The sequence below is a fragment of the Motacilla alba genome, chromosome 7, assembly GCF_015832195.1.
Source record: "Motacilla alba alba isolate MOTALB_02 chromosome 7, Motacilla_alba_V1.0_pri, whole genome shotgun sequence".
Classification (NCBI taxonomy): domain Eukaryota; kingdom Metazoa; phylum Chordata; class Aves; order Passeriformes; family Motacillidae; genus Motacilla; species Motacilla alba.
In genome coordinates this window covers 37,888,283-38,026,394 of record NC_052022.1, presented here as the reverse complement: position 1 = coordinate 38,026,394, position 138,112 = coordinate 37,888,283, and the positions used below count along the sequence as shown (strand labels likewise).

At 52.1% G+C, this 138,112-nt stretch overlaps 5 protein-coding genes and 2 long non-coding RNA genes across 31 annotated transcripts; 4 read left to right on the top strand and 3 right to left on the bottom strand.

The window, feature by feature from the left end:
* Positions 1–1,020: 1,020 nt before the first annotated feature.
* LOC119703215 lies at positions 1,021–2,754 on the bottom strand. Its single transcript, XM_038142706.1, has 2 exons — positions 2,154–2,754; positions 1,021–1,970 (listed from the first exon to the last, which is right to left on the bottom strand). Exons 1-2 carry the CDS (start codon positions 2,643–2,645, stop codon positions 1,566–1,568), a joined length of 897 nt encoding a protein of 298 aa, XP_037998634.1. The 5' UTR covers positions 2,646–2,754; the 3' UTR covers positions 1,021–1,565.
* An 11,847-nt stretch (positions 2,755–14,601) lies between these two features.
* Positions 14,602–20,058, top strand: LOC119703210 (translation initiation factor IF-2-like). 11 transcript variants are annotated; one of them, XR_005257589.1, is made up of 6 exons: positions 14,602–15,266; positions 15,525–15,848; positions 16,031–16,179; positions 16,484–18,899; positions 19,076–19,509; positions 19,785–20,058. XR_005257589.1 is itself a non-coding variant. In XM_038142699.1 (5 exons), the coding sequence occupies exons 2-5, from the start codon at positions 18,414–18,416 to the stop codon at positions 19,789–19,791; spliced, it is 768 nt and encodes a 255-aa protein (XP_037998627.1). In that variant the 5' UTR covers positions 14,602–15,848; positions 16,031–18,413; the 3' UTR covers positions 19,792–20,058. The 11 variants fall into 11 exon arrangements, 3 of the variants coding, with proteins under 3 accessions (XP_037998627.1, XP_037998626.1, XP_037998625.1); XR_005257590.1 differs by having other exon boundaries at positions 14,602–15,848; positions 16,484–16,631; positions 16,878–18,899; XR_005257591.1 differs by having other exon boundaries at positions 14,602–15,848; positions 16,484–17,065; positions 17,155–18,899.
* A 6,355-nt stretch (positions 20,059–26,413) lies between these two features.
* Positions 26,414–53,641, bottom strand: LOC119703206 (aryl hydrocarbon receptor-like). 14 transcript variants are annotated; one of them, XR_005257574.1, is made up of 14 exons: positions 53,459–53,641; positions 53,196–53,383; positions 43,690–43,796; positions 40,086–40,175; positions 39,064–39,187; positions 38,688–38,818; positions 37,977–38,179; positions 37,781–37,890; positions 37,374–37,515; positions 35,475–37,041; positions 32,970–35,362; positions 32,390–32,564; positions 30,210–30,334; positions 26,414–27,030 (listed from the first exon to the last, which is right to left on the bottom strand). XR_005257574.1 is itself a non-coding variant. In XM_038142683.1 (11 exons), the coding sequence occupies exons 1-11, from the start codon at positions 53,497–53,499 to the stop codon at positions 35,207–35,209; spliced, it is 2,859 nt and encodes a 952-aa protein (XP_037998611.1). In that variant the 5' UTR covers positions 53,500–53,641; the 3' UTR covers positions 32,125–35,206. The 14 variants fall into 14 exon arrangements, 2 of the variants coding, with proteins under 2 accessions (XP_037998611.1, XP_037998612.1); XR_005257572.1 differs by having other exon boundaries at positions 32,390–33,560; positions 33,950–35,362; XR_005257581.1 differs by having other exon boundaries at positions 32,390–35,362; positions 35,475–35,588; positions 36,489–37,041.
* A 174-nt stretch (positions 53,642–53,815) lies between these two features.
* LOC119703205 (aryl hydrocarbon receptor-like) lies at positions 53,816–74,784 on the bottom strand. Of its 2 annotated transcripts, none has more exons than XM_038142680.1 (10): positions 73,520–74,784; positions 70,421–70,608; positions 62,808–62,908; positions 60,438–60,527; positions 60,104–60,203; positions 59,853–59,995; positions 59,523–59,713; positions 59,108–59,217; positions 58,672–58,813; positions 53,816–58,295 (listed from the first exon to the last, which is right to left on the bottom strand). In XM_038142680.1, the coding sequence occupies exons 1-10, from the start codon at positions 73,558–73,560 to the stop codon at positions 56,507–56,509; spliced, it is 2,895 nt and encodes a 964-aa protein (XP_037998608.1). In that variant the 5' UTR covers positions 73,561–74,784; the 3' UTR covers positions 53,816–56,506. The 2 variants fall into 2 exon arrangements, with proteins under 2 accessions (XP_037998608.1, XP_037998609.1); XM_038142681.1 differs by having other exon boundaries at positions 53,816–55,722.
* A 797-nt stretch (positions 74,785–75,581) lies between these two features.
* NDUFA10 (NADH:ubiquinone oxidoreductase subunit A10) lies at positions 75,582–102,188 on the top strand. The gene is made up of 10 exons (XM_038142700.1): positions 75,582–75,738; positions 76,565–76,733; positions 77,169–77,384; positions 77,467–77,553; positions 78,499–78,620; positions 80,091–80,170; positions 83,254–83,308; positions 86,927–87,012; positions 92,150–92,258; positions 101,738–102,188. The coding sequence occupies exons 1-10, from the start codon at positions 75,637–75,639 to the stop codon at positions 101,804–101,806; spliced, it is 1,095 nt and encodes a 364-aa protein (XP_037998628.1). The 5' UTR covers positions 75,582–75,636; the 3' UTR covers positions 101,807–102,188.
* Positions 102,189–115,282: 13,094 nt separating this feature from the next.
* On the top strand, positions 115,283–123,241 carry LOC119703227. The gene is made up of 4 exons (XR_005257595.1): positions 115,283–115,782; positions 120,801–120,965; positions 121,792–121,937; positions 123,064–123,241. It is a non-coding gene; the product is annotated as an uncharacterized LOC119703227 (long non-coding RNA).
* A 6,361-nt stretch (positions 123,242–129,602) lies between these two features.
* On the top strand, positions 129,603–134,829 carry LOC119703225. Its single transcript, XR_005257593.1, has 3 exons — positions 129,603–129,743; positions 133,405–133,493; positions 134,249–134,829. It is a non-coding gene; the product is annotated as an uncharacterized LOC119703225 (long non-coding RNA).
* The last annotated feature ends 3,283 nt before the right edge of the window (positions 134,830–138,112 follow it).

Here is a 138,112-nt window from a genome sequence, read left to right as displayed (position 1 = left end):
CCCACCATTGAGGGATCCTCAATGATCTCGAGAAGGGCCCTGAGCACCAGGCGACGCCTCTCCCTGCACTCGCTCCTCAGGTGCCTGGAGGACACCTCCACAACAATGTCACCACATTCACTAGAATCCAGGCACGTGAGGACCTGAAAGGCACAGGGCAGTGACGGGGAGCCGGCCGGCAGGAGCCCGGAACCGCACAGGGCTGGGCCCAGGCAGCAGCACAGGGCAGGGGCACCGTCCTGGCAGCTATGGCTACGAGAGGGCAGAGAGCTGGGAGGCAGCTCAGCCAGGCAGTGCTGGCCTTGAGGCTCACCTCCACAAGGAACGCCAGCGCGGGCAGATCCCAGCGTGGCTTCTGTGTGCGGAGCAGCCCGAGGAGGTAGAGGGCAATATCGGCACACAAGCCAAGAGAAGCATGGCGCATCTCCCTAGGAGGGTGAAAAAGGGACCAGGAACCTGAGTAAATCTCTGCAAGGACGGGCTCACAGAGGTCTGGTCTTTGACCACCATCCTGCAAGGAGACCAGGGCCATTTGGGAGGCGTCTCCTTCTGTGCTCTCTCCTCTCCCAGCCTTTTCCAGTCTTCTTGGCCGTCCCTCGGTGACAAGGCCCTCTGGCCCATGACCACGGGGACTGTGTGGGGCACCCCGGGCACAGAGCACAAATGCCTGGAGCAATGGGGAGAAGGGGGTCTCACCTGGCCAGCAGACCCACGGCATAGTGGCGCGTATCTACACACTGCAGCGTGTCCCAGCCACGCCTTCGTTCCATGGCCAGCACCACATCCTTGTACTGCTTTTGGCAGAGCAGGGACTTGAGGGTCTGCAGTGCAAACCTGTGTGCAGAGCAAAGCCCAGGTCACACTGTCAGCACTGGCTCCTGCCCTGGCCATGTGGCAGGGACAGGAGGACTGGGATGGAGCACCTGTTGGGGCTGGTGGCAAGGCCGTGCTCTTCCTGGCATCCCTTCCAGAAGGTATCGACCTCCTCTGGCATCTCTTCTGTGCTGAAGAACGCTTGGAAGAGCAGATGCACAAATAGGTGGGGGAAATACACCTTCAGTATACGTGGGACACGGGGCTCCTGGAGGATCTTCCACATCACCACAGTTGCCTGCAAAGGACAAAGCCCCCCGAGACAGCGCTCAGTGTGGCTGAGGTGTCCGTGTGGCAGGGCCCGAGCGTGGCAGGGAGAGGCCCGGAGAGAGGCAGGGGGAGCACGGGGCCTGGTGGCCCTGAAGCTGCCCCTAGGCCAGGTGTCAGGCCAGCGCCCGAGGCCGGGAGATGCAGCGGGGGAAGGAGGATGGAGAGCTGCTGGAGAGGCGGCCTTGCTGCCAGCAAAGGCCATTGCAGAAACTCACAGCCAGGGCAAAGACACCCGTGTTGTTCCCATCGGAGGTGCACGTGCTGTGCACTGGCCAGCTCCCCAGCACATCCAGGAGTCTCAGCTGTGCCAGCTCTGCAGTCCTGGCTGAGCACATGATGGTCTTCCACAGGGCCATGGCAGCTCTGCAGGGTTAGAGCTCTGTCTCAGGGGGGTCTCAGACACAGCACCGTGGCCTGGGCATCTACAGGGATCCGGGCTGATCACTGGCTCTGCCTCTGTGCCTCTCCAGCAGCACCCCGGCAGCCCAGCCCTGTGGGGACAGAGCCCTGAGGGGCGGCAAGGGAGCATGGCAGCAGGCTTGGGGGCTGGCATGCCAGGTCTGGGATAGGGAGCAGCCAGAGGGCCCTGGAACTCTCTGCTGCTCAGACACATGGCACAGGCTGTACAGGGTGATGGGCTGGGGAGCCCTGAGCCCTCTGGGCTGGTGGGCCCCATACCTGTCACAGGACGGGGCCACACGCAGGAGCGTCATGACTGCATCATGCGGGTGTGCTTCCGTGAGATGCAGCAGGGTCTTGTCCAGCCTGTGCTCGGCAGAGTCATTGGCCATGAGCCACTGGTGGATGAACCTCACCATGGCGGGCACCTGCAGAAGGCACAGGGACACTTGGAAAGCTGCCAGAGGGAGCAGTGTTCCCAGTGTCCCCAGAGAAGTGCTTCCCTTCCCACCTCACTGCGATGGCCTCAAAGGCTCCCAGGGACCAGCAGGCGTGGCTTGGGAAGCCACGTGACTCATGGGGGAATTGAAGCCTGGCCACAGGCTGCTTACTTGTTCTGGCCTGGAAACACCCTTCTCCACCAGCAAATCCAGCAGGGCGGCACTGGTCTGATGTTTGAGGAGCTCTGAGTGTGCTCTGAGCCCAGTGCCCATGGTGCTGCTCTCTTCCTGCCCAATGCTCTTGAGGAAGTTGCAAACGAGCTGTGGGAGAAGGGCAAGAAGCCAGGGGTGTTCCATGGAGTGCTCCACACACGGTGCTCGGCTGAGCAGGGGCAGCAGGCCCAGCCCAGGGGGGGATGGCTGCAGGTACCTGCGCTGTTCTTTGGAAGCGACCACGGCTGGATTGCTGCTCCTGTGTGCGCTCCAGGGCTGCATCTGGCAAAGAGCGAGCGCAGCCAGAGCTGAGGGGCTGCGGGAGAGGCCGGAGAACACAGCCCAGCCCTGCGCTCCCCAGGCAGGGAGAGCCCGGGATGCCCCAGGGGGATGGAGCACGGCCACTGCGGGGTGTCTGCCCGGCCCCTCTTCTGTCCTGTCCATGGACATGTCCCCCGGAGATGCCTTAGGATTCCATGGCTTGGGGCCAAGCTGGCTGCAGGCTCCAGCCCTGAGGCCCAGCTCTGCCACTCACCCTCCTGTGGTGGATGGAATGGCAGCACCTCATCAGTCTCCTGTACAGACGTAGCTCCAGGGCCTTCTTCCTCCTCCTCCTCCACCCAGGCCAGCTTGGGCACTCTCGGGGGTCTCTGCTCCATGTCAGTGACTGGAGCAACTTGCAGGAGAGATGCCTCGGGAATGCCCCGGGGCACCAAGTCCCACGCTCTGCCCTCAAGGGCACCTGCAGAATTGAAGCCTCGGGGAGACCACCAGTCACCAAGTCCTGTGGTCTGGCCTCGAGGTCAGCTGCAGGAACAACACCTCAGAAAATCTCCGGGTAGGACAAGAATGAGTGCACTGTGCAGGGGCTCCTCAGGGCACCGCTCTGTCGCGTTCAGTCTCGTCGCGTGCTCTGAGCACTGTGGCGTGCTCGACTCACTGCCAGCTCCTATGTCACCACGTGTCACAAAGGGCCCTTGGACACCGGGTTCCATTCCATGCCACGGTGACCGTGCTGCAGCGTGCCACCAGGGGCCCTTGCACACCCTGCCTTCTGCCCTGGGGCTGCCCCCAGCCCACTCCAAGTGGCCCAGGTGTGAAGGAATTGCTGGCCCCAAGTGTCTAAGACAGCCCGACAGGATCTTTAGCAAGGGCTCAGAGCAGCAGCAGACGCTGCCCTGCTCTGCAGGCTCGGGGCAGCAGAAGGAGCCCCCAGGGCTGCCGACGCAGCCGCGCTGGCAAGGGCACGGGGCCTTCCAGGGAAGCTGGCTCGGCCTCCTTGGGACACGTGCCGGCTGCTGGCCATCCTAAACCCGCGGGTGCCACACGCACAAGGAGCGGGTGGGCCAGGGCGCGAATGCTGCTCTGAGCCCTGGGGCCCAGGCAGCGCTGGCATCAGCAGGTGTGGCAGAGTCCCCGCCCAAGCAGAGCTGCCACCCCCCGAGCCCTGGCAGCGCTGGTGCCCCTCTCCTGCCCCAGAGACCTGTGCCCCCGGGGGGCTCCTGTGCCAAAGCCTGCGTGCACTGGGGGCTCTGCTCCTTCCTGCAGGCGCTGATGGCAGCAGCACCTGGAGCAACTGCTGGAACACTTGGTCTCTGTCAGACGATGTTGCTCCTTCCTGGTATGAATCTTTTTCATGGAAGGCAGTGACAATAGCACCAAAACACCATCCATTTCTGAGTTTCCCAGGGCAATCAGATTGCAAAGGAACACTGTGAACTTTCCTTGTACTTTTCTGAATGTCTTTTCTGCCTTGTGGAAAAAATAGAATCTGCCCAGCCTCTGATATTCTCAGTTTCAGTTGCTGCCTGTCTTGCTCTGGCAGCTCCTGTCCAACTACAACTGTGTCCCTGCTGAGCACAGCAATGGGCGGCCACAAAGTGGGAAGTTACCCAGTGAACATCAAGGCAGACACATGTGGAAGTGCAGAGCATAGGGATAACTCTGGGAGGAGAATCTGTTCTGTGTCTCTGGTTATGGTGCCCACACCCTGAAAGCAGCAGCCAAGAGAAGTGCTGTAAGCAGACGGGTGCAGTTTTGGGCACCACAATACAGAAAGATATGAAGGTGTTATCCAGAATGCAAAGGAGGATTGCAGGGATGGGGTGTGATCTGGAGGGGAAGCCCTAGATGCAGCTGAGGCCACTTGGTCTGTTCCTTCCGGAGGACAGTAAAGTCAATGTGGTGTTCAGCATCCTCCTGAGGGGAATCAGAGGGGATGGTGCAGGTCTCGTCACTGTTGGGACCAGTGACAGACCTGGAGAAAAGGGCAGGGAGCTGGGACAGGGCAAGTTTCATTTCCGTATCAGGGAAAGGTTTTTCACCCAGAGCATGGTCGGGCACTGGGACAGGTTCCCCATTGGCGCAGCCCAGCGCAGCCCGGGCCAGCTCTTGTGAAAACTCCGGCGCTGCGCCAGGAGTGGGGAACAGTCAAGGCGTGGGTTCTGCCTGCGGCTGCACCCGATGAGCTCAGTGGTTCAGTGGTTCAGGATCTGATAACTGCAGCACGGAGCGGGCAAAAGACAAGGAGGAGGCTGTTCGACTGTGAGGTTCCACAGGCAAAGGTTTATTCCAAGGAAAGGATTTGGAAGCAAAGAGCCGCAAGCACTTCTGTGCACGGGATTTTATAGAGGTACCACTCAGGGGGTGGATACAAATGATTGAGCAGTAAGGAATCTTCAGGGGAGCAGTGAGGGGATTACATCAGTTGCTTGGCACCACTTAGGACAGATGGGAGGAGAGGGTAGTGTGGGAAGCCAGGACATCCCTCTGGGTGCCCTGGATGGCCAGAGCTGCTGGCAGGGGGCTCGGAGACCCTGGCAGGCAGCCAAAGACACACGTGGGGTTTCGATCTTAGCCCATGGAGCAAATTACCAACTCTGTATGAAGAATTGCAAGCCACACACAAGTTTAGATTGCATAGTAGAGATAATCACAAAGTGAAAGGAAGGATTTTTGAGTGCTGTACGAGGGGCTTTTAAGCTTCGTATGCAGGGGTCCAAGTTTTGTACATGGGGGACAGGAGTTTTAAGATGGAGGGATTTGGGTGTGCCCTGTCCTCTTTCTTTCTCTTTCCTAGCCTCCATGTCTTTGGTGATGCTGGCACTCACAGATTGGTTTAGAGTAGAAAGTCACCATTCAATATAGATGATGGGCATTGGGGAAAAAGCATAAACATGTAACACATAATGTATGATATAAAAGATTGCACCAGCTCCCTGGGAGGGCAGTGTGCCTTTGTCTGAGCTGCTGAACGGGCCACAGCAGTTCAGGAGAAGAATCTTTTAGATAACCAACAATAAACAACCTTGAGGCCCGACAACAGAAGACTACTGAGTCTTTCTTTGAAGGCACGGGTTGGGGCTGAGACTTTTCTATCTTTCAGGGTCACCCCAATCCGGGGCACGAGACCCCACAGGGTGGGTCACATGGGCCAGTGGGGCTTTGAGGAATAGGGCAATTCCAGAGGGGTGGTGCAGTCAGGGATTGGCCCAAGACAAAACTGACAGGGAAGGTTCTGGAATCAAGGGCTGGGTTACCTTGACGGGCAGGGAAGGAGCTAAGAGTGGGGAATGGCATGAGGGACAGCTTTGAGGGAGGGCAAAACCTAGGGGCAAACCAACTTGGGGAAAACAGGGGTACATTAAAACAAACTATTACACAATAACTGATAAAATAAACACGGACCACAACACGCCAGGGAAATGGGCACAGCACCAAGCCCGTCTGAGTTTGGGAAGTGTTGGAACACCATTGAGCAGTCACACAAGCTTTTAGACACTCCATAAAAAGTCAAGGGTTGTGAACTCTACGTTTACATGAGCATATACTCCTGAGCATTACTTTAGGCATGTTTGAAGAAACTCCTTTTATGTCCTATTGTACCCCAGCTCCTTGTAGATTGTGTGGAATGTGTCATCCTTTTGTTTGCATTGCCTGTTAGGACTACAAAAAAGAATATTGGTGCTGGGTGAGTCAGAGACAGCCAGTGTGTGTTAAGTGTCGTATACAGGGGATAAAAATAAGGAAAAGAGAAAGAAGTACTACTACATCCTGGTAAGTTTGGAGATTTAGATAGCATTAAGGATGAATAACACAGGAAGTAAAGATGTTATTAAAAAGAGTCCACTAGAATGTATTTTAGCACATGAGAAAGACTTGGGAGGAATGGCAGAGGGTAATTTTTCAGTGAAAGGGAATCTGATTAAATACTGTAGCCAGTGGTAGCCTTGGTATCAATTAGAAAGTGGTGAATAGTGACGCCAGAATGGAACTTTAAATGATCATACATTGTTACAGTTGATGTTATTATTAAGAAAAGAAAAAAACCTGAAACCAAGTGATATATGCAGACGTGTCTTTTTTTTCCCTGAAGAATAAACCTGAGTGGCAGAAAGAATGTGGCTTTGATTTGGCCCCAGAGGAGCCTTTAGTGCTCACTTTGGCATGAGATAAGAGGCAGAAAATCAAGAGATGTTGTTGAGCATGTAGCACAGGGCAGAGATGTTTGAAATTGGCTAAAAAGCAGGAGGAAGATTGTGTTATAGATGTCCAAAACTTACAGCCCAGTTACCCCAGGCCAGCTGTACACTCCCCCATAACCAACCACTCCGGCCCTGAATTGAACCCGAACAGTAGTGGCAATGAGATGAATAATCCTGGTGAGGGGACAATTTCAGAGACCCCAGTGACAACACATACAAGGAATAAAACCAAGAGAGCTTTGCCTTTAGTCACCCCCTTAAGGCAAGCAGTGGGTCCCACAGGAGAAGCCATGTAGGTGAACATCTGCTTTTCTACTAGTGCCCTGAATCGTTGGCAGGAAAAAGTTAAAATGTAGAGAGAAAACCCGAGGAAAGTAGCCAAAAGAATGGAGTTCATAGTCAAGAGTCAAGACCCAGACTAAAGTGATACTGACTTCATGTTGACAGAGCTAGCAAAACCAGAAAAGGAGCTGGAGATAAAGATAGCCAGAGCACATGTGCAGGGACAAGTTGCTAGTGGAGCCTTACAAGGTACAGTGGAGCAGTTGTTTCCTACTGTAAACCCTTTGTGGGACCCGAATGATGCAGGCAGCTGTGCAATGTTAACGAGATAGCAGGAACTAGTGAAATTTGAATTTAAAAATGCCCTTCCAAAAGCAGTAAATTGGTCAGCAATATATAATGTTACGCAGGCACAGCACGAGTCACCCACTGACTTTGTGGACAGGCTCTGAGCAGCTGTTGTAAACACACAGCCCCAGATCCCTGGTCAGATATGGGAAAGCATGGACGAAGCAGAGGCAGGGGCGAAAATATCAGAGGCAGAGGAGGTTCAATCCAGCCACAGACCAAGCTGGGCCCAAATCAATGTGCATACTGTAAGAAAGAAGGACACTGGAAATGCCAGTGCCCAGAGGCAGCAGACAAAGTACACAAAACTACTGCAATCACTCTCGATGGTAAGAAATGACCGAGACTGGCAATTCTTACCCTAGCAGGCCCACTGGTTAAAATACAGCTAAAGAATGATAAAGAAGTTGAATTTTTAGGTAATACTGGAGACACATTTTCAGTCTTGAATCAAGCATTGATAGCCAAAAGTGAAAAAACTATCTTCAAGTAATAGGAGCCACTGGCCAGCCAGAAAACGCATTCTTCCTGAAACCCCTTAAATGTAAAGTCGAGAAGAAAATGGGAATACATCTGTTTCTTTATTTACCAAACTCACCCAAATCTGTCCTAGGCAGGGATTTGCTTGAAAATTTAGAAGCGACAGTTCCGTTTAGAAAAAGAAAAATGAAATTTAAGGTACCTGAAGACAATCTGGTTTCAGCATTAGGACTGACAATTGACACAAGAGGGACAAACAATAATAACTATTTAGAGCAAGTATTGAATCAGGTGCACCCAAGGGTGTGGGATACTGATACCCCAGGAAAATCAAAACAAGCAGACCCTGTTAAAATGGAGCTACAGACAAGAGTTAGGCCAGTAGTCAGAAAGCAATACCCTTTAAGATTAGAAGATGGGAAAGGAATAGAGCCAACAATCCATAAATTCCTGACGTGAGGATTATTGGAAGAATGGGAGTCAAAATTTAATACTCCTAGATTAGCAATAAAGAAACTTAATGGAACTTAGAGACTAGTGCCAGATTTACAGGCAATTAATGCCTTATGCCTTACTACCTTACTAGCTAAACTTTGAGATGATTTTATGTGGTTTTCAGTGATCTGATAGATGCTTTCTTCTGCCTGCCACTTGCAGAAGCAAGTCAAAATATATTTGCTTTCAGACAGGAGAAGCCGAGCACAGGCAGGAAAAAGCAACTTAGCTGGGCAGTATCACCTCAAGGGTTCAAAAACCATCCCAGTTTTTGGGAATGGATTGGCTAAACAATTAGAGTAATAGCAATCTCTGCCTGGGGAAGGAACACTCCTACAGCATGGCGATGATTTGTTAGTTGCTACTGAAACTACTAAAGGATGCTTTGAGTGGGCAGAGAACCTTTTGAATTTTCTTGGACTGAATGGTTATTGAGTACCTCAGCAGGAAGCCTGGCTGGAACAGCAACAAGTGACCTACCTTGGATATGGGGTCTCCGGAGGACAAGGGTCTTTGGGAAGTGCCCAGAAGGAAGCAATTTGCCAGACACCTTGACCACAAACCCTAAGATAACTCCGTGCTTCCCTTGGAATGGCAGGTTGGTGCCAACTGTGGATATACAGCTGCAGGTTGATCATGAAACCTTTATGCAAATTGGTGAAAATCTCTAAAAATACCACGATATGGACCCCCAAATTGAACAGGGCCTTTGAAGAATTGCAGCGTGGACTCATGAGGGCCCCTGCTGTGGGGCTGCCTGACGCGAGCAAGCCGTTTTGGTTATTCTCCCATGAGAGACGGAATAGATTTAGGGGTTCTGGCACAACGCTGGGGCCCGTACAAAAGGGCAGTGGCCGATTTTTCTAAACAACTCGAGACGGTGAGAAAGGGCTGGCCCGCCTGCCTTAGGGCAGTAGCAGCGGCGATCCTGAACATTGAAGAAGCAAGAAGCTTACACTAGAGCAAAAGATGACTGTCTCAGTGTCACACACGCTGTCGGCTGTTTTAGATCAGAAAGGGAACCATTGGCTGTCTTCCTCGAGGTTCCTAAACTACCAAGCAGTCCTGGCCAAATCTGATGGTACTGAAATTCAAGTGACCTGTAGAGTTAACCCTGCCTCTTTTCTGCAAGCAAACTCCAAAGCTGAACCTGTAGTACACTGTTGCGGTGTGTTTTTTGTTTTATTGGTATGATAACGGTTTGATTTGTAGTTTTGTAATTTCTATATGTTGTCCTTTTCTTGTTTTTAGAGTGGCACAGGCTGCCCATTTTGTCTTTTATGCTTTTAAACCTAGACTTATTCTTTTATTGTTCTTTAGTTTAGTTAAGTGGTTGGTTTTTTGTTTGTTACCTAGCTATTCCCTGCCAAGTTCTAAACCCCTCCTATGCATAGCCCTTCCCCAGAATTTTCTTTACTCCTCCTTCCATGAAATGCCAATCTCTCCCCAAACCTGCCTTTTGCCTAGAAACTTCCCTGTCAGTTTTGCATTCTTGTAAGCCCCATTAGTTTACTGAAGCTATTCTCCTGCCTTGAAATTCTTCATTGGTTTTATACATTGTATTCCCCGCCTTGTGTTTCTCCTGTTTAGTTAAAGATGGTATCCTGCCCGGAGCCCTCCCCTTGAGGCCCCTGAGCTGTTGTCTGCCCCGAGTTCGGGGTCCGGGGACCCTGGGGAGGGGAGTTTTACCATGGAACAGAGTTACCCCAGTTCCAGCCCAGGAGCGGTGCTGCTGCCCTTTTGTTCCGTGCTGCGCCCCGCTGGTAACTGGGATTTTGCGGAGCCCGAGAGAGGGGCACTGTCACCCCCGCCCCGTCACCATCCAGCCGGGACGCGCCACGGTACACGACTGCCTAGAGACCATGGAGGCTGTGCACTCCTGCGCCCAGACCTCAAGGAACAGCCGCTCCCAGATGCCGTGGAGGGGTTCAGCCAGGAGCTGCTGCTGTGATGGCAGCAGCTTTGGGAGACAGGGAGTGCGAGTGGCGGGCTACGCTGTGAGCACAGTCTCAGAGGTCATCGAGTCAAAGCCATTGCCTGCAGGAACCTCAGCACAAGAGGCTGAGCTGATAGCCCTCCCTCTAGCATGAGAAGGGGCAAAGGGAAGGGAAGTTCATGTTCGCACTGATTCCAAATACGCCTATGGAATTGTTCATGCCCACGGAGCCATATGGAGGGAAAGAGGACTCCTGACTGCACAAAAGAAGACGGTCAAATATGCAGCTGAAACCCTCAGGCTCCCCGAGGCGGTGGAAGTCCCGTTGCAAGTGGCAGTTGTGCACTGCTGAGGGCACTCTACAGGTAACACCCACCTGGAAGCAGGTGACAGATTTGCAGATTGTGAAGCTCGAATCGGTGCTGAAAGAAATGAACCACTTGTGGCAGCTCTAATACGTACTGCAGTATCAACTAAGCAGCCTGTAAATACCAACCTTCTGATGATAAATGGATTCATGAAAGTAAAGGAAACCTTTAGAAAATGGTTGGGGACAATTAGGAACAGGTCAACTAATAATACCAGAAGAGTAAATGAGACAGTATGTGGAATCTGAACATGATAAGACTTGCTGGGGAGCAGAACCCAATACCTAAAGGTACCAATTGCAGGCCCAGGCTTGCAGAACATTGCTAAAGAAGGAACATCACAATGTGTGACTTGTTTGAAGAAGGATCCAAATCCAAGAGTCAGGCTAGAACAAGGGGTTATTAGCAGAGAAGCTTTTCCTGGAGACTTATGGCAGACAGACTTTGCTGAACACCCAAGAAAGGGGGGTTTCCAATATTTGCTGGTACTTACTGATACTTTCTCTGGGTGGCCAGAAGCATTCCCTTGTAGGACAAAGAAAGCTAGAGCATTGATAATAAAAGTATTGTTGAATGAGATCATACCTAGGTTTGGTGCACCTAGAGAAATATCCTGGCAGAGGATCTCATTTCTGTGCACAAATGGTGCAAGCTGTCAGCAAAGCATTAGGAATCCAATGGCAGCTCCCCACGCCCTACAGACCACAAGCTAGTGGTCAAGTGGAAAAGCTGAATCATATGAACAATGAACAGAGAGCTAAACTTTGTCAAGAAGTGCATTTATATTGGTATCAAGCTCTACCTATTGCCTTTATCAAACTCAATAAAGCCTAGGTCTAAAGAAAAAGCCCAATTGAAAAGCTTTATGGCAGACCTGATGGATTAACTGTTACTCATGAGGAAAATTTGGCGCAAGATGGTAGTCAATATATCTATGACTATTGAATGGCTATAAACAAGCAATTGCACTAGAAGTTTAGTACTGTATTTAATAATCAATCTAAGCAGCCAGATCATAAATTGCATACAATTGATCCGGGTGGCTGGGTGTATGTTAAGAATTTTACAGGTGATCCTCTGCAGGAAAAGTGGGAAGGACTGTTCCAAGTGCTCCTGACTACCTTTTTCTGTTTGAGTAAAGGAAAGACCTACCTGGATTCACTACAGCCCTTCGATCTTCTTGATTCAAGAAATCACCAATTAAACCCTGGAGGACCAAACCTGTTGGGGATTGTGGACTAATATTTAAATTCACTCCTAAACCATTAAATCCATATTGTATTTCACTGTCTTTTTCATTGGTTATACTGTCACTGCCGTTGATGTTAACACCTGTGTAACACTAATAGGAAGCATAGCTAATTATACAGGACGCGGGGATTGCAGGCTTTGCGGAGAGGTGCAACAATGGAACCTTCCCTGAGCAGGGGTGCCATCAAGCAATTGGCCAGACTGGAACCCCTACAGCTTACACAATGCTAGCACCCAGTGTAGACAGGCAGGATCTTCTTGGGAAAGCCCCTTTTCCAATTACTGCCTATCAGCGAGTCAGTCGGTCACATATACACGGGGCTGAACAACTCTGGAACAAATCTCGGCAGCTTTTCCGGTAGCGCAGCCGGGTGGGTCAGTGTCCCTCAGCCCATGAGTGATCCATGGGGAAACTGTCTTTTTGATAGACATACGGGAAACAAGCCAGTGGGAATGAACAGCAACTGCCATGTTCCTGATGCATCTTGGTGCCCTTGAGGGAAGGGAACGGCATTCAAACAATCAGCAGGTAACTGGCCTGGCCAATGTACCATGGGATCCCTTATCCCTTGGTCACAGGCATAAATCAGACTCATGAAATGACAGGTATTATTCGAGGATGTGGAAGAACAGACTCACTAAGAGAACACCCAATAAACCAGTGGTGTGATACAGCAACAGTTTTCACAGTTTTGTGAGGGCATTGCTCCCAAATTTAGGAATTGCACAACTGGAAAAGGCAATTTCAAATATCGCAGCCGCAATAGAACTGATTGCCAATTCAACAGCAGATGCCTTAGTGTCTCAGGGTGACGTTGTGATGCTTGTATCCCCAATCATGTGTTCTGTTTATGCTGGATGTTATGTTCTGTGCCCTCAAGACTGGCTCTGAAAGCAGCGTTTTGTTTGGATTTCTTATCAGCCCGCTCCCCCGCAGCTGGCAGTACACAGAGACGGGGCAGTACAGTGTGTGGCTTTTGCTTTTTGCTTGGCTTTTTGCTTTGCTCTTGCTCTTGCTCCTGCCTTGCTCCTGCTTTGCCCTTGCTTTTGCTTCTGCTCGTTAGTGAGTTTAGCTAAGCAGTCTGATTTTTCCCTGGACAGGTTTTTTTTCCTTTCCCTTTTTTGGAACCACTCGAACCTGCTCTGGACTGGGACCTGGGAAACACCAAGAGTTTGCACCTTGTGGCCTGCAGCAGCCATCCCCAGCGCCAGAGGGACTGAGAACAGAGTGACCACTCCCAAGAGAGACTTTCTGAATTTGTCATCCTTTTCAGAGCGGTGAAAGAGTCTTGTCATCCGGGATTGTTCATTTGTGTGCTGGGGAGTGCTTTGCCTGTGAAATAAACAGCTTCTTTCCACTTCTCTCCAAGGAATCCTTCCCGAACCGGCTGGGAGGAGAGGCTGTGTGGGTTTGCTATCTGGAGGAGACCCTGGGGAGGTTTTCTCCCAAATTTGCCCTAAACCAGGACACTTAGGAAGACTACAAACAGAAACAGACTCACTCAAAGAAGTAGTCTTTCAAAACCGCAGAGTGTTGGATATGGTACCAGCCAAATGGGAGGAGTTTGTATTCCAGTTCATACCAGTTGTTGCACTTACATAGATCAATCGGGGCAAATAGTCATGGATATCCATGCCATTTGGCAACAGGCAAAAGTACTCCCTGAGGTAACCAAAGACATTTCATCTTGGAGCAAACATTTGAGGGACACTCCGACATCTTGGCTACATAATCTGAAATGGCCTACACAACCTTCTGTAGGAATTTCAGGAATTGGAATACCAATCTTAGGAACCTGCACGATGAGCCAGTGTTTCACGTGGTATTGTAAACAAACTGCCACCACATATCACGAGTTGAAGAAAAATAAAATGAGATACAGGATTGAAACAGGTAAATGTTTGGAGACCACAACAAGGCTATAGCTGCAAAAGAACGAAAAGGTTAAAAGAAAGGGAGGACTTGATGCCTAGGCAGTGAGATAATGCTTGAGCTACACAAAAAGCTGTAGCTGCGCAGAAAGAGGCGGCTACTTTGTAACAGGGTATGTGAATGAAGCACCTTTTAGAAATCAGCAAATTTAGCAGAACAAGCTAACTGCCAAAGCTAACCACTGGCCATCTGAGCAGACAATCCTACAGAGCATGCACAAGAAGCAGGCGTGGAGAGTTCAAGCCCGAGGAAGACTTATGAGCCTTCATCCAAAACAACCACCAGAGGCTGAGGATGACCACCTTGTGCAGAAACCGTGCATGTGCTACAAGGGCCTGTATCATCATGTGATTAGAAAATATGTTGCAATACGAAGGTGAGGAAACTAAAATGTGCACAGGAAGAAAAAAACGTATAAAAGCTAGTACTGTGCAAAAAATGGGCGTGAGTTTGTGGTGGAACAATGCCCCTCACTCCCGGCACTGAATAAACAAATACCTGCTCCATAGGCCTTATACTATGGAGCACTGTTTCCTTGCCTAGTTTTCGGGCATCAGCACCATAATCAGAGACACAGAACAGCTTCTCCCCCCAGAGTTATCCCTATCCTCTGGACACCCCCATGTGGGGAGATGGCTCTGCTTGGGCGGGGACTCTGCCACACCTGCTGATGCCAGCGCTGCCCGGGCCCCAGGGCTCAGAGCAGCATTCGTGCCCTGGCCCGCCCGCTCCTTGTGCGTGTCGCACCCATGGGTTTAGGATGGCCAGCAGCCGGCACGTGTCCCAAGGAGGCCGTGCCAGCTTCCCTGGAAGGCCCCGTGCCCTTGCCAGCGCGGCTGCGTCGGCAGCCCTGGGGGCTCCTTCTGCTGCCCCGAGCCTGCAGAGCAGGCCAGCGTTTGCTGCTGCTCTGAGCCCTTGCTAAAGATCCTGTCGGGCTGTCTTAGACACTTGGGGCCAGGGATTCCTTCACACCTGGGACACTTTGGGTGGGCTGGGGGCGGCCCCAGGGCAGGAGGCAGTGTGTGCAAGGGCCCTTGGTGGCACGTTGCAGCACGGTCACCGTGGCATGGAACGGAAGCCGGTGTCCAAGGCCCTTTCTGGCAGGTGCTGACATAGGAGCCCGTTACCGTGCACGGAACACAACGGAACAGAACGGAACTGAGCGGTGCCGTCAGGAGCCCCAGCACAGCGCACTCGTCCACCTCTGACCCGCAGCTTTTCCGCAGCCTTGTTCCTGCAGCTGACCTCGAGGCCAGAGCACAGGACTCGGTGAGCCGTGGCAGAGCGGGGGACTTGGTGCCCCAGAGCTTTTCCTTTCCTTTCCTTTCGTTTTTCAGGCCTCTCTCCTGCAAGTGGCTCCAGTCCCTGACATGGAGCAGAGACCCCCGAGAGTGCCCAAGCTGGCCTGGGTGGAGGAGGAGGAAGAAGAAGGCCCTGCAGCTGCCCCAGCACAGGAGACTGAAGAGGTGCTGCCGTTCCATCCACCTCAGGAGGGTGAGTGGCAGAGCTAGGCCGCAGGGCTGGGGCCTGCACCCAGCTTCGCCCCATGCCATGCCATACCATGCCATGCCATTCCCTGGGGAAATGCCCATGGACAGGACGGAAGAGGGGCCGGGCAGACAGCCCGCAGTGGCCGTGCTCCATCCCCCTGGGGCATCCCGGGCTCTCCCTGCCTGGGGAGCGCAGGGCTGGGCTGTGTTCTCCGGCCTCTCCCGCAGCCCCTCAGCTCTGGCTGCGCTCGCTCTTTGCCAGATGCAGCCCTGCAGCGCACACAGGAGCAGCAATCCAGCCGTGGCCGCTTCCGCAGAACGGCGCAGGTACCTGCAGCCATCCCCCCCTGGGCTGGGCCTGCTGCCCCTGCTCAGCCGAGCACCGTGTGTGGAGCACTGCATGGAACACCCCTGGCTTCTTGCCCTTCTCCTACAGCTCGTTTGCACATTCCTCAAGAGCATTGGGCAGGAAGAGAGCAGCACCATGGGCACTGGGCTCAGAGCACACTCAGAGCTCCTCAAACATCAGACCAGTGCCGCCCTGCTGGATTTGCTGGTGGAGAAGGGTGTTTCCAGGCCAGAACAAGTAAGCAGCCTGTGGCCAGGCTTCAATTCCCCCATGAGTCACGTGGCTTCCCAAGCCATGCCTGCTGGTCCCTGGGAGCCTTTGAGGCCATCACAGTGAGGTGGGAAGGGAAGCATTCTCTGGGGACGCTGGGGACATTGCTCCCTCTGGCAGCTTTCCAAGTCTCCCTGTGCCTTCTCCAGGTGCCCGCCATGGTGAGGTTCATCCACCAGTGGCTCGTGGCCAATGACTCCGCCGAGCACAGGCTGGACAAGACCCTGCTGCATCTCACCGAAGCACACCCGGATGACGCAGTCATGACGCTCCTGCGTGTGGCCCCGTCCTGTGACAGGTATGGGGCCCACCAGCCCAGAGGGCTCAGGGCTCCCCAGCCCATCACCCTGTACAGCCTGTGCCATGTGTCTGAGCAGCAGAGAGTTCCAGGGCCCTCTGTCTGCTCCCTTTCCCAGACCTGGCATGCCAGCCCCCAAGCCTGCTGCCATGCTCCCTTGCCACCCCTCAGGGCTCTGTCCCCACAGTGCTGGGCTGCCCGGGTGCTGCTGGCGAGGGGCAGTGGGCAGAAGCAGATCCCTGGAGATGCCCAGGCCACGGTGCTGTGTCTGAGACCCCCCTGAGACAGAGCTCTAACCCTGCAGAGCTGCCATGGCCATGTGGAAGACCATCATGTGCTCGCCCAGGACTGCGGAGCCAGCGCAGCTGAGACTCCTGGATGTGCTGGGGAGCTGGCCAGAGAGCAGCACATGCACCTCCGATGGGGACAGAACGGGTGTCTTTGCCCTGGCTGTGAGTTTCTGCAATGGCCTTTGCTGGCCCAAGGCCGCCTCTCCAGCAGCTCTCCATCCTCCTTCCCCCGCTGCATCTCCCGGCCTCGGGCGCTGGCCTGACACCTGGCCTAGGGGCAGCTTCAGGGCCACCAGGCCCCGTGCTCCCCCTGCCTCTCTCCGGGCCTCTCCCTGCCACGCTCGGGCCCTGCCACACGGACACCTCAGCCACACTGAGCGCTGTCTCGGGGGGCTTTGTCCTTTGCAGGCAACTGTGGTGATGTGGAAGATCCTCCAGGAGCCCCGTGTCCCACGCGTAGTGACGGCCTATTTCCCCCGCGTGTTTGTGCATCTGCTCTTCCAAGTGTTCTTCAGCACAGAAGAGATGCCAGAGGGGCTCGAGACCTTCTGGAAGGGATGCCAGGAAGAGCACGGCCTTGCCACCAGCCCCAACAGGTGCTCCATCCCAGTCCTCCTGTCCCTGCCACATGGCCAGGGCAGGAGCCAGTGCTGCCAGTGTGACCTGCGCTTTGCTCTGCACACAGGTTTGCAGTGCAGACCCTCAAGTCCCTGCTCTGCCTTCTCCAGTGTGAGCATGTGGTGGTGTCAATGGAAGGCAAGCGTGGCTGGGACAAGCTGCTCTGTGTTGATAGCCACCACTATGCCGTGGCTCTGCTGGCCGGGTGAGACCCCCCTTCTCCCCATTGCTCCCGGCATTTGTGCCCTGTTCCCGGGCTGTCCCACACAGTCCCCGTGGCTGTGGGCCAAGGGGACGAGGGACAGCCGAGCAGACTGGAAAAGGCTGCGAGAGGAGGGTGCCCAGGAGCAGCCAGATCTCAAAGGGCCCGGGTCCCCTCGCAGGTGCTGGGGGAAGACAAGAGCTGTGTGAGTCAGTGCTGGGAGAGACTTCCCCCCCGCCCCGGCTCAGGGTCTTAGTGCATTTTCCACCTTCCAGGGAGATGCGCCATGCATCCAGGCCCTTGTGTAAAAGCATCTTATGCTGCCTCCTTGAGATGCTCAGCAAAGAGATGCCCTACTGGGATTTCCCTGCCCTGGCATTCCTTGCGGAGGTGAGCCTGACGGCTGGCACTGCCTGGCTGAGCTGCCTGCCAGCTCTCTGCCCTCTCGTAGCCGCAGCCGCCTGGGACGGTGCCCGCGCCCTGTGCTGCTGCCTGGGCCCAGCCCTGTGCGTTTCTGGGCTCCTGCCGGCCGGCTCCCCGTCACTGCCCTGTGCCTTTCAGGTCCTCGAGTGCCTGGACTTGAGGGAATGCAGGGACAGCATCATGGATGTCTTATCAAGGCACCTGCGGAGGGAGCGTGCAGACATTGGCAGCCAGCTTCTCAGGGCCCTCCTGCCGCACAGGGACGATTCCCCGCTGGTGAGAAGGGGGCAGTGGCTGAAGCCGTGCAGGCAGCGTGGGCAACGCAGTCGCTCGGGCTTGCCTGGGCTTCGAGCGCTGGGGCAGCTGCTCCCGGCTCTCCTGCCTCCCACTACAGCTGCCCGAGTGCTTCGGGACAGGCCTTTGGCCTCTAGGCCCCGCGGCAGCAGGCTGGCCTTTCACAACCTTGCGCTCCGCACAGGCCGAAAGAATGCGGAGCCTGACCGAAGGGCTCGTGGAGCTCCTGCGCGTCAGGATGACCACCGTTCTCCTGGCCTATCTCTTCCTGGATAACGGTGCCCGCATACCCAGCCCCATCGCCCTGCAGCTGGCTAAGGTGTTCCTGCCACTCTTGGACAACGTAAGGCTCTGTGCCCCCAGCCACGGCCACTGGCTGCTGCCCGCACACCTGGTGCCCTGTGGAGATGCAGGCCTGCGCCAGTGGGGGCCAGAATCAGCTGATGCTGAGCTCTTGTTTGCTTCCTGTTATACAGGGTGATAGCCAGGTGCAGCAGCTCTCCGTCTCTGTTTTCCAAACTTTGATGTCATCGGTAGAAGAAGAAGGAAAAGAGGCCCTGATGACACCAGTGTGTCAGAGCCTGCTCCCACTCCTCTTCCACTGCCATGATGGGAATCAGCGTGTGGCAGAGGTGAGGACTCGTGGGCTGCTGCTGTCCCCCTGGGAGGGGGCTCAGCTGCCTCCTGCCCTGGCGCCTGGCAGCCCGCAGCCTCCTCCAGGCCACGGCACAGGGACGCGGCTCCTGTGCCCTGGGCTGTGGGGCCATCTCCGCGTCTCTGCCGCTCTCCAGGCTTCTCGGGAAACGCTGCTTCGTGCGGTCAAGTTCCTGAAAAGGAAAGATCTGGAACAAGCTGTCAAGAAAGAGAAGCTCTCTGAGTTCGCTGAGGTCCTGGTAAGGATGGCCTGCAAGCCCCAGGCTGAGCCTGGAGAAGCCCCTGAGCCCGGCGCCAGCGGCTGCTGGCCGCGCCTCAGGGCTGCGCGGGCAGGGGAGGCCGGGGCTGCGCGCAGCGAGCGCCCGGCCCGGGGGCTGAGCCCGCGCCAAGCCTCCCCTGCTGCCGCTCTCTGCAGCTGGCAGAGGACAGGAGCCGAGCGGCCGAGCACCTGCGCCGGGCCCTGCGCTACCTGGAGAGCCCACAGGAGCCCCTGCGAGAGGCGGCCATCCGCTTCATGGGTGAGCCCCGAGCCCGGGCTCCCTCCCCGCCCCGCCGCAGCGCGGCCCCGGCCCCGCCTGCAGCCCCGGCAGCGCCGGCCGGGCCCGGCGCCGTGGAGCCCCGCCCGGGCTCGGCGCTGCTGCCGCCCTCTGGCAGCCGTGCCCTGGGGCGGCAGCGTGCGGCAAGGGCCCGGGCTGAGCCCTGCCGGGCCAGCAGGGCGTGTGGCCACAGCGCCGGCAGCGCCGCCGGCAGGGAGCTGTGCCGCCGGCGCCGTGACAGGCTCTGTGTTCACAGGGATGGCCGGGCGGCACCTGAGGGGGCAGCAGCAGGAGCTCCAGCTGATCTGCAGTGGTGAGTGAGGGCAGCGGGCTGGCAGTGGGGTCTGGCGGGGGGGGAGAGCTGCGAGCCCTGCCCCGGCTGCGGAGGGCTCTGCTCCCGTGGGCAGAGCACGCAGAGATTTCAGGGCCATGTGGGGCATTCGTGGCCAGCAGCTTCGGGCTGATCCCCTTGGTCCCTGCTCCCTCCTGGCCATGGCAAGAGCCGGCCGCGATGGCCCTGACAAGGGGCTCTCCTGGGCTCCCCGCAGATGCGGGATCTGACCGTGGCTCTGTTCCTCTCTCTTGCAGCCCTTGAACGCCTGACGGAGGACATGAGCAGTGCCGTGTCAGAGCTGGCACTTCAAACGCTGCATGTCCTCCGGGCAATACAGCGCGGGCGATATCCCATCTTGCAGAGGCTGCAAGATCAGCTGCGCAGGGCCTGGAAGACTCGGCCTCGTCTGTCGGGTCTCGGCTGGCTGCACTGCAGGAGCTCTGCAGAGAGCTGAGCCGGGAGGCTCCCACTGCTGGGGCAACCTGAGCCAGCAGGGAATTTCCTTTTCTTTAAGATTTTGCTTTTCTTCTTTTTCATTTTTTTATCTCTGTTGTAAATATAGAATGTGTTCTGATACACAGACTCCCAGGAGCTTTTCTCTGCTGCCCAGGGTCTGCAAGGGCAAGAGGGAGCAAAGGGTGAACAGGGTGCCTGTGCTCAGCAGCAGAGCAGGCTGAGGGGTCCTGAGGCCCTGAAGGGTGAACAGGGTGCTTGTGCTCAGCGAGCTGGCCAGGCGTGCAGTGCTGCAGGGAAAATGGCCAGGAGCCCCTTGGCCTTTGGTGGCTCTGCTGAAGCCTTTGTGCTGCCGACAGAGCGGGTGGGCAGATCCCCGGAGCTGCGGGGATCCCTGCCAGAGCGGTGCCCGCGGATGGCCACAAGGCCTGGGCCAGGCAGGAAGCGCCATCCGTGTCCTCCTGCCCGTGTGCTGCTGGCTGGATTGCTGAGGGCTCCCAGGTGCCTCTCCATGGGGCTCCTCTGGAGCTCCTGCGGGGCTGCGGCGCTGCTGCCGGGCAGGTTGGCCGGGCTGGGGGAGAGCCTGAGGAGAGGGGGCCATGAAGGGATGAGGTGCTGCGCAGGCCCTGACGGGAGGAGGCAGTGGGAAGGAACACGGGCGATGTGTGAGGGAGTAGATGGCCGGAGGCTACAAGGGAACAGGAGCCCCCTGAGAGGGGCCTGCCCCCGGGGCGGTGGGAAGCCCTGAGGAACTGGGTGTCAGAGGCCACAAGCAGCCCCCAGGCAGCCGCCTTGTTCCCGGCACCCGGCTGCTCTGGCGCTTCCCCACAGCGTCTGCCAGGCCTGCGGCAGGAGCCCCCGAGCCCGGGACACCGCCCCAGCAGGAGGGTGGGGACACCCCCGAGGTGCCCGGGCTGGGCTGCCTGGGGACAGGGAGGGCCGGGGGCCGCTGCCAGGCCACGGCCACTGGCTGCTGCCAATCAGGGGCAGGGGGCAGAGGCAGGGCTGGCGGCCAGCCCGGGCCCTCGCGGCTGCCCAGGCCACGGTGCCGTGACCGAGGGTGCCCCGACACAGAGCTCTGGGCCCGCAGAGCTGCTGCCACCATGGCGAGGGCGGCCCTGCCTCCTCGAGCGGGGCTGCGGAGTCGCTGCTGCCCCGGCGGCTCCGGACCCCGCAGAAACAGCAGCAGAGCGTGCTCCGCAACAGCAGCACCCCCAACGCCGGCACCTGCTCGGCGAGGCACCCGCACCAGCCGGGATGCCAGACGGCGGGAGCCTGGGGGCACAATTGCCCCTGCTCTGGCAAAAGGCTGCAGCAGAGTTGGCCACAATGGCTTTCTCTTGACTTGCCAGCCTGAAATTATCAGGTAGAAGAGCTGAGTTTTCACTTTTTGAGCCATTACTGAAATTCATTTTCTGCAGTCTTAGACACTTTTGAGAACAGAACCTTCTGCCAGACATGACACAGTTGGTGAACTGCAAGCATATCTGAGCTGTAGCTGGAGGGGACGGGTTGGGTGAGATGGAAGCAGACACTTTACATATACTTTGTTTTGTGAGACAGTGCTTAGAATGCTCTCCTGTCACATCAAATCAGAGGGAGATGCCATGAATGGTTCACATCATTCTCTTCTATCCAACAGGGCCATGTTCTGTCTTCTCTTGTGTTCACTTTTTAAGGGTTCTCCTCTGCTACAGATGTAAGGAAGACATGGAAGCTTGGGAAAGGCCATGTCCACCTAGTCTTTACAGTCTGCTTTTAAGACAAGGGAGAAGGGTTTTGTGCAACTTGGAATTCTCCTTCACCTCTCTGTCCTGACGTAATCAGGCTCTTCATTTTTTCAGTAATTAATAGCAACAGTTATAAGGGTAATGCAAGAGTAACCGAGGAAAACCCACATGAGCACACAGGACCGTACACAAACAACAGATCCAGGGAGCATCTTTTACTGCCCAGTGTGACTTGACATGTGAGTGCAGCATTTTCCACTACAGTGCCAGCTTTCCAAAGCAGCTGGTGGCTCTGGGTGGCTTTGCTTTTGGCTGCCCAACTTGGAAAGCTTTTCAAGGGTGTATTTTTGGAAAAGCAGAAGCCACTTCTCCAGTGAAGTGACAGGCTGACCATCCAAACTTGCCAGTTCCTTCCTGTTCTCTGTGGAACAGATCAGTTCATACCTCACCTCACAATCGTCCCTCCTCACCCAAAGCTGCTAGTCAGGGAGCTGCTAATCCCAAAACCGCTGTCAAGGAGTCTCTCCTCATCCCTATCAGGGCCCTGAGGGCACTAATAAACCTTGGCGGCCCTGACCAGCCCCTCCACTGGGGTCTCAGCTCCAGCGTCACTATAGGACACGAAACAACACGACGCAGACACATCGCTGCTCTCACGGCGGAAAAAAAAGGGAAGTTTATTTTCTGACTCCAACATTTATAGATTTCCAAAAGTGACAGTAGATTGGAGGGTGAAAGTGCCACCTCTCAAATGACACCGGACAAACCAACAGTCCATCAAATTTCTCCTCCTCCATAAAAGTATGCAAAACAATAAGTTATTTACAGAAAGTGTGTGAGAAAGTTTGTTACAAGGATGTAAACATCAGAAGGCTTAGAAAATCTTAAAAAATCAGGGTGACACCCTGGATTCTCCAGTGACTGAGCCACGTGGTGGGAATGGCGAGGTCTAGCTCAGCCAAGGGAGTGTGGCTGGGGGTGGGTTATCTACCTACTAAGCTTTTCTTCACCCTCTGTTCTTCCTCTGGTGTTGCTCTGGGAAGCATCAGAAGAGCCTTTGTAGAGGCTCTTCCAGAGGCACATCAGGGAGAATTTGGCCATTCCCGAACAGCGGGGTAGTGCTATCAAATTAATCAACAATCCTCCCCACTGAAGAGGATGCCTTTAGTGAGATTTTCAGGCCAAGCCACACGTGTGGCATTTTACCCTGGAGATCTGACTGCACTCCTGGGGAAATGGCAGGTCTTGGGGCTGAGGGAACTTTGCCTCAGGGCAAAAGCTTATGGGAAAAACCAATCAGTATCAAACGCTTGTGCCACTCTCTTAGACCCTTGCACATATTTAATGCAGTATGAGAGATTACGTGGGTACAACACGGACACCCCATGCAGTTCTTACTGCTAAGGTGGAACAATACGTTCCTGGGGCTTTCAAACACATCTAGTACAAAATGAACTCTAGGAACCTGCACAAGGGAATCACAGGAAGAGCTCTGGGGCCTTGCCTGAGTTGGGAGAAGAAAACCACTTCTGCAGAAACAAAGGATTAAAAACTCATAAAGGACTTCAATTGCAGCTTGTGAAAATACTATGTTTAGAACACAGCACCTAGAAGATATCATAAATAAATACCTAATTCTTCACAGAAACCCAAACCAGCTTCCTTTGCAATACAAAGCACATTTTAAATGGCTATTTTGATGAAAATGCCAGCATTTTTCCTGTAAACAACAAACACTTAAATGAATGTTCATTGCATTTGAAACCCAGTTTCCTCTCTGCTTTTGTTTTTCAAAGGAAAATGTTGGCTAGCCCTGCCAGTCCTGTGTATAATATACACATCTTCCAAACACAGGGAGCTAAGTGTTGGCTGCAAATCAGAATTTTCCCTGCTAAAGGGACCTCAGAATCATGGAATGGTTACAGTTGGAACAGGCCTTAGAGATCATCCAAGCAGCTGTCCCAAGTGACAGAGGGCAGGTTTGGACCAGGTATTAGGAAGATATTCTTTGCTGCAAGGGTGACGAGGCATGGCGTCGCCGCTGTCAACGTCACCGTGTTTCAGGACAGACAGTGACAAAACCCAAACAATCAGAACAGCCAGCCTGCTGACAAGGTTATCCACAAACCCCAGAGTCTGGAATTGGCTCTGGCAATGGCTTGCCCAGGGTTTACTGCAGACAGGGAGACATGCCCGTGTCACAGTTCGTTAGCTGGGTGGCTCTCAGGGGGAAGGCTGCTTCAAGCTGCTGTGCTGCTCTCTGTGATTCCAGCTGAAGCCGTGGGTCTCTGCTTCCAACTACACAGGGGCCAGGATGGAGGGGAAGCTTGTGGAACAGTTACTGGGGCTGGGCATACTCAGCCACTGCAGAAGACAGCAGGAATTTTAGGGACTGAAATCTCAGTGTGGCCAAAGCAAACACAGAACACAGCATAATATGATGGTTATGTTCTCATCAATGGAAGGATCTACACCAGGACCTGCACTCCCAGGGAGTGGGAAGAACTGTCCTTTTACAAAAATCCCACTCTCTTGCCCAGAACTGTGAGCAGCTTCTTGCTAGGGGCTGGTGCCGCAGGGGGAAACTGAGAGCTCTTTGTGTTGAATGAAACCCTCAGTTCCCTCTGGACAGGTCCTTAAAGATAAGGAGCAGCAGAATGGCTATTCTTGTTACACAGCCTGCCCCAAGTGACACAGGATGGCAGTAGAATCACAGAATCAGGGAATCACTAAGGTTGGAAAAGCCTTCTAAGATCCTTGAGCACAACCATTCCCCCAGCACTGCCAAGCCCGCCACTAAACCGTGTCCACAAAGAGCCCCATGGCCATTCTAGGTTGCCCATCACCCACTGGACAGGGAAATTATTTTCTTTTCTCATATTCCAATTAACTTAGGAGCACTCAGCAGGATTCATGGTTTTGCAAAATTCAGAAGGATGCTTTTGGTCATTAAGGATATGGTTTGAGGTTATGAAATTTGAAGTTCAGAAGGACATATGTGGTCCTCACAGTTGCAATGTTAATTCATGCACATCTCATGGAGCACAAAAACATGCACTCCCAAGGAGTTTTAATACTTCCATCTTGCTCTTTTTTCCCAGCCACTTTCAGTTAGGCTCTGTAGTTCTGAGCACTTTACCTTCTACCTAAGCAAAGTCCCTTCCCTTCAAAAAGAAGATAAATTCAATTCCAAAGCAGCCAGCCCTCCCCTTCGACCCAAAAACTACAAATGGACTTGGCATCATTCCTTCTTCTGTCTCCAAAAATGCTCAGGGTTTGGTTTCCCAGTATTTCTGTGCAGCCAAGTGAGCTGTTAGCACCTGGAGAGCTGATCTTGGAGTGGCACAGCTGAGTCCCAGCAACTGTCCCAACACACAGGGAAATGTCCCCAGCCCTGATGATCAGGATAACCAGGAGGAAGAGCAGAGCCAAGGACATACCCAATGATTCTGTAAGAGTGCCCAGAACACGCCACACTGAGTCTCTTCCTCGGGGCAGGCAAATCTCCTCCTCCAGGGGTGCCACAGGCACTCGGGCTCCCCAACTCCATCCCAGCAGAGAGAACACCCAGAGGCCAGACAGGATGTAGCCACTTCCTCTGTGTTTTGCCCTTCTGTAAATTGACTTGCACTGTGCCCTCTGCTCTGCTTAATTGATCCTCTGCCCATCTCCAGCAAACAAATTGCTCCCCTGTCTCATTCATAATGTGCTCCAAATAAAGTGCATTTCTGCCTGAGCGAATGCCCTTCGGGGGTACTTTAAACTGTCACAGTGCATGAGGCTTTCCCCGAAATCTGCATTTTTACAGTGCTCACTCTCCACAATGGCCCCTGGAGCCACACTTAATCTATTTCAAGGCATGTGGAGACTTCCTAAAACAACCTGGCTAGGAAAGCAAAGCTGGCTTTAATCTAGGGCCTTTCCATCCTCCCTGCTCCCCCAAACCAGCTGAGTTTTCCTTTTCCATCCTGAAAATAAAGAAGCAAACCAAACTCCAAAGAGTGTCTGTTGATCCAGCTCTGAGAACCCACCAAAGCAAAGCACCGTCCAGCTGAAACTGGGCAAGGGCTCAAATCCTTGTGGGTATGAGGACCAGCAGTGACTCAACCCAGCCTTGCTGCTCAAAGCCATCCAGAGCAAGTAGCCAGTGTGTCCAGGAGATACAATCCTTGTAATTTACTACAGACCCAATGACGCTACAGAGATACTGCTGGAGGAGCAGCCGGCCCTGCTGATGAACAGGGAGGGGCTCAGATTAAAGTTTCTTTGTAGCCTCCTCATGTATTTCCAGGACAGAGACCCAAACCAAGCATCTTCCAGGAGAGAGAGCTTCCATGTTTTTATGGGATGGTTTTGTAGGAATGTGCCCCCTATGGACAGAGTGACAGAACCTTCCTCTGTCCCCCAAAAAGGAAAGAGCCCAGAAGTTTCTCCCAGTGATCAGGTAGAAAGTCACTGGTAGGACCTTGGGGCTTCACCTCAAGTTTGGGGACAGCTCATTGGCCATGAGCCAAAAGGTCCCGCCTGGGCCATTGAGTAGAAAAGGACAGAACAAAGAAGCCAAATCACTTTTGTGAGGTGTCTTTTACCAGGAGCACAAGTCTGTGGCACCTGGATCGCTTTGAGTTTGTTATTTCGCCTTTATTAAACTGTTTTGTTCCTGAAAAAAAAAAAAAAAAAGAGAGAGAAATTGAAATAAGATATAAATTGCATAAGTAACTGGTTGTGAATGTTACCCATGAGTACAAAAATTGTCATGAAGTTTGGGTTTAAGAGAATACAACATGTGATTCAAGCCTGGGAGCTGTCACCTTATGAAGTAAAGTTTAAGATATATTTTGAACATGTTACCTATGAGGCAAAAGAAACAGTGTGGTAAATGATCAGAACTTTTGATAGAAAAAATAATCCTTCAAAACACATCTTAAGACAGTCTTTTAAGATCTTTCCCAGGCAATACTTAGGAATGTAACTGTGATCCAGACCAAGGAACAGCAGCGGATCCTCACCAACAAAACCAAAGAGGACTGTGAAGGAACCTGAGAAGAGGACGAGAGCATCTGAACCGAGTGGTACAAAATTGACTCTCAAATGGTAAAGGGGTAATAATGAATGAGGAAAATCCAAATGATCCAAGGAACATACACAGGATCACACCTAACTGGGAAGTGAGACCAAGCTTATATCAGTGGTTTCAGGTACCACGTGGACGGACTTTAAGATGCCTTCAATACCCACCTTGGCAAGGAATACTGCCAGCACAAACAGGGGGATCCGGACTATTTTGGACAGAAAATTCCTGTATTTTGGCCTTAGCCTGTGATTTATACAAGGAGGAGAGAGAGTTACAACCTAGATCAGTGCCTCATAATATACCATGCTTGATCCATCCAAACACCAGACTTGCTAGTTGAGTGAAATGTCAATGTTTAAGTTGTGGGAAAAATTGGTATTGTAGTTCACATAACAGACACTCTCGTTGCAGGAAGTGTCGGGGGACAAGTAGGACCCCTATCCAGGTAGAGCTTGAAGCAGCAGAAATAATAACCTTGTTTTGTGGATGGGAATTATTAGTTCCTGTTACATGGGAAATCCCAGAGGATCTGTGGGAAAATACAGTCAAGGAGTGTAAAAAACGGTTTGCCTGGAAATTAGCTAAAAGGAAGTAAATGTATGAAGGATGAGTAGTATCTGACTAGCTGTATCTTAGAGCTTGCTACTGAATTGGGCCTAATATTAATAATAATATTAATAATAATAACAATAATTGTATTTCCTGGATTGGTATCACTTGTTTCAAAAGGGAATAGGAAGAAAATTGGATTCAAAAAGTGTAAATCTTAGCTATGGAATGCCAAAGGTTAAATAAAATACCCTGCGAGGCTGATGCAGTCAAATTATTAATGTGGGTTGGCCTTTTGAGAAGCGATACACAGCTCGGTCCAGACATGAAACCCTGGAATGTTATTCTTGCTGTCGTGAAGATCATTTATCCCGCCGCTGGCAGCAACCCAGTGGGCGAGGGAAAAGGCAGAGGGATACACCTGTGGGTAGTTCTGATGGGCCTGAGCCTAGACATGTGCAGTACAAATAGTCTGCACTCGGAAGCTTGCCCAGCACTAAGAGGCAGAGACATCAGCATAACAGCCCCACAAGACTGCTGCAAGGGTAAGAAAAGGACTGTACTAAAACAGCACGCAGTATGAAATCTGTGACACAAAGGAAAAGATAATATGCTGTATGCCAAAAGCGATCTCTAAGGGCCGGCAGTCAGAGGCTCACACTCACAAGTTGTATGTGTATTCTCAAAATTCACATTCCCATTTAATTTAGCAACAGATTCAATTTATGTTGCAGGTGTAGTGGAGAGAGCAGAGGGATCTCTGCTGAAGGAAGTTTCAAATGACCAGCTATACAGTTTGCTCAAAAAACTAATCCTACTTCTTCCCATTCAACAGGAGCCATATTTTGTAATGCATATTCGCTCACATTCTTCTCTTCCAGGTTTCCTAGCAGAAGGCAATGCCGTGGCTGATCTGCTAGCCATGCCAATCCAGCACACGCTCCCTAATGTCATTGAACAAGCCGGAATGAGCCATGCCTTTTACCATCAGAATGCACCTGCTCTAGTAAGAATGCTTAACATCTCTCAGAATCAGGAAAATGCAATTGTTCAGTCATGTCCAGATTGCCAAAAATTGGCCATTACCAGCAAATGCAACAGGAGTTAACCCGCGAGGCTTAAACAGCCTGCAGAGATGGCAAACAGACATAACTCAGTATCAGTCATTTGGATGGTTCAAACACAAACATGTATCAATAGACACATTCTCAGGAGCAATTTTTGCTTCTGCACACCAAGGAGAAAAAAGCAGAGATGTGATTGAACATTTCTTACAAGCATTTGCATCCCTAGGTGTTCCTCAGGAAGTCAAAACGGACAATGGACCAGCCTACATTTCTAACAAACTGCAGGAATTTTTCAGAACTTGGGGTATCAAGCATACCACAGGTATTCCACATTCTTCCACAGGTCAATCTATTGTAGAAAGAGCACACAGGTCACTAAAAACGATTCTTGAAAGACAAAAAGGAGGGACAGAAGTGCTTTCTACAATAGAGAGGCTGAATAAAGCAATATATGTTTTTAACTTCTTAAATAATTCCTTTATGGAGCAGGTACCGCCAATATTCAGACATTTCAGCAACACCAGCCAAGCAAAGCTCAAGGACAGGCCACCAGTCTTCATCAAGGATCGAGAGACAGGACAGATTTCAGGACTCTGTCCTCTTGTCACTTGGGGACGGGGGTTTGCTTGTGTTTCTACAAACACAGGTCTTCGGTGGATCCCTGCAAAGAATGTCAAGCCCCAGGTGCAGCCGATCCGAGAGCAGCAGACAACACCGGAAGCAGAATGCACAGACAACTGAGAGACTGCTGGAAGCAAAGACTGTTTTTAAGTTTGCACACGTTAAAATTGTTTACAAGAGAGTTTGCACTGAAAAAGTTCTGTAATTATTGTTACTGTGTTAAAAAAGATGTTAACCTACCTCTATGTACAAATCATACACAGACAGAAATTGAAGCTTACCTGGGAAAAACACTTCACCAAAGTTGAAATAGAAGATTAGGACCAAATTTAGAAAATTATGGCATAACTACAAATTACTGACAAGAATAAGAATTTTCAATTCACATTCCTTCCTCCTCTTTCTTTTAAATGAAAACAAGAGGTGAGGTGTAGGAATGTGCCCCTTATGGACAGAGTGACAGAACCTTCCTCTGTCCCCCAAAAAGGAAAGAGCCCAGAAGTTTCTCCCAGTGATCAGGTAGAAAGTCACTGATAGGACCTTGGGGACTTCACCTCAAGTTTGGGGACAGCTAGCTGGCCATGAGCCAAAAGGTCCCGCCTGGGCCATTGAGTAGAAAAGGACAGAACAAAGAAGCTTTTGTGAGGTGTCTTTTACCAGGAGCACAAGTCTGTGGCACCTGGATCGCTTTGTTATTTTGCTTTTATTAAACCTTTTTTGTTCCTGACGCTGCCACATCAGCCTCCTGCTCCTTTTATGCCTCCCGATGAAAGCTGAGCTATTCTGGGGTGTAGTGTTGGGGTGTTGAGAGCTTATCAGATCGGCTCAAAACCCCCCGGGCAAAACGCTACATGGTTTTAGGGAGCAGAGGGAAGCATGGATCCAAATGCTCCAGTTTTGTCTTTAAATCTTCATATTATGGAGGGTGAAAAAAACCCAAACCAAACAACCAAGCCCAAGGTATAGAGCCCCTTCCCAGGAGCCCCAAAATGGGCAGCAAGGCACAAAAAGGGAGCAGTGTAACAGTCTTTCCCTTCGATTGGTGCTGGCAGGTTCTCACCACGCAGTCCCGCCTTGCTCAGAGAGCCAGCAAGGGCACATTTGGAGCCTGGGCTTGGCAGGATATTGCAAAAGCTGGGATCAGAGCTGCATCCCAGCTGGAGACTAAAATAACTATGAGATTACCTCCACAGGAGCGCAGCCAGCATGGATAATGCTTGGCCTGTTCCTCTCCCAGCTTGCCACAGCCTTGCCTGGCCTCCCTTCCATGTTTCTTCAAAGCCTCCTTCGCTGCAGGAACTTCAGTCCTGCTGAGGGGAAAGAGAAGGCTGAGCTTCCCCTGTCTCACTGTAAAAGGCAGCCCCCAAGTGCCCCTCTCCACACCGAGCTGGCCAGCTCAATCCGCCTTTGAGCTCCTCCATGTTGTGTGCAGAACTCCCATTGCTTGTTTGTCTGATCCTTCCCCGCCAAGCTCTGCTCTCTGCGGAGTAATCACAGCTATTGACAGCGCAGACGGCCAAGGAGCAAATGGGTTTTCTTCTCCCTCCCTGCAGCTCCCTTCCCCTTGTGTGGCCCGGCCACCCTAAGCCTAGGCTGGGATTTTTGATGCGGAAGGTATTTCAAACTCAAGCCAAGGGGGTTTCTGGCATGAAACATCCTGTGAGGAGGCAGCAAGCTCAGAGGTGCAAACTGTTCTTGAGCAAGCTCGAAAAAGACATCTCCGCCTCTGGAGAGCCAAACCCACCAGAAATGGCTGCAACAGCTGGGGCTGGAACCCAGCACCAGTACAGAGCACTGTGCAAGGCAGATATGACACTTGGTCCACCTGTAGCTTGGAAATCTTCCTAGGTGCATTTGCGAGTTTAGCAACCACTTGAGGGTTTAGCAGCCGCAGCTGGCCAGGAAAAACGGAATTAAGGATTGGGAAGGATGGTGAAATTTAAAGCAGAGATGGGACACCATGACACCAAACAGCCCTGGAACACTCCTCTGCTCAGTGGAAAGACATCTGAGAGACATCGGCAATGTAGTAACAATGGTACATCTGTTAGCAAGGGCAGGAGTCCTCACAGCTGCAGAGCAACAGCCCCCATGTCACGAGAAAGGGCAGGAATATGTCAGCAGAAGGTAAGGAATATAAAATATAAACCTTTCTAAACCCACCAAGGAAACTGCAGTAAGTTTCAGTGTAAAATTATTAAATGGGAGCTAAAAACATTTATTTTAAAGCCTTCCAGTGCCTAAAAAGGCTCCAAGAGAGCTGGAGAGGGACTTTGCCCAAAGGCCTGGAGTTACAGGACACAGGAAATGGCTTCCCACTGCCAGAGGGCAGGGTTAGATGGGATATTGGGAAGAAATCCTCTCTGTGAGGGTGGGGAGGCCCCAGCACCAGGTGCCCAGAAAAGCTGTGGCTGCTCCTGGATCCCTGGAAGTGTCCAAGGCCAGGTTGGACACTGGGGCTTGGAGCAGCCTGGGACAGTGGAAGGTGTCCCTGCCCATGGCAGGGGTGGGGGGGCAGCAGGATGAGCCTCAAGGCTCCAACCTAAACCATTCTGCGAGTCTGAGATTTCACATGAAATTTGAGATTATTTTTTGCGGCACACGCATTTATCAAACAACACAGAAAGTTTTGGCCCATTCATGTCAAATTCTCCTAGGTCCAGAAAATAACAATGATAACAATATCTGATGATGATGATAACACCAGCAGCAGCAATGCCACTATTCCAAAGTACCTGCTAGCCATGTCCTTCACCCCAGGATGATGGCTGATGTGCTTCATCATTCTTTAGATCTTTCCAGCCAGGCTTGGAAAGTCTTTGGACTTAACAAAAAGATACACAAAAATACTTTTTAGGGCAGATGACTGCTATCTAAAGTACATTGCACTTGAAAACCATGGGCACAGAAGGTTGTAGAGATGGCTGGCCACTCAATTCTACAGTGGGAGTTCCAATAGTGACGTTTTGAAGTGCCCCCCTATTAAGAGGCTTTATGATCCATCCAAATTGGTTTTTAAAAAAATTTTTAAACCAAGGTGAAATGTGTCTCAGCTATTCTTCAGGAACACACTGATTAACTCCACACTTGCTGTCCCAGGTATCCCCAGCCAGGCTGCAGCACCTGTCCATGGCTCTCCTCTGGCCCAGAGCAGGAGCTCATCATGGCTCTGGCACTGAAGAGCAGCCAGCAAACAGGACACAGGCTGGGTATGAACAAACACCACCTCCTCACGTGCTCCTTCATCTCTGTTTAAAGCAGGAGCCATCACAGCATGTTCTGCTCTACTGCCCACGGCTCCTGCCCCCATCTATAATGATGTGGTGTGGGCAAACACCAGGCTGAGCTTCTAGAGAAATATTTACCTTGCTCTCTGCTGTCCTGGGGCCCAGGGAGATATCCTGGCCTCCGTGATGCCAGCTGGGGACTGATGCTTTCAGCCTCATGGATGCAGCCAGTATCAGATGTCACCTCTCCCAGCTGGCTCAGGACAGGAGCCCCCTTCTGCTGCAGGCTGTGTCTCACAGGCCCTTGTCCTGGCTGGCATTTGGGAACGCAGCGGGCAGGAAGGGAAGGGAAAAGAGGCAAACGATAAATGCCCTCTGCTCTCCTCCTCCTGCCCCTCCATATGTGCATCTTACCCTGCCGCAAGGAGCACCACAGCTCTTCCTGCCCTTTCCCACATGGAGCTGAGCCTACAGCTACACAAGCATTGCCAAACCCAAGCACGGTACGGGATCCTCGGAGCTGTCCTGTGCAGGGCCAGGACCTCAGTGATCCTTCCAGCTCAGGATATTCTATGATTCTGTATGCCTCCAAACTCTTTCCTCACACTTCCTTGGCCTCATCCAGTTCTCAGGGATTAATCTGCCCCATGGGACCACGCTCCCTCCAGATGTGCAAACCAGAGCATAAATGCACAGCTGCCCAACTCCCCTTTCTTACCACCACAGCTCAGGGCAGGTTGCAGATGCTGGGGTGATGAACAGAGGCACCTCCCTCGCTGCAAAAGGAAGATTTTCTTCAGCAAGGCTCTCTGGGCCAGCCTGGTGTGTCAACAATCAATGCCATGAGGCCCAGGGGAAGACAGGCAGCAGCTGCCATGAGGAAGGGCATAAATTATGGATGTGCCGGCCTACTTTGGGAGCAGAGCAGCTCCCTCCACAGAAATGATGGCTCGTGCTCCACAGGCCTCACAGACACAGTGCTGAACAAACCCACGCTGGGCTCACTAAAAGTGACACAGTGACACAGCCAGCAGGGCTGCAGTCTTCCTGAGGTCACCTGGGCTGCAGGGAAGCTCGTGGTGCTGTGGAGATGCACGGCAAGGAAGAGGAGAAACCCATCAGGGCAGCTGGTCATGGAATGGCTGCCTACACATCTAGGAGCTGGCTCAAGGAGGAAGTTTGACAGTGGTCAGGTTGTGCTCAGCATCTGGGACTCAGCTGGAAGCCACCAAGCTGCAGCCCCAGGGATGCTCTGGTCCCATTCCTCCTTCCCTCTCAGCACAGGTGGTGCCACCCAGAGCCAACTCCTCTGAAGAAACAGGGAGGAAAAAAGCAGAGTAGAGCACAGAAACCATAAAAGATCAAATGCTCCATCAAAAATTCAGAAACGTTACAAAACTGCCTTGTTTTGCTAAGGAAAAACAGGTGCCAGGTAGGGGTGGGAATGTTGGAAAATTCAGCATTCAGAGCAAAGAAACCTGTGTTTTTTCTAGTTTCCAAGTTGAAAAACAATAGTGCAGGGGCAAAGAATCAGTTCATTTGTCTTAAAAGATGTTTTCTATTACATACTAGAAACTACATACACTTTATAAACACACAGACTTTATATTTCAATATATCTACATGCAACTTTACATACATATATATTATATATGTATATAATATATAAATATTGTACTTTGTTTTTAATACACTTACCTTTCTCTGTCAGATTTCTCAATCCCTTTCAAACATCCATGGCAGGAGCTAACAGGTGGACTGTGTGCATCCCAAAGGCTCCAAGTGCTCCTCAGAATCCCTTCCAATCCAACCCACTGCGTCTCAGGTCACCAGTGGCAAGGCCTGAGCTCCAGTGCCGCAAACGCTGACGGGCTCCGCGTTGGGAAGAGACACAACCAGCAAGGGAAACATCAGAGAGGAGCTCCAAAACCATTTATTGAAACAAAACCGACGGGAATTCACATGAATCCAAAGCCTGGCAAGCTGAAGGAGGGATGAGCTTCATCAGGTTTCTTGAAGTGTAACCGTGTTTCTGATCTTTAAACAACCTTTTCATCCCATTCCACAGGATGCTGCTTTGGGATGGTAAGAGGTTGTTTTTTCCTTCCACTGGAGTGGCATAAAAATAAATCTGTCAACTCATACTATATACACACATATGGGCTGTGGAGGGTTTTTTTTTTTCCTGTGGGAAAACATCACTCTCTCAGTACCTACCATTAAGTAGCATTATGCTTATTTTCTTTATCCCATTGAAATTTCTGGTTTTTAACTGAAAACTTTGAGACTTGAAGTCTGACAGTACCTGAGAGGCCAGCACCCAGAGAAAACCAGTTTAGCAGCCAATCTCGGCATGTCTTGTACAGCACAGCAAAGCTCAGGGTGTTTGCTACAGGAGCCCTAACCTGGTTCCCAAACACTGGGAAACATCTGGCACAAGGAAAACTGGGGTGAGGAAAGACCAGAGCAGCACAAGAACACCACATGGGGCTCATTTTCTTTATAAAACACACAGTAATCTGTACAACATGGCCACAGCCACAGGTACCTGGCTGGGAAATTTAACACCAGAGGCAAAAACGTTTCTGTGTCTTTCTTTAGGGCAGGCTTTCACGAGGCTGGAACCCATGCTGGATCATGCACGTCAATACAAAGCTTTGGTGAAGCTTTGGTCGCACTCATGGGGTGACCTGCAACCACAGCTCAGCCTGCTCCAGCACCCTGGGAAATCTGTCCTCCAGCCCTGCTGCCTGCTGCTGTCCCTCCCCACGCCAGGGACACCAGCACAGGGAGCAGGATGGTGGGAAGTTGAGAAAAAAAACCCAGGTGAGCCAAAGCAACCAACATCAATAGCACTGGCAGGATGTGCACAGCACTGGGAAAGGTTTTTTATCTGCAGCTTGAAGGTAGCTCCTTCCCCAGGGGATAGTCCTGCTTTGTCCATTCTTGTCTCTCCTAGAGATAGGAGTCCCCCCTGGAGGCGTGAAGAGGATCCGGCAGCACTTCTGCCCGGGGCTGAGGCTGGGAGGGCAGTGCCGGGCTTCCCCCCGGCACTGGATGGTCTTGGGGCAGTCGCATGGGAGAGCTGGGCACACCACAGCCGCTGCAGGGCTAGGAGAGAGAGAGAACAGCCGTGAGGAGCTTTGCAGGGGGTTATTAGCACCGGCTGGACAGACTCCCAGCATGGAAAACACTGAGCCCCAGACTGGAGCAAGGCCCTTACCCTGTGCCTGCCCTCCTGGCTCCACGCAGAGCCGTGTGTCCCATAGGAATTCAGTGTCTCCAGAGGGCTGCTGATGCTCCCAAAGTGCCCTGCAGCTGAGCTGGAGGAAGAGAACTGGGGCACGGAAAGAACAGAGCTCAGCTGCATTTCAGGAACGAGCTGGTAGAAAGGGGGAAAAACCCTGGGGCACGGAGCCATCTCTTCCCAGGAATCCCCAGTGCCAGCAGCATCCACGCTGCGTAATCCGTTCAGGTTAAAATGCTGTGGGGGCACGCCAGGCCCGGGGCCCAAGCAGCCCTGGGGCTGGGAGATGACGTCTTTGCTGAGGCCATGAACGCCAGGCGGAGCCGGAGCCTGCAGCAGGGGGCAAACATAGGCCTGCCATGGGCTGGGCTGTGCACAAGAGCTGGGGCAGTGGCCACAGACCCCGTTCACCAGCAAGTGATGGTGCTTGGCCTGGCTGGGTGGTGCCACATGGTCCTGGCACTGGCTGGACAGGGAGAAGGGTTGGTGGATATCCTCCTGGAGGGGCTGCACGACTGAGAAGTCTCCCTGCAGCTGCTGGGCCCCGGGTGGCTCCTGTGGGCAAGGAGCTCCGGGGGCTGAGCTAGGGGTCCTGTGCCATGGGGTGCCCTGCACTGGCTGGAAGGAGTGGAGTACAGTCTCCTCCCCAGCTGGTCTCCACTGGGAGCCACTGGACAGATTTTCCTCCTCAGCCAGCTCTGGGAGCAGCCCTGGCACGGCACTGAGGGGCTGCTCCCACAGCAGCATGGGGGGCTGGGCCAGGACAGTGCTGGGCTGCCCTGCGTGCTGTGCCAGGTGGCACCCCGAGTCCTTGCTCTCCATGTGGCACGGAGCAGTGCCTCCCTGTGGGGTGGGGGGCGTGTCTGTCAGGGGACAGACCTGCTGCCCTCCCTCATGCCCATCCACTGGAGGGCTGGGGACACAGGAGAGAATCTGGTTGCTGGCCAGGCTGTTATTCAGGGATGGGGACTGGTCTGGGTCCGTACTGACCATCACCATTTTCTCATCCAGCAGCAGGAGCTCCAGGTCCTCAGCATTCAAGCCCAGGCCCTCCAAAGCACTGAAGAACTCGTTGGAACACCTCTGGTCACTCTTAATTGAGAGCAAGTCCATGGTGGCCAAGAGACTGTCCTCCTGCTGCAAATCCAGCAGCTTCTCTTGGAGGCTGTTGCCCCTTGAAGAAGCTGGAGCTGTGCCCATACTCCAGGCATCCCCTCCTACACCTGGTAAGGACAAACCCTTGAGCTGGAAAGTGCTGCAAGAGGAAGGGTTCGGAATGGGAGCTGAGTGGGAGGTGTACACCGCCTTGTCCTGCTGCATCACAGCACCCAGCAGAGACCTGGGGTCAATGCCATTCTTCTGGGAGCGCCCTGCATGGCTGCAGGAGGGCTTCTTGGACTTGCTGAGTTTCCCTTTGCTCTGGAAAAGGTCAGGGAAGCCTGGGAGAGGATGAGTACTTTGGTATAGAAGTGCCTCTCCTGTAGCAAAGGTGAAGGGAAGATGCATGGACCGCTTCCGAAGGTGCTCTCCTCCTTCTTCATCTCTGCAGGGCAGGAAGAGGACACTATGGCTGACACGTGCACAAACCCACCCCACAGCAAGTGCTTCTGCAAGGGGCAGTTGTAGATCCCTGCAAGCCAAAGCCCCTTTGCCGCAGCCAGCACGCATTCACACAAGAACACACACACAAAAACCCAAACATCTGCAGCATAACTGAGCATCACCCCTGCTGAGGGGTGGCCTTGCAGGCAGGCTGAACAGCACCGAGCACAGAATCCCACAGCGGCAACAACAAACCCAACATGCTGCCCTGCTCAGGACATCCCAGAGCCACGGAGAAAGCCAGGCTGTGCCCGTGCCAGCCCCAGCACGTACACGAGGGGTCTCTGTGTGACCACGATGTACTCGGGTTTGCCATTCTTGTAGACGAGCCGGGCGTTGGCCTGCACCCACTTCCAGCGGTTGTCCTTGGTCAGCAGCCGGAACACCGTCAGGCCGCTCTCCCCCGTCTTCATCACTGCCGGGAGCAAGCACCAGTGCTGCCACCATGGCACACTGCCCTTTCCAACTGGAAACAGCGGCAGCGTGGCTGGCAGGCACGGGGGACACCATGCAGCTGAACACCCCTCGCTGCACTCCACACCGAGCTCCCTGCAGTGACAGGAGCATCACCGCAGAGCATCCTGTGGGGAAAGAGCCTCTGGGCCTGACAGAGCAGCCAAGAGAGCTGCCCCAGGCCCAGCCCACTCATCAGCACAAGTGACCAGGGAGGGGACTCTTACTCCTGACGTGGTTCTCAGCACAGTACAGCATGTCAGCAGCGTGGACAAACTGGTATCCGGTGCCACACATCCGCAGCTCCGCCTCGGTGTAGCCCAGGACAATCTTCCCCCTGTGAGGCGCAGAGAGCACACTGAGCTCAGAGGCAAGGCTGGGGTGGGGTGTCAGGAATGGAGCACTGAAAGCTCTGCTGCTTACTTGGCATCACACGCCAAGGGGGTGAAGTCCAGCTTGTGCTTGGTCCTGAAGATCATGTTCTTGGTTCGGATCTGCAGGATGGACGGAGGCTGCAGGGGCGTGGAGATGGCGAACAGAGCGAGCTGGGGGGGCAGGACAGAGCCATCTTCAGACCTTCCGTTCTGCCCATGAAGGAATTTCAGCCTGCCTTGAAGGTTCAAAGCCTGGGAAGAGGAGAAAACCTCAGTGTCACGCAGAACAGTGAGAAGGAAGAGAGCTGCATGGAAAGGAAGGCATCTGTCTACAGAGTTGGTGTGACTAGAACCATCAAATCACAGCATGGTTTGGGGTTGGAATGACCTTAAGGATCATCTCGCTCCAATCCCCCTGCCATGGGCCAGGACAACTTCCACTATCCAGGGTTTCTCCAAGCCCCATCCAACCTGGCCATGGACATTTCAGGGATGGGGCAGCCACAGCTTCCCTGGGCACCCTGTGCACTCCAGTGCAGAGAGAAGGAGGGATGACCACCACCTACTTGATCTTAAGACATGCCTTTAACAGAAAAACCAAGCCAAACCTATGAAAAACAGGGAAAGTCTCTTGCTGAGACAGGCAAATGCTGCACATGGCAGAAAGGAGCATGGGATCTTTCCAGGGGTTGGTTTCAGTGGAGGTATGAACCTCTGTGGTGAGCCTGCCCCTCTCCTGCTGTGGAGGGTCTGTACTCACCAGGAAGCCGGAGGAATTATCCAGGAGGCAGCGAAAGCGGCACACAAAGCTCCTCTCCAGGAAGGAGGAGTTTTCTGGGGGCAGCTGATCCGGCTTGTAGATGACAGCAGAAGAGCTAAGACTCTTCCCTGCTGTGGAAGAGAGGGATTGAGAGAATCAAGTAAGGATTCACCCCAGGGAGGGTTGGAGGTCCCCAGCACTGGGCACTGCGGCAGTTTGTGGAGCACAGCAACAGAAGCTGGGGGTAAAAGCCACAACGTTTGAATGAAGCCGTGGCCTGAGCCACATGGGGGCAAGTGGTGACAGCGAGCTGGGTTCCCAGCATCCGCGGGGAGCCGCACACCTGGTGCCACCCAGGATGGCAGCCTGTCTTTACCTGCTGCAGAAGGCTCACCCTCAGGAGCGTGCGGTGGGTCCAGGGCCCAGTGGAGGTTGCGCCTGAACTCCGACTGGTCCTCAGTGTGGATCAGCTCAAAGACGCTCTGGTGCATGACATCTGTCTGCAGGGGACACGCCATCTGTAAGCTCTGTGGCCTATTCCCAGTGCCGGTTTCCACGTCCCACCTGGGAACAGCCCGCCATGGCCCCAGTTGGTTTTATCTTACCAAGTTTCCCTGGTGCTCAAATAGGTCCCTGGCTAAATGAGGTTGGAAACTTTCACCCAGAACTGATGTTGGCGAGAACAGACAGCACATCTGGCTTTAAGGACTCCTTGCCCATTTTGGGCCTGACTTCCTTCTCTGAGAAGCCTAAAGAACCAATACAGCTTCCCCCTGACATCCCCATAACTCTAAATCATAGTGCTGACTTAAGAAATTAGATGAAAACATGGATTTGGGAACAAAACAGCAGCACGGCCATCCCATCCCTACATTATTCCCAAGAGAACAAAGCCCTGGGACTTGCTCCCTGTGCCCAGGTGGACAGGTACCACCTACTGCAGGTGTTGGGGACAGCCAGCTGTACGTGGGTGACACCAAACCACAGTAGCTGAAGGACTGCAGGTAAGTCCCACTTCCCTGTAAATATGATCTAGTGTCCTCCAGGTTACCTGGGTGCCCAAAGTGCTGGAGCCTTGCGGGATTTACCAGGATTTGAGTGGGTGTCCCAGGCAAACTGGGCAAGGAACCCCAGACATTTCACCATGGCCATGAACCCCATGAAGGCCCATCAACATGGCTGCTGGAAAGTATCTACGGGCTGATGAAGTCCCCTGTCACCTACCAGTGACCATGTCTGGCAATTCGGGGTCCAAATTCCCAAGACCAAGGAAAAGCCCCAAACAACTCCCTGAGACCCTGTGATCCCTGCAGAGGCTCCTCCCCGCAGGGAACCTGGGGCTATTCACCACCACCAAGGAAAAACTGGCTCTCCACAGCAAGTCAGAGTCCCACCAACCTGGTGAAATCCCAGATAGTCCTGGATTGTATGTGAGGAGTAAAATATCAGCCCTTCTGATGTCACCACCAGCACAAAGCCATTGAGTGCCTGTAGGAGAGAGGAGATCAGCAGGTACAGGCCACAGCCACTTCACTTTTACAGCAGGACACTGGGCACCCAAAGCCTGGCCCCTCTGAGCTCACGCAGCTCTCCCACATAGCTGCCTGGGAATATCCTAATCCAGACTGATGGAAAATTGTGCTTCCATCCTGGAAGCATTCACTCAGACTCAGCTTTGGACATTTATCCTCATCCTGTGCAGGGAGCAGATAAAAGTCTCTGAACTTCTTGCAATATGAAAGTGGACACCATCAGGAACAGGTCCATTCTGGTGGAAATGAGCCTTTCCAACAGCCTCGAGGGCCTTGGCAGCCCTGTGTGGCAATCCCAGGTTCCAGAGGAGTGGCCTGGAGAAGGACCATGGAATGCCTGGACTGTCCGTGGGCAAGGAGCAGGGCCAAGGAAGGTGTTGTCTCTGCTGTCCATTCCCTCCTCAAGGTGGTCAATGCTGAAAGGGCCTTAAGCAGTGGAAATGGAAAAGCCAAAAGCTAAAGCATAAGGGTTTGGATTTGAAATTGCAGCAAAACCAATCTGATTCTGAAAAGCCAGTTTCTTCCAAAGCAGCAGGGAATTCAGGCTGAGTCTGGTGCCTGAACTCGGGGGAAAACTACAAAATCCCTGGGTGACCCTAGAGCACCTTTTCATTTCTGCCAATACACTGCAGAATCATTTAGGTTGGAGAATCCCTCTAAGATCACCACCTCCAAGATCACTTCCTCTGGAACACTACCTGGTTCATGCAGACCCCACACCCCTTAGGTTGAATGCTGTGCTCTGTTTTCACAAAATAAATACCCAAAGCTGTTGTGCCTGTGTGGATTTGAAGCCCCAAGCCCTCCCCACAGAGAAGAGCAAATGCAGCCATCAATCCGAAGTTTCCATTGCATTCTTAATGTTACACTCTTAGACATTTCACAGTTCACTGGCCCTTCCATCCACTCCTCAAGCTCCAGGATCGCAAAGTCAATATTCAAGGGAGCACTGGGCTTCCTGGCAGGAACAGGCTGAGCTGATCAGAGCCTCTGTCTTACTCAAGAGGGGCTCATAGCTACCGGTTTCAAAGCTTTGGGAAGTAATTTGGGCGTGTTCCCCGAGCTAAAAACCCCACAGCAGGACAGGACACATGAGAAGGGACCAGGGTGCTGGATGCCAGTGTCCTTTACACGTGCAGAAGACTAGAAGGGGCAGATCTTCCCTACCAGGTTGGGAGTGCAGCTCCTTTACAGGAGCCCTGGCTTTCCATCCCTGCTCTCTGGCAGCAGGCAGGAGCCCGCAGACAGAACACTGCTGACACAGGCACTGACAGGATCCAGGCTAGCACCCTCAAGTACCAAGGCACAGCACCAACCCTTGCAAGCCTCCGTGGCACAGAGCCCAGGGCACTGGAGACCTTGTCATCCCCCTGCCAGGGCTGAGAGTAGCCCCACAGCAGTACTCCCTGAGCCCAGCTGGCAGACGTCACTCTGTGGCTCAGTGTCCCCAGCTCTGAAAATCCCGAATCACCCAGCAGACACCTTCAAGCCCGTGGTGCTGCCCAAGAGCAAAGGCAGTGAAACCCCATGAAAATCATTGCTTTATCTTCCCAGAAGCTGAAGAGCTTTCATTGCCCTGACACCACCATGTGGCCACCCCTCCCTAAGGGGAACAGATCCTCAGGGGACACTGGCAGTATGAAGCAGGACCTCTTTGGAAGGCAGGGCTCCTGCAGTTTGGGCCCTGTGGCTTTTCAGAGCCAAAACCATCCTGTACCCCTAACCTGGCAGCGAAGCCACAGTAGCCAGCACTGGCCTGCTTCCCCCACCTCATAATGTACAGACATCAGCATTAATTAGGGCCTGGCATGTAGTCCCAGCCAAGTCCAGCTATTGTTGCTGCCAACTCCTGTTTCATTGTCCAGGTCAGAGTTTCTCCCCCCCTCTCCTTCCCTTTATTCCAGGCACAAACGCCCTCTCTATTTACTGGGGTTGATCTCAGTGTGTGGGAATCTGCTGCAGAGGTTAATTAGTGCTGCCAAATGCACTTTAACCCTTTGAGCAGCTTCAGAGGAAGACAGGAGAAGAATCAGAGCAGACCAAGAAACAAAGGGAGTTTGGCCATCAGAGGTAACAGACCAGATAGAAGTAAGTACGTTTGTAAGTATGGAGGAATGTGGAATGTTTCTTTGGGGGGGGGGGGTACAGAGACAGATTCTGAGCTCCTGTCACATCCAGGGTCACATAGATAGACCCTGAGAGAGCTCAACCAGCTTTTCAGATGCAGTTTGGTACCTCTAAAAGGATGGTACCCAACTGTGGGAGGAGCTGAAGAGCAGGACACCAACCCCCAGCAAGCCCTGCTGAGCAGTTTTGTTATATCCTGAGGGAAAACCCTCGGGTTTCTGGTTATTAACCAGGCTGGCTTTAGCACTTCTCCCACCAGCCAGAGAGATCCTCAGCTCTCAGGCAGGACAATAATTACACTTTGTGCTGAGTGAGCGCTTGGACGGGAGCTGGGGCTGCCCAGCATGCTCAGCCCAGGCTGGAGAACAGCCAGGCGGGCAGGGGACAGTGCCACAGCCTGTGCCCAGGTGCCAGGCAGGGGACGGTGCCACAGCCCGTGCCCAGGTGCCAGGCAGGGGACAGTGCCACAGCCTGTGCCCAGGTGCCAGGCAGGGGACAGTGCCACAGCCCGTGCCCAGGTGCCAGGCAGGGGACAGTGCCACAGCCCGTGCCCAGGTGCCAGGCAGGGGACAGTGCCACAGCCCGTGCCCAGGTGCCAGGCAGGGGATGTGTCCTTGCGGACCTTGTGCGGCCAGAGCATGACCTCTTCCGATTCTCTGCGCACAGTCTGGGGACAGAAGGTGACCTCCTGGCACCGCTGAACAAACCACAGCAGCTGCAGCACCACCAGCCCTGTCTCCAGCACCATCAAAGAAGACCACTAGGGAAAACCAGACCTCCTGGGATACACCCAAGTACCCTGTGTTTGAGGGATGAGCACGTGGCCCGTCAGCACCTATCTGTGTGCTCAGTGTCACACATCACCTCCTCAAAATCAGGGGAGACTCCCACGATGTTTTCTTCCCTGTTTTCACCAGTGTTTGGACAAAAGCCTTGAGTCAGGATCAGTGTGCCCACATTGAGAACTGCACTCAATCACCTTGCTCAGTTTGGTTCTCACATTATACCCTTGGCACACTTAGACATGAGGGCGGAGAAGCAGAAAAGATGAATCACCATGCTCAGAAATCCAGCAAGATGTTCCTTACATATGGACTATTTTAAAATGGCAGCTTTTTCCAGGAATATTGGGAAAAGCAGGGAAGAAGCAACAGTTTCTGCCCTAGGGACCTTTGGAGGTTCTTAAACTTCTTCCCAGTGAGAAGCGCAGTGAGCTACACCATATGAAATCCCAAATCACCTGCCATGAGCAAAAGAACAGCCTGGTTTTGGAGTACAACTCAAAGGAGCTGGAAGAGGGACAAGAGAAAGATCCCATGAAGGCATTTGTGAGGAGCACTGACCTGTAGGAGCAGCTCACCCTCTGGAACTGCTGCTGAGCCCAGAGCTGGTCCAGTGCCACAGGCTCCGTCCCTCTGGGCTTCTTTGGCACCAGGATTCTCCAGAGCAACTGCACCAAGAAAAGGGAAGGGACATCAGTGCTGCAGGAACACACTGCCACAACAGCTGGAATGCTGCGAGCTGGACAGTGCAGGGGAAGCCACCATGCAATTGTAGGCCTTTGCTTCACCTCTCACAAGAGTTGATTTTAACAGGATGTTTCCCCACCCCTCAACTGTTTCAGTCTGGGGTGGGTTTTTTTTCCCCACTCCTTTTGCCCCCCTTTTAACAACCCGTAAGTAAAAAGCAGTTAAAGCCAGGGATCCTTAAAGCAGGTAGGCATCACAATCATAGAATTATGGAATCAAAGCTGGGGAAAGACCTTAGAGCCCAACCATTCCCCAGCGCTGCCGAGACCACCACCAAACCATGTCCCCACGTGCGACATCCACTGGTCTCTGGAACACTTCCCAGGACAGTGCATCCATCACTGCCCTGGGCAGCCTAGCTTAATGTCTGGCTTCTTTTGTGAGGAAATTCTTCCCAATACCCAAAGGAAATCTGCCCTGGCACAGCTTGAGGCCATTTCCTCTTGTCCTGTTCCTTGGTCCCTAGAAGCAGAGCCAGCTACCATCTGTCAGGGAGTTGTGGGGAACAAGAAGGTCCCTTCTGAGCCTCCTCTTCTCCAGGATGACCCCCTTTCCCAGCTCCCTCAGCTGTTCCTCATCAGATTTGTGCTCCGGACCCTTCCCCAGCGCTGTTCCCTTCACTGGACATGCTCCAGCCCCTCAATGTCTTTCGTATTTTGAGGGGCCAAAACTGAACACAGGATTCAAGATGTGGCCTCAGCAATGCTCAGCACGGGGGACAGTCACTGCCCTGGCCTTGTGGCCATACCATGGCCCTCCTGACCACCTGGGCACATGCTGGCAACAGCAGCAGAAGTCTGCCCTACACAGGAGGCATTGCAACAAATCCCAGGATCAGGAACGTGCCCTTTGGAAGGACACAGCTCAGTCAATGATGTCTCGTTACAGTTCAGAAGCACAGTGAGTTTACTCAACCAAATTAAGGCAAGCCACCGCTCACAGTGGGAGAAAAACAACACAGAAAACACACAGATCCAGACACAGACACCCGAGATCCAACAGTGGTCCATGCACAAGCCACACGCATGAGGGAATCTGTCACTCAGCTGAAGGATGTGCCTGTAAATTTTGTTCTGTACTCCCCAAGAGAACGGTTGCTGGGCATATTTTGGTGCAGATAAAAATTGAAGGGTAAGATGACAACAAGCCTGTGCATGACAGGCCTGTCCAGAGGACAGAGGAGCTCACAGGAAAGCTGGGAAGCCTCTTGCCAGCACCACGAGGACAGAGGACAGCATTTGGCTGCTGGTAAACCTGCTGCTCCCACTGGAATCCGGGAGGAAAGATGTGAAACACTAGCTGCAGCACCACTGTGGCCTCCAAGCTCACAGAGGGAGCGAGAGCTCTCTTAGATCTGCCTTTGCCAGGCCCTGGACAGCAGGAGGGCTGCCAAGCTCAGAGGTGATGGGAGCAACAAGTGGACTCTGGAAGCAATAGGATACCAAGTCAGGAGGCAGCAGTCGCCAGCACGTAAACAAAGCCAGGCTCTGTAACAGGCTCTGCCCTCCCTGGGCTTTAAAGCAGCTGCTGAAACTCAGCTCCTCCATCTGCACAGAGCTGATCCCAAAGGATCTCAAATGCTGCAAAAGGCAGATGTTCCAGAGTCAGGCTTTGGGGACAAAGTTTTTCCACCAGGCACAGGACCATTCCAAAGATCGACACTGCTCCATAACCAAAGGCAAGCACAGCCCAGTTCTAATACTTACACAAAAACACCTGACACAGCAGCAATCCTGCTGCTTCTGGGAGCTCTGGAGAATTCTCCAAGCTCAGCCTGCCCAGACTATTTCAGGAGCCGGCCAGGGATGTGCTGACACCAGGACTGAGGTCACAGCACGTGTTTGTGCAACTGTGGGTCAGGCCCGAGCCAGCTGGGGTGGACACACACAGGCTGCTGTGGCCTCACCCTTTCCCACCCCAAGGGACCACCTGCGGTCCGCTGCCAGACTGGAGCCCCCGTAAAACCTCAGGGAGGGACAGGCCATGGGGCAGAACAGCATGACAGAGGCCACAACACCCAGGCAGGGCCCTGTGGTGTGGATGGAGCAGGTTTGTGCCAGTGGCCTTCCTTCTGACTGCTGCGAGCAAAATGCGGGAGCTGTGAATTATTAAAGGTCTCCAGTTGAGGTCTCCATGAACTCCCAGCCTGCTGCGCTGGAGGTGAGAGATAAAAATAAACCTGGCTGACAGGAGAGCAGCTAAAGGTGTTTCCCTCTGCTCAGGGCTCTGGTTTAATGGCTTGATATGGCCCCTGCAAACGGAAATCTTGATCTCAACCGCTGCCTAAAACCAGGCTTTACTATCAGCATCTGGGCTGTGGGGCCAGAGAAGACACATCAACAGCAGAGGACAGCCCGCTGTCCTCCATGGGGACATCTGCCACCAAACAGGATCCAGCCACCCAAGGCTGGTGTGAGGGATAAACCCGAATTCCAACGGAGGCTCCCCCATGAACTTCACCAAAGAGCGCCTTTTCCTCCCGAGCCACCCAAGGCTCCCCAAAGAGGATGGGCTCTTGGCTGTGGCCACAGTAGGCTGGCATCCTGCCCGGTGTCCCCCGGCTTTGTGTGTCCATAAATAGCCCCGTGCAGCCCCCGGGGTCAGCAATTCAGCAGAACTGTCACAGCACATCAGGCTGACAGAGCAGAATGAGCCAGGGAACCGCCACATCCTCTCTGCTGCGCGCATCCCGCATCCCGCCTGCAGCTGGGTGCCGGGAAAGGCGGGATACACTCCAGGCACAGCGCACTCCTTCACCTAGGGCAGCAAGACCAGGTGCAGCCTTTGCCCTTGCTGCACCACGGGGGACAGGCACTTGCAGGAAAAAAAAGAGGAGAATAAAAAGGAGAGAAGGGGCTTCTCCTGGGCTCCCTCCCTCCGGCCACCAGTGTCACCTTTGCTGCTGGAGGTGAGAAAGGTGAGAAGCTGCTCACCTGAAAGCAGCGAGGCTTGCACAACTTCCATGCTATTTCTTCCAAGAAACAGCTCCTGCCAGGCCTTGCAGGCTATTTGGCCACAAAAAGCCTTTTAGCTGAGAGGAAGAAAATTTCTGCCATCTCTGGGGAAGAAGCTCCCTGCCCACACCTGCCTCCCCAGAGCAGGATGATGCTCCCTGCCCCATGGCCATCCTCACACACGGTGCTCACCAGCTCTCTGCTGCCTGGCCTCATGCTGTAACCAGGAGAGCAGGAGGGGCCACCAGGGGTGGGTTTCCTCCCTCCTTCTCCAGGTGCTTCTGAGCCTGGGAATCTGTTTCATGTGGTACTGCAGGGACACCTCGCTGCCTACCAAGTTTGCCAGTGAACTCCTGAACCTGCCAGGGCTTTGTAGACTTGGGAAATCTCTGCAGCACCAAGCAGGAATTAACATTTTTGAGAGGATATCTCCCAGGCCCCTTCCCTCCACACAGCAAAAGCTCCTGGTGGGAGCAGGGCTTCCATCAGCCACTGACTGCAAAGGAGAAAAATTAAACAACTCGATCCCAAACCTGCCCCAGGTGTTGGTGAAGGAGAAATAAACCAAACTTCTTCCTGGCTCTTCTGGAAGAGCTGCAGGAGAGGGCTGGGCCATCTGTATGGCCACTGTGAGTCTGAGCAGACAGACAGCGGGGACAGAGGGCAACAGAGAAGGATTTTGGTATTGGTGCTCCCTACAAGCCTTCTGCCAAACACCCCAGAATGCACAAGCCACTCTGGGGGAAGGATTGATTGATTTCTTAACAAAACTGCCTTTTATCCACCTCTGCCTTTCCGTCATTTGTGCCAATCCCCTGAAGAACTGGTCTTACCTCACAGTAAAGTCTCGACTCCCATGAGTGGATCTCCAGATCTCCCTTTCCCATCCACTTCTCCTTGCTCATGGGCAGAGGGACCTGCAGCTCTGCTGCTCGGTACGCCCTCCTCACATCAAATAACCCCTCAACATGGCTTTTTCCTACATTTTATTGTTACTAAGAGAGAAAATAATGGAAACTTAGAAAACATCATGTAAATGGTGAGGGAAGTGGGCACAGGTTTGCTGACACCAGGCCACAGAGCCGTCTTTTCCCTGCCTTGCTGAACCATCAGTTGGGTTCTCATCAGTGCTGTTCAAAGCCCATTTTCCAGCCACTGGCCAATAGTTCCTGACTTCCCATTTGTTAATTAATTATGGATACCAGGGTTTTATTTAACTTCGTACCTGCCACAGCTCCCTGTTGGCAAAAATTTCATTAAACAGATGCATTATTTATTCCTGTCTGAATGGTGTGGATGCCCTGCTTTCCAAGAACACTCGTGGTTAATAATGGATGGCCCCTTAAAAGATCTCACTGCACTTTCAGAAGCAAAGAGGCCTTGACTACATACAGCTTTTGGTTGTGTCACTTGGGTCTCAAAGGGAGAAGCACGTGCAGGAGTTTAAACAAGGACAAAGATGACAAGGACCTGCCAGATTTTCCTCCTTCCTGCAGCATCACCAACTGTTTGAACCCTCCCTCTCCCAGTGGTCCGCCCTCAGGAGCTTTAGTGTCCATCATAGAATGGTTTGGGTTGGAAGGGAATTTGAACACCACCTGATTCCACTCCCCTACTGTGGACAGGAACCCCTTCCACTACAGCAGGAAGGATCATCCCAGCCCAAAGCCTCAGCCTGGAGTTTCTTCCAAGTCCTGCTCCCCTGCCTGCCTTTGCAGGAGCCCTAAGACAGCCCAGCTGCTCATGGGCAGCAGAGCAGGCAGCCCCCAGGAGCCCACTGTGAGCCCAGGGAGCTCCAACAGCTTCCCACCAGCTGCTTTCCTGAGAGTCAGGGGAAAACACTTGTCAAGGAAAGCACACAGCAGGAAAACTGCCTAGCTAAGGAAGTCACAAGAATTCTCTACCTTAAATGAGGTCAGCTCATTACCCAGGCAATTAAGAGAGCACAGTGAGGACAGGACCAGGCTTTGTTTTTCTTAAACCAGCCCTCAGGCTTCACCACTACAGCTCTCTACAGTGTTGGACAAACAGCTCAGAAGGAGGGAAGGCACACAAGCGAAGGGATAAGCAGTGTTAGTCCCACACACCCCATCTCAACCCCTCATCCCTAGGCAGAGGTTTCAAGGGCATCGGTCATATAGCCTATAATAATTATATCATTGAAAGCACTTTTCCAGCCTGACCTGACTGCTGCTCAGTCACTTTCTGGGCCACCACAGCTCCAGCAATAACAATCTGGGTTCACATCACAGTTCAAAGGGTGAGGCTCAGCCCGGAGGCTGCACACTGATCCTACAGCAGCCACCAACGATTTTAAGAGCACTCTGGGAAAATCCCTAAGCCCCCAACATCCACAAGAGTGTTATCTTTTAAAGATACATGGGAGAGAAAAACTGCTTAAGTTTTGGATACACGACCTTAAGCTTCCATATCGAAGAGACCCATGTAGAGCTCAAACCCACACAGAGCCCAGAACAACTCTCTGACCCAATCACAGACTGTGCAGCCGACAAGCCAAAAGTTTCCAAAGTGTTTCCCCCTCTCCTCCCAGCCAGTGATGCGCCTGAGCTGCCCAGAGAGCCAGGCAGAATGCTGCACACAGGCAGAGGCGCATCTGCATCTCCGAGGATTCCCACTTCAAGGCAGGGTTAGCCCATTGCTATGGGGTTCAAACACCCAGCTCCTGGCACCACGGACTGACCTCTTCCTACAGCTCATAAACCCTAGACTTGGTTCAGAGCATCAAGAGAAATCCCACAGATGAATCACTGAACATCAGGCACAGGTCTGTGATAGGCACAGGGCACCCTGGGGACACCCAGCTGGCACCCAGGGGCAAGTGAGCGCCCACCAGGGGCTACACTCACACACCAGAAGGGCCAGTCTTGCTACAGGATGGGAAGCACAGCTCAGATGACCTTCCCAGCACTCTGCAGGAACAAACTGCTGGAGACACTTCTCTAAAGCGAGCTCTTGACCACTGTGACATCTGCCAGTTGGCCTCCCACCAGGAATTTAAGTGGCCCAAGATACACAGATGGCACCCGACAGACACATGACAAGGTGCCTTTGAGGCATCTTCTTTTTGTGGTAAGACATCCTCTCGCAGAGCAAGACAGCAAACCTTCCCCTGGAGCATTTTGCTTTCTCTCCCCCTTTCCAGAGGGTGAAGGAGGTGGAAGAGACAGGGACCCCTCCTCCTCTCCCAGCAGCGTTTGCTGGGCCCTTGCTCCAAGAGGCGGAACAGGGAGGGATTAGAGGGGAGCAGCCCGGCCAGGCACCACCGGGATAAGCTGCTGGCACACAGCTGGTGTGACATGCTGTGCGCTCCCGGGAGCAGTGGCGTGGCCACCGACAGCAGCACAGGGGCTAGGGGACAGGGAGGTGCCCTGCAGCACAGTCCCACCTCTGCCAAACCCCATGAGCTGAAAGAGCCTCCAGCAGAGAAGGGAGGAAGGTCAAGGCAGTGAACGAGAATTAAAACTACCTTGTTAACCAAGGCAGATAAGAAACAAGGCATTTGGGAGGACTGCTGTAGGGAAAGAAACCTGCATGGGAAAGGAGGATGTACAAGCCTTTAAATCAGCTGGCACTGATGTTTGGATAGGAGCCTCAGCTTGGAAGCAACCTCAGCCCCTTTTGGTCCTCCTGGTCCAGATGCTGGGTTCTGGTCAGTGCTGCTTCTCCAGCAAGATGGATGTCAGATGGGCTGGATAGCCTGCTCCCTGGCAGGACACCTCTCCCAACATCTCCACCCCTACCGTGATCCTGCTCCCCTCCTAAGCTCATCTCCTTCATGGCAAGGAAGCACCTGTGTGAACCTTGGATTGCGAAGTCAGGCAATGGGGGAAGCGAAAGGCACCTGGGAATCTCACAGAGGACAGCGGTGCTGCTCCATCACAGAGGGAGCCTCTTCCACCTGCCACGGATCAGGAGACCTTGGCTGAGATCCTGCCTCCCCCAGAGCTACCCAACACAGCTGGCACTGGGCTGCTTCCTGCTTTGTTAAACTGGAGAGATTTGAGTGGAAAAAATGCAGTGGAATCAGTCCACCAACACACAGAGGATGCTCTTGTCCGCTGCTCTTCCAAAGCCCTGCAGAAAGCCGGCACCAGGCTGGCAGCACAGCCACCAGCACAGCACATCAGCCCGAGGGATGTTTTGGGGTTTGATTGGGTAAATAACCCTGCTCAGCAAAGGCAGCGCTTGATGATCACTAAACCACTCCAGAGACTACACCACGCTGAGCAGCCTTAAATCCTCTGATTCCTGACACTGAACTGTAGGCTTTGAGTGGTGCCCCCACGCAGGCAGGGAGGCAGCAGGGACAGCTTCCCTTCGGGCTATATAAAGAATAAAAACCATCAAGTCCTCAGGAAAAACACATCCCTATAAAACTCAAAGGCCTTTAAGCCTGTACAAACTTCCCCACATATCAGCTGTGCATAAATCGAGATGGCAAACTAACATTATGTGCTGTTAATTATTAAACCGATTAATAATTAATAAATCAACAATTATTTATTTATTCTGGCAGGGGATGGGCTGGCATAAACCTGCTGAGTGAACTGCTGTCAGCGATCGTGGGCAACACCTGAGACCTGCTCCAGCTGTTTCTCCTCACAATCCATGGCAGGCAGCACATGCCGGATTTTGTCCTTGCTTTCCTGAAATCTTCTCTTGGAGAGCGCTCAAGCAGGGTGGATAGATAAATAAAGTCAGTTAAAATCAATCATTTTGTTTAATAAGCTTGCCCAGGGCTCCATTTAAGGACTCTTTTAAAATTGGTATTAAGCATCACAAAGGACTCAGCTCGGTCTGCAATCGCTACTTGCATCTGAAAGGCTGAAGCTCTCCTTCCCGGCCACACCTGCCTCAAAGCCATCCCACAGCCTCGGACAAACTGGAAATCGGTGTCATGGAATTAAAACAGATGGAACGACGCAAACAACTCTCCCAGGCCATTCCTTTCCCAGCCCACCAGCTCGCCAGTCCTTTAAGCGGGGTTAAAAGAGAATGGAAAGGGGAGGAAGCACTGAATATATTCAATGAGGAATTGTGGTGACTGTGGCTTGAAAACGCAGCATTTTCGAGCCACTGCTACTCCACCAGGAAAATCCAGAGATACCTCAATGCCCTCCTGAGGGCTCCTCTTAATCACAATTACAGGGCGGCGGAACGGCTCCCGAAAATAAAAGATTCCCAAAAATAAAAGGCTCCCAGATCAACTGTAAGCACATCACAGGGAATTACTGCTCACTGCCAGCACCGCGAGCCTATCGGAACAGAGGGGAAAAAAGTCACTTCCACAGGGAAAGTCCCCAGCCGGCACGCACAAGGCTCTGCCTCAACCCTCCCGCATAAACGGGATTTTTTTACCTCAGGAGAACCCACAAACAATCAGCTTCACCCCTCCAGATCCCTCTGATCCCACGGCAGGGCAGCTGGAGACAGCACAGCAATGAAATGTGGGCGAGAAAAGGGGGAAAAGCAATTCCAGGGGAAAGAAACCAAAATTCTAAGTGGTAAAAAGATGAAATTTTAGGGCAGGTAAAGAACAAAATATTCGGGGGGAGGGGAAAATTCCAGAGGCGTAAAGACAGGAACAACACAAAATTCGAGGGAGTAAAACCCACCAGAATTTCAAGTGGAAAAAATAAATTAGGGTGGGAGGGAGCCCCAAAATCCAAGGGGGACGGGGGAGGGGAGAAACCAAACCCAAAATTCGAGGGGGAAAAAAACCCAACCCAACAACAAAATTGCAGGGGGAGAGGGAAATCCCACAAAATTCGAGGCGGAAGGAGGGAATAAATTTCAATGGGAAACAAAAGAGCCCCAAACAAAAGAAAAAAAACCCCACAAAACCAAAACAAAACAAAAAAACCAAAACAACAACAACAAAAAAAAAAAGCCGCCGTTAGAGACACAAGCATTCGAGGGCGGACATCCCACACAATTCAAGTGGGGAGAAACCGTCCAAATTCGAGGAGGGGGAAAAAAACATCCCACAAAATTCGAGGCGGGATCGACACGAAACTCCTGCAAGTGCGGAGGAAACCCCAAAATTCCACGGGTGAAAAAAAGCGCACGATTCTGGGAGGGAAAGAAAACAAGTTTTTGGTGAGGGAAACCCCGTGAAACTCTAGGGGAAAAAAAAAAAAAAAAAAACACACCGCTAGAAATTCTAAGCGAAAAATACTCGGTGAAGGAAAACAAGCCCGCGAGGAATTTTCGAGAGAGGTGGGGAAAGGAATTGCCGAGGGTGCAACAGCATCCCGGGAGGAGCGGTGAGGGAGGAGGGGGGCAGCACCCAGCTCCGGGCAGGGATTGCGAGCAGGGGAAGCGGGGAAGGCGCCAGTCCCTTACCGCCCAAGAAGCTCCTGGCGCGCAGGAAGCCGGCGCTGAGGCGGAGCACCGAGAGCTTGTCCAGCCCGGCCACCACGTCGGGCGGGAAGGGCAGCAGCCCCGCCAGCCGCTCCAGCTCCCGGTTCAGCCGCTCCCGGTGCCGCTTGGACGGGTTGGAGCCGCCGCCTTCGGCCGCGCCCAGCCGCGTCCTGCCGGGCACAGCCGCGTTACCGGGGAAGGGGGACACCCCTCAGCCCTTGCCCGGCCCCCGCGCCCTCACTCACGCCCGCGGCACCGGCTTCCTCCGCCTGCGGCCCGCGTACATGGCCGGGCCGGCAGCGCCCGAGCGCCGCTCCCTCAGGGAGAGAGGCAGGCAGAGGGGGAGCGGGAAGGGGAGCGGGAACGGCCCGCCCCCAGCGAGGGGGGAGACGGGGGTTTGGGGCTGCGGGGGGCTGGTGTGTAATGGAGCTGAGAAAGGATTTGGGGGCTGAAGGGGGAGTGGGAGATGGTGGAGAGAAAGGATGATGGGCGGGAGGGGCAGCGGGGGTTAATGAGGAGGTGAAGGGGCTGTGGGTGGGGGTGAGCAGGGAGCCATGGGTGGGTGGGTGGGGATGTGAGGGCGTTGATGGGAGCGTGGGGACTGGACCGTGGGTGCTGATGCTCGAACAATGCGCCCGGTGCTTTGCCAGTGATGCGCGGAGCGGCCTGCCAGGTGCAGAAGGGCGCGCACACCGAGGCTCGCAGGTAAGGGAAGAGGCTGGTAAGAGGCAAATCCTGCGATGTGGAGTAAGTCTTTATTATGCCCATGTTCTCCCTCACGTTATGGCTCGGCTGTGAAAACTCCTTTTCCAAGTCCGGGGATGCTCACACACAAGCTGAAGATTCGCATCTCGACTGATGGGCCATAATTAATTCAACTACGCTCACTTGGAGACAGCTGCAACATCTCAGAAGGTGTAAAGAGTCCCCAAGTGTCCCGCGATCCACAGTATTATCCAGTGTGAAGCTCCCCCCCCCCCCCCGGGAGAGGTACAGGGGATGTTCCCACCTAGCCTCAGCAGAATATAAACCCCATGGATGTGGTGTTTGTTGGACTCTCATTTCACCACTCGATGGATGTAGTCTGCAGTCACTTTCTCTCCACCCTGCTGTCTTTTCTCTCTCTCTCCCCCCACCACGTTTGCTGTTGAATAAAAATCCATGCTCTTTGCAATGGCATGTGGTGTCGTTTACACCTTATTTTGGGTAGAGGCATTTCTGTAATCATTTTTAATAGTCGGATATTAACAACCACGTGCATCAATGCCGAGTGTAACGCTGCCTGTGAGTCCCGCAACCCCACAGGGCAGTTTGGGGGGGCAAAGGGGGGACACTGTCACACCTCTGCTGCCGTGCATGCCCACAGTAGCTGGGGACAGTGACAACAAGAGTGTCACACACCCAGCACCAGGGCTAGGCTTTTCCCAGCACTTGTTCAGTCAAGGAGGAAATGGAGAGACATGGTTTTGGCTCAAAACAAACATCAGCACAAAGCAAATTGCCTTTTAATACATCGCCAAACACGAGGGTGAGGCTCTGGACAGCTCTTTTCTCTTCAGCACCTTCCAGCTGCCACCAGCAGCACAAAGAAATCACAGAGCAGAAAATGAGACACTGCCAGCAGAACAGACTTTATCTGTACAGCCACGAGGAACAGAGATAAGACACCAGTGACAGAGCACGGGGGGAGTCTGTCATGGCCCCAAGCAGCAGTGCCCCCACCCCAAGGCCCGTGTCTTGCAGCACTGGGAGCCCTTGGTATGTCCCAAGCACCATCTCACAGATGCCAGAACAACAGAGGCCAGAGAGAAGAGTCCATCCTGCTGCTTTTTGGATCTGGATCATGGCCAGTCAACTCCTTGCCCAGCCAAGGTGCTCCTCGAAGCCACCTTAGAGTGGTCCAGCACATTTCAGCATTGCTCTGCTCCCAGCCTGCAGATAGGAGCTTGACCTTTCCTAGGCCCCATGAGTGGAGACAAAGCTGGGCATGAAGGAAAAGACCCAGGGAGATGAGGCCACTCTCCACCAGGACATGTTGGCTTGCTGCTGGCCCTGCACTAATTACCTGGTTTAATTTGATCCGTAAATGCTTAACACTGGTGCGGGAGGCAGATGTGATGCTCAGGGTGATGGGTGCATGAGGGGAAGATGTGAATGTCCCCAAGCACTCTCATCTCTCTGACCCAATGTTGCAAGTCACTGTGGTCTCAAATCATCCCCACCCTCCCCAGTCATTGCTTTTTTTGTGGGTTTCCCTGATGGATCTGCAAGACTTTGCTCTCATGGTGGGGAAAAAACAATTCATTCACATCTTAGGTTACATATATAGAAAAGGAAGAGAATTCAACAAAGTGGTTGTTCTGGGCTGCAGAAAAATGGTTTGAGGGGCACCAACTGGGTCTGAAGTGGAGAGGCAGGCAGTGGTCACTGCATCCCTCCCTGCCTTTTCTTCTCACTGCTTTGGCAAAACCACAGGGGGAACCTTCACTCTTCTCTGTCCCACAGCATTCTGGAGCAGAGAAGAGAACAACAAGGACAGTGACAAACCCAAGGGCAGCTTGGCTGGACCTTCCCCAGCCTGCATCCCAGAAAGGTTACAATGGCCTGGTACCCACCTCTCCCAAATTCCCCTGGGGGGCTGCTGGAGAGCCCAAATCCCCAAGAGGCCTCCAATCCCACCAACTTCACCTCCCACTGAGACCCTTCAATGCTCTGAGCTTCTTGAAGTGCTTGGTAACATCTTTTCCAAAGGATTTGGATGGTCTCTGGAGGAGATGGAGAGCACAGGAGGAAAAGAGCCTCAGGCTGGCAGAGATGATGCAGGGGACTAAACAGCAACATGACAAGGGTGGTCCAACACAAGAGATGAGGAGACCACGCTGTTTTGTTGAGAAACAGCAGTTCAGTGCTACCTGCTGTGAGGCAGCAGCTCCATCAGCAAGAGGCTGCCCCAAGCACATGGGTGTGCCAGCAAGCAATGTCTTTCCTCGGAACCCAGGAGCCCGCAAGGCCTCCCCAGTGGCACAGCTGCATCTCCCTGAAAGACTTCTCATGGAACAAAAAGTCCAAACCACTTAATCTTAGACTGCCTGACAGCACTGGAAGACAAAATCCTGAGAGACCAGGGAGCACAGGGCACCACTGGCAGGGACGAGAAGAGCTCACAGCTGCCGGTGGCTTTCTAAGACAGCGCTCCTGGTTCACAGTGAGGTCCAAACCAGGCTGCCTACGAAGGATGGTGTGGCTGCACCCCTGGCAGACCCCTTGCTCCCTCCACAGGAGCCGGCCACCCCTTAGGTCCTGCAGCCCTCACACCTCACCTTGAGCTGGATCTCACAGGCACAGAGGGGCTGCCCAGCTGAGAAGGGAACTGATGGGCAGCCAGGGCCCTGCCCGGAGCACGGGGGGGCTCCTGCACTCACCTTCACAGGGAGAGCTGCTGAGCACCTTGAAACCGAGCCCGGTGAGGAGCAGGGTGCTCCAGGGTGGTTCTCGGCGGGGCAAGGCGAAGCACTCGGCTGTTTGGGAAGGGGTGTTTTAGCAGCATCCCTCAGGAAGTTGCTCTCATGCCTAAAATGGCTGTTTCCATACTGGCACTCGGACAGCACAATGCAGTCCATCTGGTGGGCACTGGGATCCGTGCTGGAGCCCAGCAGGAGCCCGCTGTGGTGCCCTGGCCCTGCCCCATGGCTGCTCTGAGGAGCTGCCCCAGCCTGCGGGAGCCACAGCTGTGAGAACCACTTGTCCTCTTGGAGCACTGTCTGCTCCCCCTCCCAGGAAAAGCTGGGGTCTACATGGGCTACCAGGGGCTGTTTGGGGAAGCCACCATGCCCTGGCAGCTGCCTGGCTCCTAAGGGTGCAGGGAGAGCAACCTCCACATCACAGAGTTTCTCATCCCCAGAGAAGAGGGACTCATGCAAGCCCTGGGCAGGGCAAGGAAAAGATTGGGAGAGGGGTGGCAACCACAGCCCAGCCCCCGGGGGATTCTCAGGACTGCCACCTGTCAGAGTCTGGGACTCCACGTATGCTCCTGCAGCTTCCAGCTGTTCTGGAGCTATGGCCAGCGAAGCCTCCGATGGGCAACTGGCTGGGTTTGCCTGGAGGGGGACACTGTGCCACAGAGTCACCAATGTGTTTGAGTGCAACGGGGGTGAGCAGCTTGAGCCCACCAGCTGGCACCCAGGCTGGCTCTGAGCACTAGGAAGAGTGTCATCTACAGGAGCAGAGAGGGTGGCTTCTGCCCGAAACGCTTGGTTTGCCAGCTGAAGTGCTGCAGAGGATTTGCTGCTGGAGATGGGGACACCCAGCACAGTCCCTGCCACCAGCCCGGATGGGTTAAATGGGACCTGCTGCTCTGGCTGGGCAAAGCTGCCCTCAGAGGGAACGGAGGCTACGGAGCCCACAGGCCCCTGGCCTCCCCATGTGCCCGCTGCCTGGGGCTGTGCTGGGAATGCTGAACCAGCTGCCCAGCAGCGCTGGAAGTGAGCCACAGCACTGTTTTCCTCATGGCACTGTGGGAAGTGCAGGCTCTTTCCAGCACCCTCCCTGAGGAGCATCTGCTCCACACAGGATGTCACCTTGGGGCCCGGCCTCTGGCCAAGCCCCTGAGCTGGTGGCTCCTCCTCTGCCCCCAGGCTGAGCAGAGCCTCCTCCCACTGCTGCAGCTCTGTGCTGCCCACGTTTAGGCTCTGGCAGACGTTTCCATCCACCTCACTCTTCTCAAAGAGGGTTTCGATGACGACCAGGAGGGAGTCGCTCTCCTCCTTGGCGCTGCTGACGTCCTCATTCCGGGTCAGCCCATCAGGCTCAGGGATGAAACTTGGCAGGGAGAACTGAGGCACGTTATCCGCGCGGGAATTGTATATGGATGCATCCTGCTTCATCATGGCCCCAAGGAGAGAGTTGGGGTCTACCAAGCGCTGCTCTGAGTTGGAGTTTGCTTGCACCTGCAACTCCTCCTTGGCTTGGAACGAGTCCAAGAACCCAGGAAGCTCATTCCCATACAAGACTGCTTCCCCTGTGGCAAAGCTGAAAGGCAGCTGCAGGTTTCTCTTCTGGAGATGTTCCTCCCCTTCTTCATTCCTTTGGTGTGGAGGCAAAAAGGGATGGAAACAGCATGAGCAGCTCCTCCAGGCCAGGCAAAACCACCCTTCTGACAGCAAAGGAGGAACTCACAGCCCTGCCCTGGCTTTTCTAGAGGAAAAGGGGGCTGGATTGGGCTGGCTACAAGAGGGCTCTGGGGAGCCCACAGGGAGTCTGCATGGCTCAGGCAAGGGCTGCTGCACCCAGGCAGGAGCATGTCCACAACCACCTCCTCAGAGCCATTTCACTCACATACAGGAGGACAAATGCTGCAAAGTGCCAACCTCACCTACCCTTTCCTCCACCTTCATGGCCTCTGCGTGCCTTGGGCAGCCCCCCACGCCCAGAGCAGCTGAAGGGGGCCAACAATACTCACGACAGGGCTCGCTGGCGGGCGATGATGCAGTCGGGCCTGTCCCCTTTGTACACCAGCCGTGCGTTGGCCTGCACCCACACCCAGCTGCCCCTCTTGGTCAGCAGCCGGAACACCGTCAGCCCACTTTCCCCCGTCTTCATCACTGGGGCAGGGACACAAAAGAAGTGCCACAGACAGAGTTCCTCCACGGAGGCAGACAAATGACACGTGCAAGCTGTTCATGTGCATGCCACAGGGCTGAGTATCGCCTTGTGGCTGTGCTACGGGAGCAGGAGATGCAGTATGCTGTCTCTCTGCCAGCTCCCCAAGCTCATCCAGAAGGAAGAGCCTTTGTAATAGCTACTCCAGACCCAGGCAGCACCAAGGAACAATAGTACAGCCAGGCCAGAGCCTTGAGGGACCCAGAAACATCCCCCAACATCCCCCCAGCACTCACTTCTCACGTGGTGCTCTGCGCAGTGCATCATGTCGGCCGCATGAACAAACTGGTATCCAGACCCCCTCCTGCACAGCTCCACCTCTGTGTATCCCAGGACAACCTTCCCCCTGGAAAGAGCACAGGAATGCAGTGACACCAGGGATGCATCCCCCACAGTTGCATCCCACTGGCCAGATCCCCACTTTGGGTGGTGCCATGCTCCACCCTGGGCGGAGCTGCATCCCCTGTTCCACAAACCACCCAAACCACAGCAGACAAGAAGTACTGGTGCCCCCATGCTACTGGGGGCCTGCAGTGGAGGGACAAAAACATCAGGCCACGGGAGCTGGGTCAGGCGTTCATTGTCCCCACCAGGTCTAGTTTTCTGTCCAGCACCAGGATTTTGCCGCAGGGAAAGTGAGAGATGCCTTACCGGGAATCACAGGCCATGGGAGTGAAGTCCAGCTTGTGCTTTGTCTGGAAGATCAGCGTTTTAGTCCGGAGTTCCAGGATGGAGAGAGGGTGGAGGAGCGTGGCAATGGCAAAGAGAGCAACTGTGGACTTGTCTGCTGCTGACTTTTGCTGCCCGAGAAGGAACTTCAGGCGCCCATGGAAATTCAAGGCCTTACATGGATTAGAAAATGTGTGTGTGAAGCAAACAGGGTGGTGGGAACTGGCTGTGCTCTCATCCCTATGGGACACAAGTGGCTCTGGGGGAACACCCTGCAGGCACAGGAGGAGCAGAGGGGTGTCCCAGCATTACCCGGAATCCCGAGGAGTTATCCAGCAGGCAGCGGAAGCGGCAGGTGAAGCTCCTCTCCACAAAGGATTGCTTCTCAGCATGGAGGCGCTGGGAGCTGGATGCAGTGCTGCGGCTGGCAAGCAGCGACTGCTCAGGGGGAAAAGCTGGAAAAGCAAAGGCAAAAAGAAGTTTTCCACACTGTGCTGCCCACCCTGAGCTCATGGATCAGGGCTACTCAAGTGAACCACTGCAGGGATCACCCTGGCACTCACTGTCAGCAGCATGCACTGGGGTCCCGTGCAGCTGGCAGCGGAAGGTGGCCCTGTCGTCCGCATGGATCAGCTCGTACACGCTCTGGTAGATGAGATCTGACTGGAATGACAAAATAGAATAGAACACCTGGCAGAGGTGTCAGGAGGACATGGCAGAAGGGGTCCCTTCCTGAGTACTAAAAGCGCAGGATTGAGGGTAAAGAACAGCCAAACTCCAACTCTCTCCCTGCCACAGAAGCTGCTGCCCTTTGGGAAGCTTTGCTCTCCATCTGTGCCTCCTTCCCACACCAGGACTGCATCCATCTGTTTTCAGCCAGGAAAACACGGTGCTCACCTGGTGGAAGCCCAAGTAGTCCTGCACGGTAGGGGAGATGTAGAAGATGTAGCCATCTCCAGTCACGGCAATGACAAATCCATTGAGTGCCTGAAAGCAAAAGTTCAGTCCAAACTTACTCTGCCCAGCTTCAATGCAGCTGCTGAACGATGAAACTCCCCAGCTGTTTCTTCAGCATCCACAGACAGGAAAGGGACCTTCTTCCCTAACGAGGAGCCCCACAGAGAAGGACAGCACTTGGTAACCATGCCAGATTCGGTTCTGTGGAGCTTCTTGTTCTCAGCACAAGCGATGATCCAAGCTGGACTGACCACTTTCTTCAAACCCCCCACAGAACTCCCTCTCACTGCAGGGCAGCTCCTGCATGAGGAGAGACCAGCTAAGGAGGGGTTTCATGGAGGATCTGGAGTCCTCCTTTCCAGCTGGGAATAGCTACACTCTCCTAGGGCTGTGCTTTGGACACGACGATCCTTGTGGGTCCCTTCCAGCTCTGGTGACCATTTCAGGCTGATTTCCCCAAAAGCAAAGCACTGCACTAGATAGTAACTCATGCCCCCTGTTCTTGACTGTGGTATGTTTAATTTATTTAGTGAATGGAATGAGAGAAATTAGGGAAAGAACACCCTAAATGGAAACCTACCATACAGATCCAGCTTGCTGAGGGACTAGTCCCTTCCCTTGGTGCGCTGCAGCCCCCTGAGGGATGCCAAGTCAGAGATTTCTGCAAATCACAGTATATGCTTCAAATGATCTTTGTGGGGAGGAAAAAAAAGCCACCAGACAGCTCAGCAGGGAGATTTCTGTCACAGTAACACCTCATAAGCTCTCCAGATGCCTTCAATCCCCCCAGCCTGCCAATGCTCTGATGTTGATGGCTCAACAAATTGCCATCATATGGTCCAAGTCCAAAGCCCTGGGGAGTGCTCAGGAGCAGCTCCATGCTGGGGCTGGGGCAGCCACGGGCTCCCTCCTGGTATCCAGCTGCTGTGACCATCACACTGGGGCAGCCACGGGCTCCCTCCTGGTATCCAGCTGTGACCATCACACTCGCACACAGCTGGGACCGTGGGGGACCTCGTGTGGTCCAGGATTCACTGCCAAAAGTCACACTGAGCTCCCAGGAGTCACTGCCTCGCCAAAATCCCACATGGAGGCTCCTGCTGGGGGTCTGCTCACACTGCCAGCTGCCTGGAGGGCTCTGCAGGAGCTGAAGCAACCAAAGCCAGGCTTAGAGAGAGCCAAGCATCCATCTGCTGGTGTTTGGAGAGGGGATAGAAGCGGACTGAAGGCCCAGAAAGCCTACAGAAGAGCTGGAGAGGGTGGGCAGACCCTGGCACAGGGTGCTCAGAGGAGCTGTGGCTGCCCCTGGATCCCTGGAAGTGTCCAAGGCCAGGCTGGATGGGGCTTGTAGCAACATGTGATAGTGGAAGGTGTCCCTGCCCATGGCAGCTCATCACAAGATGAGCTTAAAGGCCCCTTCCCACCCAAACTATTCTGGGATTCTGTGAAAGCCCAGACACAGGAGATGCCAAGAACATGGAATGATTGAAGGTCTTGCACAGACTCGTCCTGCAGCCCCAGTGAGCACGTTCCTCAGCTGACGTGCCCAGATGCTTGTTCAGCAGTCAGCCTTTCCATGTGACCTTCCATGTCAGGGTCTTCCAGCTCATATTTATAAATGGCAGCCCAAACCAGCAGCATTGTGGGAGGCTGATTCACCGGCCCCTTGTGCCCTGAGCTTCACTGTCAGCTGTTTCATGAGACACACGTGGCCTTTCTACAAAGCACAGCTCTCATTTCCCACTGGTTGTGTCCACCACTGTTTTCCAACATCCAACTGCTCTTCTTTTCTCCCCCACAACCTACAAACTGAAGCTGGGCTTTTCCCATCCCAGGCAGGCTGTGAACTTATCCCTATGGAGTTCACACAACGCGCCAGGCAGGGCAAGGAGTTCCTCGGGGATGTTTTGTGCCACAGCTCTCAACATTCTCCTCTTGCCCTTTGCTAAAGATAATGAACCAACCCAGCACCTTGGGAACTAGGATCAATCCTAGATCGAGGATCAATCTTTACACCACCATACGACATCCCTGAACCTCTTGGTTGGGATGGAGCTCGTGTCCATGAGATGTAACATTATCAAAGGGGCAGCAAATTGCAATGGGATGAGAGGAAACATTGGGAATGGGTAATCTGGACCCATCTCAGCCAGGCAGTGCCACTGGTCTCTGTCCCCAGAACTCCGTGCCTGCAGGAATCACAGTGAAGCAGCTCTGGGCAAGGCAGGGTCTCCTCCCGCTCCACAAATGGGACCACAAGCTCCAGAGCAGCTTGGGCAGACCCCAAATGACCAAGCCACAGCACCATACCTGGAGCAGCAGCTCTCCCTCAGGAAACAGCGGCTCCGTCCATCTGTCCCCTCCTGGGGGTCTGGGCTGATCCACGCAGTTGCCAATGTTTGGAGCTGTAGCTGCAAGTGAGAAGGCAAGAAATCAGTGTGGAAGAGGCAAGCCAGGAGCCTCCTGCTCCTCCTCCCCACCCCAGGGCTGCTCATGCAGCTACTGGATGCCCGGGGACCAGGTGTGGAGGAAGGTGTGACCATCAGTAGGAACTGGCACAGAGCCTTCTTACAGAGCCATGCCCAGCTTGCCCGAGGCTTCCTCCAAGAGATTCTTTCCCCTGCTTGGTCTCATTTCTGGGAAACCTCACTCCTGCCAGGGTGTGAGGCAGAGACGCAAAGGACAGAGGGGGCCTGAGTGCTTCTGGGCTGCCCAGGCTGGAGAACACCACCCAGCACAGACAGGAGGCTTCTGGTTAGAGCCTGGCAGAGCTGGAGTTGGCTTCAGGCCACCCCACTGGGGTGCTCTGTCTGGTCTGCTGCCCTTCAGGGTTAGAGAACAACAGAAACAAACCTTCCCAAAGCACCTGAGATGCCATCAAAGCACCCACACTTGTTTTCTCCCTTCCACCTTTGGCTGCCTGGAAGCAGATCGAGAGCTGGTGGCCATGGCACTCCCTGTGACACCTGAGAGCTCTCGGCTCCCAGGACTCGCTGCCATGACCTCCCCAGGCTGATTCAGGAGCTGCCTCATGCTTCAGCACTGGATGCCTTCAAGGCAACACCCCTGGGTGCAGCCAGCATGAAACCTCCTGCTGCCCTGCTCGTGGGACCTTGAGCATCACAGGACTCCCACAGAACCAGTTGTTCAGGGAACAGGAATGAGGACAGAGGCTTCCAGGGACATCTCCAGCATGATCCTTTATCTGCTGATTATCACTGAAAAAAGTCAATCCAAGCTCAGCTGCCAGCAAAAGGGTGATTTTCAAGGCATGCTTTTGTGCCAGCTCACACACAAAAAAAAAAAGAAAATCAGAGAAAGGCTCAAAGCAGCTCCTGTGTAGGAACCACCCCACCTCTGCCACCACCACCAGCTCGTGCAGCTCCCTGAGGTCCATCTGAGCTCACATACCCGTGTAATTCACATCCCAGCAGACCCCTGCCCCATCTCAGCCCTGGGTGTCAGATGGTGCTGGATCCAAAGGGAAAAGATCCTCTGAATTTGGGGTTTGCCCAATGAGGAAGAACCTCAAACCATCCCAAATCTGACCGTACATTTAATTTTTTTCACGGCAGAATCTCTCACTTCACCACTGAAATGCTTTAAAGGTTTGTTTGGTTTCTTCCCTGGTAACACCAAGTTCAAAGCCAAACCAATTTGGAATCTAAAGAAGTTTCACGTGCAACTGCTGATCTGGGACATTTTGCTCTGCAGCAAACCTGATGGATTGGCATGTTTGAATTCAAAACTAATTTGGAATCAAAGCATCCCTGGGATGTATTTACACCTGGAGCCTGAGTGCCAACAAGCAGCCACCCATGGAGGCTTTCATCAGCCAGGGCATGGATACAGTAGGGTTGGGGTAACCACCTGCAGGGTGACACAAACAGCAGTGGAGAGGGTGCTCTGGAGCTGAGTCAGCCTCCATCTCCATTGCTGGCCGAGCTGGGATACTTCCTGCTCCCTCAAACCTTCAGCACTCTTGGGGATGCTCAGGCAGCATCTCCACCTTATCCATCAGCCACGGTCTCTGCTCTTTTCCATCCTGTGCTGTCAGACCTTCCTGCTCAGGGGATGCGAGACCTCTGGGAAAGGTTGGGAAAGATGAGATTCAACAGAATCTTTGCTTGGAGACACCAAGCAAAAAGCCTCCTCACGTGATTGCTGTGTGATCCCCAAGGAAAAAAAATCCCATCTGGACCACATGGCTTCAATTTGCACTTCATGGAGCCTAATAGTTTCAAAATGAAACATTGACTCTCATTTAAAATTTGATTTCTTTTGAAGGGCTGACTCCTCTCTAAAGCATTGAAATGAGGCAGGCTGGCAGGGGATTTCAAAAAGAAACAAGTTATTCCAAAATAAAGCTCCAAAAGGACACAGAACTTTTTGAGAGCATGCACATCCTGAGAGCATCTGGTCTCCAGCTCTCTCCCAGCGTCCACCAGCAGCATCTGCAGGGAAAGCTGGGGAGAGCTGCTGTGGCTTTCAGAATCCAGCAGGAAATATCCATTTTGGGCTTTCCAGCAAAATTTCTTCACCTCTCCCATTGATCTTAGCAAGGGGCTTTTAATCTCCCACCAAAGGTGCTCACTTCCCCTTCTCTCAAACACAGAGCAGTCCATTTCTGCACAGCTGAGTTCAAAAGTGCTCCAGAATCTGTCTCCCGTGGGACACACCTGACCTGGGCAGAAGGTCTGGAGCATGGAGAGAGGGGAGGAAACTCAAAGAGATGTTGTCTGCCACCAAAGTACTGGTGGTGTGGAGCAGCTGGTGCTCACATCCAGCCCAATCCTCACCATCCACAGCCAGGGGCCATGTTGTTCCTGTGGCTCTCCTCCTCCAAACAGGTCTCTGAATTCATCCTCACTCAAACTGCCAAGAACCATCAGGACTGGGAGCAATCCCAAGAGAAACCCAAGCATCTCCAGGTAGAGGACACCAGGCCCATGCAACCACCAAGGGTACAGAGGCTATTCCAAGTCTCCTTCTGACTTGGAAGGGAAAACCCAACATTTTAACCATATTCCGCCTCATTTACAACACAGGAAACCTCATGTGAGGGAGGGGTCACTCCTGAAACAGCCCCTTGCTTGAGACAAGATGGGGAGATGCCACCCTCTGGAATCCCATCCGGAGCCATAGATCCCTCAGCCTGCTGAAGCCAGGCCTCCAGGGGGCCAATGGCTAAGATGGACTAGAAACGGTGGCTGGCAGGAGGAAGATACCTCCACTGGCTGCCAGGCAGGACAAAGCAGGTGACAAGCTGTATTAAAAGCTGGCTAATTCATCCCATTTAACACACTCCTTCTAATGGAGCAGTTCAGACTCCCACACAAAGCAGCTGAGACCAGGAATTAATGGGATTAAAGGCAAAAAGGTCCAACGTGTATCCAATCTATAATATACCCACAACAACAAAAGTAACTGGGTAAAAGGACAATTCACTTTTGCTGTTTGTGCCCAGTTTTTCCAATCTCCGGCAGTGCATCTTGGACAATGAAGGGGAATTAACATGTGGATGTGGTGCTTAGGGACATGGGTTAGAGGTGGGCTTTGCAGTGCTGGGTTAATGGTTGAACTTGATGATCCTAGAGGTCTTTTCCAAGCTAAATGATTCCATAATTCTATGAAAAAGGCCATGGCAAAAGCCATCTGCATTACCAGGTAAGTCCCAGGCGTCTGCTGGGGCAGTGTGGTCATCACTTACATTTTCAAAGTGCTGGGACAGAGGCTGTGTGTCATTTTTAAGACACTAGGGGAAAATCCAGCTCTATCCTGAACCCCAATACCAGCCAGAGCACTGCAGGTTTCCTGCCGCTGGTGTGATCCCCGAAGACTGCAAGGTTTTCACTCAGCCAGGGAAGATGCCAGACAAGAGAGTCTGGCATCAGTAGAGCTTCCAGCATCAATGAATCAGGATGTGCCCCATGCATCCCCAAGAGCACCCCCTCTATGCGTTGGCTTTCTTGCCTCTGCAAGGAGGTTCCTAAGCCCTGCAATGGAGGAAAAACTTCCAGCAGGAAAAAGAAAGAAAAAGGAGCAAAATAACGTAATCTCTTCACCTTTTTGCCCATCACATTCCCAAAGTAAAACATGACAAGGCAGCTATGGAGGCTAAAACACATCCCTTGCCTCTGGCATAGATTTGGCGCTGAAAATAAAAGGTTTCTGGTAACAACCCCAGAGCTAAATCTGCTCTCGCAGACTGGACTCCACTGGGGGGAGTTGACAAGCTTCACCCACCACAAACACTTCTCTTTGAACGGGCTCTAGAGGTGCCTGGCATCCAAAAACCAGGAGCTCCCAGCTCTTCAAGCAACACCAAGCTACACAAGACCATTTTCGTCTTGGATCCGATCCCAAGCCCAGTCAAATTAGCACTAACCTTTGCCTCAGCTGTTTAACAAAGGCACGGTGCCAAGCAGAACAGGCTCATGCCATCGAAGTGAAACAGACAAATGCCAAACCCACGGATTATGAACTGTATGGAAAAGTCACTCAATGTTTTCCGAGGAGCACAGAAATGCCCTGGGGAGCGCTGGCATCCCCAAGTCCATACCAGCCTCTCCAACCTGCTGCTGCCAACCTTCATCCCACACAGTCCTGCAGGATCTTGCCCAGGGACTGATTTGAGCTTGACTCCTTTCACTGCCTCAGTTACTTCTGGCCCAACAGCCAGCTCTGGTAACAACAAACAAAGAGGAGATGAATAAAAAAGCTAATTTAGTGCTGATTACAGTGAGATTACCCAGGGAGACCTGCTGCCAGCTGCCCCGCAGCGGAGCACTGGGGAGGGAACGGGTGAGACCAGCACCAGAGGTAGGAAAGGACCTGGCGAGACCTCCTAAGCCCAGCCCCTGCTCCAGCCAGGTCAGTTGCATGGGGAGGTAGCCCACTGTTCACTGTTTGCTAGGAGCTGTTAGATATCTCAAGCTTTGCCAGACTCCAGAGTGTGGTCTCATACCTCGACAGGCTTTTCCATGGGTTTTGAAAGAGATTGGGTTAGGTTGGACGTTGGGAAAGAATTCTTCCCTGTGAGGGTGGTGAGGCCCTGGCACAGATTATCAGAGCAGCTGTGGGTACTCAATCCCTGGAAGAGTTTCAGGCCAGGTTGGTGCTTGGAGCACCCTGGGATAGTGGGAGGTGTCCCTGCCCATGCCAGGGGGTGGAATGGGATGAACTTCCTTCCAACCCAAACCAGGCTGGGACTCTGTGATCCCTTCTTCTCCTAGGAAGAAGGTATGGCAGCACATTTCCTAATCACACCCTCGCCACCTCAGAGAGCATTTTCGGCCCCATTTTCTTGCTCACCCTTGGCAGAGCCACATCTGCAATCCCAACATCTGCTTCCTTTTCTACAGGAACCATAGGAAATGAACCCCAGCACAGCTCTCCAGCTAGCTGGAGCTTTACCAAGCCACTAAAATCCATCCAAGCTTTTATGAGATCTCCTTTTTTGCAGCAAGTGGGACTCCTATCAGACCACAGAGAGGCCAGAGCATCATGGCAGTTGGCAACAGAGACACCAGCTTTTCTCCTTGGGCGCTTGCTCTCAAAGAGACGGAATCAGCAAAGTCACTCCAGATTTGTCTGGGAGGCTGTCAGACACAGGCCCAAGTAGCAACCACTGCAAATTGGTTTGCAGGCAGAGCTCAGCACAAATCTGGCAGTGAGGTTCAGTCATTGTTTACACGAGTGACAAAACCTTTAAAGCGCCTTTGAGGCAGGCAGTGATAGCACCAGAGCTGTCACCGCTACCCAGCACTGCTCCCAGGCTGGGCCTGATGGGCAAAGCTTGGGGAGAACAAGCCCTGAGCTCCCTGATTTTGTGCAGGGAAGGCTGAGATCCCAGGCAGCAGAGAGCTGTGCAGCACCTGCAGCGTTTGCCCCAGGGCACAGAGGAGTTACAGTGTGCATACTCTGAATCAGCCCGTGGAGGCATGGAGGGAGCTCCCAGAGCTTCCCTCTCTAGGCCCAAGGCTTAGCATTTCCAGCAAACTACTAATTAGTCTGGTTTCTCGTTAAAGCACAGACAGAGAAGAATATTTAAAAGCAAAGCAGATTCAAAGGATGATGCAGTGAGTCACTACCCTGCAATGGAAACCAGGATCTCATGCAAATGACAAGTCCCTTTCCTGGTATCCACTGTGGAAGCAGGCACTGATACCAGCACCCAAACCCACCGTGGTTTTCCTCTGCTCTGTCCCACCCTGAACAGTGCCCCAGGCTCTGATGCCTGGCTTCCTACACCCCATTAAAAGGCCTTTCCCAAGCCAGAGGCACCCAGTACCCACACCTCAGAAATACCAGAGAAGGTGGAGAAGACTGGAAGCCCCTTCTCAGATTTCTCCTGGTGTTAGCAGCCAGACAAGATGCAGACAATATCGGGAAGCTCCACCCTAGGGCTGGAGAAATGCAGTACAAGGGAAAAAGGAGCCTCAGGGCATCACCCTGAGCCCGCTGTGCAATTGGTCTCTCAATTGCCTGGAGATAAGGCAATTACCACTCTATCAAAACATCCGTATCTCTCCTGCCTGGAGATAAGGCCGGGCTTGGGCTGTGGATGGGGAGAGGATAGGGATGCTCTTCAGATGATGCCATGCTCTCCCTGCCGCAGGAGAAGAGCCTGCACAAAGCATAGGACAGCAAACCTCAGGCAGAGAGCAGAGCACAGGGGGTGCCAGCATGTCCCCCCAAAACACCCGACAGGACACACCAGCAGCAGGCTGCTGTGACCTGCAGCTGGCACGGGTCTTCATCAGGCACGCCTGAGACCCAGGCCAACCCTGATGTATCTGGGATGATCTGAAGTCAAACAAGATGAACTTCAGGGCAGAGCAAGGGGAAGGAGCTGGAAATCACAGGCAAGTGGCCAGATGGGAATAATTGGCCTGGCAGAATGGGGCTCCAGAACCCCCGCAATGCCAAATGCTTTTCCAGAGCAGCTCTCTCGCTGGGAAGCACAAGCTGAGCACATCCATCGGGAACCAGGCACAGGTCCCATCAGACGAGTTTGGCACAGGAGTCTCTTCCTGGAGCCCAGCATCCCAGCTGGAGAGGGCCCTGGGAGAGCCCAGAGGAGTGGGCATGAGGGAAAAACCAAGGGAGCCAAGTTTATCCAATCTGCACTGGGGAGAAGACACAATAGGAGACTCTAAATATAAAAAGCTGCTGCTGCCTTCCTGCCCCACACGCTCTGCCTTCCCCAGTGTCCATCACCCATTCCATCAGGCCCAAGTCACTGGAGAAGGAACACGTCCCCATCCGCACGAGCTGGTGACTCCTGGGAATGTGGTGACTGCCCCCAGCCAGGCTCTGCACCATATATAATGTTAAAATTTATTAAACACACTGGAACTGCAATAATAATAAAGGGATGAAGAAGAATAGGGAGATAGGGAGGGAGGGAGGGAGGGGGAATATGGAATAAATATAAGAATACCAAATATGGAATAAATAAGGAAATACAGAATATGAAATATAATAAAAGGGAACATGTAATATGTATTATATCATGAACATTCAATTATTTAGTGAATTTAATTTTAAATTGCCATTCCAGTTAGGTGAGGGCATTGTTGCAGTTCAACAAGACACACTGTTTTCCCATGTCTCTCTTCTTCTCCACAGAGGGCTGGGAGTGCGACACAGGAGGCGTTTTGGACATAAAAGATGGCTGCTAATGAGATGGAGGAACTTTGCAGGAGGTCTCAGCTGCTGGGCAGGCCCCCAGGCATCTCCCACCATCCATGGTGACATTTTCCTGCCAGTATCAACATCCAAGGGCCTGGTCCCATAACTCACCATCATGCTTCCTTCAGGAAACACAACTTCCCATCCCAAAGCTCGGGGTGGAACACAAGCTGTGCAGTGGGGATTGATCCCAGGGGCTTTTCCGCCCTCCCAGCACGGATACTCACCCCTCAGGTAGCTCTTCACCTTCAGGTAGCCCACGGCCAGCCGGAGGATGGAGAGTTTATCCAGCCTGGAGCGCACATCCTCGGGGAAGGGCAGCAGCCCCGTCAGCTTGTTCAGCTCCTGGTTCAGCCGCTCCCGGTGCCGCTTGGACGGGTTGGACTTCACACCCTCAGGGGGAGGTGGTTTGGGGCTGGAAGAAGCAGAGGAGAGGTTAATCAAACTGGGAGTGCCCAATAGGCTCTTTTCAAACCCAGCACTGGCTCTGGGGCAGCCACAACAGTGAAATGGTTAAGATTCTTCCACACACACCCTGCTCCTCTTAGAAATCACAGAATCACAGAGTGGTTTGCGTTGGAAGAGACCTTAAAGCCCATCTTGTTCCAGCCTCTTCCACTATCCCAGGTTGCTCCAAGCCCTGTACAACCTGGCCTGGAACACTTCCAGGGATGGGGCAGCCATGGGGCAGAATGAGACGAGCTTTAGGGTCCCTTCCAACCCAAAGCATTCAGGGATTCTATGACTTAAACAAAGCGATATAGCATAGGGTGATTTAGGGCACTGCACTGTGAAAAGAGCCTCTCTTAAAAAAAACCCTAAAAAGTAAAAAGTTTTGTTTTCTTCCAATATTCTGGTTTCTGTCCCTTTCAGATGGGCATTTCCAAATTAAACCAGCATTTGATGCCAAACTTGGGCCCCATGGGCAACCCTCAGCCTGCAGAAGGATCAGTGTCCAGGAGAGCAGCCTGAAGCCTACATGAGGTCCCATCTCTGTGAGCTACAGTTATTTCACCCACCCCAGCCAAAACACCAGCACAGCAGTAAGAGCTCAGTTAATAACTTTAACAAGTCCTGGACGTCACTCTGTGTCCTTAATTTCTTAATGCCAGTCTGAATTTCATAGCTGAAAGACAAACCCTTCAGTCCCCCCCAGATCTGTATCTCACTCAGCTGCATCCCCTAACGCGCATCTCGTTTGGTTTGATGTAATTTGTCTAACCACAAACTCCCTCTCTGCAGGCATCCTCGCTTCAGGAAGGAGCTCCGGATAACAGGATCTGCCAGTGTTCAGCAGCAATTTAAGCTCTCTTCTCTATCACTACTCTCCAATCTCATCTGGCAGGGCTGCTCGCCTGTGTGACATGAGAGGAAATGAGCATTAAATGAAATGCACTGAAGGGCCTGTTGAATTTGCAGCTCAGGTACAGACTGAGGGTCTTCTAAGGCTGAATGGAAAATTGCAGCATTTCCCCAGGAAAGCTCAAGCCTGCTGGGTTGTAAGAGCTGCATCAGGGGAGATATCCCCTCTCGCAGGGAGGCTGGCACAACCCAGCTCCAAACTAGTCCACACAGGCTGGGTAAAACACACTGGCACCAGGGCTCTTACCAAGCTTAAACACTTTTGAAATCACAGTCATGCACCACGAAGGAGAAAAATTAAAGTAGTTTTCCTTTGATTTTTAAAAAAAAAAAGGTGAAGAAAATTTGTCTGAGATTCCTCAGATATCCTTTAAAGGCTTCTGACCACTCACCATCCAAATGCAGCTCCAAACAGACAGAAAGAAGAGAAAATGAGACTGGAGATGTACACAGCAGTGGGTAAAACACTGAGGTATAACAGAACCACTGGGATAGCCTGGCCAAACACTGAAAATCCTCTGGCTGAGGCACACAGGGTGACACAGCCAGCACCAAGTCACCCCAAGGCCCAAGGAGGACACCCCAACACCTCTGTTCCTGCACATCCCAGCTGCAGCACGCAGGGTGCTCTGCTCCATGACCAGCCTTGAGAAGGGGGATGCCAGTGAGGAAAATGCCTCATGGAAACAGTGAATCTTGCTCTAGACATTTTAAACCTGTTTAATTTCCCTTCCCTTTGGCCCAGTGGTTAAGAAGCACACTGTGCCAGGGGGTTCATGGTGAAGCTAGTGGTCCCTGTGCCGAGGGAAAGCTCAGCTCCCAGCCCCAAAGGCTGTGCTGCTGCTGAGGTTTGTTTTTCCCCAGCTGCTCTCTGAACGGGAGCCCAGAGGGAAGTGTATCCCTTCTGCAAGCTGGCAAGTACCAAGGGAGCTTATTCCTGAGAGTGGAAGTTGCCTGAGCTGATCTACTGTCTCCTCATTCTTGAGAACAGTGTTTTGAAGTAAGTAAGAAGGAGAAGCCCCTCAGCCCATCCTCCCTGTCCCCTCTGGCTGGCTGCACATCCCACTGCCACCAGCCCTGCTCCGCCTGGCCGCTCCCAGCAGGACCCTGCTCCGAGATCTGACCCAGCACAGACAAAAAGAATCTCTGCCCGTTCCCAAGGCTGACCTCGCAGAACCAGGGAACGAGGGCCCCTCTGCTCCAAAAAAACACCTTCTTCTGCACCCGGAGACACACAAATCCAGCCCAAACCCTCAGGCTGGTATGCCAGAGGGCTGGAATCACCACTCCGAGATGAACAGAAGACAGGTTTGTGGCAAAACAATTATCCTTCATGTTTACACAACAAGACTCCAAATTAAATACCCAAGACAGGCTCAGGGTCGCCTCACCACAGATTTAAAGTATTGATTCTCCCTCCTTCCTCCTGGGATTGGACTCAGATCATCCATGTCCTTCCCCACAGCCTCCCAGAAACAGATACCCACCTTTAGCTCCTATACACCTGGAAAAGCTGAGGTTAAACAGGCTGGTGGGACTTGGGAGTTGGGGAAGGCACGAGGGAGGCAAGAAACGCTGGAGACACCGAGGGGGATGTTATGCAACAGCTACTGAGCAGCGTGGTAATTAATAATTAAGGAATCGAGGTGTTTTGGTAATTGCTAATTGCTGTATGTATAATTTAGGTGGGCACCAAAACATAGCTCAGCCTACCAATCACTGCTGAGCGGCTCAAACTCTGCGGCGAGCTTCCTCACCGGGATGCAGGACAAGCATCTTTGGGATTTCTGTTCTCCCACCAGCGTGCCAGAGCCGACACAGCGTTAGCTCCAATTAACCCCGATTAAAACCGAGTAACCCAAGCACGCTGCTCCCTTTGGCTCCCCCAGCGCTCGCACCAGAGCGGCTCCAGGCGCTTCCCCAGAACCGGCTGGGCTCTCGCTGCCCGGCTTTCGCGCACTCACCTCTTGGGCACCGGCTTCTTCCTCTTCCTGCCGGCGTACATCCCCGGGCACCGGCAGCGCAGCGGCGGCGGCGGCGGCGGCACCGCGCCCGGGGCGGGGCTCCGGGGCACCGGCAGCGGCCACGCCCCGGCCACGCCCTTGGGTGGCGGCCACGCCCGGGGACACCGAATCCTGGGAAGCGCCGTGCCCTTGGAGCGCTGAGCCTAGGCGACAGCCTAATCCCGGGAACAGCCTAATCCCCAAGGGCTACCCTCACAAGGGGACACTAAGTCCCAGGGAACGCTGTGCCCGAGGGCCACCAGCCACAGAGGAGACCAAATCCTAGGAAACACCGCGTCCACGAGCCACCCTTCCCAGGGGCCGCCACATCCTGGGGAACACCTGTCCTTTCCCAGGACAGGTGACACTGAATTCTGGGAAAGTTACCCATGGGCCACCGTCCTCCGGGAACGCTGGATTGTGGGAATCACCGTGTCTGTGGGGCATTGTCCATGGGGTACACGGAATCCTGGCAAACACCATGTCCATGCGCCGCCATTCCAGAGCCTGATGCCTCTTCAGGAACAGCCAGCCTGTTCCTTCTTACTTTGCCTTTCCCTGAGTTAATGCTGCCCAAAACTTTTGCTCTTCCCCCAGAAACCAGCTCCAGCTGCTGTGGGGAGGCCCTGGCACAGGCTGGCCGGGGAAGCCGTGGCTGCCCCATCCCTGGAAGGGCTCAAGGCCAGGTTGGACAGGGCTTGGAGCATCCAACTACTCTGTTTGCAGACAGAGCTGTGAAGGAAACCTCGACACACCCTCAGCGGATTGTTTGGTTGGGTTTTTCAAGCTGCTTGCAAATTCCAGGGATAAATCCTCGAAATGCAACTTGATGGCTTCTTGCCAGGGGGCGAAGCAGAAGCCGCTGATGGTGTCACAAATGTGCCAGGTCAGCAGAGCTGGTGTCGCTTTGATGGGAAATGGGTAAAACGTTTGGTTATGACCTTCCCAGGCCCAGTAACTGAACAGTGTTTTTACATAAGGGTTACGGGTACGGCACATGCTCCCAGCCGAAAAGCCTGGAGATGTTGGTCCAGAACCTGAAGCAGGGTGCAGAGGGAATTAGGACAACTGGATGCGCAGGTATTGGAAAGAGACCTATCCCGGGCTCCCTCCTGTGGGGAGCTGCGGGCCGACAGAGTGCAGGCATCCTGTCTGTCCCTTATCCCGTCTGTTCATTGTCCTGCTTGCTCCTGGCCCCACCTGCTCCCTAACCCGGCTGTTTATTGTCCCACCTGTTCCCTATCCTGCCCACTCCCTAACCCGGCTGTTCCCTATTCCCACCGGCTCCCTAACCCGGCTGTTCCCTATTCCCACCGGCTCCCTAACCCGGCTGTTCCGTATTCCCACCTGCTCCCTATTCCCACCGGCTCCCTATTCCCACCTGTTTCCTAGCACGCCTGCTCCCTAATCCGGCGGTTCCCTATTCCCACCTGCTCCCAATGCAGGCTGTTCCCTATCCCGCTGCTCCCTAACTCGGCTGGGCCCGGTCCCGCGCACTGCCCGTTCCTATTCCGACTGCCATTCCCTAACCAGGCCGTTCCCTGTCCCACCTGCTCACTGATCCGGCTGTTCCTAGTCCCGCCTGCTGCCTGAGCCCTGTTCCTTGGCCAGGCTGTTCTCTGTCCCCGATGTCCCCAAGCCGGGCCGTTCCCGGTCCCGCCTGTCGCTGTCCCCGCTGTCCCTAAGCTAGGCCGTGGCCGGTCCCGCCTGTCGCTGTCCCCTCTGTCCCCGCTGTCCCCAAGCCGGGCCGTGGCCGGTCCCGCCTGTCGCTGTCCCCGCTGTCCCCAAGCCGGGCCGCGGCCGGTCCCGCCTGTCCCCAAGCTAGGCCGTTCCCGGTCCCGCCTGTCGCTGTCCCCGCTGTCCCCAAGCCGGGCCGTTCCCGGTCCCGCCTGTCGCTGTCCCCTCTGTCGCCGCTGTCCCGTCCCCGCTCCCGCCAGAGCCCACACGGGCCGTGGGCGCGGCCCTTTGCGCGGGGCACGGCCGTGGGCGTGGCCTCACGGCGCCTTCGTCACCGCTGTGCGCCGCCTCTGCTGCCCGACGTCATCGCCGCGCGCCGCCGCCCTCCGCCCGGCAGCGCCATGTCCTTGTGGGTGTCCCGGCTCGGCCGGGCCGCGGCCGCCCGGGGCCGGCGGGGCAGCTCCGGGCCGGGCAGCGCCGCGCTGGGCTCCGTCCTGCTGCGGGTGAGTGGAGGCGGCCGGGTAGGGCTGTGTCCGCAGCTCTGTCCTGCGGCGGGTGTGTGAGCAGAGACAGCCTGGGGCCGGGGATGCCTCTCCCCGGGGCTGGGCTGTTCCCTGGGAAGGGACGTTCCCAGCAGGGAGCTGGGAGAGGCGGCGAAATGCCAGGCAGAGCGGAGCAAATGCCGGAGAGCGGAGTGCAGTGAGCTTCGGCTGTGGGCAGTGGTGCTGCGAGGAAAGGAGTGTCAGATAGAAAGGAACGCCGCTGTGTTAGCGAGGTCGCTGCGCTGCTCAGGTTTGTGCAGTGTTTATCGCGGGCTGTGGGAGGCTCTGAGCAGGGCTCAGAAAGGCCGTGCCTTCAGCCCCATAGTCCAGGTGGGTCCCTCTTGCCTCCTCTCGAAAATCGTGGAATAGTTAAGGCTGGAAGAGGCATCCAAGGTTACCGAGTCCAAGCTTTTGCCGATTAAACCATATTGAAATGAAGCTGTAATTCTCCTTGGAGTGAATTTAGTGTTATTATATGCCCAAAACCACACAAAATACAAGCAAAAGTCTAATGTGGATTCTCTCTTGGGAGCTCTGGATGTGTTGTGTGTCTGGCCTTCAGACTGAAAGTTCTTCCATGTTTTCTGTCTCCTTAGCCTTTAATTTCATGAACAACTTCCCAGCCTAACCACTGCTGCAGCTGCTGAGATGATAGTGCTGAGGTTACTGAGTAAAAATTCCCTGTGATAGGTGCATAAGAGCGTGTCCTGTGTGCGTGCCTGAACAAACAGTGCTTTTAGCCAAACAATCCCTCCGAATCTGCTGATTCCCGTGGGTTTTCCTCCAGGCAAGAATCCACACCAGCCCTGAGCAGAGCCTGCAGTACGGGTGGCTGGCCTACATGTTGGGAGAAAGGACCAGCAAGAAGTTCACAGAGCACAGCAAAGTCTTCACAGTGGAGGGGAATCTGTCTTCTGGGAAGGGCAAGCTGGCCCAGCAGATAGCAGACAAGCTGGGTACGTGTCACTCTGGCTGCTCCCCTGGGAGCAGACGGAGCTTAATCGTGGCTCCCGTGCAGAGGAAGCTCACCAGAGCAGCAGCTCCTGACTGGGAGATGCTGGAGGGAGTAGGGGAGGGTCTGTGGGTGATGTTGGTGAGGTTTGGGATGGGGGTTTGGGTTGTGAGCGGAGCTTCAGTTCTGATGGAGCCTGTGTGCTCGCTGTGCTCCTGGAGAGCTTGGGTTTTCCACATGGGTGTGCTTGGAGCAGCTCAGCTCTCCCTGGGCAGGGGCAGAGCTCGGAGTTTGGGTTCCCTGCCCTCTGCCGTGGTGGGCAGAGGCGCTGGGGCTGTCTGGGAGCTGGGTGAGGAGCGGCTGTGTGCTCAGCAGCTGAAGAGGTGCTTGCTGCCAGTGAGCCAGCTCATTCCCGCCGTGGCTTCCTTCCCTTTCTCAGGAATGAAGTACTTCCCTGAGGCGGACATCCACTACCAGGACAGGCTCTCAGGGGATGGGGAGCTGCTGCCTGAGAAGTTCAATGGATTCTGCAGCCTGGAGAAGTTCTACACGGAGCCCAAGTCCCCCGACGGGCACTCGTACCGCCTGCAGTCCTGGCTCTTCGGCAGCCGCGTCCTGCAGTACGCCGACGCCCTGGAGCACCTGCTCAGCACAGGTTGGGGGTCGGGGAGTGGTTTGGGCTGGAAGGGACCTTGCAGCTCCTTCTGTTCCAACCCGGAGCCTGTTCTCCCTTGCAGGTCAAGGCGTGGTGCTGGAGCGCTCTCCCTACAGCGACTTCGTGTTCCTGGATGCCATGTTAAAGCAGGGATATGTGCACAAGAGATGTGAGTTCCTGCCGGCAGAGGGAAGCTGTTTGGCCGTAATCTTTAGGAAGTCTGGTTGCTAACTTTACTTTAAAAAAGAAAGTAAACATTCCTGCTTGTAAGGAGGGATTCCTTTAAATGTTCAGTGGTCAAGTGTTGCTGGGTGGAGCCAGCCTGGTCTCAGTGGCAGTGAGGGGACAGAGGATAAAGAGCATGAATTGAAACGTGAAACGTTTCATTTGTAAGGAAAAACCCTTTTTCCCCTGTGAAGGGAGTCAAAACCTGGAGCAAATCACCTGGGATCTCCCCCCTGGAGATGCTTAGAATGCTGTGGGTTGAGTTCTCAGCAGAGTGGTTAAACTGGGTGACTTGAGGATGTTCCTCCCAACCAGTGTGATTTGGTTTGGGGTTATGGGCACTGAGCTCCTGAGCTGTTGCTGCCTGCTCTTAGTAAATCTGTTCTTTTGGCTACTCCTGAGGTGGACGTAACTGTTTTCTTGACTGCCTCCTGTTTTTGCTGTTGGATTTGGGAGGTGTGTATTTGTTTTTTGCCCCCTGCTGTAAGTTACTGGATGGCTTTGAGAGCTGATTATAATGACCTGTGTCTGCATTGCTGAGGCAGCAAAGCCCAGCAACCCACAATGTAAAACAAAATCCCAGTTTGGATTGTACTGGAATCCTTAGGGGACAAACACCTTGATTAGAGCTACTGCTGCTTATTGTCTCTACATGGTGGAGGAAAAGCTGAGATTCCTGTAAACCTGAGTCAGGAATAAAGTCCCTCTTTGATACAACTGGGTTTAGAGTCTTAGATCTCAGTGCATGGGATTTCTCTGGAGATAGTTTTTCTCTAAACTTCCTGAATTCTGTTTGAGGAAAAGCATACCCTAAAGTTGCTCTGTGAGCCCAGAAGAAGGGACTGCAAATACAGACGTGGGGAATGCAGTTTATTTGTGTTTTACACAGGCCTTGATCACTACAATGAGGTCAAGGAGATCAGCGTTTCTGAGTTCCTGCCGCCTCACTTGGTCATTTATGTAGATGTGCCTGTCCCAGAGGTCCAGAAGAGGATTCAAGAGAGGGGCAAGGTAATTTGATTTCCGATTATTGCCTATTTATCTCTTACCTTTATTATTACTTGTCTCTCACGATTGCTGCCTGCTAATGTCTGTTGCAATCACACCTTGTGTGGGAGTCCTGTGGGGTTTGCTGCTGAATGCTGCATCTGAGGAGCTGCCTGCCCTCTGAGGTGTGAGATCTGTGTGGTGATGGTGACTCTGTGGGTATTCTTGTATGCTTGCTTAAAAAAAAAAAAAAAAAAAAAGCAAAAATCATCTTTGTGTGACTGCATCAATATGTCATCATTTGTGAAATGAGAAATTGTTTTAAGAGCAGGTGAATCTTTATACCTGGTTCTGTAGCTGCCACTTCAGGAGCCATGGGCAGGTGATGTGCTGCTTGCAATGCACTTAGAGATTATATATTTCTTATTCCTGAGTGCCTGGAGCCCAGCTGGGCTCCCTGGCTCCTGCTTCCCAGTTGACTGATTCCTCACACCTCTGCTGGGGTTCATGTGTGAGTCACCTGGGATCAGCAGCTTCACTTAACTCCCTGAAATCCAGCAAATCACTGCTGGATGACTGCATTACTGAGCTGGTCTTGGCTCAGGAAAGCTGTAGGGTGCTTTTGGGGAATGACTAATCTAAGTAAGATTTGTAATTTGGGGTTTTTTTTCCCCTCTTTCTTTGATACATAGATGTGCGTTTGTGTTTGCAGATGTGTTATGAGGATTCAAAGATGTTTGTCTTGCCTTGTTGAAAGGCTGTGGGAAATGCAGTTTAACTCTGCAAAACCTGATAGGTTAAAGGAAAGGTTTGATTTATTAGAAAAAATCCTCAGTTAAGAAATTGTATTGGGGGAGCCTGTGAGTTCTTAGCCCTTCTGAGCATGAAAATCAGTGGCATTTTTGAAACCTGTGGACAGAAATTGCTGTTGTAGCTTGTGATTTTTTGGGTCAGTGGCAGTGCTGAGCTCTGTAGGACTTGTTTGGGGAACACACGGTAGATCAGAGAAGTTCCTGGTGATTTGCAAATGTGACATTGAAAGTACACTGTGTGGAAGGCAAGCTACTTAACAGCAGGGGTGACAGCCATGAAATTTCACAGGAGTTTGGAGTGGCTGTTTGCCCATGCACTTGCCTGAAACTGTGGAAATCTGTGCAATTTTGGCCTCCTTATGGAAAAGGTGGACTCAGACAGTCTTCTCCTGTTTTCTGTGTGGCTGTTACAGCTCCCTGGAATGTGTAGTTAGCAGGGATGAATCAGTCTTGGATAGATGGGGGCTACTCTAGGTTTTTTCATGGTATGTAAGGAATTCCAAACACTCCAAATCACACTCTTAATTCCTTGAAACTTTCACTGATGTGCATGTGGTTCACTTGGATGTTTGGCTGCTTATCCCAGAGTGAGCCCTTGGCACGTGGTGGAGCAGACCTTGGAGTCTGTGCTGGTGGGAAAAGATGGAACGTTAATTCCACAGCTTTCTCTGTTTGTTTGTAGCCATATGAGAAAAAGGTGTCTCCTTCCTATCTCCAGAGCATTGAGGATGCTTACAAGAAGACCTTCCTACCAGCAATCAGGTTAGTAAAGCAAAATATTTTGCCTGTTAGGTCTTTGAGTAAAAATGTGTGCAAAGCTCAAAATCTCTGCCTGTATCAACAAATCATGTGAAAAAAATCCTCCTTGTGCTGCAGAGTACAGTATTGTGCTGTCGTGGAGGGGTGCTGCATTCACAGCGTGAGAACTGTGGGAGTGTAGTTAACTTCTGCCATCCCAGAAGGCTGATGCCAGTGCTGGACAATGAAAATGGGTGCAGGAGTGGTGTGCAGAATGCCACAGCTGTGGCTCCGTGTGTTTGCACAACCTGAGGAGAGAGTGATGCAATGCAAGCTTTTCTCAGGCCTTTTTGGAAGGCTTTAGGGCTTTTCTCTCCTCAAAAGGTCCATTCAGTTGTCACAGAATCCCATAATGGTTTGGGCTGGAGGGACCTTAAAGCTCATCCAGTACCACCCCTGCCATGGGCAGGGACACCTTCCACTGTCCCAGGCTGCTCCAAGCCCTCTAGGACCTGGCCTTGGACACTGCCAGGGATCCAGGGACAGCCCACAGCTTCTCTGGGCACCCTGTGCCAGGGCCTCAGTGCCCTGCCAGGGAACAATTCCTAATTCCCAATATCTCATCCATCTGGCAGTGGGAAGCCATTCCCTGTGTCCGTCTCTCACTGGGCTCCCCTGGCTCCCTCTAGCTGGGAAGCAGAAACATGTGCCCTGTAAACCTGGGATGAAACAGAGCTTGCCAGCTCTCCCAGTACTTACAAAAGAGCTCCAGGAAAATTAAAATTGTTCTAAAAATCTAAAAGCAGAATTACGGTCCCTCATAATTCTGGAAGGGAAACTCTCAAAGGGGATCAGATGAATTAACTGTGAAAGTTCTGGTGTGTGCAGGAGGCTGATGTAAATCAGAGTAGATTCCCAGGTGTTTTGTAGCCTGCCTGTGTCCCTCTGGTGCTTGCTCCATCTCCCCGGGTGGATCAGTGTGGTGGCTCTGCCAGCTACTGAAGTGAGTAACTCAATACTGAGCTTGTCACTCATGCAGGCAGGGCTTGTTGGTGTCACAGATGGTCAGTGGCCCCTCTGTGTGTCCCCACAGGCAGCACATGGCTCTTGCAAGGGGATGGGAAGCCTTGGGAATGTCATCCCCCTGGGGGCAAACTGCTGCAGTCACGGGTGGGGAGCAAGCTGCTGCTTGTTCTCTGGAGCAGATCGAGGTCCACGTGCACCTCGTGGCGTTCAGCCAGGCTGAATCCTGAATCCTGCTGTGCTTTCAGCTCCTTGCCCTCTGTGTGTACATGGTCAGTGCCCCTGTTAGGCAAACCCCCTCTGCTCGGCGTGCTGGCAGGGGATGGGCTCCCAGCAGCCTGTCACGCTGAGCTGCGTCTCTGTGCCCTGGCCGTGGGCGAGCTGGGAGCGTGTGAATCCTCTGTGCACCTCGGGGCCTCAGGGTGGCTCTGCTCTGGGTAAATGCAGAAGCCACAGCTGCCTTAACTCTTTGTTTGCTGGCAGGGCTGCAGGGGCTGTGTTCATGCCTAGCTGTTACCTCTTAGTCTGCCTAGTTTGATTCCCTGACTCCTGGCGATGCCCAAAGTCTGGTCCAAACAGGCTAAAAAGAGTTGTTACAGACTGCTAAGCAAACTCTTGCATGCTTTCCATGTTGAAGGTTGTTTGTTTGTTCCTTGAAAAGCAGGTTGTTGCTGGGCAAAACTCCTGTTATCTTGTGCTGTTTAACTGGAGCAGCCTGATGCTGCCTAAAGTGGTTTATAGTGGATTTTTTGCTTTAAAATGGATGCATTCTTTCTAGTTGACTTGTTAAAAATGTCTTTAATGTTTTTATTGGTAGTGGGATTTGTGAGCTGGGTGCTGTGGCAGGTACTGCCTGGTGATTTGGAGCAGTGTTTGGGTTCTGTTTGATTTCTCTCTTTTCCCAGAGCAGAGCCTTAAGATTGGTAATGTTCTCTTTTGTATCCAACACTGCTTCCGCTGAGCAGCTGTTTTCTCTTAAGGAAAGCTCTGATAATCTGCAGAGTCACTGAGCAGCTGTTTTCTCTTAATGAAGCCCTGATAATCTGCAGAGTCAAATCAAGAGATGGGATGAAGTGATTTGATGGGCATTGTTGAGGCAGTTGCTGGTGTCAGGCTCTGCTGGAGGCTGACCTCTCCCCTGGGCTGATGTTGAGGAGAATCTCTTACTCCAGGTACCTGCCCCATCCCTGGAAGTGTCCAAGGCCAGGTCCTACAGGACTTGGAGCAACCTGGTATGGGGGATGGTGTCCCTGCCCATGGCAGGAGGTGGAACAGGATGAGCTTTAAGGTCCTGTCCCACCCAAACCATTCTGGGATTCTGTGAATTTTTCTCCATGCTCCTAAACTTTGCTGTGTGATGTTTGATTTAATGTCCACATTGGGCAGCTATTCCAGGGCCTTCCAGGTTTTCCAGCTGGAAACAGCTATTGCTGAATGTGGCTGAACATGAGTAGTGTGAAAGGTTTGTGTAGGAACTCCTGTTGTGGCTCTGCTCTGCAAGTGCCTTTTCTCTGAAGGCAGCTGGCTGATTAAAAAACCAATCTTCTAACCAGGAAACATTACCTTTTAAAAATGTTTTTACACTTACAGATCACGCTGCCTGCATTTGTATTCATTCAGCTAGCTCAACCTGAGTAAATAGTGATAAATGAATGCATTCTTCTCTTGAGATGACTCACAGCTAGTCACGCACTTGGAAAAAAAGAAAATCTACCACAGTTTTGGGTTAGACTGAAAATTTCACTTATTTTCAGATAGATTGGGCAGTTGTAATAGGGGCAAGTATCCACATTAATTAAATGAAAACAAATTCACGTGTGTAGTTTTTAAATTTTTTTTTCAACTGAAGTTATGTAGATATCCAGGCGATTTGCCCTTTGAAAACAACTTTCCAGCAGCAAAGAAGCAGCTCACAGGTGCAACAGGAATTCTACTGCAATAGCTGGGAGCAGTCTAAAAAATTGCAATGATTCTGGTTCGGTGTTAAAGCCTTTTAACTTAATTTCTGTTCCTTTTGGCGTGGGGCGGGGGAGGATGGGTAGAGCAGTTTTATCAGGGGAATTCAATTTCTGTGTTCTTTGCAGCGAGAGCAGTGAAGTTCTGCAGTACACAGCAGCTGCAGCTGAGGATGTGGAGAAGGTAAGTTTTGCTTTTCTGGGAGTAAGTTTAAAAGATTTCCCTTAGTTCAGTGAACTTTCCCCCTCATGGAGGGTTATTAGCAGGGTAACAGAAGCCTTTTGCTTGACCATTATTAACTTTCCTCTCTAGCTGCTGTTCCTGAGGGAAAGAGCACCAAGGTTTTTGAGACTCTGGCCAGGTTTTGGGCCCATTTCAGTTCTAGGGGTAGATGTCTGTTAATAACAGTAACATGATGTTAACTGGATAATAACAATCCTACATGGAAGCTTGCCAAGGAAGCATCCCCACTTGGGAGGAGGGAGAGGAGACTTGCACATGGACTGTCTCCAAGGGCTTTTTGGGTCTTCGTCCTAATGAGGTAAAATTTTTACCCTACTTTTGCACAGCCCAAACTCCCTCTCCTCCTATGTTAGGTGCCGTGGGATTTTGGCAGAGAGCTGAGTAATGTATACATATGCGTGGTAGCCTGTACCTCATTAAGCTTATTAGCATATTCAGAACATGCATTTTAATATTTAACTGCCCCTTAACCAGACTAAAATTACATTTTTGCCTGAGGTGTCCTTCAACATTCTGGTTATATGAGTGTGTGAAGCAGAAAATATTGATAAGGACTTCCCTGATCCTAAAATTAACACTCCACTTTCCCCCATAGGTGCACTGCTGCTGGTCTCTAGGCCTTTTGGTTCCCTTGATAAGAACAGGGTTTTGTGCCACATTCTGGGTCCTCTGCTGTTGTGGATGGATTTTCGGGTGTTCCTGCACTTGATAATAAAGGTTATCATTAATAACCAGCAGACCTGTGGGACAGTGTGGGTTTATACCCCTAAAGAGGGCTGGTGGCTTCAGTGTGACAGCAGATAATAAACAGAAAAAAATGCACAAAAAATCAGGCTGAAATGAACAAAAAAAGCTGAGGTTGTGATGTGAATATAGAGAATCTAGAGCAATTAATTGGTTTTTTCTGGATAACAACATAGAAGCAAGGATAGGAGTTGAGGGCTGTGGTGTTTCAAGATGGGTACTTGGTGAATTAAAGGAAGGTTGGGATGGGGGTTAAATGCCTGTTTTTTCCCTTTTGTCCTTCTCTCTGGACACATCTCCAAGTGGTCAGAATAAAGCAGGTTGTTTCCTCCTGAGATTTTTTTTTGTAGTAAACCCCATTGCTAGAGATTTGATTTTAATCCTTTAAATCAGGGTTTAAAATCAGTCTAAAGCTCTTATTGTTCAAGGAGCTACTCTCCTGAGCTCAGCAGTCTTGTCATTGCTCTAAATAGGGTCATCAGATGCACCAGTGGAGTTCTTAATTTGCTTGGACAAATCTGGACTAGGGGAAGGATTATTATTTGGAAGTATAATGCCACAGAATGATTAAGGTTGGAAAAGACCCTGTAAGATTATCCAGCCCATGATGTTGTCATTGTCATTGTCGGGTGTTGGTGGTAGATTCTGATACTTTGAAGAATTCTGTTGTTTTTTTCCCCTTTTTCTGTTCAGATTCAGTTTCCCTTTGGGGTGACACAGAAGAAATTTGGAAATAAGGGTTGGCAGGAGGGCTTTGGCTTCAGACTCAGACACTGGAAAATAACTTGTTGGAATAGAATTTAATTTGATTTTAATAATTTTTTGCAAATGCATCATGTTTAATTTTGGCTTCTAAGGTGTGTGTTTACACAGGTGTATCCTCTTGACAGAGAGAAGTGTTCATAAGCCCACTCAAATCTGTTTGCTTAGGGGTTTGGGAGCTGAATTTTTTTAATAGTTTAATAACTTTTGGTTTGCTCAGAGCACACATACACAGCTTGGAAACGATTTTTTAAGTGTCCTAAAGAGGTCAGTTGGGGTTTCCTGTTGTAATTAACTTTGGTTGTGGTGGATGAAGGGGTAATGAGTGCTGAAATAAGCTTCATTAGGATGTTTCACACTTGTTTAGCTTGAGGGTAAAACTGGGAATACGAAGTTAGCTGTATGTTTGATTTCTTTTAAAGCCTTGGATATTTGCTGATAATTCCTGGGGGGGGTGCCAGGGCATTCCTTATAAATTGAGAAGTTGTTCTTCTGTCCTGGTTGGGAAACGGATGCCATTGTTAAGGAGCTGCTGGGAGAGAGATCTTCTGATGTGATGATAACAGTGAGCAAAACTAATTTGAATACAGAGTCCTTTCCCCCTGAGGCATATTGTGAGCCCATTGTAGCAACTCTAATTATTGCTGCTACCAGCTTCAGAGTTTCCAAAGGTTTGCTGTGGAGTGGAGAAGGAATTGCCTTTGTTCAGCTTGTCAATTAAATAATTCAAAGAAATTATGGCTGTTTGAACTAACTTAACTTACACCTCTTGTCCTCGTATCTTGGAGTTATGTTGCAGCAGTTTGTGCCTCAAAAGTGTTTATTCACTCCTGTCCAAGTAATTATTTCTTACCATGAAAATTCTGATAAGAGTGGATCTTTATAGTTGAAGCTACTTTGTAATAGCACTTGGTTATCATTTTTTTAGTGGTAATAGCTGGGATTTAGTGTTTGCAGGGAATAATTACAGTGCATTTAACGTAAAGAATTCAAGGATTTTCTGTTTATCGTTCTGTCACTTCATTGCTGACATGTGCTCGCCTGACAATGGGTTGACAATGCGCCGTGAGGAATTTGGTCATGACCTCAGCTTTGTCCTTTCCCCATGGAAAAGGTCTCTAGAAAGGGAAGTTTGGAGCTGTAACAATCCACTCCTTCCCAGGTTGCTCCAAGGTGCTGTCTCCATCTCATCAGGCACCTGAAGTGCATCTTCCTGACACTAGGGCTGAGGTTTCCCTCAGCTCCAGGCAGCCAGGTGTGATAAGCAATTACCTCCTGGAGCAGCAAAGATCTGTTTTCTAGTGGAGCCAGGCTGTAAGTGAAGCTCAAACCAGGGATTGATAAGTTTGGGGATGCTGAAGGAATGATTTGCTGAGCTGGCATTGCTTATTTGAAGGGCTCTGAGCTGTGAGTGTTACTTTTCCTTTCATGCATGGGTGGGTCCTGGTGGCTGGTGAAATCCTAAGCCCTTGGACTCACGGCTGCAGCTCCTGCAGGCCTGAGCTTTCCAGCCTGAAATGTGCCTTTGTTTCTGTGCTGTGAACCACACAGCACTGAGGCATTGCCATGCCTGCTCCCCTGCCTGTCTCAGAGAATGCGTTACTGAGCCTCTCTGGGAATAAAACCGACTAAACTCTATTTTTGGAACAAAAAGGAGTTAAATTTGACTTACCTCTCTTTCCTCCTCATTCTCCCTCAGGGGGTGAGGTTGTACCTTCTTGGCTTTTCAGCCCCAGTTGCAGGTTAAGGAAGAATGTCTTGGATCTGGTAAGAATTTGGCAACAATGCCCCTCTCAGCTAGCTCATGCCCTGCCATCCAAAGCTGAAAGCACAGGATGCTAGGAGATCCCCCACGTGTGTGCCCAGTGCTCCAGGCAGGGCCACAGCCTCCAGAAGTAGAACTGGGAGATGATCATGTTATCTCTAGGCATTTGCCTTGTTACTACAGCTTTAGCAGTGAAGCCTTTCTCATTTGTTTGATAACCTGTTTTGATTATTTCCTTGATTTTTGGACCGAAGGACCCCTTGGTGAGCTTTCTTTTCTGATTCCAGGTAATTGAAGACATCGAGTACCTGAAGTTTGACAAGGGGCCATGGGTGGAGCAAGATGATGTTTCTTTCCATCATTTGAGACTTTAGTAAGTGTCATGTCATCCAGCCACTGAGCAGTCAAATCCCAGGGAAAATGGTCGATGCTATGAGTTTTTAAGAGTGGGGTTGTATTTTGTAACATTGCTGCTTGGCACTGGATTGTGGTGTAGCATTTTTGCTGCTGATTGTTGAGGCGAGAGGCTCCAGACAAGTTTAAGAGTGGTTTTTGTCAAAGATCCTTGTCTGCCCAGTGGGAAGAGATCAGACTCAGGCACTGGAAAATAACTTGTTGGAATAGAATTTAATTTGATTTTAATAATTCTTTGCAAATGCATAATGTTTAATTTGTTTTTATAAAATATAAAGGTATTTATAAAGAATATAGCTGCACTTGTAAAGCTGTTAATACCAGAAGTGAGACAGGCTCCCCATTTTGCTGCAACTTCATCTTCATATTGAATATGCAAGTGGAAATTTCAGTATAGTTAAATTTTTAAAACAAAATGTAAGAGTTATATTATTTTCATTATTTCCTGGTCATCTCACAGGTTAATAGAAACACAGATTTTTAAATTGAGTATGTGCCCTTAAGTTTGTGTCTTTGTGACAGGCATCAGAGAAGCAAGTTAAACGTTTTTTTGCTGAGTTGTGATATTTCTTGCATTTTCTTTTTCTCTGCTGTTACTTTAAATACCTCCTAAAAATAGAGATCATGCTCCTATTGTATGGTTTTTCTATCAAGGAGTGAAGATCGATTGCAGAAGAGCAGTGCTGGGTGGTGTCTGAGAGGAACAAGTCATGATTTGGGTGCATTTTATGTGCCAAAGATGAGGTTTCTTTGTGTAGTAATTGGAGGATAACATTTGGTGACTTTGGCCCTAAAAAATGATCATAATCAGACTTCCTTTGAAAGAGGAAAAAAGTTGCTTATTTTCCTGTAGCTCTGCACTACTAGTGCAGGTATTAGGAAAAAATTATTAATTGTGATGAGTTGGAGGAAGTTGAAGGAAGCCTTGCAATTAGAGAAGTGTGTTAAGATACTGTATGAAAATTCTATTTCACAGTTTTAGAAGGGAATAAATTGCTTTAAGGACTCAATTTTTCATTGAACCTTGGAGGGGGGTGAGTCTCCTGCACAAGGCTCTTGTCACTGTAGCTAATAAGAAATTATTTATTCTTTTGGCAAAAACGTGGGGTTGTTTGAAGATCCTAGAATTCAATAAGCTTCTTATTTAAGCCACAGAATCATAAAATATCCTGCGTGGAAGGGCCCTACATTGAGCATTGAGCCCAGCTCCTGAGGTTTGCTTTTGAATCTTTTTTTTGTGCGGGGCCGTCAGAGCATGGATAAAGGGGTGACAACACATCCTGTGCCAATCTTGAGCTCGTGCTTTGCTCAGCTGAGTGAGGGAATCCTGGGCAATGTCTTGGGCAGCCTGGGAAGAGACTTTTTTTAAAAGTGTGTGTTTGGACATGCTCTTTCCCCAGGGTAACCCCAGAAAGGCAAGGGAGCGTGCTGCAGGTCAGCCGTGTTGGAATTGCATGCTGGATTCAATGCCCAGCCCAGGTGTGAGTCCATGACCCCTAAAGGTGATGCTTTTCTCCCTTGTTCCAATGCCCAGGTAGCAGGGAGCCCGTGGTCCCCACAGATGGGCAGGTGTCCCGTGCCAGTGTGAATTGCTCCTTTGGACAGTGGTTTTCCTGCAGGGTCCGGGTGCGGGCACAGGCTGCCCTCTCCTGGGTGTTCCTGGCAGCCTCCAACAGCCATTTAGGATCGTTTAGGTTGGAAAAGCCCTCTGAGATCATGGAGTTCACCATTCTCCCAGCACGAGAGCCCATGTCCCCAAGTGCCACACCCACATGGCTCTGGAACACTTCCAAGGACGCTGATTCCACTGCTGCCTGTTCCAATGCCTGACCACCCTTCCAATGAGGAACTTTCCCCTGATGTCTGATCCAAGTTCTGCCCTGCTTCGTTTTCCATCTGCAGTTGCTTCCTTTGCTGACCTCCCAGCTCGTGGGGCTGTCAGCCCTGCTGTTCTCTTCCCCCCTCAGCCTGTACCAGTGTGTCTGGGGGACCGGGATGGGTGAGCAGGGCTGAGGAGAACTTGGTATTGCACGTGTATAGGCTCTAATGCATGGAAACCCCAGCAGGGCCTCTGAGTGGTGAATGCAGCTAACCAAGCTGGTGAGCCCAACCCATGGGCAATCAGTTGCACAATGATCTCTTATCTGCCTGCCTCCCCTTTAGTGCTCTCCCTTGCCCTGGCAGCGTGGTTGTGGGGTCTTGGTAAAAGGTTAAAAAGGGCTGTATTTGTGGCTTGGAAGCTGGAGGTGTCTTCCAGAGGGTGTTCTTCACATCTTCCCTTCCTCTCCAGCTGTCTAGTCCAACAGAAACCATTCTGGCTTTTTAAATGTCTCAGGGAGCTCCTCTGCTGCCACTGCACTGTCTCAGGCTTGTTTTTATCTGGGCCCTTCCCAGTGACATTTGTCTGTTTACACGTATGCAAAATAAATGGGTTTGGGAGGAGGAGCTGCAGGCTGGGTGGCCTTGCCTGTGTTATTTATCACTTGCTGTGCTTGTTGCCTCAGACAACTGCCCAGCTCAATCTGATCTGTCCCTGCAGCTCCTTCAGAACCTGGCAGTGAGGGACAGAGAGCCTGTAGCTCTGCTTCCCAGTGTGGCTTTGCCTAGCAAAGGGAAGAAGTGTCCCTGTTTAAATGTCTGATTGCAAACAGCAGGGCTAGAGGGGCTGGCAAGAGGTGTGTTGGACCTGGCTTTGAAACTTCTCTCATGGAGACTCCAAAAGTCTCATGAACTATTAACTGTAAAACTTCTGGTACTTGAAGCTATTTTCTTTAGCACCTTGGTTCTCTCTTCACCATAAAATCATAGAGTCCCAGAATGGTTTGGGTTGAAAGGGACCTTAAAGCCCATCTCATCCCTCCCCTTGCCATGGGCAGGGACACCTTCCACTATCCCAGGCTGCTCCAAGCCCTATCCACCCCATCTTTTTGCTGCAGTTGAAACACTTATTTTGTGATTTCTTCTTTGCAGTGGCATTCCTAGATTTAAAGAGCTGTTGTTGCACCTTCTCCCCTTTTCTTGCAGACCTGCTTTTTTGTGGAAATTTTTTGTTGTTCTTGGTGTTGATGTTGAGTGTTTGCTTACCAAGGGAGTGGCTGTGCCTCACCTTGGCCATGCCATATCTGTTCTGCCTGGCTAAATGAGGGAATTGGAGTCCCTTTGGCAGAAGGAGGAATATTAATTTCCTCTATCAACACAGAACTTATCTGGAATGGTTTTGTGATGTTGGCTTTTAGGCCAGTGAATGCTTCTAGGTGTCTCTTGTCACTTGAGTTTTTGTGACAGTGCAAACATCAGGTGTTGAGAAATCAAGCCCAGGCTATGCAAACTCAGGTGGTTTTTGTTGGGTTGCCTGGTTTATTTATTTTTTTCTAACCAGTTTCCTTCCCTTACCCCACCTTGCACCTTTGGCAAGGTGCTGCATGCTGAGAGCTCCTTCAGGAAAGTCTGGTAAAGGGTCAGAAAAGAACAAATAATGATTATTTCTGCCGGGGGAGAGAAATAAAACAAAAGAAACATAAAAGGTGTCTGTAAGTGCTTCCTGCTGAGCAGGGAATTAGTCCTGGCAAGTGACTGTGGTTTCGTGGTTAGACGTTGTTGTGGCAGGTGTTTTTGGGTGTGCTTTTGCTTAGTATTCCAAATTATTTCTGAAGGTGCAGAGAACATGGAGAAGCCATCAGTAGCTTTCATTATTTTCTTGTGCAAAGAAGTTTTGGGAGCAGCAAGTTTGTCATTTGGCCCTTGAATTTAATTGTGCCTGGGAATTGTCCTTTCCAAATGGCCACTTGGCTGAGATTCGGTAAGGAGTGGATTCACTGCAGAGTGGATGACCACAAAACCTTATTTCTGTGTGAGATGTTATGCTTTATATCTACCTGGACTCCCCTTTGTGCCTTCCAGCATGTGAAATACACATTTAATATTGTTGAAGTTTAATATTGTCGTAGTTTATAGGAAGTGTCTTTGGTGTTGATCCTGATCTTGGAAAAGGGCGTTTATCCTCACCTTCTTCCATCTGAACTTCGACTGGATTATTGTATTTCCTTACAAATCTGTCTGTAGTGGGATAGTTTACAGAGTGAATATCAGGGTATGTTACCAAACATTGTTGGAACTCTTCACTGCTGGGAGGAAAGGTCCCAAAATTTATGATTTGGGGGTAAAAATAATTGCTCGAAGATGATAAACTTTGCTTTGCTCAGGGCATGGGCTTGATGTGCATGTCAGTATTTGCTGAGAAATGTAATTCTCTGAAAATAACCCATTTTGCAGAGTTTCTGGTGTTGGATTTAGGGTTTGGTCAGTGCTGACTGGAAAGAGATGTGTTTTTGCCAGCCACGTGCAGGTGGCACTGTTGGCCCGTGGATAACCACAGGCAGCAGGAGGCTTTCTAGCAGTTTCTCAGGCATTTTAAATTTGGGATATCTGAAGTGCTGGTGCTGTGTAGAGTGGTGGATTTTGAGATCCATCAATGGAGCTGCTGCAGCTTCCTCCAGGTATTCCAAGGCAGGATGGTGGAGGCACTGTCTCCTTCCAGACCCTCTCACTGTCTCAGTACTGGTCCATTTAGGACGGGAATTTAGCAAGGTAGTGTGTGGCATTCAGTAAAAAAACATTGGTTTTTACACTGCTTTTATAGAAAGCAAAGAAGCCAGAGGGGATTCATGGAGGAATGATGCAGCATCTCCAAGGAGGATGAACCTGGGAGGGGAAATGGAGAAGCAGGAAGTTGGAGCAGGAGCAAACTGGAGGCAAGGATGAGGGGCAATACATCACAGATTTGTAAGGAGAAGGATAAATGTTTGGAAAACAGCCCAAATCTTTGGAAGCTTTATTTAACAGAAGAGTAGCTCTTTAACCATAGAATGATGATAATGCATCTTAGAATGGTTTGGGTTGGCAGGGTCCTTAAAGCCCTGGCAGTCCACCCCCTGCCATGGGCAGGGACACCTTCCACTGGATCAGGTTGCTCCATCCCACCTCCATCCAGCTTGGCTTGGAATATTTCCAGTGATGGGGCAGCCACAGCTTCTCCAGGTACAATACGTGGCTGTTGCTGGGTCAGGGTGTGAACTAAGTGCTCCTTTTCCCCTCAGTGTGCAGGACAAGGCTGGAGTGCTGGATTCCGTGTCCATCCCGCGCTTCATCCCCGAGATCACCATCGGCGGCACTGAGTATGACAAGATCTATTACGAGTACCGGGCGGTGAGTGCTGCTGGGGACACGGCCAGGGGGCTCCTCTCTGCTGGGGATGGCTGGGGACGTGGCCAGGGGACTCCTCTCTGCTGGGGACACAGCCAGGGGACGCAGCTTAGGGTGCTCCTCACCGCTGGGGACGCCCTGCCTGCCACCCTCCTGCCCATCGCTACCGGGAACTTGTGCATTTTGCCCAAATCCCCACCTTTTTTGAAGTCTAGCTTCCCCCCCAAGGGGAGTAATGAAGCAAATGGTTTGTTTCATAAGCTGATTTTTTTTTTACAGTCTTTAGATGTGGACTAAAGGATAAATGGTTTGCATTTGTTTCTGTTTCTTGTGCCCTGATGAGTCTGTGACCTCTGAAATCTAAGAGTCCCTTAAGTCAAACAAGAAAATTGGAAACCCATGGCGACTCCTTATCAAATGCTGAGGGAGGGGGTGTTTTTTTAGAGGAGGAATGAATGCTGCCTCACTTCCCTAAAGTGCTGTTGCTTTAAATAGAGTGTTTCTGCACGTGGGCACACATCCAAAGCCTGTTGTGCCCAGTGCTCTCATACACCTCATGCAGGCTCCCACACAGGGTTTTAATTAGCTCCTGCCTTGCTGCTTCTGGAGACAGCAGCTTCCAATCCCCCCAGAGCTCTGCCCTTGTGCTGCTCAGTGGTTCCCTGGCATGGGGTCCTCTCCCCCCACACAGGGCTTGCCTAAGGCTCAGGTATTGGAAAAGCTCATTGGAGAAGTTTTGGAACTGATGATAATTTATGCCGAGTGGCCAGAATTACAGGTGAGCCTCTTTTCCAGTTGGGTTGAAATCTTCTCTGCTGCTGCATCTTATTATTTTCCAAGCAATCCTGAAGACAAAGGGAGGAATATATAATATAAATTGTTAGAAGTCATGATTTGCATAATCCAAACCCTATAATTTTTCTTTTCCGGGTAGTATACAGCCTCTTACTGAGATTAAAATGTAAGCTACAGATTTATGGACTTGTTTGGAAACTGATCCACCTATGTTTTCTTCTGGAATAGACAGAATATTCCAATAATTTGATCCTCCTCAGCTGGCTGTGTAGTAGAGAGGCTCCTGGGTTCACACTGTTCTGCCTCATTTGAGATGTGACCTTTGTAGCTTGTAAAAGGGGCTAAAGCTAAAGGTTAAAGTAGCAGAAAGCATCTGAGGTTATCTAATGGATTTGAAAACTCCCTGGTCCAGCTGAGAAATTGCTCTCAGAATTTCCTCCGCCTTGCTGTCACATTCTTAAATCCAAAACTTCAAGCTCGGGCTCAGGATTTTTGGAGCCCTTCCCTCCAAGAGCCGCCTGTGCTGTGCAGCACAGATTTGAGCAGGATCTGCTGCATGACTTGTCTCTAGCACACAGCATCCATCTGCACTGCCTGTGCCTTTCTTCCCCGAGATGAGAGGGCTTTTTTTGGGCTGAGATGTCCCTTTGCCGTAGAGCTGGGAATTACTGAGGCTGCCTGACACACAGCTAGATGTGACCTCGGTGCTGTTTGCTGAGAGCCTGGGGTGAGACTTCTGAAAGCCTTTTTTCCTCTGGCTGTACAGCAGCACATGCCTCTCCGTGCTGGCAGGAAACTGAGAATGTCCTGGCTCATCCAGTAACTGGCTGCCAGGAGGAATTTGTGACGTGCCTTGCAGATGTAGCAAAGGGATGCTTAGGAGTGGGAATATGGGTACCTGGGAAGGAAAGCTGTGCTCTTGGATGGCTCTGCTCCGTGCCAGTTAGTTGACAGCTGAAGAGCTGAAGCTGAGCAAAAAAAAAAAACCACATTGCCAAAATATAATCTCCCTTCTGCAGCCTTGTTTGTAGGCCCCGATTCAGGAAAGTGCTGTGGAAAGTGATAATGTCCTTTGGAATCAGGAGGAGTTGCTTGTTTCAGGAAGTATTCTGTTAAATTTAGGCTGCATTAATACTCATTTTCTCTCTTCTAAATGCTTGGATACTTGTAATAGTGGTACGGGGGGTGTACAGGGATGGTGCACAATGCAAAAGATGCTGAGTTTTCCTGTTTTCCATCAACTACTGGAAGGGGAAGCACAAAGCCTGCCCCACCTGCTGTTTTATGTTCTGAGGATTGCATTCTTTGTGCTGAAACTTTGAAGATCTGGGGTTTTTTTTTTTACCTTCCAACTTTGTTTAGCAAATGAAGGGCTGAATTTTTTTTTCTCAGGCAAGGCTCCTGTGCAGAGGTGAATTGAGCAAGAGGCCAACCAGCCCAGGCACAGAGAGCAGATGAGCTTCCAGACACACAGATTTGGGCTGGCAGGTTGTTGGGTCTGTAAAGAGGGAATCACAGGCCCCTGCCTTGCCCATGGCTGTGCAGGGATAGTCACGGCTGTGCTGCCACTTTGGCATTTGAAGATAAAGGGTCTAGGCTCACTTGTAAGTAAAAGTTTAGGCTGACTTGTAAGTAAAGGCTTAATTATGGGATAATTACAGAAGTTTAACTTTTCCTGGTGGGAAATGCCTGCTTTTAAAGTTGGTGTAATGATGTTTACCACATAAATACAATGATTTGCATAGGGGATTTTTTCTCCCTGTAACTACTCATAAATACTTGATCTCTCCAATAGGCAGCAAAGTGCTGTGCTTTTCAGAGCTCCATGCACACAATTCATGCTGCCTAATAATGGTGGTTTTCAGGGAGTTACAAATTCCAGGTAGAAGCTGGGTTTTGTTCAAAATATTCATTAGAAGCAACGAAGAAGGAGGAGGAAGGAACACTTTTCAGAGTTCAAGATTTTAGTATGTGTGCTTTTCCACAAAATAATGAGATGGCCACATACAGTTCTGAATACTCAAAAGTCACTTTTTTTTTTTTTTCATATGTCCTCTAAATTTCTTCTGTAAGGGCTCTTTTCATGTGTGAGGAGGTGGCTTTCTGCAGCCTTCTTATACCACGAAGTCCTCTGGCAGGGTCCAGCAGCTCTGCTCAGGCATTCAGAAACTTCTAAGGATGCTCTTCTGGCAAGGGAAAAGCAACCTTTCAGTGAGGTTCTGTAGATCAGAGATAAGCACATTCATTCTTCAGGGAAGCAACATTATTTTAGGAACTGTCAGGCTAGTAAAGGCTTGACTACCCTTTTTTTCCCCTTAACAACTGCTGTATCTCTCTGCCTTTCTTCCAAGTGCACACAATCCCCAGGGATAATGCTCCAAACTCCGTGTGCGCCCTGTGAAGCTGGAGAGCCGGAGCACTTAGGCAGATGTGTTTGCAGTGAAGATGAAAACAAATGGCTCTGTTTAATGGAATCAGTGTACTTAAATAATGTGCTGATGTACTTCACACTCCTGCTGCATCTCCTGGAGTGGGGAAAACGGCGTCTTTGACGTACGTGTGCTTTTCTGTCTGCATAAAAGTGCAGCTGTTTGCTGGAATGTGGAGAATCAAAGAATCACAGAATGCTTTGAGTTGAAAGGGACTTCAAAACTCATCTCATTCCCACCCCCTGCCATGGGCAGGGACACCTTCCACTATCCCAGATTGCTCCAAGCCCCATCCAGCCTGGCCTTAGACACTTCCAGAGATCCAGGGGCAGCCACAGCTTCTCTGGGCACCCTGTGCCAGGGCCTCAGCACCCTCACAGGGGAGGATTTCTTCCCAATATCCTATCTAACCCTGTCCTCTGGCAGTGTGAGAGGATTCCTCCTTGTCCTATGCCACGGAAAGGTAAGACAAGGCTCTCATTTAAATTCCCTCCCTGTTTTCCTTGGTGGAAGACTGCTTTTGGAATAAAGGGATGCTGAACATGAGGCAAGGAAAGCTCGAGCAGATCGAAGTCCTGGCTGCTGCTGTGAGGTGCAATCCAGCTCCTTCCACAGCAGCTGCACAGCTCAGCTGCCTTGCCTAACTTCATCTTTGTGCCCTGCTCCTCATCCTCCTCCCTCCTGCCCCGGGACTTGGGAATGTGTGGCTGGCAGGGCTCTGCAGTCCTGTGTAGCAGCAAGCAGAGAAGAGGGAGCCAGGATGGAGGGGAGGGGAATCCCACACTCTTTTCCCAGGCTTTTCATCATTCTTTTCCATGAGCATGCAGCCTTAGGAGGGAAAATCCTCCAGTGTTTGCCATGCCTCCAGGTTGGAGGTGGTTGCAGGGCAGTAGCTTTGAGTGGTGGAGGGTGACCCTGCAGCATGAGTCAGCTCTGTCCCACAACCCAGCACTGAGAGTGCTGGAAGAGCTTGTGTTTGCAATGGGAAACCACAGCCAGCCCCAAAGGGAGAGCTCCAGGGAAGGCTCTCCAGGTTTGAGGGGCCCAAGAGCTGCTCTGGCCCTTTTTGGCAGCTGTGGGACTGAAGGTGGCTGCTGGCAGGCACAGGGTTAGCAGGGCCCTTGGCTCCCCATCTCTGCTCAGAGTGCAGGGACCTCGTCACATAAAAAATCTCCTGAAAGAGCTACAAAGGGAATACTTGAGCTCTCAGAAAGCCAGGGTCTGGATCAACAGCAGGATCAACTCTTGCCTTTGCTAGGACCAGGGAGCTTAGGATATCTTTCCTTCTCCATGTTTGCGATTGTTGCCATAGCTGCTGCCTTTGATAGAACCTTCTGTTTTCTCTCTCCTGCCATTTTTTTCTTGGCTTGATGAAGCTTTCATTCTTTTTAGGATCAAGATCTCCTTTCCTAGTTCTGTTTTAAAGGAGGTGTTTGACAACTGTAATGCCCAGCCCTAATCTGCTCTTGAATCCAGGAAGGAATGAAAACAGACACACAATAAATTGGAAGAGGCTTCATTTAAGGTTTTTTTTTTTTTTTTTTTTTTTTTTTTTGCTTTATCTCTGCAGAAATATTTTTAGCCCTTTCTAAAGTACCAAAATGTTGTCTAGCTAGGTATCAGTAAGACCAAAAGAACCTGAAGGATAACAAAAACCTGGGAATGAGAGAGCTGTTGCTCAAGGATACCGGGATCTGCTCCTTTTCCCAGCTTCCCACTTCTCCTCTGCTCTCACCAATCCTGTCCATATGGGGAGAGTGTGAGAGCATCCCCTGTTTAGGAACAGGCAGCTTTTCCATCCTGCTTGCCCTGAAAAGTATCATGGACAGTTGGCAGGGATATCTATCCCAGAAACAGTAGGAAAGGGGCCTGACAGACCTTGTAACTGTCTCAAATCTTGGGTTTGGTGGTTGTGTCTGTTTTATTTTAGGTGATGGCCCCTGCTGTCCCAGGCACTGGGTGCCTCTGTGAATCAAAAAGACGGTCAAATCTCATCTGGCATTAAAGTAATCAATTTTCAACTTGATAGTCTGTTCCTGTGAAAGGAAACACTTTTTTATGTGGGAGCACATCCCCCTTTCCCAAACTCCTCTCAACCCCATACCTGTGGAGAGATGGGATCCCCAGGGTAGATCTCTATTAAATTAAAATTAATTGGAATATAATTTAATAGAGGGGTAGCATCTCCGTGGATCTTGCACTGTGAAGTAGAGTCATTTTGAGGTGTTTAACTGTGCTGTGTGGCTTGGATTAGTTCCTTGGCTTTTCCCTGCACTCTCTAGTGGATAACTGATCCTCTTATGGGCACTTCTCTTTCCAAAGCATTTTTATTGTCTGTTTTTTTAGTGAATGAATGAAGGGCAGAACAGCAGTCATTGAACAGTTCCAGCAAACTGGAATTGTTTTAGCCTCAATTCAGCAAAACTTTTGGGTGCTCTTGTTTTTTTGGGCTACGATGGATGTTAACAGGATTGAAGGTTTTATTTGAGTGAGGGATGGCAGGAGTGAGGCTGTAACAAACATCTGCGCCAGGCCCTTGGGAACCAAGCCGTGCACACCTCAGATGTGTGTTTGGAGGGGAAATTGTTCCCCTTCCTTGCTTTAACTGCTGCTCTGGAGCTCAGGATCAGTGGTGTTGGAGAAGATCATTGGGTCCAGCTTAAAGCCAGCAGTGCCAAGGCCACCACTACCCCATGTCCCCAGGTGCCACATCCGCATGGCTTTTAAATCCCTCTAGGGATGGGGACTCCTGGGCAGCCTGTGCCAAGGCTGACAGCCCTTTCCATGAAGAATTTTTTCTCTAATACCCTATTTCAAGGTCCCCTGATGCATTTTGAGGCTGTTTCCTCTTGTCACTTGCGAGGAGAGACTTGACCCCACCTGGCTACAGCCTCCTTTTGTGTAGCTGCAGAGAGGATCCAAAGGAGGAATAATAAGAAGTGGTCAGGAACCAAACCCTCCCAGAATCCAGCCAATATCTGCAGCTCCATGTTCCTAGATTCTCTCAGATTTTAGCTGTGTGCCTACAACACTGTCAGCCCTTTGGAAGAGAGGATTTCTCCTGTAGGAAGCAGTCATCTGCTCCCAGCAGTGATGGCAGGGGCTGTTATTGTGGCTGTTCTAAACAGCCTCGGGATATTGATGAATGAGCCCGGGCTCCCAGAGCAATGACTCTGCTTTTAAGTGCTCTTTGGTCAGTGCTGCTCCAAGCAGGCTATTTATAGAGCTCCTGGAGCTGTGGAGCCCAGCCATCAGCACAGAGCAGTGCAGGAATAGAAGGCAATAATGGTAATTCTGTTTGTTCCCCAAAGGCCGGAAAACAAGGCAGGCTCCTCAACAACCTTTGCAGGTGGTTAGAGCTCTCCAGAGCTCTACCTGCACGTGCCTGATGTGGAATGATCTGGAGCAAGCAGCTGGCTGGAGCTGCTTGTTGCTCTTCCACAGCCTCTGCTGCTTTATAGGGCTTTTCATCATGTTTATAGTTTTGACAGGCACTTCTGTGGCAGGTTCTTAATTTAACTGATGAGATGGTCTTGTTTTCATCTCTTTTCCTAATGCTCTTTTAAAGTTGAGCAGTTTGATGCCTTTGAGCTGGCTCTACCTTTGGGTTCAGCTCATTTCAGGAGTTCTGCGCTCTGTGTGGTGGATTTTATCCCATCCCTCTGGAAACAATCCTCACTGCCAGCTTTTGGGCTCTGTGGAGTGTAATGCAGCAGGCCAAGGCTTCATTCTCACTCAAGTTTCCATGGAGTGGAAAAATCTGTTCCTTGGTGACCTGGCAGGAGCTCAGCCTTGCTTCCTGCTGCAGGGATGTGGGGGAGCTCTTGGGGCTGCCAGGTGGGACCTCTGTGATCATAAAACTGTGGAATGGGTTGGGTTGGAAGGGACCTTAAATCTCAGCTCCCCTGCCATGGACAGGGACACCTTCCACCACCATCCCAGGGTGCTCCAACCTGGCCTGGGACACTTCCAGGGAACTTGTACTGCAAGAGAAGGGGAATATTCAGTCCCTGTCTGTTGTCTCAGCTGCTGGCAAGTCCACAGAGCTTTTTCCTATCTCCTTTCCATCATCTCTTGCAGCCAGGCTGCCCAGCCTAGACAAACCCAGCAGCCTCAGGGCTGCTCCCTGATTTCCATCCCTGCCCTTGTCCTGGCCAAGAGCAGCCTGGGAATTTCAGCCGGGTGCAGTTTGGAACACCAGCCTACCCAGAACCAGCACATCTTACTCCTTGCCCTGTGTCCCCACATCTTCCCTGGTGCTCCTACCACTCCTCTCTGCAGAATCCTGCCCTGTTCCAACCGTGCAGCTCCTTTATTGCAGTCACAGCTGGAAAATGTGGGATTTAAAGAGCAGAGTTTGGCAAAGTGGCCTGCGTCACTTGTGCACAGAGCAGCAAATCCCATCCTCTGGCTTCCAAGGTAATATGGGAATTGTTTACTCTACTTCCCTCTTCCCTTTTTTTCTTTTTTTTTTTTTTCCTTCTTTTTGGCTGTTTTGAAAGCTTAGCTGTCACAAATCCCCAAACTCTCCTGCCTTTGCCAAGGCCCACTGTGAATGAAGGAGTTATGGATGGATACTTGTAACACTTGCTTTGATGTCTTGCATGTCTTTAACCAAAGGCACACAGGGAATTTGTTATGGACAATGAATTTGAATTCTGTTGGGGTTGATACTGTAGCTTTTTAAAGAGGGCAGATGTATCCAGAAACAAAACTGTAAACTGCTGTATTTTCCCAGAGATCTCCTGTTGCTTTAATAATCTGCTTATCTGGGAATCTCTTCAAGAATCAAAGGGCCAATTATGTGCTGCCCAGAGTGGACCAGGGAGAGCTGTTTTTGTGTCACAGGCTAGTCACAGGAGGTCTCATGTCCTCCCTGGCTCACTGCTGGAAATCCGTGGGGCAGAGGTAGTAATAATTTATTTTCATCTCCCATCTCCTCTTTGCTCAGTGGGGGGAACTCTCAACGGACTGTGTGATTTCTGCAGATGTTTAGACAAGACATTAATTGAAAAACCTCAGCAAAACTGCTCACAAATGGTTTGTGAAAGGCAGGGTGGGGAGTGTCTTGTGGAGGAGGTCAGATCTTCTGTCAGCTTGATTTTTAGGGAAAGAAGTGTCTTGTTTTTTGACATTCAAGTGAATATAAACACAGTTCTCCTTCCTCAAAACAACAGGCTTCATCTTTTATTAAATAGTTCATTTTTGTGGCCTGAGTACAGATTTTATCACGACTGCATCTTGCTTCTCTCTGCAGGGGCAGCTCTCCCCAACAGGATCCTCTTACATGTTTTTTTGGAAAGGAAAAATCCTCAGGACAAGTCTGGGGTCTTGTGTGAAACCAGTGTTTGTTTGGAGACAGAGCAGATGATCTGTGCTTAATTATTTGGAGAGGCTGCCAGCAGATAGCTTATTTTTAAAGGAAGAGTTTTATTACAGCATCTTTGCTGGCTTCAGCCTTTCTCACCAAACTCATTGGCTTTTTTTTCTGGTGCTTTGCTTCTCTGGTCCAGTATTGGAGCTTGGAGGTGTTCTGTTCCATTTCTTTTTGGCTCCTGGAGGTAGGAATGGATGTTCTGGAGGTGCATTCTGCTTTTGGAACCAGGATCTCACCATCTCTGTCATTCCAGGTCATGGTCAGTACCTTCCAAAGGGCACTGCTTCAGTACTGAGACTCACAGGCTGCTGCTTAGGTCCCAGGGTCCTTGAAATTTGGGTACAGGCTTCAAAAATCTTTGGGTTTTTCCATCAAAAAGTGGTTCCTGACTTTGCTAATGAAGGCAGGCAGATACTGTTTTTGCTTTAATGAAGATAAGTTCAGCTCTTGAAGGCTAAATCTGCAGCTTCATTTGAACAGTTTAATTTAACATGGTAATTAACTCAGTATCTCATGCATGAAGTATTTCATATCTTTAATAATGTGTGTGCCTATTTTGGAATGGCATTCAGTTCCTCTCCTCCATGATGCAGTTAGGGGAGCCGTCTCACTCGGGCTGGGAGGAGCTGGATGAATCCAGGTGGAATGTGATGCTGAGATCATTGGCCTCATTTTCATACACATGTAATGGTTTTTGTATAGTGGTTTTTGCAGTCCTTCCTTCAGCTGCACAGCTCAGTCTTTTCTGAGAGCCTGATTTTTCTCTAAGTTTTATCATTACAGTGTAAAAAGAGTATTTCATGTTCTGTAGATCCCACGAGGCACTTCAGAACTTTGAGGGGAGTGACCAGAGTTCTGACTGAGCTTTCTGCTTTCTTTAGCTCCCTGGGCGCAAGTACAAGCCAGGCTACAACGCTGACGTTGGGGACAAGTGGATCTGGCTGAAATGAAATCCTTTCCTGCTGGAGCCCTGGCCAGGATGGACCACAGGACCTGAGGGAAGAGGAGCCACGTTCAGTGCACCTGCTCCACATCACTTGTGCAGCACCAAGGAAACGCTGCTTAAATCATTTCCCATCCCCAGCAGAAGGGAGTAGACTCCCAGAAGGAAAACCACTTTATTCTGGTTTGTTTTTCCCTGAGGAACTCAGGGATGTTGGATAGTCAGTATGGGATAGCCAAGTGAGCTGGGGCAGGCTCAACACCAGAGCTGAATTTTCTCTTCCTCAAGACTGTGACACATTATTATCCAGGATTAGTGTTGTTCTGCTGATTCAAGAGAAATTAAACCTGTACCCTCCTGGCTCTCACAAAGTTAATTTCTTGTTCTCTCATGCGTGGTGTTCTGTGAGGTTCATTAGAAGCAACTTGTTCTGAAAGGCACTGACTGGACCTCAGCAAAGCATAAGAAGTTCATTGAGAGATGGAAATAAGTTAATTAATACAGCAAAAAATCTCTGCTTAAAATTCTAAAAAATAGTCAAAATAATTGCCAGCAGTTGTACTTACAGCTTCTTGCTTTGATTCCACTATAGAGTGAAATGTTTGTTGGGTATAAAAGACAAGTGTAATTATTATTTTTGCAAGTCCCTGAAAGCCCAAGTGGGAAGGGTTTTTTTAAAAGAAATTATTCATTTTGTATTAGTCACAGAAATGAGGTACCTTGGCATTGGTTCAAGCACCACTGTCCAGATTTAGGCTGCAGTTAATTTTGCATTTCCAGCACAAGGCTCACTGCTTCAGTCACTGAGGAAAAGGACTGCCAGGAATTCCAGAATTTAGGGCAGTGCCTTGGAGTTAAGCAGGCAAGTCTCGCTTGTGCCCCTTCCTGTATCAAAACCAGTATGGAGAGTCCCTTAATGAGAGCCTTGGGAGCCTGCTGAGGTACTGGATGAAGGAGCACTGGGACAGAACTGTGGCTCTTTCTGCTGATCCTGTAGCATTTTGCTTCCTTGTTTCATGTCTCATCCGTATGTCCTCTGGGAAGGGATGCCTGAATCCTTCAGGACTCCCAGCCAGTGCAGCGTGATCCTGAGCAGTGTGAGCCTCCCTCCGCCTGCCCAGAGCACCATCTCCCAGCTCTGAGGGCTGTGGGGATGAAAGGAGCCCCTGCTGTGGTTTTAGGATTCCTCTGGAGAGCGCAGCTCTGTTTGTACACGTGTCCTCCCTCCTGGTGTTGCCGACTTCTCCAGGTGCTGGAATTCACTTGGCGGTGTGTGCAGCCCAGTGCCAGATCTGGAGAGGTGTTTTGTGCTGCGGCTAGAGCTGGGGAAGCTGGGGGGGCTCACTGGGGTGTAGAGCAGCTTTAGGAGCCTTCCCCGCTCGCTCCAGCAGCACGGAGGGCTGAGCTTTGGACATAGGAGACTTTAATTCCAGTCAGGAAAAGCAATGCTGGCGAGCCCTGTGGTGTGACATCATCGCATCTCAGACACACTTTTTAAAATTTTATTCAGACTTTAACTCTGCTTTAAAACTGTTTATAAGCTAAATCTGTGATGGAAGTAACTTTCTCTCCCCTTGCTGTAGGAAGGAGCGCTAGCTTTTCCCTCCTCTGTGTTTTTCTCTTCCCTCCTTCCCACTCCAACACATCAAGAAAAATCTCTTAGCAAACCGGCTGTAAAGATTTGGGTTTTGGATGCTGTGCTGTGCCAGTTGGATGAATCCATCTCCAGTTCTTACTTAGACTGGGGAAGATAATACAGCTCAAGTCCTGTCCATGTTTCTGTGTAGGGGCATGTGTGAAACCATCTGCAGTCTGTCCTCTTACCCCAAATTGCCTGGGGTTTGCCTCTTTCCTGTCCTGTCCCGTGCTTGGCTCTGCCTGCTTTCCCAGGGCAGATTCTCTGGGGAAGGTCACATTTATGGGCCAAACCACCAGCTTTCCTTGTGGTCACTCCAGTTCAGCAACAACCTCCCCCCTGGCTTCACTTTGCACAGGAGGGGAGAAAGGAGAGAGGAGGTGAGTGACTGGTGCTTGTCTGTGCTGTCCCAGTATGTCTATTAACAGCTTCCCCCTCAGCTGGGGCAGACTAGGACCATTCAGGCTGTGGAGATAAGCTGTGCATGGCTGAGCTTCTCCGTGAGGAATTGGCTCCTCAGCAGTGACATCAAGCCTAGGGCTGCAGTTATGAGATGCAGCAAGTTTCTTCTTCCTCCTTCACAGTGAGACTTTGATGTTTTAATTACAGAATGACAGAAGGGGATTGGGCTGGAAGGGACATTAAAGCCCATCCTGTCCTAGCCCCTGCTATGGGCAGGGACACCTTCCACTATTCCAAGTTGCTCCAAGCTCTGCCTGGCCTGGAACACTTCCAGGGCTGTGGCAGCCACAGCTTCTCTGGGCAATGCAATAGCAGTGAGATTTCAATATTATCCCTGCTGCCTCAGTTCTGTTGTGCCCCCACCACAGACAAAGGTTGGAATGAATCCCTTCTGCGGAAGAGCCTGCTGAGCAAGTGGAATTTAGGTGCAAAACAAATGCCAGCTGGCTTCCAGTGCTGCTCACAAAAGCAAAATAATTCAGTTGTGCAGAAGTGAGTGGAAGCAACCAAAGCAGAGGGGAGATGGGAATGCACGATATCACCTGATGGGCTGCTTCCCAAAAATGTGTCTGCACAGGTTTAGTGTGAGCGGAGTGTTTATGGAGAATCCCAGAAGCCATCTGTGTTCAGGGAGGGCATGGGGGTCTGAAGATCAAGGAAAAGGATGGACTCTCTCCTTGAGGTGGCCTTCTGTTGACTTGCATTTGACATGAGGGTGACAGGAGATGACATCATGAGGGAGGAGAGGCCCTGCCACATATTTTCTAGAGCAGCAGTGGCTGCCTCTGGAAGTATCCAAGGCCAGGTCGGATGGGGCTTGGAGAAACCTGGGATAGTGGAAGGCGTCCCTGCCCGTGGCAGGTGCATTGGAGTAGAGCTTTAAGGTGCCTCCCAGCTCAAACCATTCCATGATTGTGTGATAGTGGCCAAAGCTCCTTGGGAGTGCCTGGCCCTGGGAGCTCCCATCTGTGTTGGCCAGCACTGATCCCATGTGATGACATTGCTCCCTGTGATGCTGCTGAGCTCTCACACCTGGCACCATGGGTGGCAGGATGCCATGAAACTTGCTCTGGTTCCCAGCTTTAAGCCCAGTTTTCTGCCAAATCACTCGTTCCCAGCGAGACCGAGCGCGGCGCGTTGCCTCCTGCTGTCGTGTAATTCCTCCGCAGGTGCTGGAGCCCAGCCTGGCTGCTGCTATCTGATGGGACCACGCCTGCGGTGCTCTCCACCCTCCCGAGTGAAAACTGCAGCTACAAATGAGACTTCAGTGTGCCGTGCCTGAGAAAGCTTTGTCTCCATTAGCTCAGTGCTGAGCATCTTCAAAGGCAGCCGGGGCTGGAATTGGCGGCGGGCGCTGCGGTTCCCTCTGGGAGAGGCAGGCACCGCTCCTCATTCCTCCACCTGCTCCTGGAGCCGGGAGCACGCCTGGGAACCAGCTCCTGGGGCAACGGTACAGTGCCAGGGGTGGCACAGCAGTGCCCCTCTGCAGAGCAGGGGATGGGATTTACCCAGCTGCTGGTGCACACGTGTGCTCTTTTCTGCTTCCTCTCCTGCCTACGAGAAGGTGGCTGCTCCAAACATTGCTGCTCGCTGTGGAAACTGATTTCTTTTTCAGGAACCAAATGCTTCGATATAAAGCTTGCAGGAGAGTTTCTGGTGTATAAAAGGAGTTGATGCATGCAAAAAGAAAAAAAAGCACAAAATGGTGCTAAGATACAGCAGGCATGACCCGTGCAGCCCTGGCAGGGTCCACAGCAGCTCCCGGGACATTCCCTTCACCTCTGGGTGTTTTGGGAGACAAGGTTGATTGGTTTTATGTCACAAAAGGTGAGGGTGTCAGAAACTGGGCTGGGATTTGCCATTAGGACACAGACTCCATTTAATGATTTTTGGGTTTTGGTTTCTCTGCTTACAGGAGAGACTCAAGGCTGAAGGAGGGTAGTACTTGATGAAATCAATTTCCACTTTTGTCTTTGGATATGGGTAAAAATCGAGCTCCCGTTGTCTTCAGTGGCAGCTGAAGCAGTCCTGGAAGTCAGGTTGGTACGGGCAGGGACTGTACCTTCAGTGACAAAGGGAAACCAAACCCACCACGGACTCTGAGGGGTCTCCACTCCCCTCTGAGCTCTCCCTGAGGTGTTATCAGCTGAGAGAACTCTGCGGGAAGTGAGGGGCTCAGGAGCGAGGCATCAAAGCTGCCGCTCCGAGTGCTGCTCCCTGGTCAGGGGGCTGTGAGCTGGTGCTGCAGGCAGGAGCAGGGATGTGAGCAGACCCTCCTGGTGGTGCATTTGTGACTTTGTCAGTGCAGTAATTCAGGAGATGGGGCCCTTGCTGCTCGCAGCAGTCCCCGTGATGTCACACAGAAGGTGTTGCTCTCCAGGCGGTGATGGAGGGCAGCGGGGTGGAAGGCTGCATTCAGTGCTGTGGGTTTGGCACAGCGCATCAGTCCCTGGGCTTTCTTGGCACAACCACCCCTGTTTCTCCTAGCCATGCTGATTTCCATCCCACATCCATCTCTGGAGTCCCTGTGGAGCTGGTTTTCCCTTCAGTGTCTGCCTGCATGCAGCATTTTGGCAAGGAGGCAGCTTTAACTGGACAACTGCTTCCTCGAGGAGCTTAATATTCAACGGGCTCTGCTGGCAGGAGCTTTTATGAGCTGTGGGAAGTAGTGAGGGGAAAACGACTTTGAGACCCAATAAAGCCTTCTCCTGGTGTTCCCAGCCGGATGTGGGTGGTGATACCACTGGGTCATGAGCGGGTCCCTTGTTCCCTGGCACAGCTCCGAGCACACAAACCCCTCTCTCAATGCTGCCTGGCCCCTCTGATTTGTGCCCCAGTGCTGGTTTGTGTCACAGAGCCGGGGGTGGCCTGACCGGGTCGGCCTTGCCGGCGCAGGGAGTGTGAGGCACCTGCAGAGCCCCCAGGCTCCTGGTCTCGCTGTTCTCCAGCGGGAGGCTCGGGCTTTCCCAGCGCATCCCATTAGATGGCAATGCAGCCTGCTCCTCTGAGCGGCCCCGCAGGAGGATGGCACTGAGAAAGGGGCTGCAGCCTCTGTGGGGTGGGCTGGGGTGGCCAAGGCTCTTCAGTGTGTGGAAAGGGCTCTCAGATCTTTGCTTATAGCTCTATTTGGGCTGCTGACCCTAAGAAGGGTGCTGGGATTCCTGTCCTTCTATGTCACGTAATGCTGGCTGTGGCCATGCTTGGGCCAACTCTGTCCCTTGCCCGGGCTACGCAGGTTTGCAAGTGCTTTGTCCACCCTGGTGTTCCCTGTTACTTTATTCCTTGTCATTCCTTTCCAAGCAAGAGAAATCACCCAAGTGGCATCAGGGCAAGAGGGACACTTGGAACGTTCTCTGGGGTTACCAGCGAGCAGGACAATTCCTGCTCATCTGGCTGCCTGACAGAGCCCAGCCCAAGCTGCAGGCAGGACAAGGCTGCTGCTCCCCGTGCTCCAAGCAGCCTTTCCCAGGCCTGCAGAGGATGCAGACACCTGCACTGCCCTTGGCCACGGCGCTCCAGGTCTCGCTCAGGAGCCGCGTGAGTCAGGAGCCCACCTGGGCAGTGCTGGCCTGCAGCCAGGGGCTCCTGGGCCGAGCACAGGGCTGGGCAGCAGCGGGGCTCAGGGCACAGGGGGTGCCCTGGGCATGGCTGGGGGATTAGGCCTGCCTCTCAGCTGGGGCTGAGCTTAAGAGCACAGGGCTGGAGGCTCCATGAGTGCCCTGGAGTGGGTTGGGGATGCACTGAACAGCACCGCGCCTGCTGGGAGCCCCCAGGTGCAGCCCCGTGCTCCATCCCCCTTCTCCTGAGCTGTGGAGGGCCGTGCATCCCACAGCCTGCCTCTCCCTGGCTTACCTGGGATGTCACCTGGAGCTGCAGAGGGCCGTGCATCCCACAGCCTGCCTCTCCCTGGCCTACCTGGGACGTTTCCTGGAGCTGAGGGAGCGCTCGGGTCCGCATCTCGGAACAGAGCAGCGTTCCATAGCACCCCAGCCACGGGGAATGAAGCACTATTAAAGTGCAATATTTCACTGCTCTGTAATTAACTTCAGCTGCTTTCAAGCTGCAACAAATTACCCTCAAAGCCCGTTTTTGTACCGAGGAGAACTTTGAACTGCGTTTGCAGCCCTTGTGCCTGGGAGGGAGGAGAGGCTGCTCCCGCTGTCTGTGGCTGCAGCTCCGTGTGTGGTTTGGGACCAGCCCTGGGCTGGCTGTGCTGGGCTGCCGTGTCAGCACAGGCAGGAGTGCTGGGGCTGGCATCAACCCCGCCAGAGACAGCCCCGGGTGTGGGAAACTACTGTGGCATCCCGGGAGAGCCTCTGGCTCCACCTGGAGAGTCTTCTCTGCTGGGATGGATCCTGGTGCACCCAAGGCTTTAGATGCATGCTGCCATCCCAAGGTCTTCCCAAAATACTGTGGGCAAATTAATCCAGGGCGTGAAACTTCAGCCAGCTTGTTGGAGAGAAAATTCAGCTTAGCTGCTAGAAGGCAGCAGCCTCCTTCAGCAAAGACTTGATGATCTGGTGGCTTTTGGGGAGCCACTGGTGCCCCTGAGTGGCTCAAAACACAGCTCTGCGTTTCCCAGCAGGACCCCTCCTGCTCCAGCTCCCTAAATTCCTTGGAGAATACGCTTGTTTGTGTTTACTTTCCAGCCCCCATCTCTAGCAGGATCCATGGAGATGGGCTGTGCAGCCCAGGCCTGGGAAGGTGGCACAGGCTCCCACCACACATGGCCTGGCTGGCCTGGCCATGGCCTGGAGGATTTCCAGGCAGAGGCTCTGCCTGGCCTGATGGTGCCAAGCCCTTTCCATCCTGCTCTGGAAAAGCAGAAGGACTCCCAACAGCTTCTCTGGCATGCCTCAAGCAGGGGCAGCTTAATTCCCTTTAACGAATTCATGAGCTCATGAAGCCAGAGGAAGATGGGAAGCATTCCACGGGAGTTGAGGGCTGGAAAACTGTGGCGCTGCTGCCACATCTGCCAGGATCAGAGGTCTCAGAATGCTCCCGTGCCCCAGGGAAGGACTGGCTGTCCTCTTGGACGCCCTCCAGGTGGAGAGGAGGAGGGAACTGTTGCTGCTCTGGACCTCTCTGCCCACCCATGTGCCCACAGAGGAGGCAGTCACAGGGGTTTGAAGAGCTGCTCAGTTTCTGTAAATGATGATGGTGATAGGGGATGTGAGTCATTACTCTGGATGTGTAAAAGCACAAGGAGCAGACAAACCTTCGGCCCAAATCTCCAGGGAGAAAGCCACCAGCCCAGATCCCGTTATGACACCCTGGGATGGCTCAGTCCCAGCCTGGGTCCCCAGCAGCCCTGTTACACCTGTGGGTGCCACCTGCAGTGGGGTTCCACCCCCTGGATACGGCATGGGCGGAATCACAAGGAGCTTGATCCATGGACGAGTCTTAAAAAAAGAGGGGGAACTTCCACCTCTGTTCCCAGTGATGCCCATGGAGCAGTGCTGGAGCTCAGCCCTCGTGCCCTGCTGGGGCTGCAGGAGGAGATGTGAAGCAGTGACACGTGGCTGGACTTTAATTACCCTTAATTACCCAAACCCAGCCTCCTAGCTCCAAATCTGGGGCAGGTGCATCCCACTGGGACACAGGAGCAGGGAGACCTGGCACAGCCATGATGGAGCTGCCTTTCCTGGGAAAGCCATTTGGTCTGGGTTCCCCTGGGATGGCTGCAGCACCAGCCTTATCACCTTCAGCTGGGCCAAGTGGACTAGGCTAATGATTAGATTTATCATAAAGTGATCTAATGAGCAGCAGTAGAGCCAAGTGCTTTCCATTCAGTGATGCACATCCAAATCTTAATAAGAGCTGACAGCCTGACCCCAGGACCGTGCTTTGGCCAAAGGAAATCAGCCTGATAGTTCCCTGGAGAGAGCAGCCATGGCTTTCAAGTGTCTTCTGAAAGCATTTATCTGACCAGCTTAAAAAAACCAAAACACAAAAAACCTGAGCTGCAGGGTTGGGTTATCTCACTCTTTTCCCCATCTCTGCAGCTCGAAAAGCCTCAGCCTGGGAATGTGCTGGGATGGCTCAATCCAGCAAGGAAAGCTCCAACAGCATCCCAAATCCTTCCCAGGCTGTGCTCTCGTATCTGCATCACCAGTACCCAAGGGGAGAATTAACATGCTGCGAGTGCTAATAGGGAAACTTCAATGATTGAAGGTGTTTGGAGGCTTTTGTTGGCATATTTTTTGCTGGCATATTTCGGAGGTAACATTCTACTGTAGCAGCTCTTCCTCTTCTCTAAACCTTTCCCCCACTCCGCAGTTTAGAAGGGAAGCAACCTGCTTTATTCCAAGTTCCCAGGGCAAGTCTCTGTGCACAGAGAGGTTGTGGAATCTCCATCTCTGGAAGTGTCCAGGGCAGGTTGGATAGGGCTTGGAGCATGGCAGGACAGTGGAGGGTGTTCCTGCCTATTGCAGGGGGTGGGATGAGGTGAGTTTCAAGGTCCCTTCCAACCCAACCCATATTCCATGATTCCATGGTCTGAGCAGTGGATGCAGCTCCTTGAATGGCAGGTGCAGAGATGAAGAGGAGGGTCAAGCCAGGTGTAAGGAAAATCTCCCAGGGGTGGCTGGAAGGAGAGAATCCTTGTGGTGAGAGGGCTTTTTGCCACTGTGGCTAGCAAAGGGGTTTTATTGGCTCAGCAGCTGCTGCCAGGAACCTCAGGGAACGCTGCAGGGTGTCCTGCAACCTTCATCCAGGCTTCTCCCAAGGACCTGTTGTCAGCAAAGGTGTTCTGTCCTTAGGAAGTCTTCTTCAGCCTAGTCCTTTAACAGCCTGAGTGATTTCTGCTGCTTACACTCAGGGAGTTTTCCCCATCTCTAACACAATTTATTTTTCAGTTTGAACAATGGCAATACCCAGGGCTGGCTCAGCAGTTGTTTGATCCCACAACTCTCTGCCCTTGGCCGCGTCATATGACACAGAGTTCCTCGAGGCAAATTGTGTGAAAAGATGCTTTTTTTTTTTTTTTTTTTTTGTCCATCATTTCTGGGTTTACTGTCCCTTCATTGCCTCTGAATGGCCTGTTGTTTGCGGAGCCTGAATACGAGCTCTGTGTCAGAACAAGCACGGCCCCGTCCACTGGGCACCAGAGGACCCCAAGGAGGCTTTACCCTCCATGTGCTGATTTTCAGAGGAGCCCTCCAAGGCAGGGCCATTGCTCTTGCTTCATGTGACACCTTTCCTCCAGGAGATGGCCCAAGAGGAAGGTGGTGATGGTGGCAGTCAGCAGACCCTGGGAGCAGGGAGGGAAGCCAGCCAGCTCCAGTGGGAAGAGCTCTGAACCTCTCTTTGTGCTGCTGGAGCAGTGACCCCATCCATCCTCTCTGCCCTTGCCTCAGTGCTGTGAAAGTGCCTGGGAAGCCCTGACAGAGCAGGGCCTGGGAGTGGTGGGGCTGGAATTGTGCTCATTCCGTGCTCATTCCCTCCACAGCCCTTCCCGGGGCTGCTCTCTGCCCTTTGTTTTTCTTCATGCTAGATCTGTTCCCCTTCCCTGGAGCTGTCCGAAGGAGCAGAAGGTGCTTCCAGGTTTGGAGGTGTTTCTCACCTCGGTGAAAACAAACAGGGCTGATATGTTCCCTAACTGCTTGTCCACGGGAGCTGCAAAGCTCCGCCCGCGTGGAGTGGGAGCTGGGAATTGCGTTTCGTTTGACGTTTGATCGAGTGCTCTCCTGCTCCAACTTCAAAGCTCTCTTTACTTTTCCACTCCCTTTTAAGTCCCATCTCTTGAAATTCAGTCCTGCACGAAGGCACAAACCCAGGACAGCTGAAGGCTTCCAAATGCAATTATTTTCCAAAGCATTTCGATGAATTAGCGGCTCGTTCCTTTACCAGACAGCACTTCCCTTCCCATTGACCTGTCTGTGCAGCCTGCCATGTGCCTTGGACCTTTCTCCTCTGGGATGTCAGCTCAGCAGGACGCAGCCAGGCCCTCTCAGCTGTGATTCAGACCTGGGCTGGGACTCTGGGGAGGTTGGCACGAGCATCTGCAGATATATATCTATTTTTTTAATAGCCTTTTATTTATGAAGCTACTTTGGAGACTGATTCCCTTGCTTTGTTCAATATTTATTGGTGCTTCGCCCGTCTTGAACTGGGAGCCATAAGCACTTTGATAAATGGATTTGCCTTTCCTGGAACCGTGTCCCAACATCAGCTCATCAGCATCCTCAGCCAAAGTGCCACTCCTGTAAATCAAGGATGGTGAGGAGAAAAACCCTGAGCAGGGCAGGATGGCAATCCAAGCCCCAGCTCCTCTATTCCAAGGGGTTCAGTGCTTGGATAAGGGATCACTCCAAGTGACTTAGCTCTCTGTTTAGTTCAGGGAGGAAATCCTTCCCAATATCCCATCTAACCCTGCCCTCTGGCAGTGGGAGGCCATTGCCCCTTGTCCAGTCACTCCAGGCCCTTGTCCAAAGTCTCTCTCCAGCTCTCCTGGAGCTCCTTTAGGTCTCTCTTTCCTGTCCTGTCACACCACAAGCTAAAAGGAGTCGGGCGCACAAGGGACAATGTCAGTGTAGGAAAGAGCCTGGAAACACCAGCTGAAGGTGAGCGGCTGTCATTGCATGATGAACTCCCCCCAGGCTGGGATCAAGCTGGGATTTTCCCTGAAAATGCTTCTCTGGGGTAGGGAGAGGTGGCATTTAGCAAAGGCAGTTTTGGGATCTATATTGAATGTCTTGATGTTGCTATGGAGAAGCTGGATGGGGGCCACCAGGAGAAAAGGAGGCTCAGGGGGGACCTTCTGGCTCTCCACAACTCCTGACAGGAAAGGGCAGCTGGAGGGGGGTCAGACTCTGCTCCAGGGAACAGGGACAGGAGGAGAGGGAACAGCCTCAAGCTGTGCCAGGGGAGGTTTAGATTGGAGATGAGGGGAAAATTCCTTCACCAAAAGGGTGGTCAGGCACTGGATCAGGCTAGCCGGAGCTGTGGTGGAGTCCCCATCCCTGGAAATGTCTGAAAGATGTGTAGATGTGGCACTTGGGGACACGATTTGGTGGTGGCCTTGGTGGTGCTAGAGTTGGGCTCAAGGGTCTTGGAGGTCTCCTGCAGCCCTAATGATTGTGTGATTCCAAGAAACAGCACATGGCTGGAGAGGGACCGTGGCCCCAGGGAGATGTTCCAGGGGAAGTTCCCGCTTGCCCAGGTGGCTGGTGCTGGACACTGGGATGGGCTGGATGCCCAGGGCAAGGCCATGTGGGTGGGGGGACCCACATCCTGACAAGGATCTGCATCCACAGCTGTCCGCTCTGCACAGGGAGCTTTTCTTTTAAAATAATGACCAGGAAAAAATCCCTGTCACTTAACAAAAACGTTTCAGACATTCTGGGTTTTTCCCTGTGACTAAGTCTAATGAGAAGAGACAGCAAAGGATTTATCAGTATCTGCTCCCTGATTTCCCTCTGTGCTGACAGGAGATCCAAGGCTGTTACTCCTGAGCAAGGACTTCATGGAATGTGACCGCAGCCCTGATGGCAGAGCAGCATCCTGACCCTTCCTGAGGTGTGGAGAGTGGGGGGGAAATACAGCAGCAGGGTAAATTGGGATTCAGGAAAAGATGTGAACCTTGGCAGCATTGCCATGGTAACGGGGGACCTGCCAGTGCCTGCTGCAGCCTGGCACAGGCAGCATGGCACTGTGGGCACCGTGGCATGCTGTGATCCAGGATGGAGAGGGCTGGTGCCATGGAAAGGGCTGTGCTTTCCCTTCTGAAAGTCAGCAGAGGCCTTGGGAAGATGCTCTGGAAGCTGGCGGCAGGGTGAGAGAGAGGCAGCAGTGGGACACGAGAGTCTCCTGAGCAGGATCCAGCCTCCCGTGCCTCCTTTTTGCCCTCCATGCCCGCAGCGCGGGGCTGCTCCCAGCTCGGCCGCTGCTGGCTGGAGCACACAGGCCATGGGCAGGTTAGTCCTGCTGCTGGCAGCAGGGATTCCCCTCTGGGAAAAATACACCCTCGGGATGTGTGTGAATTCCTCTAAAGAGTGAAACCCAGGCATTTGTACGTTGCTGAGCCCGACCAAACGCATTCAATGTCCTGCAACCTCCTCTGGGCCAGCACCCAGAGCCTTCTCCCTGGTCACAGCAGCTCCTGAGCATCCCAACCCCCTTTTCCCAGCTGCCTGCCTGCCAGGCTTTCCTTTGAAGGCAGGGCCAGGCACAGAAAACTGTCCCAGAGGGGCCACGCAGTGCCCCAGTTCCTGCCCTGCTGGTGGCTGTCCCAGGATTTGGCTCCCAGCCAGCTCCAAGGCTTCCTGCTTGCTCCAGCCCCCGACTGCCTTCCTGTGGCTGAGCTGTGAGCCCAGCAGAGAGAGGGACGGCAAAATTTGGGTCCCTCGGGGCAGCACCAGCGGGAAGGGGACATGTTTGGGTGGGGATGTCTCTGGCAATGGGGGCAGCGTGGGCAGCAGTGTTGGATGGGAGCGAGCTTGCTGCGCTCTGAGCAAGGCTGGGAGCAGTGATTGATGAACGAGGCTGTGCTGTAATTACTGCCGCCGTGTTTGCCCCCAGCCCTGCTGTAGGGGGAGAACGTGTCCTTGCAGCCGCTGCCATCCCTCCCCGCGCAGCCATGTGAGAGGCAGCGCAGGCAAGAGGAGCTAAAAATAAACCTGGGTAAAAATAGTCCCACGTGTGCTGGCTTTTGAGGGGAAATGAGGGGAATTTTCATCCGAAGGAAAAGAAACAACAACAAAAAAAAAAGGAAACTGAAATTTATTTTCCCAGCTCACCCTCTGGAGAGCAGGACCTGTGTGCAGGTGGGGAGAAGTGGATCAGTGGTGTGAGGGGGTCGGGACTCTCCATCTCAGCCTGTGCTAATCCTCCAAATGTGTCAGTGCACCTCTCCCCTCTGCCTTGCTGCCTCCCTCTCCCTAATTTCTCTTAGCAGAGGGAATTTCTCTCCTTTCTGGCCAGCTCAGCTCGCGGTGCTTCAGCAACGCCTCAGGGCTGACTTAACGACCAGGGAACAGAAGGATTCATCCTTTATTGCACCAGTGGGGGGAAAAGTCCTAATGGTATTATGATGGAAACCCAACTCCGCTGAAATTTGTCTGTGCCCTGGCATGTGTGGGGCTTCTCCCGGGCTGCTGGGGCTGTGAGTGGACATCCTTTGAGAGCTTGGTCCAGGGAGAGCTGCTCCCATCCGTGGCAGGAGGCAGGGACAGGCAGATCCAGACCCTGCCTGAAAAGGGAGGGCTCCTGGAGCTCCTTTGTCATAGAAACATGAAACCACAGAATGGTTTGGATTGGGAAGGGCCTTAAAACTCATCTCATCCCACCCCCTGCCACGGGCAGGGACACCTTCTATTGTCTCAGGGTGCTCCAAGCCCCAGTGTCCAGCCTGGCCTTGGGCACTGCCAGGGATCCAGGGGCAGCCACAGCTGCTCTGGGCACCCTGTGCCAGGGCCTGCCCACCCTCACAGGGAGGAATTTCTTCCCAAAATCCATCGTGGCTCCTAATTCCTGGGAAAGCGTCTGAGCTCAGTAAAAGCAATTGTTTAAGCTGAAACAGAAGAAAATAAATTGTCATTACAACACATTCCAGGCTGGCACGTGCTAGGGATGTTCCTAATTAGTGGCGTGGTGGCAAGGAAAAGGAAAGGGGAATGTTAAAGCAAGACCGTGGGCAGATGCAGAGGAGGAGCCCCGTCAGGGAAGATGTCCACAAAGTCTCTTCAACCACACATCCTCCGAACTGTTCCCGGGAGAGGACGGTGGAGCCGAAGCTGGCTTAGCCCCTGCGCTGGTCCGAGCTGCGGCAGGACGGGATGCTTCGGTGCCAGCCTGGGAACGTGGGGTGAGGAAAGGACGGGAGCGGGCAGCCTGGATGGAAACGAAGCACTGATGGATCTGCCGGCTCCCCTGCCGAACGAGAGGTGTGTTTGAGTTTCTGGCCAAACCTCGGTCTGCCGGGACAAACCCGAGTTTCCGGGCTGGGAAGGTGCTCCCCAGCTGTGCTTTATCTCCCGCGCGCAAATGAAGGAGGAGAAACGGGGGAGAGACTCTTTGACACTTCATTCCTCACCTTTTGTGAGGATAATCTTCCTTTTCAGTGCCGAACGCGGGCTCTCTTCAGTGTCGTCTTTGCTTTGTTTGCTTGGAGAGAGCACTGGCACACACTCCAGGAAATCAGCTCTTAACTAAAAGCATTTATGTAATTGGGGAGGGAGGGGGAGGTGAGTGCGCGCTGACTTTGGGGAAGTTCAGTCTACAAAAACAAACCTCGCTAACTACGCTTGGTTCTGATTAAGGAAGATAAATCTGTCAGTGAGGGGCTAAATTTACCGAGAGCATAACCCCCTGCCCCTCGCCCCACCAGCGATGGTCAGGCTGCGTTTATTTCTGTTGGGCGCGCTCCAGAAAGCGCTGGGAGGTGAAAAACAATCCCCAGAAATGCGAAAAATGTGGAACGAAGTGGGGGCGGCAGGAGGAAAAGTGGGGGGAGCGCGGAGAGAGCGACCAATGGCAGCACGGTGGGTGCGATCCCAGCTCCGCTGCTGAAATAAGAAATCCCGAGATGCTCAAAGCTGGAGGGGAGCGGCTGGGAAGGGGCTCAGCCTGGAGAAAAGGAGGCTCAGGGGGGACCTTGTGGCTCTGCACAACTCCCTGACAGGAGGGGGCAGCTCTGCCCCCAGGGAACAGGGACAGGAGGAGAAGAAACGGCCTCAAGTGGCATCGGGGAAAGTTCAGGTCCCTTCCAACGCAAAGCATCCTGCGATCCACTATCCTGCTGAGGATGACACCTTCGGGATGCCATCGTTGACGGCTCATGGGCTGTAGCCATCCCTCTCTGGCCTGCAGAATGCAAATGTGCTTCAGATTCGGTTATCAACCCAAACCCCTCATTGTACTGATTAATCAAGGAGTCACTGTCACCCACTGCCCATGAACCAGGAGAGAGACCTGCTTAGTTCTGGTTTTACCCCTCTAAACCCATGTTTTTGTGGAAGAAGTGCCAGGAGAGGGGGAAAAAACCTGCTTGCGTGGTTGTTGACACACGGAGACCTCTCACTTCCCAGTTTTTGCTCTTGGAACTGTTGAACTGCCTGGCCCCTCCTGAGTTTTGGGGGTATCCAAGCTGAGGAAGCCATCCTGAAGCTTCAAGGATGGTTTGGCTTCAGGAGAACCCCTCACACCTTGCTGAACTGCTGCAGGACATGGTTTGATGACAGCCACGTGGCACTGTGGGCACTGAACCCCACCATTCTGGAGATTCGGCAGGAGAAGCCCCAAGGAGATGTCGAACAAACAAACAAACAACGGGCTCCAGCTGCTCTGTTGGTGTGAATGGATTGGCTGGAGCCAGGTGGATTCCTGCCATGTGAGGCTCAGGTTCTGCTGCTGGAGCATCCCTGTGCTGCCCTGCTCAGCAGCCTTGGCTCTCTCTGCCGGTCTGTGCAGCAAGGACATGTTTTTATATCAGGCTTTGCAGCTGCCAAAACAAACCCAGTCTCAGATGCAGCCCCAAAAGGCATTAACAATATTGGCATGTGCTCCAGCGGCTGCATTTCCTCCCAAAGCCCGAGCTGGACCTTGATAAGCCTGATTGCTTTGTCACTTAGCTCTGCCTCCTCCTCCTTAATGAGCCTTCCACTGAAACACCGGGCTGGCTTCCCGGCTGAGGGAGGGCAGGGCAGCCGTTCTAGTGGGCATCCTTGGAGAACTTTGTCCAGGGAAAGCTGCTCCCACCCGTGGCAGGAGGCAGGGGACAGGCAGATCCAGACCCTGCTTGGAAAGGGAGGGCTCCTGGAGCTCCTTTGTCATAGAAACAAAGAACCACTGGGTTGGGAGGGACTTCAAAGTCCATCTCATTCCACCCCTGCCATGGGCAGGGACACCTTCTATTGTCTCAGGGTGCTCCAAGCCCCAGTGTCCAACCAGGCTTTGGGCACTTACAGGGATCCCCGGGCAGCCACAGCTGTTCTGGGCAGTGCCAGTAACTTACCACCCTCACAGGGGACAATTTCTTCGCAAAATCCAATTTAAGTTGCTCCCTTTCAATCTGAAGCCATTATGCGGTGTTTAAAGACATGATAGATGTACTCCCTTATTTCCGTTCTTCCCTGGCAAAACCAACTGGATTAACATGTGAAAATTATTTACAGTCCAGCCTTTGCTCTGGTGTCTTCTCCAGGCAAGGCCAAGAGGTGTGAAGGTGCTGCTGCTACCATTCCCTGAGTGGATGGCTCTTCATTTCCCAGACTGGCAGGATGGTGTGTCTGGTAAATCAGGGTCTCCTCACCAACCAGACCAGTGCCTGCACTCCTGCGGGCTGCACGGGCTCCTCAGGGTCAGTCCGTGGTGTCCAGGTCTCCAGGAGCAGTTCGGAGCTCTGCAGTGCTGAGGGCTGGACGAGGCCCCCGTGATCCGAGCTGGCTGTGAGGGAATCCCACGGGGAGCAGCCTCTCCTCGGGGACAGCCAATTCCCTAAGTGGCAGGGAATGGAGGGGAGGCTCTGCTGCCATCCCTTGTGCCAGGGTGGCGAGGAAACTGCTGATTGACCCTGTCACCTCCTGCAGCCTGTGGGGTGGTTTGTGCTGGCACTGTGCTCCACCCGCAGCATCCCTTCTGTCCCCTTCTGTCCCCTTCTGTCCCCTTCTGCCAGGTGCGCTCTGCCCCAGCGGCTGTCCCGCGGCCTCCGTGGCGCGGGGGCCCGTGGGGCTGTGCCGTGTGAGGCTGGGCTGCCAGGAGCACAGCTGTGCTCCAGCTCTGCCACCTCCCCGGCCGCCGCTGGCCCCTCTCCTGGCAAGCGAGCTGAGCTGGCAGCCTGGGCCGGGCCCCTCGGCGTGGGGGAGAAGGCCTGCTGGCAGGGCAGGGCTGCCAGCTCCTGGCCAGGCTGCTCTCCTGCGGAGCTCAGCTCCATCAGCACCTCATGGGATCCTTCTCCAGCTCCCCGCAAGGCCTGGCCTGGGGTGCCCCGCCGTGCCAGGAGCTTCGCCCCCGGCAAAGGGGTGCGACGGACGGCGTCGTGTCCCCAGGGCTCAGGGATTGTCCCGGGTACCTGCCGAGAGAGACGGGCAGGTGATTTTCCACGTCCGCCCCGACGACATGTGGATAAAATTAGGGAAGAGGGGAGACTGGAAGGGAAACAGTGCATTTCGGCAGGGATAAATGAGTGTACTGAAAGGGAAGGGGAGGGAGGAGAAGCTCAGCCCTTCTCGCAGCTCCTTTGCAGATGGAATAAGATGTCCAGTGCCCCCCAGTACCAAATGGTCTCAATTTGCTCCTGCGTCAGAGGGAGCTGGTTCTGCCTCGGCTGGGGCCTTGGCGGGGCCGTGAGGATGCGTTTCATAACCGTAGCTCTTGTCAGGAACAACAACAACAACAACAGCTTCAAAAACCTGTTGAAACTGTGCTATGCCCTGAACAGAAAACACATGGCAAGAGGGAAAACTCCCTCCACAGAAAAGCCAACGTAATTAGCCCTGACAGGATCTGCAGGCCAGCAGCAGCAGCCGAGAGGCGGGAGGGGAGGGACAAACAACCCACCATGGTTTTATAGGCACATGTAAATGGGTCATTAGCGGTCTTCGAACAAAATGTTCCTTCCTGTGGAAGGCAGGGGACAGGCCTGGCTGGAAGAAATGTTTCAGAAGGCCTGGCGAGGCTTCCTGTGAAAGCAGCTTTGCTGGGATGCCGGATGAAAAGGTTCTTGCTCTCGCTGGAGGCAGAGCTCCTGGGATTTTTGCCTTCCAGTAGGGTTAGGGTGGCAGGACACGGGTACCTGTGGTACCTAAAGTCAGCTCTGAGCCTCTCAAGGTCACCTTCTCCATCAGCAGAAGCATCACCCAGCTCCAGGGTCTCCAGAACAGTTCCAAGTGGAAGGTTTTCCAGCTTAGGGAAAGTGCTGTGCCAGGTGCTGCACAGTCATCGGGGAAGGCACAGAGTCCTCTCCAGGTGTCAGAGCTCAGCTGCAGGAGTGAGGGCAGTGGGAACAAGAGGATCTTTGCCTGCAGACCTTGTCCAGAATCAAATCCCACCCCAATGAAAGAATCACAGAATGGTTTGGGTTGGAAGGGACACCAAAGCTCATCCTGTGCCACTCCCTGCCATGGGCAGGGACACCTTCCACTGTCCCAGGCTCCTCCCAGCCCCAGTGTCCAGTTTGGCATTGGACGCTGCCAGGGATCCAGGGGCAGCCACAGCTGCTCTGGGCAACCTCTGCAGGGAAGAATTTCTGCCTGAGAGAACTGAACTCCTTGCAATGCCAAGGGTTTCTCCTGAAGCTCCCTGCAGATGTTGCATTTGCCACTTTAAATATTTTTGATCCAACCCAGGCAGCAAAAAATTGAAAGATTTTCCTGTTTGGGCTCCATCAGAAGTCTCAGATGATTTACAGCCTGGTCCTCGCAGCTGATTTTTATTATTCACACCTTGGCTTCAGCCAGTTCAGGTCTTGGGAGACCCCTTTAGAATGACCACGGACTGCAATGAGCTTTTGTGCACGGGATGTGCTTAGCAGCAAAGGATGGGATGCGCTTGAGGGGCTGGAGCACAGCTGGCAGGAAGAGGGGTTTTGTGAGACAACAAATCCTCCTGTTTGATTGGAGTGTTTGTTCCTGGTCTCCCTGTCTGAAAGCTCCAGTCGACTTCTTCCCTCAGAAGGGTGCAACAGCTGGATCCAGGTCAGTTCCTACTGTGGACCCTCTCTTAATACACTCTTAATTGACTCTTAATACCCTGTGTGTTACTCAGCCGTGTTGTCACCAGGCCGTTTGCAAGGCGCTGGTTCTGAGAGCCTGTGGGGAGGGAAGGGGGCAGAGCTCCCCGTTGTCATTGTGCAGGAATGCTGAGGGATCATTTTATCCCTGCTCTAAATTTCAAACACTTCCTCTTGCCCGTGGCAAACAGCAGAGTTTGGCAGATGCCAAGCCTGGGTGTCTCTGTTCGACAGGCCAGACTGGACCAGCAGAAGACCCAAATCCAGAACAGCTGGGATGAAAAGTTTCCTGGACAGCTGTTTTAGCACCCCGGCACTCAGTGGAGAATCCAGATGCTTCCTCACATCTGAAACTTTCTGGGAAGTCTCCTGTGCTCCTCTTGAAGTGTCCAAGGCCAGGTTGGATGGGGTTTGGAGCAACCTGGAATAGTGGGAGGTGTCCCACCCCATGGCAGGGGGCTGGAATGTTAAGGTCCCTTCCCCAGCTTTTCTGGGAACGTCAGGCTGGAGAAGAAGTGACTCAGAGCAATGTGCCTTCAGGGAAATCTTGGAGTGGGGGTATTGCTGTGCTGGATGGAGAGATGCTGCTGCTGAGCTTGGAGTCCTTAATGCAGGGCTGGAAGTTTATCAGGGTTCTCTGGGAATCGGGGACTGGGATCCAGGGGCAGTGGAGAGGTATTTGACACATAGCTCAGGTAAGGTCTGCTGTGAATGCTGTGAAACGTCCCCTTTGTGTGTCCTCTGCAGAAAGGAGATTAATGTGGGCACAGAAGCCTGCTGGGGGGTACAAGTGTACAAGTCTCAGGCAGCCTTTGAAACCTTCCTTCACCTGCTTTTCTGAGTCCTTGATGCCTGAAGATCTGATTTTGAACAGAGTGGTTTAGTCCTCCCTCGGCTCTTTCCTCATCTCTGTTTTTTGCCTGGGGCGAGGCTCTTCTGGGATGGTGGACTGGGCTGCTCATTCTTCCTGATGGTGTCCCTTGGTGCAGGCTTCATTTGAAGGCAGTGCTTCAGAGGCATCCCTGAGCTTTTAAACCCAGAGAAAACTTTCATGGCATTATTTCCCATGGGCCAGCTCCGTGCCCAGGGAATCAGAGGGAACGGCAGCACACGCTTGCAGCTGTGGGTGTCAAGAGAAGCTTCATTTTCCAAAGCCTAGAGAAAGGGATCCTCAAAGCCACCCCCAGTGCACGATGCACCCTCCAAATCTTCCCCTCATTTTCAGGAGGGACAAGAGCTGTGAGCTGGTTGCAAACAGCAGCACTCAACTTCTTCTCCCCTGCTTGACACATCCAGGGACTGAGCTGCTACTTCCAGACACCGTGGTGTGACAAATCTGCTGCAGCCTCTTTGCACTGACTGCACCTCATTGTGAGTAAAATTCAATTTAAAAACACGATGGTGACGCTGGGCTCCAAGCAGGATCCTGCCCCTCCTGATCTGAGGATTAGCCTGCTGATACTTTGCTCTTGGAGGGGAGGTTTCCATGATGCTATCCCTCTGAGCCTGCCCACATGAATCTCTGGTGTTTTGCTCTTTGGGCTACAAACTTCCAGGGATTTGTAGGTGGAAATCTGACTTTTGCTGGTGTTCTCAGAGCCTGGTGTTGGTGCTGCTCCAGCTGTGCTCCTCCAGCACGGGAACCTCGAGTTTAATAACAGCTCTGCAGTCAACTGGGGAGCAGCTATTGTTCTCAGGGCTTCTCACATATGTATCACTTCAAGGTTTCCCCCTCCTTCCATTCAGTGTCTGGGGATAGAGGAATGATGGAAGCAAGCTGCCAGTGCCTAATGCATGTCTCTTGGAGCAAAATGTATTGGTTTATTTTGTTTTAAACAGCTTATTGCAAATGGGGAGCAGCTGTGGATTTTGTGATGACTTTTTTTTTTGGTTTAGTTTTTGGAAACGTGGGGTCATCTCCCTAGTATTCCATAGCATGCTTGCTATTGAGAAAAAAAAAAGAATCTAATTTTGAAGAATTTCAAAGCAATTATTTAGACTTAACCAAATTCTTCATTCCCAGATCTATTAAAGCCTATTCAGTAATCAGCCTGATGAGGAGGCATGTGGAGTTTCCTCAGGGCTCCCTCTTGCCTTGCCCTTCTGAGGCTGAAATTAGGGCAGCCCACAGTCCCACGCAGCAGATCCGTGATGGGGTTTGGGTGTCTGAGTCCCAGTCCCAAACACAGCATTCTCAGGCACAGTTGGGATTCTGGGCACTGTCCTGTGCCGGACCAGGGCTTGGACTCCGTGATCCTGGTGGGTTCCTGCCACCCAGGATGTTGCGATTCTGTCAGATGGGCTGGGAGACTCCATCCCCAGAGGCATTCCACTGTCCAGTGTCCCGTTTGGGCCTTTAGCCACACCTGAGTGTCCCCAGGGTGCCTGATCCGAGCATCCCTGTGCATCTTCTCCAAGGAATCTGGCCAGGGAGGGTTTGGGGAGATATTTACTACTGCTGTGATTTGGGTTTAAGGACTTTTCTCCCTAAGAGCAGACGGAAGGATTGTTCCTGTTTGGATCTCCCGAGTGTGCTGTACAGCCTTGGTATTAGGTCGAGGAGGAAGCACAATTCCAGGGGAAACGTGAGGTCAGTGAAGCTTTAGCTTCAGCCTGGCAATTAATTTCACAGAATCCCAGGGTGGTTTGGGTGGGAAGGAACCTTAAAGCTCATCTCATCCCACCCCCTGCCATGGGCAGGGACACCTTCCACTATCCCAGGGTGCTTCAACCTGGCCTTGGGCACTTCCAGGGATCCAGGGGCAGCCACAGCTTCTCTGGGCACCCTGTGCCAGAGCCTCCCCACCCTTACAGGTGACAACTCCTTCCCAAAATCCATCCTTATTGCTGTCAGAGTGGCTGAGCTCCCTGTGCCTGTGTGTACAGGTGCCCCCGAGGCGCATGGATTTCAGCACAGCTCCGTGGATACAGACATCCTGTAACAAAGGAGCAGGCCCTGAGTATTTTGGGGAAGGGAGATAATAATAAGCCAGTTTGGCACAGCTCTTTCCCGAGCCTGGCAAGTCAACCCTGACAATGTAAACAGCTCTTTCGGGGTGAAATGTTGCTTTTCAGTTTCACAAATCTGCTGGCCGAGCTCTCTGCCAAGGCGTGGTGTGAATGAGGTGCCCTATATTTTCTTGCTCGCCTGTCCTGCCCTTTTCCTGCAAAAAGGAGATAACTGCTGGCTCTGCGGGGCTGGCCTGCAGCCTGGGAGGCATCAGTGGTCCTGTGCTCCACTGTCAGAGCTGCCCTGAGCACCGAGGTGCGGGAGCATCTCCCGATCCCTCCCGCAAGGATCCTCCGGGACTTGTGCAAGTTCTGCTGGGGAGGAGGGGAAGCAGAGCAGTTTCCTTCCCGGGGTTAATGTCAGCCCTCAGGAATCCTCTGCCCCCTTCAGCTCCGCCCTGCACACTCCAGCTCCCAGCTCTGAAGTTTGGGAATGCCGACTTCTAACTCCTGACCTCCCCCACGACTCCAATTCCAAGAAACGATGCCCTAAATCTGCTGGCAGTGACAGCTTGCTGATTCCTCTGGCGTGGCTTGTTAAAAGATCTGAATCTACTAATAGGAATTGGCCTGATAAAAGGGATTTTTTTATTTTTTTTTTTTAACTCCTCACTTAGTGGCTACACACAGCCCGGGGAATCTAGAAATTAAATTGGCTTTTTGTCAAGCCTCTTCTGTGCAACAGCAGTGGGACCCCTGCAGTGCAGTGCAGTGTTTCCAATTACATTTTGGGGTATGTTGCTAATTTTTGGCACACAGAGAGAAGCAGGCCAGGCAAATGGCAGGTGGCAGGCTGTTTTCATATTGCACCAGGAGCATGGGGGAAGGGAGAGGGGAGAAGGAGCCGAGCTCCCTGCCAATAAATGTGACCTCGCAGAGTGTGAGCAGAAGAGTTTTGGCACGTGGTGGAGGATGGAGGGCTGGGCAGGCACGGCTGATCCAATTTACATCCCCTCCTGCTGGGAACACGCATGAGGGAAGCAGGGCTAAAATAAACACTGCTCCAGCAGCCACAGCCTCCAGGCCTGGATCTGGGCACCTCTGGGTCGTGTGTGGCTGCAGCCAGGCTGGTCTGTCACACTGGGGACAGCGGTGTCACCGCGCTCCGCCTCTCCGCCGCTCTGCACCTCGCTCCTCTGCCCCCAGCACAAAAACAAAACTGGCTTTGGTTCATTCATTTGTTCCTAGCACAGCTAATGCGTTCAGCATGGCACTGGCTCCGCGGGGCCCGGGTGGCTTCTCAGAGCTGTTGCACAATCTGCAGCTCTGTGTGCGCAGAGAGGGCAGCAACAGCAGCGACGAGAAGCTGCTTCCCAGGATCTGCGTGTGTCCCAGGGTGACTCTGCCCATCAGGAAAGAGGTCTGGAGGTGTGAATTTTAGGGGTTGGATCACAGAATGGTTTGGTTGGAAGGGACCTTAAAGTTCATCTCATCCTGGCCATGGGCAGGGACACCTTTCACTCCACCTTCCCAGGCGGCTCCAAGCCCCCGTGTCTAACCCAGCCTTGGGCACTTCCAGGGATCCTTCTCTGGGCACCCTCACAGGGAAGAATTTCTTCCCAATATCCCCTCTAATACTTGCCCTCCTTCAGCTGAAATCCATTTGCCCCGTGCCCAGAAATGCAGCTGTGTTTGACAAGAGCAGTCAGAGCTGGTCTGTGCTCACATGGACCAGGAGCAGAACATCCACCTTGACCCAAGGGTATGTCAGCCAGGAGAGCTTTGGGGGAAAAAGTGCCAGGATTCAGCATGGAGGCCTCTAAACGCTTAATTCAGACATCAAATCCAAAAATAAAATGGTGAATGCTGTGAAAGAGGGTTGTGAGAGTTCTTATTCCAGGCCCATCTGGAGCTGGGTTTGTACTGAAGCTTGCAGGTATGGTTCTTGTTACAATTGCTGAATGTTGTTCTGATTGCTAAATGTTGTTCTGATTACTGAATTTTGTTCCACAGCAATGACTCCGCTGGTAAAACCCCAAAGCCCCTCGTTTTGAAAAGACCCTAAGGCGAGACTGGAGATGGCAAACAAAATTTCCAGTAGAGGAAAACCACTGGTGAGCTGGGCGTGATGTCAGCAAGCACTTTTGTAGTGTCTTTTGTAAGGGACTGGGCATGCTGAGGGTTTATTTTGAGTTGGCTTTGCTGCTGTGTGCTGAGATCTATTGCCAGAGGTAAATGTGGAATCATTAAGGTGCTAAAAAACCTCTAAGATCCTTGAGTCCAGCTATGAACCATTGGGTTGTCACCGTGACAGAGTTAGTTCTGGCTGACAGGAGACTTTAAAACTCTTTTGCGTACTCTTCCCAGTGGTGAAGGCACCCCAAAAAAACACCCACCAAAATCTCAGCTCCCCCATCCCTCTGCCTGTTCAGACACTGCCATTACATCCCATCCTTCTCCTCCCCCTGCTGCTGTTTTGCTGCAGGGATGAGCCCAGATATTCCTGGAACCAGTGCTAATGTTCTTGAAATGCCTTTGAGCTGATAGCAAGGCAGCCAGTCAGGGACTTGTGAGATCCTCAGCGACCTTTTTTCAGAAGAAAATTGTCAGGGTTCCAACCTGTTAATCTGCCTTCTTGCAGCCTGCCTGAAGGGCTTGGGAAGCAGGGCCCTGGTCAGCTGAAATGCTGGCAGTGCTCTCAGGAGGAGGTGCTGCCTGAGGACACGGGGTGGATGTCAGTGCTGGGCTGCGCTGCTGCTCATGGCAGCGTCCTGAGGGCATCACCACCCCACTTGCTGGTCACATGGCTGAAATCAGGGGACAAGCAATTTGCCATCAGACCTTCTACTTTGCGACGGGCTAAATCTGTACTTGGTGGCGGCAGAGGTGCTCTTTTGACTCCACCTGAGGGATGCTGGGGGAGAAGATGGGTTTGACATTTTTTAAGACGTCGTCTGCTGGTGCGATGTTGCTTTTCCCACTAAAGGTTTTTCCTGAGTGCGCAGCCGGGGTTCTCCTTGCTGTCATTGTGTGGAGACACAGAATGTTTAGTGATTAGGTCTGAATTAGCCCCAGGACAAGGTGCCTCTCACCTGGAAACAACTGTGCATGATGGAAGGGGGAGACTTTGTATTGAAAAGGACCTCAAAGCTCATCCTGTGCCACCCCCTACCGTGGCAGGGACACCTTCCACTCTCCCAAGGTGCTCCAAGCTCCATCCAGCCTTGCCTTGCACACTGCCAGGGATCCAGGGGCAGCCACAGCTTCCCTGGGCAGAGATTTCCTCTCTCTGACAGTGAGCAGGATTAGGTTCTTTAAGACTATCCACCCCAAGAAAGCCAAATCCTTATTCCGACTGAAGGTTGTTCTAAACCCTAGAGCAAAGATGAAAAAAGAAGTTCAGTGAGCACGCAGGGAAATGTGAAGAGCCTTGTTAGCCCCAGCACAGCTTCAAGTGTGCCTTGGGCTGAGACACATCCTTTGTTCTCCTGCCCCACTCCGACCTGCAGAGAGAGATCTGACACCTTGTTATCTTCTCCAAGCGGTCCCAGCATGGTCTGAGCTCTTGGGGCCGCTGGAATTCACCCAGGGCCCTCGGAATGGGAAGATGCTTTAAATGGGAAGCATTTAAATGCAGCTTTCCGGCATCTTTATGGCCAAGCCCTTGTGTATTCCTGGAACAAATCCAAACAGCCCCACACTCCTCCCCCAGAGCCTGTGGCATGACCTGGAGCCTTGTGGCACAGGGGAGACTGGGTAACACATTTTCCTAGGACTCATAATATCCATTTAAAATAAAGGCTGGGCACTTGGAAATTATTTTGTGAGAACCATTTTATACCCCCCATTCCTCCTCCTGATGAAGATCCTCACGGAGCTGTTAGGATAGGATGGAAAATATTTCTCGCCCCTCACCCGAGACTGGCAAACCTTTAACAATTTCGCAAAGCAAAGTGAAAACTGGGTAACTCCTCTACACACGGCCTCCTTTTCTCGGTTTTCTTTCGTTGTTTGTTTTTCAAACTGTGATTGAAACTACGAAAGCTCCGGGTCGGCTGTCTGTAAATGTCCGATGTTTGTGTTGGCATTTGAACCAGAATCGTCTTCCTTAGGAACCCCAGAGAGCTGCGGAGGGGAATACACCCCTGGAATGATAAAAGCTAAGCACTTGCCCACTAATACATTTAGGTGTTAATGCCTTGTTTTTGTGCTGTTTGGTTGCCATAGAGACGGGGCCGCCTGAACTAATGAGTTTGTTGTGTGAAGTTCAATCCACATTTGCCAAATGCTCCGTTTCTCTTGTTACCTCGCTGCTTTATTTATGTTTTCCTTTTTTTTTTCTTTTTTTTTTCTTTTTTTTTTTTTTTTTTGGAAGCACAGCCATCCCAGGGTCCCCGGAAAGGAAGCTGGCTGCGGGTTGTGCAGGGCTGCTGAGAGAGATGCAGGATGTGGTTTTAAAGAGCTGGGTACCCTGTTCTGAACACCAAGGGGCATTGGCTCCAGGCTGTGTGCTCAGGGCACCTGTTTGCCCAGGCCTTTGTGGCACAGGCACCCATGTCATGCCTGCACAGACAGTTTCCATCGCTGGGCCCAGCTGATGGACAGGATGTCTCACTGGGAGCCCCTGTTTGTGCACGGAACACTCACCAGGAGCATCTCTCCTTGGGTGGACTGAAGATAAACCACCACAAATAGGTGGTTATGGTTTGGAACAATGAATTCCCTTACACCCTCAAACAGGCTGCCCCTGCATCCCTGGGAGTGTTCCAGGCCAGGCTGGACAGGGTTTGGAGCAACCTGATCCAGTGGAAGGTGTCCCTGCCCATGGCAGGGAGGAGAATGGGAAGAGTTTTAAGGTCCTTTCCAAACCATTTCATTATTCGACCACCCTTCAATGCTATCTGGGAGCTGTCATTCAGGGAAAATCACTCCATGAATCCATATGTGGTCCTCCTGGGAATTTGGATTTGGATTCAGACCTTTTTATGCAGAGATCACTGGAAAATCTTGAGGGTTGAGGGTTTGGTTTTTTGTTTTGGTTTTTTTTGTGTGTGTGTATGTGTGTGTGTGTCAGAACCTCCCGACTCACAGCACCAAGAATATCAAAACCCCAAAGCTCCGAACAAATTTTAATTTTTCAAAGCTTAAATGCTTGGTGCCTGCCAAGCACTAAATGGAAATGTTTATTGCCAAAATATCCCTTTCCAAAAACCTTCTTTTTAAAGCTCCTGCTTGCTTTAGAAAGAAAGGAAGAAAGAAAGAAAGAAAGAAAGAAAGAAAGAAAGAAAGAAAGAAGGGACTCTTGCTCAAGCAATTTGAGAGGAATAGCTCTAAAATAAGTGGCTTTCCCAGGATCAAAGGCAGAGCCATTTTGCTGAAGGTGAGAATGGAGTGAACCATGCAAGAGGACGATTCTGGGCACCAACAATCCAATTGCTGTTCCTTGAAGTGTGCACGTGCAGCTGGCTTTTGATTTCCCAGCTGATCCTGCTGAAATTAGGGAAAAGCAGTGCTGGGTTAACAGCTGGACTCAAAGATCTTGGAGGTCTTTTCCAGCCTTGAGGATTCTGTGAATCTTTTGAGCTCAGGGAGAGTACCAGGATCTGTTTTAATCCCCACCGGCTAATGCAGCCCTGGCTGGTGAGGGGAATGTGACACTTGTGCTCCAGGTGTCACAAGAAACTCCTGATGCTGCCTCTCCCTCCCTTCCCAAGCCCATGGCAGCACCTTTCCTGGGATGCGGGGGAATTTATTTTGGAGGCAGAGAGGAGAGGAAAACTGACTTGTCAGGAAACTTGGCTGGAGTTGTTTGAGCGAGGCTGACTGGAAAACAGCTGTGTGTGCACAGAGCAGGGGCTGCAGCCCTGCACTGCCAGGGTGGGCTGGCAGGAAAGCCCTTTTGCTTTTTTTCCTTTGTTTTTTTGTTTGTTTGTTTGGTTGGTTGGTTTTTGTGATGTTTTTTGTTGTTTTGTTTGGGTTTTTTTGGGTTTTTTTTCTGTTTGGTTGGGTTTTTTTTTTTGGTTTTTTTTGGTTTTTTTTTTAAGAAACAGAAATACAAGACCTGATTGGCAGCCTGGGAGGAGAAGCCTGAGGTACCCGAGGGCCTGGACTCATGGGAGCATCCCAAAACACTCGTCAGTCCCTTGAGGTGTCTGTTACCCCAGCAAGTGCCAGTCCTCGTGAAGCTGGTTCAGAACAAAGCTGCAGAGCAGGTGTTGGAAGGGTCAGGTGAGTAGGTCAGAAGTGACCTGCACTTAAAACCCCTCCCCTTTGTTATGAATGTATAAATAAAATAACGCAAACCCAAACTGCCCGGCCACGCCAAGACCTTTGCTTGGCAAAGCCTTTGCCTTACTTTTGATGTTAGATGAACATCTAGCAAGCTTAATTAAAGTTTAATTAGTGTAAGTAGGGTAAATGTGGTAGGTCAGCAGGCACAGCAGATGTTAAAATACTGTTGGCAATAATCAACCTGACCAAAACAAAAAAGGGAAAATTCCCTTCTTAAAAAAATAAATACCTCTGAGTGACTGGTTTAGACATGTCATCTCTCAAGGGTGTTTTCTTTTTTTCACTTTCTTTCCCCAGGCAATACTGACCAATCAGTTGAGAGCAAATCCTGTTTCTTCACATCAGTGAAAAGAAAAAAAATCAGTTTTTGTCCTTTACTGTGTTCTGGAATTTTGCCCCAAACATTTTCTGGAGTCTGGGCATATGCTACAGGGAAGTGTCTCACTGCTTTCTGCTCTTCTCTTCAGTTGAGAGCCACGCAGTGAAGGCTGTGGTTGCACAGCCCAGCTGAGTTTATTAAAGATCAGATAACAATTTTTAAGGGCTTTCAGTGAAATTCAGCAGTGCATCACCAGTCTGGCTGGCCACTACTGCTTAGGATGTCCTTGGCAGCTATGGATGATTCCTCAGCTTTGAAAGGAAATTTGGATGTGATTTGGGTATTTTGGCATGCAGGTATCTGTGTTTATCTGTAGTGATCCCTGTTTTTTTGTCCTGTTGGGTGCTGGGGGGAGCACAACTGGGCCATCGAGCCCTGTGGATGAACCCTTGACCTGTTCTGGGATGCGCTCTTGGATCAGGAATCCCACTCTGGCCACGAGGCTCTGGTAAGCCACAGCATCTCGCAGTCAGCTCCAGCAAAGATTCTCCAGCTCGTTTCTTATTTTTATCAGTCTCAATTGGATCATCCCTAAAAATAATCTGCAATGCAAGATACCGCAGTGCTGAATTCCCCAGCGGAGCGAGGGGAACGTGTCGAGAGGCTTCCTTGGATCAAAGCTTCAGAGAGGGCCAGGAGCAAGAGCCAGGCTAAAGTTCCAGGAGTATCCTTCAGATCCAGAGGATCTGCACAAAAAAAAAAGCTGCTGTTTTCCTGAGGCTTTGTGGGGAACTGGAAAAAGCTGCAGGGAATGTGGAATTCCCCCCGGGATCGGATCATGGCTGGGAAAATGGAGAGGAGCAGCAAGAATTTAGGGCAATGGTCTCAGACACAGCAGGCTCAGGCAGCTGCCCTCAAAAGCCGTGTGTCAGACAAGAATTGCTCTGCCCAGAGCCTGCTCCTGGAGCCTGCTGGAGCTCCCGTGGGTCAGACAAGAATTGCTCTGCCCAGAGCCTGCTCCTGGAGCCTGCTGGAGCTCCCGTGGGTCAGACAAGAATTGCACTGCCCAGAGCCTGCTCCTGGAGCCTGCTGGAGCTTCCATGTGGAGCTGCTGGCACTGAGCACTGAAAGCCTGGAAAAATACACCAGCAAACTGCTAATGAGGGTGAATATGTGTTTTTGGTTTGTTAGAGAAGTCTCAAATGAAGGGGAATCTCAGTTCTCAGAAACAGAGAAGGAAAGACACCATTCTGGGCTTGATGGAGGTCTTGTCCAGGTTTAGTGGTTCTGTGATTGTATGAAATGGATGGGGGATGGGCTCCAGGCTTTTCCAAAGTGTTCCTAAACCCAAGCACAGTGAGCTCCTCCTGTCAGCTGGAGCTACAGGCAGATGTATGTACTCACTCAGCAGTTTCTGAGGAATACCATGGACAGGGAATGGTGGGGGAGCGATGAGCTGATCTCTGGGGTGCTGCAAGGGCTTCAGAGCAGAATGCAGAGCGGGAGATGAAGCAGAGCCACGAATGCAGAGGCTTCAGAAACAGGCCTGGCTCTGCCCTCTGGGTCAGGGCTGCTGTGACTGCAGTGCAGGGCTCAGTGTGAACTCCCCGGGGCCACAGCAGCCACTTCATGGTGCAGGGCAAGAGCAGGACGTGGGATTTGGCCCTCCCTCATCAGGACACTTCAGCAGTCCTGGCTGGGACACTTGGCTCCATTTCCTGCCCACGCATCACCCCCTCTTTCCATTTGGCTGAGGGCACATTCAAGTATTATTATTTCTAAATAGGGCAGTTTTGACAATATGAACTGATGCATCCTTGTGGGCACACGGGCAAGCTGAGGCATTTTCTGTGAACACAGACCGCTGCTCTTTTATCACTGCTTGTTGTTGTCACCTGCCTCAAACCCTGATGGGGAAAGTGCTTTATTTTTTTCCTTTTTTTAAAATGAGCTGTTTATTCCTCTGATTTCTAAGATTCTAAGAAACTTTAGGCAAAGTTAAAGCTTTTAGGTCAAATTAAACATTTGACTTTGAGCCAAACAAGCTTTGTTTTTCAAAATCTAACTAAGGAATAGAAAGTTTCACTTTAGGATTAGCCTAAACCATTTTTTTTTTCCCCAGGTGTTTTTCTTCTCTTCCTCTTTGTAAAAATGAATGGGAAAAGCTCTGCCCTGGGGTAGTGGAGCTCCCTTTCCTCTTGTTCTGTCCTGTTGTCGGGATGAATGTCCTGAGAAGGGAACAGAGCTGGGCAAGGCTCTGGAGCTCAAGGGACAGGACAAGAGGGAATGGCCCCATGTTGTGCCTGGTGAGGTTTAGAGTGGAAACTGGGGGGAAATCTCCCCACTGGAAGGTTGGTCAGGTATTGGACCAGGCTGCCCAGAGGCACCAATGCCAGAAATGTTCAAAAGGCATGTGGATGTGGTGCTCAGAGAAATGCTTTTGTGCTCTTGGATTCACAGCTAGACTTCATGATCCGACCCAACCTTAATGATTCTGTGCTTCTTTTGGTTAAAAGGAGGTGGAAACACAAATAACAAAGGATTAATCTGCTTTTTGCAGTGCTGGGCGTGCTCTGCTTTAGGGACAACTTTGCCCTCCCCTCCTTCCCCAAATGAAACCTCGAATCTGTGCTTGCCACATTTTAGTTTTGCTCCATTTTTACCCTAAAAAAAGTGTGTTAGTAAGCATTTCTTTGCAGCTAGGGAGCCACTTCCAGATGTGTTTATCCTGAATGTCCTTATCCTGTGTGCCATTTGGTCATGCTGAGCTCAAGAGGGAGCTTGCCCCGGACCCAGCTCAGAGGATATAGCTGCAGGAGCCACTGCTCTGAGCAAAGTGCTGTGAAAACATCCAGGAGATGTCTATTCCTGCCCTAATCCCTGAAATGTGTCCCTCATAAACACAGCCAAATCATTTGGGTGCTTTGTGCGGAGTGGAGAGAGCTGCTGTGGGAACTTGGAGAGCTTGAGTGTCTTGTTTTGCATGTAAGTTCTCAGCACTGAAGTGCATAAATAGAGGGCTTTGCATCTCATAATTTATAATTCAGCCCAAGAAATGCACTAATACCTTTATCAGAATTGGGAACGTCGCTCAAAGCACAAAAGCACAAATCACTGAGGAACAGGCAGACATTAAGGGCTGCTGTTCTCCCTGTGTCTGGAATAAGAGCCAAGAATCAGTGAGATTTTCTCCTAAACAAATGTTTCAGTGTTGTGTGCGTGAATAAATACAATTTCTCTCTCTCTCTTTTTTTTTTTTTTTTTTTTTTTTTTCAACAGGCCAAGGAAGGAAAGGAAAAGCTGAAGTGCCTGAGGTGCAGGGAAGCACCCGACTTTGCTTAGTGCCACCTGTGTTTCCCCAGTGCAGGGTAAGAGCAGGAGGGCTGAGGATTCGGGATGGGCACACCTGGAATAGGGGAGGAATTTCTTCACAGCTGTCCCTGGTCATGGGACCTCTGATTCTGGTGTAGGTTTGGTGGCCAGACAGTGAAATCAGGATGTTCAGGGAGATAAACCCACCTCATCCTGGTGGGAAGGGACTGGGGGCAGCCTGGTCCAGTTGGAACTGGAGGGCCTTTAGGGTCCCTTGCAATCCATGAGATTCAATGTTCCTGTGGCAGGGAAAGAGATGGTGGAGAAGCTTCTCTGTGAGCAGCACAGGATGGTTTTGAGCGCCCCCTAAAGTGCTTCAGCTCAGAGTGGAAAAGAAAAAAAAAACCACACTTGGGAAGGCTGATGCATTTGCCAGGGTTTCTGTAGCCACAGTATATCCTGGGAAGCATGGCACCCACCCATGGTTCATTTACAAGCCCTGGGTGGTGCAGAAAACAGGAACTGCCCTTCAGAACCCCACTAATGGACCTTCTCCTCCAGTCCCCTGGTGCTGACACGGCCCGGCTTCGCGGGCCACGGGGGAAGCTGTAAAGCTGCTGTCGTGATCCCACTGCCGGAGCCAAAGGCAGCTGGAAGGCAATGGAGAGGCTCTCAGTGACTCCAGGGTGCTGTGAAGTGGGGGGCCAGGCCATTAAACCTCCATGGGGACAGGAAAGGGGAGGGAAAATGCGTGGGAGTAGGACTGCAAGTCCTCACTGAAATTGTTTGTTCTCTTACTCTTAATCTCCAGCATCACTGGACGTGATCCCTCTGGAGGTGCTGCCAGACCATTGAGTGCTCCATCCCTGCCCTCCAGACACCCTCTTCCTGGAGGAAAGTCGGCAACTCTGGGTTTATTCCATTTTTTCACCCATGCCAAAGCCTATTTAATATCAGGTTTGCTGTGGGTTTGTTTGGGTTTGGTCCCACAAACGCCTCTGGGGCAGGTCAATGCATCTCCCAAGCCACCCCTTGGCTGTGCCTTTGGAGTTTGCAAAATCCAAGGAGACCTCTGTTGTTCTGCTTGAATATCCCTCCCCATCTCAGTCCCAAATGGTGGGAAGCACCAGGGAATATTGTTGATAAACAATAGATGTCTGGTGGAGACGCTGGTGATTTTCCTGGTGCAAAAGGCTGCTGCATCCTCTGTGATAATCCCCCTTTTTTTCCTCCTTGTTGGCTTTGTGGTTTTGTGATTTATTTGTGGGCTGGCAGTCATCCACAGCCCTGCAGGAAATGGATGTCTGCTCTTGTGTTTGGGGGGGCCATATAAACGTGTAATTTTCCCACTACATTAATTACAGACGTTTCTCCCTGGCTGGAGCAGCTCCATGGTTTCTGTGCCCTTTTGGTTTGTTCTCCCCAGCCCAGCCTGAGAGTATTTATAGGGAACCCCAGCTCTGACACCCTCAGCTGAGCTGGGGGAAAGTTAAAGAACTTGGCCACCAAAACTGTAGAGGGGAAACTCTGGCCTTTTTTTGCTTGATAGTAACTCCAGCACAGCAGCACGGCCGAGTTTTCCCTGGCTATTCCTCCTGCTGACATTTTCCTCAAGGATAAAATTGGTTTGCCCTAAGAAAACAACCCTCTTGCTATGGAAAAGAAATTGCATGGCAATTTACTTTGGAATAGCTGTGCTACCTAATTCCTGGCTCCTGGAGAGAGACCCAGCTAGACTTGGAGCAAAGAAAGGAAACCCAAGGCAAAATTCAGTGTGGTTGAATCAGGTTTTGTTGGGGGAAAGGCTGGACAAGCCTCCATGAGGCCCTGGCACAGGGTGCCCAGAGAAGCTGTGGCTGCCCCTGGATCCCTGCAAGTGTCCAAGGCCAGGCTGGATGGGGCTTGGAGCACCCTGGGATAATGGAAGGTGTCCCTGGAATGTCAGGGGATGAAACTGGATGAGCTTAGAGGCCCTTTCAACCTAAACCATTCTGGGATTCTATGGTCTGGGACAGCAGTGGAGTCGAAAATCATAATTTCCAGCAGATTGAGTGTACCTAGGTGTCCCTTGGCTTGTAATGTGCGTTCTCCATGGATTCCTGATGAAATATGAATGTCCTGCTATTATTTTTCTCGTTTTTATCCTGCCAGAAGTGAGGGTGAAGGATGAGGGATGTCTGCAAGGACAGGACAAAACCCTGAGCCAGCCTGATGGCATGAAGCCAGGAGGGAGGTGAGAATGGGGGACATCCAGAGATGCAGAATTCTGGGATCTCACCTGCTGTTTGGAGTCATTGCCCGGCTGTGCTGCTGCTCTGGCTCTGCTGTGATGCGTCTCATCCTTTTTGGGGCCGGGAATGTTCCACCTACAAAGTTTCTCCCAGGGGTCCCAGCAAACCTTTGAGGTAAATCCGTCCAGATCCACATAAAATTAAGCATCTTACTGTGTTTGTCGTGCCTCATCCCCTGTAAGTCTTGAGCACCTTCCACGACCTCTCTCACATTTCACTTTCAGAGCGCAGCCCACGTGTGGGCCACGAGCCCCACGGGTCGGTGTGGGCTTGTGCAGGGCTGTTGTTGCATTCCTGTGGCGGATGGCAGCGGGCTGGGGCTCAGACAGAGCCCTCAGGAGCTGGGTTTCCTTGGGAAAGCACCCGCCTGACCATGAGCACAGCATGGCTGGGCCTGGACATGCAGGCTGCTGTTACCTCTGCACCTGGCCTGGCATTACGGAGTGGTGGAAGCTCTCCTGGTGAGGGAAGGATGCCCGGGTGAAATCTATTGCACAGAATCCCAGAATGGGATTGGGGTGGAAGGGACCTTAAACTCATCCAGTTCCACCCCCTGCCACGGGCAGGGACAGCTTCCACTGTCCCAGGCTGCTCCAAGCCCTGTCCAGCCTGGCCTTGGACACTTGCAGGGATCCAGGGGCAGCCACAGCTGCTCTGGGCACCCTGTGCCAGGGCCTCACTGCCCTTAGACTAAAGAATTTCCTTCTAAATCGCCCTCCCATGATCTGAGTTTAGGCCCTAAAGACAAACACCATTAGCAGCAACAGGCTCTGTGCACTTAACTCCCTGCCCTGCTCTAAAAGCAGCAGCCCCAGCAGCAAACATCCCTCCCTCCATGTTCCCAGTGCTTAGCCAGAGGAGCTGCACCCCCTGCCCTCACACCGTGTAAATCTCATCCACTCCCTTTTCCATTTGGCCGGTTTGGGAGTTTATCCACCATGGAAGCCTTTCCTTTCACACGGTTTGGCAAAGGTAGGGATTTATTTGGGCATGAATTTACTGCCCTTGTCGGTGACGAGGAGGTGCTGCTGTGATGCTGACACAGCCTCAGCTGCAGAAACAACATTCTGGGCACTGCAGGGGGGAAGGGGATTCAGGGCAGGTGTACAAGTGGGCCAGGCATGACGTAAAACAGAGGAGGACAAGTGTGCTCTGCTTCCAGAGGCTGGGGGAAGGTGCCGAGCAGGAGCTGCAGCAGGACATCACAGGTGGTGGAGGCAGCCAGAGGAACATCCAGTGTTTTGTTCTCTCTGCAGGGAGCTCAGGCCGGTAGGGATTGGCCAGGAACTGGGTCAGGATGAAGCGGGATGAAGCAAACAGAACTGAAGTCCTTCAGCGAGGACCATGGAGGCCACATGGCCACCACGGGCAGGACATGAGTCAAGAGAGCCTCTGCTGCTGCTGGTGTTTGGTCACAGCTGCTCTGGGCACCCTGTGCCAGGGCCTGCCCACCCTGCCAGAGAACAATTTCTTCCCAATATCCCATCCATCCCTGCCCTCTGGCAGCGGGAAGCCATTCCCTGTGTCCTGTCCCTCCATGCCTTGTCCCCAGTCTCTCTCCAGCTCTCCTGGAGCCCCTTCAGGCCCTGGCAGGGGCTCTGAGCTCTCCCTGGAGCCATCTCCTCTCCAGGTGAGCACCCCCAGCTCTCCCAGCCCGGCTCCTTGAGCATCCTCATGGCCTCCTCTGGACCCTGCTCCAAGGCTGTTGGTACCAACCACAAAATAGAGGAAATATTGCACTAGATTGCCGTGGGGTCCCATCAGGTCTGGCAATCTGTTTTTCCTTAAGGGGGGGAGAAGCAAAATAAAGAACATTCGCACACACACTGAGTGCTACAACAAGCTGAAGTGTTTTCCTCCTGAAGAGCCCTTCCTCCCGGGAGCAGAGCGGGAGTCAAGCGGTGCTGTGCCTCCTCCAGCAGGCACTCAGCCCTCCACCTCCGTGCTCAAGGGTTCCTGGAAGCCAGGGCTGCTCGGGGAGAGCGTGGGGAGGGCACTGCGATCCTCGCACCCGGGATCAGGGCTGGGCAGCAGCGCCGGGGGGCTGCGATCTGTCAGAGGCACGCCCTCCACTCGGAGCGAGAAGTGCCAAGGAGAATTAGGGAGATGACTGGAGGCTTGGAGTGCAATGGGAAGCAACTGCTGCTCCTAGGCAGGCTGTGACTACCCAGCCTTGCTAATCAGATCTGGGGGGCTGCTCAGCTAGCTCTTGCTGTAGGGCGCTCGTGGTGTGCTTTGGTGACGGGGTCTGCGTTCCAGCGGGGAAGGAGAACGCTCCCGATTCAATGCCCAGAGAACTGCTTTTGTTGGTGGAACGGGGGAAAAGGCCATTTGGAGAGCTGTGCGTCTCCATCACGGCTCTCTGCAGGTCATTTGAAGCGCTC

Coding starts and splice junctions, on each gene's coding strand:
- NDUFA10 (XM_038142700.1), top strand. CDS start 75,637: ATGTCCTTGTGGGTGTCCCGGCTCGGCCGGGCCGCGGCCGCCCGGGGC. Junction 75,739..76,564: donor TGGGCTCCGTCCTGCTGCGG/GTGAGTGGAGGC, acceptor GTTTTCCTCCAG/GCAAGAATCCACACCAGCCC. Junction 78,621..80,090: donor GGATTCAAGAGAGGGGCAAG/GTAATTTGATTT, acceptor GTTTGTTTGTAG/CCATATGAGAAAAAGGTGTC.
- LOC119703205 (XM_038142680.1), bottom strand. CDS start 73,560: ATGTACGCCGGCAGGAAGAGGAAGAAGCCGGTGCCCAAGAG. Junction 60,204..60,437: donor ACTACTTGGGCTTCCACCAG/GTGAGCACCGTG, acceptor TTGTCATTCCAG/TCAGATCTCATCTACCAGAG. Junction 58,296..58,671: donor GCCCGCCAGCGAGCCCTGTC/GTGAGTATTGTT, acceptor TCCACACCAAAG/GAATGAAGAAGGGGAGGAAC.
- LOC119703210 (XM_038142697.1), top strand. CDS start 18,414: ATGCAGGCCTGCGCCAGTGGGGGCCAGAATCAGCTGATGCTGAGCTCT. Junction 18,900..19,075: donor CTGAGTTCGCTGAGGTCCTG/GTAAGGATGGCC, acceptor CGCTCTCTGCAG/CTGGCAGAGGACAGGAGCCG.
- LOC119703215 (XM_038142706.1), bottom strand. CDS start 2,645: ATGTCCATGGACAGGACAGAAGAGGGGCCGGGCAGACACCCCGCAGTG. Junction 1,971..2,153: donor GTGTTTCCAGGCCAGAACAA/GTAAGCAGCCTG, acceptor TGCCTTCTGCAG/GTGCCCGCCATGGTGAGGTT.
- LOC119703206 (XM_038142683.1), bottom strand. CDS start 53,499: ATGTACGCGGGCCGCAGGCGGAGGAAGCCGGTGCCGCGGGC. Junction 40,176..43,689: donor AGGGTGAGCTGCTCCTACAG/GTCAGTGCTCCT, acceptor TCTCTCCTACAG/GCACTCAATGGCTTTGTGCT. Junction 37,516..37,780: donor TGCTGAGAACCACGTCAGGA/GTAAGAGTCCCC, acceptor TGCTCCCGGCAG/TGATGAAGACGGGGGAGAGC.